The sequence below is a fragment of the Hypanus sabinus genome, chromosome 1 (genome assembly GCF_030144855.1).
Source record: "Hypanus sabinus isolate sHypSab1 chromosome 1, sHypSab1.hap1, whole genome shotgun sequence".
NCBI lineage: Eukaryota > Metazoa > Chordata > Chondrichthyes > Myliobatiformes > Dasyatidae > Hypanus > Hypanus sabinus.
The window spans coordinates 207,772,723-207,897,403 of NC_082706.1; the positions used below are offsets into that span (position 1 = coordinate 207,772,723).

At 43.2% G+C, this 124,681-nt stretch overlaps 2 protein-coding genes across 3 annotated transcripts in view; one reads left to right on the top strand and one right to left on the bottom strand.

The window, feature by feature from the left end:
- deptor (DEP domain containing MTOR-interacting protein) overlaps positions 1-2,413 on the bottom strand; it is a 111,745-nt gene extending 109,332 nt beyond the window's left edge. The window contains exons 1-2 of the mRNA XM_059984715.1: positions 2,262-2,413; positions 1,388-1,505 (exon numbers count right to left, since the gene is read on the bottom strand). Coding sequence (XP_059840698.1) covers positions 1,388-1,473 — 86 coding nt within the window. The 5' untranslated portion in view covers positions 1,474-1,505; positions 2,262-2,413. The remainder of the gene's footprint in view (positions 1-1,387; positions 1,506-2,261) is intronic.
- Positions 2,414-37,500: 35,087 nt separating this feature from the next.
- dscc1 (DNA replication and sister chromatid cohesion 1) lies at positions 37,501-121,178 on the top strand. 2 transcript variants are annotated; one of them, XM_059957621.1, is made up of 9 exons: positions 37,501-37,705; positions 60,338-60,503; positions 77,506-77,640; positions 89,346-89,436; positions 91,702-91,840; positions 92,771-92,823; positions 98,946-99,100; positions 111,554-111,702; positions 119,249-121,178. In XM_059957621.1, the coding sequence occupies exons 1-9, from the start codon at positions 37,536-37,538 to the stop codon at positions 119,352-119,354; spliced, it is 1,164 nt and encodes a 387-aa protein (XP_059813604.1). In that variant the 5' UTR covers positions 37,501-37,535; the 3' UTR covers positions 119,355-121,178. The 2 variants fall into 2 exon arrangements, with proteins under 2 accessions (XP_059813604.1, XP_059813685.1); XM_059957702.1 differs by lacking the exon at positions 111,554-111,702.
- The last annotated feature ends 3,503 nt before the right edge of the window (positions 121,179-124,681 follow it).

A 124,681-nucleotide genomic window follows, 5' to 3' on the forward strand; every position in this document is an offset into this window, starting at 1 on the left:
TTGTGCTTTTGTCAGTTAAATAAGGGTTCACATGAATTAACATATCACAGATTTTTGTTTTTATTGCATTTTGGAAAATATCCCAACTTTTCTGGAAATGGGGTTTGTACTTAAGTATATATTTTTCAACGTTAAATTAAATAAGTAGTACAAAAAGATTTTTTAAGAAGTAGTGAGGTCACGTTCATGGATTCATTGTCCATTCAGAAATCCGATGGTGTATGGGAAGAAACTGTTCCTCAATCAATGATTGTGTCTTCAAGGTCCTTTACCACCTCCCTGATGGTAGCAATGACCCCCATCATGGGGTCCTTAATGATGGATACTGCCTTTCTGAGGCTTCACTCCTTGAAAATGTCCTGGATGCTGGGGAGACTGGTGCCTATGATGGAACTGACTTGAGTTCACAACTTTCCGCAGCTTATTTTGATCCTTTGCAATGGCCAAACCCCATACCAGACAGTGAAGCAGTTAGTTCTAATGCTCTCCACCTGTAGAAATTTGTGAGTGCTTTTGGTGATATACTAAGACTGCATGCCTTCTTTGTCACTGCATCAATGAAGCCAAATGTCCACTGTTTATTAATTTCCACTGATGCTGCCTGACCCGCTGAGTTCCTCCAGGATTTTGTGTGCGTTGAACATGAAACAAAACTAGAATCTGTGGCACTGTCCAATTAGATAGATATTTAATCATTCACTTTACAGCAGCTTAAGCACAATTTTTAAGGCAGGGTAAAATTTTAGAATTCTGCTGCAAATAGCATTAGTTTCCAGCAATTCTGGAATTACTGAAAGGGACCAAAATACAATGTTCACAAACTTGTAAAAAATGCAATAAAAATGCATCAAGCATTTCTACTAATTAAGAACGTTCCCTTCTGATTAGAAGAGCCAGGTTCAAGACAGAATGATTTCCACACGATAAAAATTATTGCCAAAGTAGTACTCAAATATTTATATTCATATCGTGAAGGGTCAACTCCACAAATGCTGCCTGACCTGCTGAGTTCCTCCAGCATTTTGTGTTACTTTACATTAATATCACTCTGCTTTGCAAAGATAAATCCTTCGTAAATCCTTCCTATAAATTAATTGCGTCGAGAAAATCGTTCGTTAGTTGAAAGCTAATCCCTATTGAAAAAGCGCTATTAAAATCAGAAACGGTAGTCAACAATTTCACCAAGAACCGCAAGCGCGCCCCACAAAAGGACACTGCGGCTCTGAGCCTAACCGAACTGCACAAACTCACGCAGCAAAAAAAAATCAGCTTTGTATAAATAGAAGTTTGTCATGTCAAAACCAAAATCTTTTCCTTGTTCATTTTAGAAGAGGGAAGTGATACCGACGCTTTCCACAGGCCTGGCTGTGGCTGGATGCCCCCTTACCTTAATTGCTCGCCAGTGATTAAAACCTCGGCCATGTGCTCAAGATCAGCAGTTTTCCTCGGCACCGCGTTGTCAGCTCCTTCCATTTCCAGGAAGTCTCCGGGACCGACTGCTGCGCCTTGTGGGGAGGGAGAAGGAAGGGAAAAAAACGAGTTGATATGCCCCAGCATGAGAGGATTTCCTGGCGAAGAGACGAGAAAGCCTCATCGCCAACAGCCACAATAAGTTACCACGCCGACACCAAACACCTCACATGAAATTGCAACATAGTATCTGAGCGATTATTTTGCTTCAATACGATGTCTCTCTCAACAGATCGCACCAATTCCATAGACAGGGCTACAGAATCGCACACCGCGTGGTCCTTCGCCAAATCTCAATTAAACCCCCAAATCAATATTCGCCGTCGATATAATCACTCCCGTTCTTTATTAACCGCGATACAGTAAGGTTTTGTGCAGCGCGGCTTGTTAGACATCCCGGTGTATTTGCCGTTCAATCTTTGCTGCATTTGCTCCGTTCAAACATCGGCAGGAATGTTAATAGAATTCCTGACCCGATGCCGACCCGAAGGACAATAAAGCAAGCGCGCACACTACACAGCGCCTGGCCGACCCAGACCATTCTCTTCAATATTTCATGCATAATTCATTGAATCTTACGCTTAACTTTGTTATCAAGCTATAAATTCCACAGCACCGCTTGATCCTGACGTAAATATTATGCTTTCTAAATCTCTTCATTTTTTCCACAGCGATGCCTTTAAAAAACAAATACAATCCTCCTTTTTCGCCTCCCTATCTAAAGCCAGCATTTCTAAAAACAAGCATTGCGTTATGCCGCTCAATCTCGAAGCGCTGCTTCGCTTTCTTACGTTCTGTCACAGAAAGGAAACGTGCTCGCAGTCCTCCAGCTGCCTCGTTTGCTCTCGGTGTCCGTCTCTAATGAAAGTTTCTCTGCTCTATTTACAACCGAACTCGCAGCGATCCGCTCCAGCCCCGCCCAGCTCCTCGAACCCAATCCGAGACGCACTTTGGATCTGCTTAGGCTCCCGGGGAACACGTCAGCCGCGCTCTGCAGCCCGAGTGGGAGATCTCCAAGACTCAAACATTGTGGTTTATTTGGCAATTCCAGATTGAATGGGTGATGGTTTTAAATCCAATTTTACCAGGCTTGAAAGGCCTGGATTGAGTGAATGTAGGGAGAATGTTTCCTCCTGGAGCGGGGGAGTCTTAAGACCAGCGCGGCACAGCCTTATAATACAGGGGCGTCCTTTTAGAATGGAGATGAGGAGGAATTTCTTTCGTTAGGGAGTGGTGGATCTGAAATTCTTTGCCATAGGCGGCCGTGGAGGCCAAGTCTTTACTAATTATTAAGGCAGAGGTTGATAGATTATTGATTAGTTAGGACGTGAAGTGATACTGAGAGAAGGCAGGATATTGGGGCTGAAGGAAATGGCAGAGCAGTCTCCACGGGCCAAATTCTACTCCTATAACTTATGGCCTCATGATCTATTGGGTACAACAACAGTGGCAGCAGAACATAATTTTTGCGGTGAAGCGGCATATCTCCAGAGCAGTCTATTGACAACTTCAATTTGTGAAACGCGGCATATGAAGGGGTCTTGGCCTAAACTTTATTCTTCTCCATGGCTAACCTGCTGATTGTGGTGAACTATGTGCCTGTCGGGACACGCCCCTGCTGACTGCTCCTGTGGCTCCTCCCACAGGCCCCTGTATAAAGGAGACCTGCGGCCTGAAGATCGGCCTCAGTCTCCAGGACCTTGTATGATAGACACTCACTCCTGGTTCCTTCTTCCAGTCAATAAAAGCCGATATCTCGCCTACGTCTCAGTGTGAGTTATTGATGGTGCATCACTGATGTTACTCTGGAGTTAAACATCTGCGGAATCTATAGGGTCAATGTTTGGAACCTGTGGTAATTTTGCATAATTATCAATGGAGAATTTGAATAATGATATATTATGGATAAACATACAACAGTAGAGCACATGAATGGTACAACTGGTCTGATCAGTAAGATATTATTTCTTCGCTATTTTTTTCTGATGGATTTTGCTGGTCATCCTTGATAGATCTGCCAGTGGTTGTTTGGTAATCTGCAAGGAGACTGTAGATCCTCCCCGTGGAATGCATGGATTTCCTCCCACAGTCCAAAGACATACCAGTTAGTAGGCTAATTGTTTAGAGTAAATTACCCTGTGATTGGGCTCGGGTTAAATCAGTATTGCTGGGTGATGTGCTTGAAGGGCTGGAAGGTCATCTTACACCCTGTATCTCCAAATTAAAAAATTAAACTCATCCAAACTTTCACCCACTCCTGTCCCTTCATGAATCTGGATGACTTCCATTGATTCCTGGTTCAATAACACTGCAAATTTAATGCTTTCCTCTTGGTAGCCTCAATTTTCCTTTCAGTATTTCTCCCTTTATAAAATAAACATGAGATTCTGAGGAAGCTTGAAATCCAGAGTGACACACTCAAAATGCTGGAGGAACTCATCAGGCCAGGCAGCATCTACGGAGATGAATAAACAGTCAATGTTTTGGGCCAAGAACCTTCTTTAGGACTGGAAAGGAAGGGGGCAGAAGCCAGAATAAGGTATGGGGAGGTGAAGGAGTACCAGCTGGCAGGTGAAGCCAGGTGAGGGGGAAGGTGGGTAGGTGGGGGAGGAGGAAATGAAGTAGAATGCTGGGAGGCGACAGGTCAGAATCAGAATTAGGTTTCATGGCACCGGCTTGTGTTGTGAAGTTTGTTAACTTAGTGGCAGCAGTACAATGTACTACATGATAAATATAGAAAAATAAATAAATGATTTACAATAAGTATGTGTATTAAATAATTAACATACAAATAGTACAAAACAGAAATTTAAAACATGAGGTAGTGTCATGGGTTCAATGTCCATTCAGAAATCAGATGGCAGAGGGGAAGAAGTTGTCCCTGAGTCGCTGAGTGTGTGCCCTCAGGCTTCTGTACCTCCTTCCTGAGGGTAACAATGTGAAGAGTGCATGCCCTGGGTGCTGGGGGCCCTTAATAATGGATGCCACTTTTCTGAGCCACCGCTCCTTGAAGATGTCCTGGATACTACAGAGGCTAGTACCCATGATGGAGCTGACTAATTTTACAACTTTCTGTAGGTTCTTTTGATCTTTTGCAGTTGCCCCCACCCTGTACTGGACAATGATGCAGCCTGTCTGAATGCTCTCCACATTACATCTGAGTGTTTTAGGTGACAAACCAAATCTCCTCAAACTCCTAATGGAGTATAGTTGCCGGTTTGCCTTCTTTATAGCTGCATCAATATGTTGGAACTAGGTGAGATCCCCAGAGATATTAACACCCAGGAACTTGAAATTGCTCACTTTCTCCATTTCTGATACCTTTATGAGGACTGGTTCCTATTCCCTCATTTTATTCTTTCTGAACTCCACAATTAGCTCTTTGGTCTTATTGACATTGAGTGTAAGGTTGTTGCTGCGACACCACTCAAATGTCTGATATATCTCATTCCAATATGCCCTTATGTCTTCATTAGAAAGTCTGCCAACAAAGGTTGCGTCATCAACAAATTTGTAGATGGCATTTGAGCTATACCTAGTCACACAATCATAGGTATAGAGAGAATAGAGCAGTGGGCTAAGCACACACCGCTGAGTTGGGCCAGTGTTGCTCATCAGCAAAGAGAAGATGTTATTACTGATCCACACAAATTGTGGTGTTCTGGTTAGGAAGTCGAGGATCCAATGGCAGAGGAAGGTTCGGTGCCCCAGGTTCAATCAGGATTGTAGGAATGATGGTGTTAAACGCATCCCATATTGTCCAAGTGCTCACATGAAGATCCATTGAAGTTGCGTCCACTCTCACCTATTGTGATGGGCTGAAGAAGAAGGAATGTGATAGGAGAGGGGAGTGGACTGTGGGGGAAAGGAATGTGATAGGAGAGGGGAGTGGACCATGGGAAAAAGGAATGTGCAGGAGCTCCAGAGGGAGGCGATAGGCAGGTGAGGAGAAGAAAAGGGATAAGAGGGCAGCCAGAACAGGGAGGGGATAAAAAGAAAAGTGGGAGGGGGAGAAAATTCCTTGTGTTTTCTGCCACTCATCAAAAAAGATATCAGGTCATTAAGAGCGAGCAGAGCAATCAGAATCAAATTTGTTATCACTGGCATATGTTGTGAAACGTGTTATTTTTTGGCAGCAATACATAATAAAAATAAATTACAGTAAGTATATATATTGAAAAGTTAAATTAAATAAGTAATGCAGAAAGAGAAAAAAAATGTAGTTAAATAGTGTTCATGGGTTCAATGTCCTTTCAGAAATCCGAGGGAAAGAAGCTGATCCTGAAACATTGAGTGTGTGCCTCCAGCTCCTGTACCCCCTCCCTGATGGTAACAATGAGAAGAGGGCATACTCTGGGTGATTGGAGTCCTTAACGATGGATCAGATTTCGCTTGTATGTCTTTCTCAGTGTTGAAGAGAACATGGTTGAATATACATCGAAAATGAGTTACTATGCTAAAAGCTTTCTGGAGATGCATGTTTTCATCTCTCAGTTATGACATGTATTACACCCCATGTCCATGTCTGAGTCTCTGCTCATTCTCCATATCATCGTACATGTAAGGACATAAAACCTAGAAAAGGACAGCAGAGTACAGGCCCTTCACCCACGTTGTTGTACAAACCTTTTAACCTTCTCTCCAATCAATCTAACCCTTCCCTCCAACATAAATCTCGATTTTACTATCATCCATGTACCTATCTATGAGTCTCTTAAATGTCCCCAATGTACCTGCCTCTACCACCTCTGGCAGCAATTTTTGTACGCCCACCAATCTTTGTGTAAAATCTTACCTCTGACTTCCCCCCAATACTTTCCTCAAATCACCTTAAAATTATGTCCCCTCATATTATCCCTTTCCACCCTGGGAAAAAGTCTCTGGCTATCCATTCTATCTGTGCCTATTATCATCTTGTACACTTCTATCAAGTCACTTCCCATCCTCCTTCTCTCCAAAGAGAAAAGTCCTAACTCACCCAGGCTGCCCCTCATCTAGGCAGCATCCTGGTAAATCTCTGCACCCTCTCTAAAGCTTCCACATGCTTCCTATAATGAGGTAACCAGAACTGAGCATAATATTCCATGTGTGGACTCACCAAAGATGTTATATCAGTAAAATTTGTTTATAATTGTCACATGAACCAAAATACAATGGAAAACTTAGCTTGCATACCATCAGTACAAATCAAGTCTTTATAACAGTGCTCTAAACTAGAACAAGGTAAAACAATAACAGAATGCAGAATGAAGCACTACAGTTACAGAGTAAGTGTCCTGAATTTAAACAATAAGGTGAAAGGTCATAATAAGCTCAAGAGACCATCTTATCTTATTGGGGGATTGCTCAGTTGTCATATAATAGCAGGATAGAAGCTGTTACAGCTGCTTCAGGCTTTTGTATCTTCTGCCCAGTGGGAGGGGAGAGAAGAGAGAATGCCCAGTGTGGGTGGGGTCTTTAACTATGTCAGATGCTTTGGCAGAGTTTGCTGACCATTACTTCCTACAAGGTGAAACTTAATATCATGAATAGCTGTGATGCTTCACTCCCAGATGAGCTAATGCCTTTTATGCACACTTTGAAAGGGAGAATAAAATTACCTGTGCAAGTCACTACAGCATCTGGTGGCCCTGTGATATGTGTCTCAAAGAGCAATGTCAGAATATCTTTCTAGAGAGTGAACCCGTGCAAGGCATCAGACCCTGCTGATGTATCTGGTATGGCACTGAAAACCTGTGCCAACCAAGTAGCAGGCGTATTCAAGGACATCTCCAATGTTTCAGTGCTGCAGTAGGAGTTTCCAACCTGCTTCAAAAGAGCAACAATGATACCAGTGCCCAAGATGAGCAGCATGAGTTACCTTAATGACTATTGCACTCTTGCACTCACATCTGCTATGATAAAGTTGATCAATACCTGCCTAAGCCAGGACCTGGACCTGCTGCAATTTGCCTATCACTATAAAAACTCAATAACAGATGTAATTTTATTGTTTCTCCACTTGGCCTTGGATCATCAGCACAATAACAATACCTATGTCAGGCTGCTATTTATTGATTACAGCTCACTATTCAATACCATCATACCCTCAGTAATAATCAACAGGCCTGGGCCTTTTTACCTCCCTCTGCATCCGGATCCTTGATGTCCTCTTCAAGAAATCATAGTCAGTGCAGATCATAAATAACATCTTCTTGTCACTGACCAACAAAACTGGCATACCTCAAGGATGCATGCTTGGCCCATTGTTCTACTCTTTCTACATCAATAACTCAAACACCATTTACAACACTGTGCAAAAGTCTTAGGCACCCAAGATTTTTCTAAAATTAAACAAACGTAACTATCAGGTGCTAATGATCAATAGCATAAAGAAGAGTGTGGTAACTATCATCCAGTGGCACTCACATCCATTGTGATGAAGTGTTTTGAGAGGCTGGTGATGAAACATCAAGCGACTTGGAATCACTCCAGTTTGCTTACTGGCACAACAGGTCCACAGCAGATGTCATCTGATAGGTTCTTCACTCATCCCTGGAACATCTGGACAGCAAAGATATATAAGTTAGGATGTTCTTTATTGACTTCAGCTTGGCGTTCAACACCATCATTGCCTCAAAACTAATCAATAAGCATCAAGACCTTGGCCTCAATACCTCCTTGTGGAATTGGATCTTCGATTTCCTCACTTGCAGACCCTGGTCAGTTCAGATTGGCAACAACATCCCCACAATCTTCATCAGCTCAGGTGCACCACAAGGCTGTGTTCTTAGCACCCCTGCATACTCGCTTTTCACTTATGACTGTAAGGCTAAGCACTGATCCAATGTAATTTTCAAATTTGCTGATGACACCACTGCTGTTGGCCGAGTCAAATGCAGTGACAATTCAGGAGGGGCATAGAAAATCTGGTTGAGTAATGTTGGCAAGACAAAGGAGCTGATTATTGACTTCAGGAGGAAACCAGAGGTCCATGAGCCAGTCCTCATCAAGGGATCAGAGGTAAAGAGGGTCAGCAACTTTAAATTCCTCAATGTTATAATCTCTGAGGACCTGTTCTAGGCCCAGCAATGACAAAGAAAGCACAATAGCACTTATACTTCCTTAGGAGTTTGTGAAGATTCGGCTATAGATGTGTGGTGGAGAGTATATTGACTGACTACATCACAGCCCGAATGCTCTTGAATGAAAAATCCTACAAAAGGTAGCTATATATGGCCTAGTCCACCATGGATAAAGCCCTCCAAACCACTGAATATGTTTGGATCACAAATGGATCATTTTTTCAGGAAAGTAGCATCCATCATCAAGGACCCCAACCACCCAGGTCATGCTCTCTTCTTGCTGGTACCACCAGGAAAAAGATACAGGAGCCTCAGGACGCACAACACCGGGTTCAGGGGCTCAGGAAAGGTAATTACTCCTCAACCATCAGGCTCTTGAACCAAAGGAGAAAACTTCGCTTGCCCCATCATTGAAATGTTCCCACAACCTATGGACTCACTTTCAAGGACTCTTCATCTCATGTTTTGTTTACGATATTTATTGTTTATTTATTTATTGTTATTATTTCTTTCTTTTTGTATTTTCCCACTTTGCTGTCTTTTGCATACTGGTTGAATACCCAGATTTGTGCAGGCTTTCATTAATTCTATTATGGATTTATTGAGTATGCCCAGAAGAAACTGAACAGGGTTATATATGGTGACATATATGTACATTGATAATAAATTTACTTTGAACTTTTGAACAAGCAAATTCTCATCCATCGTGCAGTAACTTCAGGAAGGTGTCTGATCCATTTCAACTTCATTCTGCAGCAGGGCCATGACCCCAAACACATGGCCAAGGTCATATAGAACTACATTCAGCAAAAAGCAGAACAAGAAGTTCTGCAACAGATGGCATAGCCTCCACAGAGCCCTGATCTCAACATCATGAAGACTGTCTGAGATTATCTGGAGAGTTAGAAGCAACTGAGATATCCAGAGTCTGCAGAAGAACTGTGATAAGTTCTCCAAGATGCTTGGAAAAACCCATCAGCCAAATTTCTTATAAAGCTGCACGACAGTGTCCTAAAGGAATTGATGCAGTTTTAAAGGAAGAGGGTGGTCACACCAAATATTGATTTTATTTAGTTTTTAAATCTTTACTGCTCTTAGTAGTAAATTTTTTGTCAATTTTTGGACAAATCAGATACCTATGTCAGGATGCTGTTCATTGACTACAACTCAGCATTTAACACCATCATTCCTACAATCTAAACTGTAGAACCTTGGCCTCTGTACCTCCTTCTGCAACTGGATCCACAACTTCCTAACTGGAGGACCACAATCAGAGCAGGTTGGAAATAACATCTCCACTTCGTTGACAATCAACACTGGCACACCTCAGGGATGTGTGCTTATCCTCCCTACACCCATTTGTTTGTGGATATACACAGATCAAAGGCCATCTATAAATTTTCTGACAATACAACTACTGTTGGCAGATTTCAGATGGTGATGAGAGGGTGTACAGGAGCAAGGTATATCAGCTAGTTGCAGCAACAACGTTGCACTCAACGTCAGTAAGACCAAAGATCTAATTGTGGACTTTAGAAAGGGTAAGATGAGGGAACACACACCAGTCCTCATAAAAGGATCAGAAGCGGACAGAGTGAGCAATTTCAAATACCAGGGTGTCAATATCTCTGAGTATCTAACCTGGACCCAATATATCAAGCTGCTATGAAAAAGGCATGCCAGTGACTATTTTTCATTTGGAGTTTGTGAGGATTTGTTATGTCACCAAAGACACTCACAAATTTCTGTAGATGTACTGTGGAGAGCTTTCTAATTGGCTGCATCACTATGGGGGGGGGGGGATGGACCCTAATGCCCAGGATCAAAATAAGCTCCAGAGTGTTTGTAATGTAGTCAGCTCCATCATGGACACTAGCCTCTGTAGTACCCAGGACATCTTCAAGGAACAATGCCTAGAAAGACAGCAAAAATCTTCGAGGACCCCTGTCACTCAGGTTCTCATTGCCTTGTTCTCGTTGCTACCATCAGAAAGGAAGTATAGAGCCCTAAAGATACACGCACGATGATTCAGGAACAGCTTCTTCCCCTTTGCTATCAGACTGCTGAATGGACATTGAACCCATGAACACTACCTCACTACTTTTTTTATTTTTATTTTTGCTCTAGTTTAACTATTTTTATACATATATACTGATATTCACTGTTTTCTTCTGTAACTATGTATTGCACTGTACTGCCGCTAAGGCAACAAATTTCACAATATATGCAGTGATATTATACTTGAGTCTGATGATTCAGAAATTTTTCATTTCATTATTTTTGAAGGCATCTTCACTTTACAGAGCAAACACGAGGAAATCTGCAGATGCTGGAAATTCAAACAACAACACACACAAAATGCTGGTGGAACACAGCAGGCCAGGCAGGATCTATAGGGAGAAGCGCTGTTGACGTTTCAGGCCAAGACCCTTCATCAGGACTAACTGAAAGGAAGGATAGTAAGAGATTTGAAATTAGTGGGGGTAGGGGGGAATGCGAAATGATAGGAGAAGACCGGAGGGGGTGAGATGAAGCTAAGAGCTGGAAAGGTGATTGGCGAAAGTGATACAGAGCTGGAGAAGGGAAAGGATCATGGGACGGGAAGCCTCGGGAGAAAGAAAGGAGGGAGGAGCTCCAGAGAGAGATGGAGAACAGGCAAACAACTAAATATGTCAGGGATGAGGTAAGAAGGAGAGGAGGGGCATTAACGGAAGTTAGAGAAGTCAATGTTCATGCCATCAGGTTGGAGGCTACCCAACCGGTATATAAGGTGTTGTTCCTCCAACCTGAGTTTGGATTCATTTTGACAATAGAGGAGGCCATGGATAGACATATCGGAATGGGAATGGGACGTGGAACTAAAATGTGTGGCCACTGGGAGATCCTGCTTTCTCTGGCGGACCGAGCGTAGGTGTTCAGCGAAACGGTCTCCCAGTCCGCGTCGGGTCTCACCAATATATAAAAGGCCACACCGGGAGCACCGGACGCAGTATACCACACCAGCCAACTCACAGGTGAAGTGTCGCCTCACCTGGAAGGACTGTCTGGGGCCCTGAATGGTGGTGAGGGAGGAAGTGTAAGGGCAGGTGTAGCACTTGTTCCGTTTACAAGGATAAGTGCCAGGAGGGAGATCGGTGGGAAGGGATGGGGGGGAACAAGTGGACAAGGGAGTCGTGTAGGGAGCAATCCCTGCGAAAAGCAGGAAGGGGGGGGAGGAGGGAATAATGTGCTTGGTAGTGGGATCCCATTGGAGGTGACGGAAGTTATGGAGAATTATACGTTGGACTTGGAGGCTGGTGGGGTAGTAGGCAAGGACAAGGGGAACCCTATCCCAAGTGAGGTGGCAGGTGAATGGAGTGAGGGCAGATGTGCGGGAAATGGGAAAGATGCATTTGAGAACAGAGTTGATGGTGGACGAAGGGAAGCCCCTTTGTTTAAAAAAGGAAGACATCTCCTTCGTCCTGGAATGAAAAGCCTCATCCTGAGAGCAGATGCGGCGGAGATGGAGGAATTGTGAGAAAGGGATAGCCTTTTTGCAAGAGACAGGGTGGGAAGAGGAATAGTCCAGGTAGCTGTGAAAGTCTGTAGGCTCATGGTAAATATCAGTAGATAGGTTGTCTCCAGAGATAGAGACAGAAAGATCAAGAAAGGGGAGGGAGGTGTCGGAAACGGACCAGGTAAATTTCAGGGAAGGGTGAAAGTTGGAGGCAAAGTTACTGAAGTCGACGAGCTCAGCATGTGTGCAAGAGGCAGCGCCAGTGCAGTCGTCGACGTAGCAAAGGAAAAGATGGGGATGGATACCGGTATAGCCTTGGAACATGGACGGTACCACAAAGCCAACAAAAAGGCAGGCATAACTGGGACCCATACGGGTGCCCATGGCTACACCCTTGGTTTGGAGGAAGTGGGAGGAGCCAAAGGAGAAATTATTGACAGTAAGAACTAATTCCGCCAGACGGAGGAGAGTGGAGGTAGAGGGGAATTGGTTAGGTCTGGAATCCAAAAAAAAAGCGAAGAGCTTCGAGACCATCTTGGTGGGGGATGAAGGTATATAGGGACTGGACGTCCATGGTGAAAATAAGACGGTGGGGGCCAGGGAACTTAAAATCATTGAAAAAATTCAAAGCATGAGAAGTGTCACAAACATAGGTGGGAAGAGATTGAACAAGGGGGGATTAGACAGTGTCAAGGTATGCAGAAATGAGTTCAGTGGGGCAGGAGCAAGCTGAGACAATGGGTCTACCTGGACAGGCAGGTTGTGGATCTTGGGTAGGAGGTAGAACGGGAAGTGTGGGGTGTGGGAACTATGAGGTTAGTGGCAGTGGATGGGAGATCCCCAGAACTGATAAGGTTGGTGATGGTATAGGAGACAATGGCCTGGTGCTCCTTAGTGGGGTCATGATCAAGGGGTAAATAAGAGGAGGTATCAAAGAGTTGTCGCTGTGCCTCGGCAGGTAGAGGTCAGTACGCCAGACAACAACAGCTCCCTCCTTATCAGCAGGTTTTATAGTGAGGTTGGGATTGGTGCGGAGGGAGCGGAGAGCAGAGCGTTCGGAAGGAATGACATTGGAATTGGAACAGGGTGTGGTGAAGTCAAGACAGTTGATGTCCCATTGGCAATTAGCAATAAAGAGATCCAGAGCAGGCAGAAGATCAGAGCGGGGTGTCCATGAAGAGGAGGAGGGTTGAAGACGGGAGAAGGGGTCATCGGTGGGTGTAGGAGAGTCCTTGTCGAGAAGTAAGCTTGGAGACGGAGCCGGCAGAAGAAGAGTTCAGCGTCATGGCGTATGCGGAACTCACTGAGGTGTGGGCGAAGGGGGACAAAGCTGAGGCCCTTACTGAGGACAGAGCTCTGCCTCAGAGAGTTGAAGGTCGGAGGGAATGGTAAAGACCCGGCACAGATGAGAGATGGGATCAGAGGGGGGAGGGAGGCTGGTAGTGTCAGTGGAGAGGGAAGGGTTGGGGTGAGAGGAAGATGGAGCCTCTGAGGGCCCAGGAGCTGACGATTGGATCTGAGGGAGAGGGGATTGCAGAGTGGTGATGGGGGAAGGGGAGACGGGAGACACAATCGCAGCATGTGAAGACCCGGCCCGTTGTTCAAGGCTGGAGTCGCAGTTTGAGGCTGCGCAATCGCTTTGAAGCTGTCCATGGTCGTTGGAACCCGCAGTGATGGTGCTGGAGTCCGGGTTTTCAATATGCCCTGGGTCGCTGGGGCAGCCAAGATCGACGGCTGAGACCAATCCATGGCCATTGGAACACGTGGTGATGGTGCTGGAGTCCGGGTTTTCAATATGCCCTGGGTCGCTGGGGCAGCCAAGATCGACGGCTGAGACCAATCCATGGCCATTGGAACACGTGGTGATGGTGCTGGAGTCCGGGTTTTCAATATGCCCTGGGTCGCTGGGGCAGCCGAGATCGATGGCCGAGACAATCCATGGCCATTGGAACACGCGGTGATGGCGCTGGAGTCCGGGTTTTCAATATGCCCTGGGTCGCTGGGGCAGCCAAGATCGACGGCTGAGACCAATCCATGGCCATTGGAACACGCGGTGATGGTGCTGGAGTCCGGGTTTTCAATATGCCCTGGGTCGCTGGGGCAGCCAAGATCGACGGCTGAGACCAATCCATGGCCATTGGAACACGTGGTGATGGTGCTGGAGTCCGGGTTTTCAATATGCCCTGGGTCGCTGGGGCAGCTGAGATCAGTGGCCAAGGCCAATCCATGGCCATTGGAACACGCGGTGATGGCGCTGGAGTCCGGGTTTTCAATATGCCCTGGGTCGCCGGGGCAGCCGAGATCGACTACCAGGGCTGGGGATGCGATATGAAGACCATGCTCTGGGCCCTGCAGATGGAAGATCTTACGATCCTTGCAGGACGTGATAAAGTCAAAGAAACAGCGATTGCACGCATGGATCCGACGGACGATGAAATAACAGACAGGTCTTCACTTTACACAAACTTTTTACATGTGCCTCAGACCTTTGCACAGTAGTGTATAAATTTGCTGATGACACAACTATTGTTAGCAGATTTTTAGATGATGACCAGGAGGCATATAAAAGAGAGATCAACTGGTTGAGAAATTCAGGAAGGAGAAGTCATGGGAATATACATCAGTCCTCATAATAGGATGAGTAGTGGAAAGAGTGAGCAGTTTCAAGTTCCTGGTAACATAGTGGTTAGTGTAATGCTCTTACAGCTTGGGGCATTCTGGAATTCTGAGCTTAATTCCAGCGCCACCTGTAAGGAATTTATACCTTTTTGCTGTGACCGCATGGGTTTCCCCCGTGTCCTCCGGTTTCCTCTCACAGTCCAAAGACATACCGGTTAGTAGGTTAATTGGTCCTTGTAAATTGTCCTGTGATTAGGCTAGGATTAAATAGGTGGTATGCTGAGCATGCGGCTCGTTGGACTGGAAGGGCCTGTTCTTCACTCTATCTCTGAGGATCTATCCTGGGGCCCAACACATCGATGCAGTTACAAAGAAGGCATGACAGTGGCTATATTTCATGAGGAGTTTGAGGAGACTTTATATGTCACCAAAACTCTTGCAAATTTCTACCAAATGGGGCCTGTTTTGTTATTGTTGTTTTGTTGCTTGTTGTGTTCTGTGTTGTTTTTTCAAGTATTGTGGGCATGCTATGTTGGCGCTGGCATGTGTGGTGAAGTGTCAACTGTCAAGTGAAGTTTATTGTCATTTAACTACATAAATATATATAACATATTTAACCATATAATGTATATAGAAATAGACGGTTCTTTGAACCAGGGTGTAAAGCACATAACACAAATAACACACAATAACTTATCTAAACATAATGTCTACATATGAATCACACATAAATAACAAACTAAAGTGCATTCATAATAAATAGTAATTTTAAATTAATATTAAATTGTTACAGTATGGAACAGATTAAACAGTGACACTTCAAATATGATACAGCTGAGAGCTCAGAAGCCTAATGGCCTCATGGGTTTGCCGCAGCACATCCTCAGGTGCGTTGGTTGTTAACACAAAAGTTGTATTTCACTCTGATGCACCATCAATAGCTCACTCTGAGACGTAAAGGCAAGATATCGGCTTTTATTGACTGGAAGAAGGAACCAGCAGTGAGTGACCACCATACAACATCCTGGAGACTGAGAGGCCTGGCCCAGGCTAAGATCGCCTTTATACAGGGGTCTGTGGGAGGAGCCACAGGAGCAGTCAGCAGGGGGCGTATCCAGACAGGCACATAGTTCACCACACACTCAACACACTCAAACTGCTGGTGGAATGCAGCAGGCCAGGCAGCATCTATAGGAAGAAGTACAGTCAACGTTTCGGGCCGAAACCCTTCGTCAGGACTGACTGAAAGAAGAGATAGTAAGGGATTTGAAAGTAGGAGGGGGAGGGGAGATCCAAAATGATAGGAGAAGACAGGGGGTGAGGGGTGAAACTAAGAGCTGGAAAGTTGATTAGCAAAAGGGATACACAGCTGGAGAAGGGGGAGGATATTTCACTGTATGTTTCCATATACATCAAGTTCAAGTTCAAATTCAGTTTATTGTCATTCTTTCATACACATGTTTTCCACCAAATTAAACATCATTCTGCCTGACCAAGGTGCACAACAGAGTACATATAACTCGCACCCAACACATAAAGTAATATTACCACAAATAACCTAAGAAACTTATCACAATTATGATACAAGTTAAACATAAACAGTAGAACGCTACTGGTGCTTCACATGTGATCAGATCTGGGTGGTGGCAGGGAGTTCAGTAGTCTTATGGCCTGGAGGAGGAAACTTTCTCCCATCCCAACATTTTTTGCCTCAATTAAGGGGTCAGAGAGATTGTTGGATGGATGGGAGGGATCACTGACAATGCTAAGGACTTTGATAAATGTGATAAATAAATCTGAATCTGACAATTACGTAGCTACCTATACTATTTTAATTGGTACTGGGTCTATGAACTTCTATACCTTAGCAAATCAAGTGTTCATCCAGACACATTTTAAATATAGTGGCACTTAATGCATCTGTAATTTTTCAGGCAGGAGATTCCTGAATGCAACCATTTTCTGGTTGAAAAAATAACTGCAAATCTTTTCTAACCCTCTTATATCTCCTGGTTTTAGTAATCAGGAGGTAAAGTTTTTATTAACCACCATGTCTATGCTATTCTTAACTTGATAAACACTTTTGCTACCTGTCCTGCCATCTTTAAGCATCTATGGATTTGTACACCAAGGTTACTCTGTTCCTCAACACCTCCTAGGACAGGGGTGGCAAACCTTTTTGAGAATGTGTGCCTAAGTTGATGATAGTCTTCTAAAAATTTCTCTTGTGTACCATAAAGATCATTGATCAATGAATACAACAATAATTATGGACTTTTTAAAGGAAAAAGGATGAGTCCTGTGGCTTATTTACATGTTTTTGTTATTTACATTCATTCAGGTGGTGGGCTGGAGATAGGTCTCTACCAAAGGAGGTGTAAGGCACCTTCCTTCCGCTAGCCTGCAGTCACCTTTGGGCAAGGAGTATCACCTGCTTTGCCCCCTCCAACCCCCCAATCAGGGTCATGTGAAGCCATGGGAGCCAGTGGTGGATGGTCGTCTGAACAGCCAGTGCACATCACAAGTCCTGGTTGTGTGACCACTGACACCAGGCAGACAATCTCTGAAGGGTATTGATAATGGCTGGCGTCATATGTCTTGTAAAGACACTGTCCAGAAGAAAGCAATGGCAAACTACTTCTGTAGAAAAACTTGCCAAGAACAATCATGGTCATAGACCATCAACGCCCATGTCATACAACAAAGCACATAACTAACGAATGAACATTCATTACATCGCTGGTCAAAAAGCTACAGAACCTGGGCCTCTGTGCATCCCTCTGCAACTGGATCTCTGACTTCCTAACCAAAATACCACAATCTGTATGAATTGGAAATAACATCTCCACCTTGCTGACAATTAACATTGGCATTCCACAGAGATATGTGCTTGGCCAACTGCTCTACTCTTTCTATACCCACGACTGTGTGGCTAGGCAAAGCTCAAATACCATCTATAAATTGTTGATGATAAAAACATTGTTGGCAGAATTTCAGATGGTAACGAAAGGGCGTACAAGAGCAAGATATACCAGTGAGTTGCACTCAACGTTGGCAAGACCAAGGAGCTAATTCTGAACTTCAGGGAAGATAAGGAACACAAACCAATCCTCATATAGGGATCAGAAGTGATGAGACTGAGCAGTTTCAAGCTCCTGGGTGTCAATGTCTCTGAGGACCTAGCCTGGACACAACATATTGATGCAGCAATAAAGAAGGCAAGGCAGCAGCTATATTTCATTTGGAGTTTGAAGAGATTTGGTTTGTCAACTAAAACACTCGAAAACTTCTTCAAGTGTACCTTGCATTCTGACTGGCTGCATCACCATCTGGTATGGGGGTGGCAGGGTGGGGGGGGGCTACTGCACAAGATCAAAATAAGTTGCAGTAAATTGTACAATTAGTCAGGGGGTTTATCATGGATACCAGCCTCCATAGTATCCAAGACATCTTCATGGAGCGGTGCCTTAGGAATGAGGTATCCAAAATTAAGGTTCCCAATCACCTAGGACAGGGGTCAGCAACCTTTACCACTGAAAGAGCCACTTGGACCCGTTTCCCACAGAAAAGAAAACACTGGGAGCCGCAAAACCCGTTTGACATTTAAAATGAAATAACACTGCATACAACGTTTTGTTTTGCCTTTATGCTATGTATAAACAAACTATAATGTGTTGCATTTATGAAATTGATGAACTCCTGCAGAGAAAACGAAATTACATTTCTGCATGCAACAAAAACATGTTGACCTCCGAAAAAAAGACGTTGGGTTGAAGGTTACTTTTAAGTAAAATACTCAACGTCTATTTGAGTCCTTCTTGTATTTATGAAAAACGCCAAACTTAAATTTGCCGCCAGCAGCAAACCAAAAATAACGTCAGCCAGCTGTCAACCTGAAAAATAAAAGGACTATTTCACTGAACAATGAAAGCATATGAATATACGTAAAATAATAGGCAATTAAAATATTTATCATCCTTGTTCAGGTTGACTCACACCTGACAATGCAGTCGTATTCAGTAGGGATGGATCGATGCTTAGGGGAGTGACCAGGAAGGATAATGTGTTTTTTTCCTCTCTGAACTCACAGAAGCGTTTCCCAAACGATGTTTGCATTGCGATGATTGCCCAATGTAAATACTCCGAATTTATCATGTCGTGACCTTTTTTGAACTCTCTCAAATTGGGGAAGTGAGACAATGTGCCTTTCTGTAAATCTCTGGCAAGCAACGTCAACTTGCGCTCGAATGCCAAAACATCCTCCAACATGTGCAGGGCTGTACGTCCTTACCCCGTTGAAGAGCTGTGTTCAGCGTGTTCAGGTGCGCTGTCATGTCTACCATGAAGTGTAGCTTTTCCAGCCACTCTGGCTGTTCCAGCTCAGGAAAGGTGAGCCCTTTGCTGCCCAGGAAAGTTTTCACTTCTTCCAGACACGCGACAAAGCGTTTCAGCACCTCCCCTCTGGACAGCCAGCGATAAAAACACGTTGTAGCGGTTGCTACACGCAGTCAGTAAACTGCAGTCAAAGATAGCTTTATTCGAACTAAACAGCCTTGCTTTTAAGCCTCCCTCAACCCGCCCCCCATGGGCGCGGATGCTGCAAAAGACACGTACTCACAAACCCCCGTAGGCTATCTCCCTTAGCCTGAACGCTGGCTAATTGTGAGCCGGTTCGGATGTGTCAGGAAATGGGTCGCCACAAAGTCTTATTTAGATTGTACAAGATCACCATAATCTTCAAATTTAGATTTACATTTCAAAAACTAACAAACTAACATAAAATACATTTTAATTAAATACTGACCATGTAGCGGTGTGCTACACGCAGCGCTAAAATTACGACACGGAGTCGGTAACTGCAGTCGAAGGAAAAAACTTTATTCGAAATCTTCAGCCTCTTTTAAGCCTCCCTCAACCTGCCCCCCATGGCGCAGAGGCTCCAAAGCTCTGTGCTCGCAAACCCCCGTAGGCTATCTAATTGTGAGTCGGTTCGGATGTGCCAGGAAAAGGGTCGCCACAACCAATTATTTCCCAAAGCAACAGGGAGCCGCAGCACAGACGTAAAAGAGCCACATGCGGCTCCAGAGTCACATGCGGCTCCGGAGCCGCGGGTTGCCGACCCCCGACCTAGGACATGCCCTCTTCACACTATTACCATCAGGAAGGAGGTACAGAAGCCTGAAGGCACACATTCAATGATTCCGGAACACTACCTCACTGCTTTTATTTCTGTTATTTTGCACAGCTTATTTGCACTGTCAGGTTGAGTTGGTGGTGAAGAAGGCGAATGCAATGTTGGCATTCATTTCTAGAGGAATAGAGTATAGGAGCAGGGATGTGATGTTGAGGCTCTATAAGGCACTGGTAAGATCTCACTTGGAATACTGTGTGTAGTTTTGGGCTCCTTATTTAAGAAAGGATGTGCTGACATTATAGAGGGTGCAGATAAGATTTACTAGAATGATTCCGGGAATGAGAGAGTTAGCATATGAGGAATGTTTGACTGCTTTTGGACTGTACTCCTTGGAGTTTAGAAGAATGAGGGGGGACTTCATAGAAACATTTTGAATGTTGAAAAGCATGGACAGAGTGGATGTGGCAAGGTTGTTTCCCATGGTGGGGGAGTCTAGTACGAGAGGACATGACTTGAGGATTGCAGGGCGCCCATTCAGAACAGAGATGTGAAAAAAAAATTTTAGCCAGAGGATGATGAATCTATGGAATTTGTTGCCACAAGCGGCAGTGGAGGCCAAGTCATTGGGTGTATTTAAGGCAGAGATTGATAGGTATCTGAGTATTCAGGGCATCAAAGGTTATGGTGAGAAGGCAGGGGAATGGGACTAAAGGGGAGATTGGATCAGCTCATGATGAAATGGTGGAACAGACTCAATGGGCCAAATGGCCGACTTCTGCTCCTTTGTCTTATGGTCTATGGTCTTATTTTAACTTAACTACCTAATAGACTTACATGGTGCAGGATGCAAGGATTTACATTCTTGGACCACTGGGATCTGTTTTGGGGTAGGGATGAATTGTACAAAAGGGACGGGTTGCACCTTAATAGGCGGGGGACCAGCATTCTGGCAGACAGGTTTGCCACTGCATCACGGATGTGTTTAAACTAAGTAGTGGGGGAGGGGAGGGGATAAACTGGAAATATAAGGATGGAGTTAAAGGGAAAATGAAAATAAGAAAAGTTAAAAAGGACAACAGAATCAATGGAGTAGAAAGCTCAAGAAGAGACCATACAGTATGGCCAAGTAAAGTAGGAATTGATATGAAAGGAGAGGGGAGTACCGAATTAAAAGTATTATATATGAATGCACAAAGTATAAGGAATAAAGTAGATGAGCTTGCAGCTCAGTTGCAAATTGGCAACTGCAATGGTGTGGGAATAACTGACACATGGCTTCAAGCGGACAGGATCTGGGAAATGAATATTCAAGGATATACATCTTATCAAAAGGACAGACTGACTGGCAGAGGGGGTGGGGTGGCTCTGTTGGTGAGGAATGATATTCAGTCCCTTGCGAGGTGGGACATAGAATCAGGGGATGTAGAGTCAGTATGGACGGAACTGAGAAATTCTAAGGGTAGAAAGACCCTAATGGAAGTTGTCTACAGGCCCCCAAACAGCAGTCTGGATGTAGGGTGTACGTTGAATGAAGAGTTAAAATTGACATGTCGCAAAGGTAATGATACAGTTGTCATGGGGGATTTCAACATGCAGGTAGACTGGGAGAATCAGAATGGTACTGGATCCCAAGAAGGGGAGTTTGTGGAGTGCCTCCGAGATGGATTCTAAGAACAGCTTGTACTGGAGCCTACCAGGGAGAAGGCAATTCTAGATTTAGTGTTGTGCAATGAACTGGATTTGATCAGGGACCTTGAGGTAAAGGAACCATTAGGTGGTGGTAACCATAATATGATATGCTTTGACCTACAATTTGAGAAGGAGAAGGGAAAATCGGATATGTCAGTATTACAGTTGAACAAAGGGAACTATGGAGCTATGAGGGAGGAGCTGGCCAAAGTTCGATGGAACAATACCCTAGCAGGGAAGACAGTGGAACAAAAATGGCAGGTATTTCTGGGAATAATGCAGAAGGTGTAGGATCAATTCATTCCAAAGAGGAAGAAAGATCCTAAGGGGAGTAAGGGGCAGCCGTGGCTGATGAGGGAAGTAAAGGGCAGTATAAAAATAAAAGAGAAGATGTATAACATAGCAAAGATGAGCGGGAAACCGGAGGACTGGGAAGCTTTTAAAGAGCAACAGAAGATAACAAAAAAGGCAATACACCAAGAAAAAATGAGGTACGAAGGTAAACTAGCCAAGAATATAAAGGAGGATAGTAAAAGCTTCTTTAGGTATGTGAATAGCAAAAAAAATAGTTAAGACCAAAATTGGGCCATTGAAGACAGAAACGGGTGAATTTATTATGGGGAACAAGGAAATGGCAGATGAGTTGAGCAGGTACTTTGGATCTGTCTTCACTAGAGAAGACACAATCAATCTCCCGGATGTAATAGTGCCCAAAGGAACTAGGGTAAAGGATGAAATGAAGGAAATTTATATTAGGCAAGAAACGGTGTTGGATAGACTGTTGAGTCTGAAGGCTGTTAAGTCCCTGGGACCTGATGGTCTGCATCCCAGGGTACTTAAAGAGGTGGCTCTAGAAATCGTGGATGCATTGGTAATCATTTTCCAATGTTCTATAGATTCAGGAACAGTTCCTGCTGATTGGAGGGTGGCTAATGTTGTCCCACTTTTCAAGAAAGGAGGGAGAGAGAAAACGGGGAATTACAGGTCGGTTAGCCTGACATCAGTGGTGGGAAAGATGCTGGAGTCAATTATAAAAGAGGAAATTACGACACATTTGGATAGCAGTAGAAGGATCAGTCCGAGCATGGATTTATGAAGGGGAGCATGGATTTATGAAGGGGAAATCACGCTTGACTAATCTGGAGTTTTTTGAGGATGTAACTATGAAAATGGACAAGGGAGAGCCAGTGGATGTAGTGTACCTGGACTTCCAGAAAGCTTTTGATAAAGTCCCACATAGGAGATTAGTGGGCAAAATTAGGGCACATGGTATTGGGGGCAGAGTGCTGACATGGATTGAAAATTGGCTGGCTGACAGGAAACAAAGAGTAGTGATTAACAGGTCCCTTTCGGAATGGCAGGCTGTGACCAATGGGGTACCGCAAGGTTCGGTGCTGGGACCGCAGCTGTTTACAATATACATTAATGATTTAGATGAAGGGATTAAAAGTAACATTAGCAAATTTGCCGATGACTCAAAGCTGGGTGGCGGTGTGAAATGTCAGGAGGATGTTATGAGAATGCAGGTTGACTTGGACAGGTTGGGTGAGTGGGCAAATGTATGGCAGATGCAGTTTAATGTGGATAAATGTGAGGTTATCCACTTTGGTGGCATTTACTATCTAAATGGAGTCAAGTTAGGAAAATGGGTAGTACAATGAGATCTAGGTGTTCTTGTACATCAGTCAATGAAAGCAAGCATGCAAGTACAACAGGCAGTGAAGAAAGCTAATGGCATGCTGGCTTTTATAACAAGAGGAATTGAGTATAGGAGTAAAGGGGTCATTCTGCAGCTGTACAGGGCCCTGGTGAGACCCCACCTGGAGTACTGTATGCAGTTTTGGTCTCCAAATTTGAGGAAGGACATTCTTGCTATTGAGGGAGTGCAGCGTAGGTTCACAAGGTTAATTCCCGGAATGGCGGGACTATCATATGTTGAAAGATTGGAGCGACTGAGCTTGCATACACTGGAATTTAGAAAGATGAGAGGGGATCTGATTGAAACATATAAGATCATTAAGGGATTGGACACACTGGAGGCAGGAAGCATGTTCCCACTGATGGGTGAGTCCAGAACTAGAGGCCACAGTTGAAGAATAAGGGGTAGGCCATTTAGAACAGAGATGCGGAAAAACTTTTTCACCCAGAGAGTGGTAGATATGTGGAATGCTCTGCCCCAGAAGGCAGTGGAGGCCAAGTCTCTGGATGCATTCAAGAGAGTTAGATAGAGGTCTTATAGATAGCAGGGTCAAGGGATATGGGGAGAGGGCAGGAACGGGGTACTGATTATGTATGATCAGCCATGATCACATAGTGAATGGCGGTGCTGGCTAGAAGGGCTGAATGGCCTACTCCTGCACCTACTGTCTACTGTCTATTGTCTATATTCTTAATGTAACTCAGTTTTTTTCTCAATCATCATTTATCATATATTTCATTGTACTGCTGCCGTATGCTGACATATGCTGGTGATATTAAATCTGATTGCTATTAATAAAGGTATAACAGAAAGGTTGATATAAATGAAGCATTTTAGAAAACCTGTTCAAAAATTATTAATATTAATTTTTTTTAAATGCAATTGGAAAGAAACATCATTTCTAACAATGCCAAGCATTGTGGGCATGCTATGTTGGTACAACACAAACAAAATGCTGGTGGAACACAGCAGGCCAGGCAACATCTATAAGGAGAAGCACTGTCGACGTTTCGGGCCGAGACTCTTCGTCAGGACTAACTGAAAGGAAAGATAGTAAGAGATTTGAAAGTAGTGGGTGTGGTGAACTACATATACCTGTCTGGACACGCCCCCTGCTGACTGCTCCTGTGGCTCCTCCCACAGACCCCGGTATAAGGGCGATTGAGGCCTGAGCCTGGCCTCTCAGTCTCCAGGATGTAGTATGGTGGTCAACCACTGCTTGTTCCTTCTTCCAGTCAATAAATGCCGATATCTTGCCTTTACTTCTCAGAGTGAGTTATTGATGGTGCATCAGTGGGTGGAGGGGGAAATGCGAAATGATAGAAGACCGGAGGGGGTGGGATGAAGCCAAGAGCTGGAAAGGTGATTGGCAAAAGTGATACAGAGCTGGAGAAGGGAAAGGATCATGGGACAGGAGGCCTTGGGAGAAAGAAATGGGGGGGGGGGTGGAGCACCAGAGGGAGATGGAGAACTATCACTTTCGCCAATTACCTTTCCAGCTCTTGGCTTCATCCCATCCTCTCTGGTCTTCTCCTATCATTTTGCATTTCCCCCTCCCCCCATTACTTTCAAATCTCTTACTATCTTTCCTTTCAGTTAGTCCTGACGAAGGGTCTTGGCCCGAAACGTCGACAGTGCTTCTCCTTATAGATGCTGCCTGGCCTGCTGCGTTCCACCAGCATTTTGTGTGTGTTGTTTGAATTTCCAGCATCTGCAGATTTCCTCATGGATGCTATGTTGGTACTGGAATGTCCGCAACCTCCCCCCAGCTCATTCTTAGGTTATTTAGGTTGTTAACGACACATTTCACTGTATGTTTCCATGTAGATGTGATAAATAAATCTAAACCTGAATCTAATCAGTATTGTTATTGAAGCTATTTACCATGCAAATACTGATCTGTACACCAGATCTGCAAGAATTTCAAACCGTATCAACTAACACCATGTGTTCTCACAACCATCCAGCTGGCACCTAGCTGTGTGCGATGTTTCCTGTGAAAACAGCTCACTGCTCTCAGGCTGTAAGAAGTATTCACTGCTTCATTTGGCAGTAAAGATAATTACTATGTATCTGTTTATGACGGCTGGGGCTTAAGGAATAGAGGGCTTGAGCCCCATAATACTCCTAGCAATGTCTGCAACATTATACTACTGATATGATGATACATAATATTCATTTTTATATACACCCTCCTCCTCCCCCCCCCCCCCCCATTAGGGTGCCATGGAAGGTCATTAGCATTTCCAGAACAAAAGAAAGCATCTTGCATCTGACGTGGTTCTGAGTTTCTTGCTTGAGGAGGACATATGATTTTGGACACTGCATAGATCTATACACTGAGAACACTGGACAACGAAGATTTAGCTTCCTGAATATTTTGGGATTTTGGTTGCTGATCATGAAAATGACACATCATTTTTTGAAATTGCTTATATTTCTTATTTCAATTCATAACTGAAGTCAGAATAACTGATGCCAAGATTAAGGAAGGCACTTTGTTGGCCTACAAAGCAAATAGCTCATCAATGACAGGCAATTCAAAGAACTTTTAGTGGGACAGGAGAAAATTGCATCAAAAGCATTCAAAGATTTTGTTGAAATTTTTCTTGGCATCTACAGAGCACCAAACTATATTCAGCTAATTGACAACACACTTCAAGCACACAAAACCATGAAGTGCAACATGTCACTAACAATTCATTTTCTTTTTTTCTTGGCAATAATTTTACTGATTTTTGTTTTTTTAAATCAAGAAAGCATATTACAAAGGAGGTTTGTGCAGTACATGACAAATGTAACAAATGTATAATTCACATCTATGAAAGAGATGCACCCGTAGTACAATCATGTGTTGGTTGTCTCCCTGCCCTGACCTACCCCTCCCAATTCCCATCTCCAAGCCATCATTGCATTAGCCAAAAGGATTAAACAAAACCTTTATCACCACAGAGCTGCATTGGTATGGAGAAGGTATATTTTCCTATCACATAAACTGTTGTATGCTTACACGTCTGAGTTCATGGAATTTTACTGGAGAATGCTGAAAGTCAGGGAGTTATGTGCAGAGGAAAGGAAGAAGGGATGAACCTTTAGTTTGGCTGAGAATTCTGAAAATATTCAAGAAAGGTTCCACACCTTTTAGAACTTTATGTCCGAATTGAGAGTTGAATAATGGAACTTCTCAAGGTATAGACTGGACATGATGTCCCTAAGCCACTGAGCATGGGTGGGCAGGGCAGCATCCCTCCACCTGAGCAAGACTGTGCGCCTGCCCAAGAGAGGCAAAAGACAGTATGCAACGTTTGGTCGGACTTAGGTGTGTGTTCCCCCTCTCCGGAGGTGCCAAAAAGAGCAATCAAAGGGTTAAGTTCCAGATTGTAATTAAGTATTTGGGATAGAGTTTGGAAAACATCCTTCCAGTATTTTTCCAAGCTAGGTCATATCCAGTACATGTGAATAAGGGAAGCCTCACCCCTTTTGCATTTGTCGCAGCAGGGATTAACATCTGGGTAAATGCACGTCTGAGTTTAGTTTTAGACATATGGGCCCTGTGTATGACCTTGAATTGTAACAGGGTGGTGGGCACATAAAGAAGTTGAGTTAACTAACTTGAGAACCAAATCCCATACATCGTCTGACAATGAAAAATCTAAATCTTGCTCCCAGGCAGTTTAAAATTTGTCAAGTGGGGCTCGTCTCCGAACCACTAGCTTGTCACAAATAGTAGATATTAGACCTTTGCGCAATGGAATCATGCAGAGAAACATATCAGCAACGTTTGTGTTGGGTGTCTGGGAAGTTTGATAACAAGGGCTGATAAAATGTCTACTTTGCAAATATCTGTAGAAATGAGTGTTGGGTAAGTTAAATTTCGCAGACAATTGTACAAATGATGCAAAGCAGTTGTCTATAAAAAGATCTTTAAAGCACCTGATGCCCTTTCTATACCAGTCTTGAAATGTTGGATCATGTACAGAAGGCTGGAAGAGGTGATTATGTAGAATAGGACTTGAAAGAGAGAAGCCATGGAGACCACTATACTTTCTGAACTGAACCCTTACTCTCAGGGTGTGCCTGATAACAGGATCAGCAATTGGCTTAGGCCTAAGAAAAGGGAGTGCAGATCCAAGAAATGTGGAAATAGAGAAATAGTGTTCAGCTCCATTGCCACCCATCTTGGGCAGTAAGATTGGTTGTGGAAATGAGACCAAAAGATGAGATAGCATATGTTAGCTTAATATAAGCAGAAATTGGACAGAGCCATGCCCTCAACACTTACAGATTTTTGAAGATGAACTTTATCCAGACGGGGATGCTTGCCCTTCCATAAGTAGGATGATATGACTGAGTCTAGAGAGTCAAAGATGACTTTAGGAATGAAAATCAGTATGGATTGAAAAAGGTGTAAGAATTTAGGAAGGATGTTCATTTTGACGACATTAATTCGGCCCAACAGGAACATGGACGACTGTGCTCAGCTCTGTTTTGAATGATTTAACAAATCAGTGAAATTTTTTCCATAAAGACGCTTATAATTCCTTGTTACTGTGACGCCAAGGTAAGTAAATTGGTTATTCACTACCTTAAAAGGGAGGTTATGGAACTCTGATGCTTGTGCTTCTCCATTTATTGGAAAAAGTTTGCTATTGTGTAAATTAAGCTTATATCCTGAAAACAGGCTAAATTTGTTAAGGAGTAAGAACATGGCGGGTAAGGAGGTGATTGCTTTTGTTGTAAAAGGTAAAGGATCGTCAGCATAAGAGGAGACAATTCATTTTCTGCATGGCAAAATACACAAAATGCTGGAGGAACTCAGCAGGTCATACAGAAATGAATAAACGGTTTACGTTTTGGGCCAAGCCCCTTCGTCAGTACTGTTTTATCAACCCAAGACCTGCCCTGATGAAGGGTCTTGGTCTGAAACATAACTGTTCATTCATGTCCGTAGATGCTGTCAGATCTGCTGAGCTCTTTCTACATTTTGTGTGTTTTCCCTGAGATTTCCAGCATCTGCAGATCTTCTCGTGTTTGTGATTCATTTTTTGCATTCCCTTTTAGACTTCTCTGCAAATCTTGGTGCTGTCAGTGATGAGCATAGTGAAAGGTTTCACCAGGACATTGTGGTCATGGAGAACCAGTATCAGGACAGCTGGAGTCCATCAACGCTGGCTGATTAGTGTTGGACACTTAAGCGAGAAGCCTCAGACACCGAGTAGAAATGAAAAGCATCAACGAAATATTTTTAGCTTAGTTGAAATATTGAAAAGTGTCAGCACCATTATGCAATTAAACGCATTATATTAAATAAAGTTCATTTCTTGTATCTCCAAATTCCTAAAAGATACAAGTAATCTGAAATTAATATTTGTGATCAGCCTCAAGCAGTCTATTATAAAAGAAATTCTGAGGAAGCAACACTCTCGAAAAGATTTGTTGTCCAGTGGAATTATCTGAGATGGTGTTCATTGACGATGTATTACTGTTGTAAGTTGCACAGCCTGGCCTGCTTACAAATAGCTATGTGGCTTCAATCCTGATCTGCACAAAAGCAAAGGAGCTGGTTGTGGATTACGGGAGGAATGGAGACAGGCTAGCCCTATTGACATCAATGGATCTGGGGTTGAGAGGGTGAACAGCTTTAAGTCCCTCAGCGTAAACATCACCAAGGATCACATGTGGTCTGTACATACCGGATGTGTGGTGATAAAGGCACAACAGCATCTCTTTCACCTCAGATGGTTGATGAAGTTTGGTATGGGCCCCCAAATCATAAGAACTTTCTATAGGGGCACAGTTAAGAACATCTTAACCGGCTGCATCACTGCCTGGCATGGGAACTGTATCTCCCTCAATCGCAGGACTCTGCAGAGAGTGGTGCAGACAGACCAGCACATCTATAGATGTGAACTTCCCACTATTCAGGACATTTACAAAGACAGGTGTGCAAAAAGGGCCTGAAGGATCATTGGGGACCCGAGTCACCCTAAACCACAAACTGTTCCAGCTGCTACCATAGCATAAAAGCCAGGACCAACAGGCTCCGGGGACAGCTTCTTCACAGGCCATCAGATTGCTTAACTCAAGCTAATACAACTGTATTTCTATGTTATATTGACTATCTGTTGTACATACTATTTATTATAAATCACTATACATTGCACATTTAGACAGAGACATAACGTAAAGATTTTTACTCCTCATGTATATGAAGGACGTAAGTATTAAAGTCAATTCAATTCAATTTAATGCTTTACAGCACCAGCGATTCCCGCTGCTGTCTGTGAGAGTTTGTATGTTCTCCCTGTGACAGCCTGGATTCCCTCTGGATGTTCCAGTTGCCTCCCACATTCTAAAGGTATACAAGTTAGGGCTGATAAGATGTGGACATGCTACGGCATAGGTGTCAAACTCAAGGTCCGCGGGCCATATCCGGCCCAGTGTACAATTATATCCGGCCCGCGAGATCATTTTAGATAGATCTATTATTTTAATTATTAATGGCCCGGCGATATGAAGCCTATGATTGTAAGTTAATACCAATCATAAAAATAATGATTGCTCAACAGTCTTCTTCGTAAGAAACGGAATTTGTGAAGTGAAACACTTTGTAGTTATAGCAGAGACTGAGACACATGAGACCAGGCTGAAAAAACGGAGGCAATGAAAGCTGCGTTCGCACGTGCCCGACTGATCCGGCCCACATGAAGCTAAATTTTGCCCAATCCGGCCCGTGACCTAAAATGAGTTTGACACCCCTGTGCTACGGTATTGGAAGCGTGGTGACTCTTGCAGGCTTCCCCAGCATATTCTCATACTGGGTGGCTGTCAAATGGCACATTTATAGAACTTTGCACAGGAACAGACCCTTCAATCCACAATGTACTGCCAAATCAATCAAATGGCCAACCAAACTAATCCCTTCTCCCTACACAATGTCCATATCTTTCCATTTTCCTCACAGACATTTGCCTATCTAAACATCAGCTAAAAATTCCTCCTATATCTGCCTCTGCCTCTGTCTGACACACATTTCACAGTATGCTTTGATGTATGTGAAACAAATAAAGCTAATCTTTAAAATCTTTAGCTGACTTTTATCAATTCATGGGGCATCTGTGCCTTCTTCCAGGAACTGTGCTCTGATCAAAATCTGACCAGCCTGATAGAGTCAGTGGGGGAGGAGGGGAGGAGAGGGAGAGGTGGCGGCGGGGGGGGGGGGGAAGGGGGAAGAGAGAGAGAGAGAGAGAGAGAGAGAGAGAGAGAGAGAGCGCGGCTTCAGGTTGCATTTGACCCTGAGAAGAGCTTCTAAAATATAAATGGGGCATCACCAAGGTCATTTGATTGCACTGAAGGCACTGTTTCACCTTTATATCTTTGTTACTGCCTCACGTTTATCTGTGTAATAGGAGACAAGATGTGAACTATCCAACAGGACACTCTGATTGTTGGAAAGGGAATGAGTGGGGGAGGGTCAAGTAAGGGGACAAGGAGAAAGAAAGGGAGAGAGGGAGGAGGAAAAGGGAGAGAAAGAAGAGGGGAAGGGGAGAGGGTGAGAGGGGAAGGTGAAAGAGAGAGACCGAGAGAAAGAGAGTGAGAGAGAGAAAAAAACATAGAACATAGACCAGGAAGGTGAGAGAGAAAGAAGCTGGGAGCCACTGAACAAAAGAGCAGAGAAAAGAAAACTGGTGTGATAAACACCTAATGAGAACACAATACTTAATAGTTCTGTGATCTGGCCACAAGAAACAGGATGAACAAGATAACGGTTGTCTGGGAACTGCCACGTGTAAAAGGACTGTATGATAAGGAAAGATAAATTAACATTATAATACAGAACTCTCTAACCTGATCAGGAAAGGAGATGTGTTTACCCAGTCCTTGATCCCTCAGTAGTGCTGTCTTATTTGCTGTATTCATGAGTATTCAAATGAATGACATTTAAACTTTAAGGATGTCCAGCGCCCAGGGCATACCCCTTTCTCACTGTTACCATCAGGTAGGAGGTACAGAAGCCTGAAGGTACACGCTCACCAATTCAGGAACAGCTTCTTCCCCTTTGCCACCCACTTCCTAAATGGACATTACCTTGTACACTACCTCATTTTAAAAGTATATATTATTTCTGGGTTTTGCACGATTTTTAATCTATTCAATATGCGTATACTGTAATTGATTTACTTATATTTTATTATTATTATTATTTTGTTTTTTTCTTCTATATTATGTATTGCATTGAACTGCTGATGCTAAGTTAATAAATTCCATGTCACATGCCAGTGATAGTAAACCTGATTCTGATTCTAGTCCCCATGTCATCTTTTTGCAACTACCATTAAGATGAGGTTCACAACCACCAGGTTCAAAAACAGCTTCGAGCTTTCTTGAACCTACTGGCAAAATCTTAGCAACACTTTGACTGCTGTGTCTTTAGACCAAAATAGACTTTTTTGTTCCAATTGTGTTCTTTCTTGTAAAAATTGTGTATAATCTATCTTCAGATGATGTCTTTTTTTATGAATGTTGCCCTGTGCCTTTGATGCTGCAAGTAAGTTTTTTCAATGCTCCTGTGCAGATGACAATAAACTTGACTTTGAAACTCAACTTTGACCTTATCCACCATCCATGTTCTTCCAGGTGAAGCAACAGTTCTCTTGCACTTCTTCCGGTCTAGTGTACTGCATTCCAGATCAGGGCTAACAACCCTGACTAGTCAAACAAAACTGCTATGTAAACAGCAATGAAGAATCCTTCTACATCTGAATGTGACAGTATTCATAGAAACATAGAAAATAGGTGCAGGAGTAGGCCATTCGGCCCTTCGAGCCCGCACCGCCATTCAGTATAATCATGGCTGATCATCCAACTCAGAACCCTGTACCTGCTTTCTCTCCATACCCCCTGATCCCTTTAGCCATAAGGGCCATATCTAACTTCCTCTTAAATATAGCCAAAGAACCAGCCTCAACCGTTTCCTGTGGCAGAGAATTCCACAGATTCACCACTCGCTGTGTGAAGAAATTTTTCCTCATCTTGGTCCTAAAAGGCTTTCCCTTCATCCTGAAACTGTGACCCCTCGCTCTGGACTTCCCCAACATCAGAAACAATCTTCCTGCATCTAGCCCGTCCAATCCCTTTAGAATTTTATACATTTCAATAAGATCCCCCCTCAATCTTCTAAATTCCAGTGAGTATAAGCCTAGTCGATCTTCATATGAAAGTCCTGCCATCTCAGGAATCAACCTGGTGAACCTTCTCTGTACTCCCCCTATGGCAAGAATGTCATCCCTCAGATTAGGGGACCAAAACTGCACACAATATTCTAGGTGCGGTCTCACCAAGGCGTTGTACAACTGCAGTAGAACCTCCCTGCTCCTGTACTCAAATCCTTTTGCTATGAATGCCAACATACCATTTGCCTTTTTCACCGCCTGCTGTACCTGCATGCCCACCTTCAATGATTGGTGTACAATGACACCCAGGTCTCGTTGCATCTCCCCTTTTCCTAATCGGCCACCATTCAGATAATGATCTATTTCTCTGTTCTTGCAACCAAAGTGAATAACCTCACATTTATCCACATTAAATTGCATCTGCCATGAATTTGCCCACTCACCTAACCAATCCAAGTCACCCTGCATCCTCTTAGCATCCTCCTCACAGCTAACACCGCCCAGCTTCGTGTCATCCGCAAACTTGGAGATGCTGCATTTAATTCCCTTGTCTAAATCATTAATTTAAATTGTAAACAACTGGGGTCCCAGCACTGAGCCTTGCAGTACCACACTAGTCACTGCCTGACATTCTGAAAAGGTCCTGTTTACTCCCACTCTTTGCTTCCTGTCTGCCAACCAATTCTCTATCCACATCAATACCATACCCCCAATACCGTGTGCTTTAAGTTTGCACACTAATCTCCTGTGTGGGACCTTGTCAAAAGCCTTTTGAAAATCTAAATATACCACATCCACTAGCTCTCCCCTATCCACTCTACTAGTTACATCTTCAAAGAATTCTATAAGATTCATCAGACATGATTTTCCTTTCACAAATCCATGCTGACTTTGTCTGATGATTTCACCTCTTTCCAAATGTGCTGTTATCACATCTTTAAACTCTAGCATTTTCCCCAACACCGATGTCAGACTAACTGGTCTATAATTCCCCGGTTTCTCTCTCCCTCCTTTTTTAAAAAGTGGGGTTACATTAGCTACCCTCCAATCCTCAGGAACTAATCCAGAATCTGAGGAGTTTTGAAAAATTATCACTAATGTATCCACTATTTCTTGGGCTACTTCCTTAAGCACTCTGGGATGCAGACCATCTGGCCCTGGGGATTTATCTGCCTTTAATCCCTTCAATTTTCCTAACACCACTTCCCCACTAACATGTATTTCCCTCAGTTCCTCCATCTCACTGGACCCTCAGTCCCCTACTATTTCCGGAAGATTATTTATATCCTCCTTAGTGAAGACATTCCTGAGGGTCTACCCAGGACTTGCAGTAGTGAAAACCAAAAGGAAGCTACTGGCATGATGAAGGATTCCTGAACACTACCAGAGATGGTGGAACTTCATTGCTGTCCTAAATGCCAATGGCACAATGGGCAGTAAATGTACTGCATTTGTTTTTCACAATTTGTATTCTCAGCCCTGTATAAATCCATGCAGATTAGATGACTATCTTCTGGGATACCTGTGTTATTCCCCACCACCCAAACGATGCCAGCAGGAAGAAGATACAGGAGCCTTAGGACCAACACCACCAGGTTCAGGAACAGTTATTACTCCTGAACCATCAGGTTCTTGAACCAAAGGGGTAACTTCACTTGCTCCATAATTGAAACTTTCCCACATAGACTCCCTTCCAAGGACTCTTCATCCCATGTTCTTGATATTTATTGCTTTGTTATTAATTATTTGCACAGTTTGTGCAGACTTGTTGTCTGCCCTGATGGCGAGGTCCTTCATTGATTCTATTATAGTTATTGGATGTACTGAGTAGCTGCAAGAAAATGAAACTCAGGGTTATATATGGTGACATATATGTACTTTGATGAGAAATTTAAACTTTTGAACTTTGTTCAGTCTGCAGGAAAAGCTCTAATTTTCCTGCCCCTTCTATTTTAGAAACCCATCTGACCCCCACTCTGAATTTCTGTTCTTTGGCTTTCCATGCTGAACATAGAACACAACAATACAGTACAGGCCCTTCGGTCCTTGATGTTGTGCCAACCCTTTAACCTACTCTGAGACCAGGTGTTTTGCGGGCTTGACCCATTGTGGGTATGACTACGAGGCCAGTTTTCTGTTTTGGTCAGGTGTCAGATTTCTCAGTGGGAGAGCATTCTGGAGGAAGTGACCACAACACTATCTCCTTCACCATAGTGCTGGAGAGAGATTGAAACAGCGATTCAGGAACAGCTTCTTCCCCGCTGCCATCCGATTCCTAAGTGGACATTGAACGCTTGGACACTACCTCACTTTTTAAATATATAGTATTTCTGTTTTTTGCACAATGTTTAATCTATTCAATATACATGTACTGTAATTTATTTATTTATTATTATTTTATTTTGTTCTTTTTTCCTTATATATTATGTATTACATTGAACTGCTGCTGCTAAGTTAACAAATTTCACGTCACATGCCGGTGATAATAAACCTGATTCTGATTCTGACAATTTGGGAAAACATTTAATTGGGGTAAGGGGAAATATTATGCTATTAGGCAGGAACTTGAGAGCATAAATTGGGAGTAGATGTTTTCAGGGAAATACACTGCAGAAATGTGGCAAATGTGCATGGAGTTCTGGATAGGTATGTTCCATTGAAGTAGGGAAAGGATGGCAGAGTTAAAAAACCATGGTGTACAAAGTATGCAGAAAATCTAGTTAAGAAGAAAAGCTTATGAAACATTCAAGAAACGAGGTACACTTCAAGGTCTAGAAAATTACAAGGTTGCTAGGAAGACCTTAAGAATGGAATTAGGAGAGCCGGAAGGGACCATGGTGAGCAGGATTAAGGAAAACCCTAAGAAGTTCTACAAGTATGTGAGGAGCAAAAGGATGGGATGTGTGAGAATAGGACCAAGCAGGAGTTAAGAAACGTCGACTGTACTTCTTCCTATAGATGCTGCCTGGCCTACTGAGTTCCACCAGCATTTTGCGTGCGTTGCTTTAATTTCCTGTACCTGCAGATTTCCTCATGTTTGCAAAGTTAGATAAGTCACCTGGATCAGATTAGGTACACCCCAAACTACTCTGGGAAGCAAGGGAGGAGATTGCTGAGCCTCTTTGCATCATCAATAGGGATGGGAGAAGTACTGGAGGACTGGAGGATTGCAACTGTTGTTCCCTTGTTCAAGAAAGGGAGTAGAGATAACCCAGGAAATTATAGACCAGTGAGTCTGACTTTAGTGCTGGGCATGTTGTTGGAGAAGATCTCGAGAGGCAGGATTTACGAGCATTTGGAGAGGCATAATCTGATTAGGGATAGTCAGCATGGCTTTGTCAAGGGCAGGCCATGCCTTATGAGTCTGACTGAATTCCTTGAGGCTGTAACAAAACACATTGATGAAGGTAGAGCAGTGTATATGGATTTCAGTAAGGCATTTGGTAAGGTTCCTTCAGAAAGTAAGGAGGCATGGGATCCAAGGAGACCTTGCTTTGTGGATTCAGAATTGGCTTGCCCACAGAAGGCAAAGAGTGGTTGTAGACGGGTCATATTCTGCATGGAGGTCAGTGACCAGTGGTTTGCCTCAGGGATCTGTTCTGGGACCCCTCCTCTTTGTGATTTTTATAAATGACCTCGATGAAGAAGTAGAAGGGTCTGCTGATGATACAAAGGTTGGGGGTGTTGTGGATAGTTTGGAGAGTTGTCAGAGATTACAGTGTGACATCAATAGGATGCAGAACTGGGCTGATAAGTGGCAGATGGACTTCAACCCAAATAAGAGTGAAGTGGTTCATTTTGGTAGGTCCAATTTGAAGACAGAATATAAATCTTAAGACTCTTGGCAGTGTGGAGGATCTGAGTGATCTTGGGGTCTGTGTCCATTGGACACTCAAAGTCGCTGTGCAGTTTGATAGTGTTGTTAAGAAGGCGTATGGTGTGTTGGTCTTCATCAACCGTGGGATTGAGTTCAAGAGCCGTGAGGTAATGTTACAACTATATAAGATCTTGGTCAGACCCCACTTGGAGAACTCTGTTCAGTTCAGGTCACCTCACTACAGGAAGGATGTGGATACTATAGAGGGCAGAGGAGATTTACAAGGATGTTGCCTGCATTGGAAGGAATACCTTTTGAGAATAGGTTGAGTGTACTTGGCCTTTTCTCCTTGGAGTGACGGAGGATGAGAGGTGACCTGACAAAGGTGTATAAGATAATGAGAGGCATTGATCATGTGGATAGCCAGAGGCTTTTTGCCAGGGCTGAAGTGGCTAACATGAGGGGACATAGTTTTAAGATGCTTGGAAATAGGTATCAAGGGGATGTCGGGGTAACTTTTCCACACAGAGTGGTGGGTGCGTGGAATGCACTGCGAGTGAAAGTGGCAGAGGTGGATATAATAGGGTCTTTAAGAGGTTCTTAGATAGGTATGTGGAGCTTAGAGAATTAGAGGGCTATGTGCTAGGGAAATTCTAGGCAGCCTCTAGAGTAGTTGGCAGAACATTGTGGGCCGAAGGGCCTATAATGTGCTGTAAATTTCTATGTTTAATTTAATGATTATTATTGTTATTTTCTTCTATATTACGTATTGCATCAAATTGCTGCTGCTCAGTTAACAAATTTCATGACATATGCCAGTGATAAAACATTCTTATATGTATTTTGATAATAAAATTTACTTTTAACTTCCACATTCTTCCCTTCCACTTGAAATGTTAGGTAACTTGCTTTCTCTTCCCACAGACACTATCTGGTCTGCCAAGCATTTCCAGCATCTCCCTTTCCGTCCCTGAAGAAAGGCCTCGGCCTGAAACGTCCACTGTTTATTCCTCTCTATAGATGCTGCCCGACCTGATGACTTCCTCCAGCATTTTGTGTGTATTGATTTGGATTTCCGGCATCTATAACATTTCTTCTGTTTTAAAAAAAAATTCCAGCCGCTACAGCAGCTTTCATTCCCTCAATCTGGTTCACTCCTACTGTAGATTTTCACCATACACAACACAACAGCCAGCTTGGAAAGTGGCGCGCTTTTCTCTTGCAGTTGCTCCGCCTTCGACCTTGATTGGATGTGGCCTCAAGTTCCGGCGGGGCTCCGCGGCCGATGCCCTTGTCTATTGGCTGCGCCGGCCGTCAGTCAGAGCTGGTTGCGCGCCGGGGTGCCGTGCTCTGGCGGGCGGCAATCCTGAAGCCATGAGAACTCTGGAGGAGATTCAGGCCACTTTGGAAGTGGCCAAGCTGGACCCGGCCGACCTCCAGCCGTCAGTGCAATGTATATCGTTCAGTGGAAATGTCAGTTCGGGGGATTACTGCCTCATGGAACTGGACGAAACGCTTTGCAGATGCATTGAATCCGGGCAGAGGTAGGGAGCATGCTGTGTGGAGTCCAGCCTCCCTGCTTTTTATCTGATAACGAGAATTTAAAAACAATTGGGTTCGGGCAAATAAAAAAAACAAACGCATTTGCTAGAAAATATGGATTAAAAACACAGTAATTTGAAAATACTCAGCAGCTCGGACAGGGTCTGTGGAAATAAAAAAATTGGAATTGATTTATTGTCAGGTGTACCGAGATACAGTGAAAAACTTGTCCTTCTTACTGCTCATACAGATCAGTTCTTTACACAGTGTATTCTGGTAGAACAAGGTAAAACAATAACATTGCAGAGTAAAGTGTAACAACTACAGAAAAAATGCAGTGCGGGTTGACAGTAACTAATTTGACAAGGGGATGGGAGCCGGAGTGATGGGGCTGAGGATGGTGCAGTTGTTCTACAAGTAGATGCAATGTGCAGTGAGACTGAGGAAGGACAGGCAAAGACGGCATAATTGTAATCAGTGGGATGACTTGCAGGGGACAGATTCGAAAAGGGTGACAAAAGCGGCATTGAAGGAGTTATATTTGAATGCTCACAGTATACAGAGTAAGGTGGACGATGTAGCAAAGTTACAGATTGGCAGGTATAATGTTGTGGGTATCACTGAATTGTAGCTGTTAAGAGGATTATAAAGGGAACTTAACATTCAAGGATGCACATTGGCTTTTTTGAATAGCTTGTAGTTGAGCCCACTAGAAGAAAAGGCATTCTGGAATGGGTGTTGTGCAATGAACTGGAATTGATTAGAGAGCTTAAGATAAAGAAATAATATGGTAGTGTGGTGACCCACTTTCCAGCGCACTCGAACCGGCTCACAAATGGGGCGGCAGAGAGGCCAGTCCCAAAGAGGGTGCCAGGCCTTCTTCACCAGCAAGGGAAAAAGCCCGCGCGCGGCAAGGGACTGTGAATATATGCCCCCTACAGCATTCTCGCCTGGGGAGGGCGGAAACGGGAAGGCTTAAAAGCGAGGCCGCGAAGTTTGAATAAATCTTTTACGCAACTGCAGCTCACCATCTGCGTGTCGTTATTCCAGCGCTGTGTGTAGCACACCACTACAATTGGTGATCCTGACGGCCCAAACGATACTTGGACCGAAGATGAACGACGCCGCATCTGTTCATGCAGTTGCGTTAAAACTGCCAAGCTTCTGGACGCTGCAACCTCACCTATGGTTCCAACAAGCAGAAGACCAATTCCACATTTGGCAGATAACCTCAGATTCCACACGTTACTACTACGTGGTGAGCTCCCTCGACCAGGAGACAGCCACCCAGGTTGAGGAGTTCATACAGTCGCCCCTGGAGGACGGCAAATACACAGCATTCAAAGCCTTGCTCATAAGGACTTTTGGACTCTCACGTCACGAGCGAGCTGCCCGCTTACTGCACCTGGATGGTTTAGGAGACAGGCCGCCGTCAGCATTAATGAACGAGATGCTGGCCCTGGCTGAAGGACACAAGTCCTGCCTCATGTTTGAGCAGGCGTTCCTAGAGTAGCTGCCTGAGGACATATGCCTGCTGCTGTCTGACGCAGATTTCAGCGACCCCCGGAAGGTGGCGGCCCAGGCAGATGTGCTGTGGAAAGCCAAGAAGGAGAGTGGGGCGACCATCGCACAGATCACCAAGCCACGCGCCCGACAGCAGACCAGACCAGGCCCGGCAGCAAAGCCCACAAAACCCAGAGGCATGGGTGCGGAGGCCAACAAACAATGGTGCTTCTACCACCAACGGTGGGGCACAGTAGCCCGCCCTGCAAGTTCCCGGGAAACGCCAGGGCCAGCCGCCACTGATGGCTATGGCGGCTAGCCATCAGGATAGCCTCCTGTATGTCTGGGACAAACAGTTGGGGCGCCGCTTTTTGGTTGATACCGGAGCTGAGATCAGCGTTTTACCTCCGACGAGTTACAACACCCACAACAGAGAACCGGGACCCGCCCTGAGGGCTGCAAATGGCAGCACAATACGGACCTACGGCACCCGGACGGTGCGGCTACAGTTCGGCTCCAGCCGGTTCAGGTGGGACTTCACACTGGCCGCCATGGCCCAACCACTCCTGGGGGTGGATTTTTTGCGAGCTTACATCCTGCTGGTCGACCTGCAAGGGAAGAGACTAGTCCACGCCAAGACTTTTCAAACGTTCTCCCTGGGTGAAGCCAAGTTGCCAGCCCCACACCTGGACTCCATCACGCTGTCCGACAACAAATTCATCAGAGTCCTGGACAAACTACGTGAGAAGCTCGGTAACCTGGCTCCCATACCCACTTCACAGCATGGACAGAGCCCGACCTGTGTACCCAAAGACCTGCAGCACTGTAAGTTTGTTTTTGTACGACGGGGCGGACATCGGGCACTGCTACAGCAGCCCTACGAGGGGCCATTTAAGGTGATCAGGAACCATGGGTCCACGTTTGTGCTGGACATTGGGGGAAAGAGGAGGTTTTCACAGTGGACCGACTCAAACCAGCCCATGTGGACTTGGCGCAGCTGGTCGGAGCTCAGGTACAGCGGCGCAGAGGCCGACCTCCCAAACAGAGGCCGACAGACTGTGATCATTGGGGGCTGTGTTGCTGGTTCTGGGGGGGGGGGGGGGTTATGTGGTGACCCACTTTCCAGCACACTCGAATCAGCTCACAAAATGGTGCGCGCTGGCAGAGAGATCGGCCCCAAAAAGGACGCCAGCCCTTCTTCACCAGCAAGGGGAAAAGCCTGCGCGCGGGAAGGGACTATGAATATGCGCCCCCTACAGCATTCCTGCCCGGGGAGGGCAGAAACGGGAAGGCTTAAAAGCGAGGCCGCGAAGTTTGAATAAATCTTTTACGCAACTGCAACTCACTGTTTGTGTGTTGTTATTCCAGCGCTGTGTGTAGCACGCCACTACAATAGAGTACACCCTGAACTTTGCGAGGGAATAGCTAAACTCAAATGTGTCAGTATTACAGTGGAGTAAAGGCAATTACAGAGGTGTGAGAGGGGAGCTGTCAGGAGTTGATTATAAGGGGACAGTAGCAGGGATGACAGCAATTTGGAAGGTGCAGGATAGATACATCCTAAAGATGAAGAAGTATTCTAAGTGGAGAATGAAACAATCATGGCTGATGAGAGTCAAAGCCAACGTGAAAGCCAAAGAGAAGACATATAATAGAGCAAAATTTAGTGGGAAGTTAGAAGATTGGGAAGCTTTTAAAAACCAACAGAAGGCAACTAAAAAGGCATAAGGACAGAAGAGATTAAGTATGAAGGTAAGGTAGCCAATGATATCAATGAGAATGCAAAAAAAATTTTCTCATGTATATAAAGAGTGAAAGAGAGGTAAGAGTAGGTGCTGGACCAATGAAAAATGACACTGGAAAGTAATGGGGGACAAGGAAATATCAGACACACCCGATAAGTATTTTGCATCCTTCTTCACTGTGGAAGAGACTAGCAGTATGTCAGAAGTTCAAGAGTGTCGGGACAGAAGTAAGTGCAATTGCTATTATTTGGGAGAAGGTGCTTGGAAAGCTGAAGGGTCTGAAGTTAAATCAGTTACCTGGACCAGGTGGTGTACACCCCAGGGTTCTGTAAGAGGTGGTTGAAGAGATCATGCAGGCATTAGTGATGATATTTCAAGAATCATTAGATTCTGGCATGGTTCCAAAGGACTGGAAAATTGCAAGAACCATTCCACTCTTCAAGAAGGAAGGGAGGCAGAAAAAAGGAAATTATAGGCCAATAAGTGTGACCTCTGGTTGGGAAGATGTTGGAGTTGATTGTTAAGAATGAGGTCTCGAGGTACTTGGAGGCCTATGATAAAATAGGCCGTAGTCATTGTGGTTTCTTGGAGGGAAAATCTTGCCTTTTGGAATTCTTTGAGGATCCAATGAGCAGGATAGACAAAGGAGAATTGGTGGATTTTGTGTACTTGGATGTACAGAAGGCCTTTGACATAGTGCTGCTCATGAGGCTGCTTAACAGGACAAAAACCCATGGTATTACCTAGCTGGGATAGACCATTGCCTGTTTGCAGGAAGCAGAGGGAAGGAATAAAGGAAGCCTTCTCTAGTTGGCTGCCGGTGACTAGTGGTGTACCACAGCATCAGTGTTGTGCCCGCTTCTTTTCCTTAAAATGTCAACGATGAGATTGATGGCTTTGTGGCCATGTTTGAGGACGACATGAAGGTAGGTGGAGGGGCAGGTAGTGTGAGGAAGCAGAGAGGCTGCAGAAGGACTTGGACAGATTAGGAGAATGGGTAAGGAAGTAGCAGATGGAATACAGTGTTGGGAAGTGTCTCGTCATGCACTTTGGTAGAAGGAACAAAAGTGTAGTCTATTTTCTAAATGGGCAGAATATTCAAAAATCAGAAGTACGAAGAGCCTTGGGAGTCCTTGGGCAGGATTACTTAAAGGTTAACTTGGAGGTTGAGTCTGTGGTGAGGAAGGCAAATGCAATGCAATTCATTTTGAGAGGATAAGAATATAAAAGCAAGGATGGATGTTGAGACTGCAACCCTCCCCACCCCCCCTCCTCCTCCATTTCCCATCCACATTACCCTCTCTCACCTCATCTCCTTGCCCGCCATCGCCTCCCCCTCGTGCTCCTTCCCCCTTTTTCTTTCTCCCATGGCCTTCTGTCTCTTTCACCAATCAACTTCCCAGCTCTTTACTTCATCCCTCCCCCTCCGGGTTCCACTTAGCACCTGGTGGTTCTCTCTCCCCTTCCCTCGCCTTTTAAATCTACCACTCAACTTTTTTTTTTCTCCAGTCCTGTCAAAGTATTTCAGCCTGAAACGTAAACTGTACTTTTTTTTTCCATAGATGCTGCCTGGCCTGATGAGTTCCTCCAACATTTTGTGTGTGTTGATCATAATGAGATAGGTTGTCTGGTTAAGAATAGGAATTGGTTTATTATTGTACCGAGGTACAGTGAAAAAAATTTATTGCATATTGTTCATACAGATTGATTGATTGATTACACAGTGCATTGAGGTAGAAAAAGGTAAAAAAATGCAGAAAGTATCAGCTACAGAGAGGGTACAGTGCAGGTAGACAGTGAGGTTCAAGATCATAACAAGGTGGATTATGAGGTCAAAAGTCCATCTTATTGTACCAGGGTACTTGCTTTTATTATTTTGTGTTTTCCCCCTTCCTTTCCAGACCTGATGAAAGGTCTTGGCCTGAAATATAAACTGTTTATTCCCCTCCATAGATGCTGTCTGACCTGCTGAGTTCCTCCAGCATTTTGTGTGTGTTGTTTTGAACCTTTTGCCTGTTTTGATGAAAGGTTATTGATCTGATGAACTAGTGCTTTCTTTTGTCACAGAAGCTGTGTAATCTACCAAATGCTTCCTGCACCTAGTGTTGTATTTTGTAACACACAGGCCAGGCAGCATCTATGTTGGAGGGTGGGGGAGTATAGTCAACATTTCGGGCTGAAACCCTTCGGCAGGATTGCTGGGGTTTCCAGCATCTGCAGATTTTCTCTTGCTTATGGTTGTATTTTGCTCTCATTCAGTATCAATCGCAAGCTGAAGAAGCCAAAACAAGATCATACTTTTCCAGTTATTGTAGGAAACTAGATATAGTCGGGGGATGGTGCCAGAGTCTGTGGATTGGACTGTGTAGTTTTCACATTATGATGTGTTTCTGGTTTCTGACTGTACCTTTCTTATTCCTGTTTTGTTTGATTTTGATCAGGGCAGACTGGTACTGTGGCCTGTGTTTAGAGGTGCTGGATTCAATTGAGCTGAACTAATTAGGCCTGGACGCTTTCAATGTCTTTGTAATTTGGTGTTTTGTATTCTGCGTTTTTCACCTTTTTTTGCCGTTTGCATGATTTGTGTTTTTTTTTACTGCTTTATTGAGGATACTTTGTTTTTCTTTAAATGGGTCCATGGTTTTCTTTGTTTCATGGCTGTCTGCTGGAAGATGAATCTCGGGGTTGTACCCTGCATAGTAGTAGCCAGCCGTCGATCCCAGGGGATCATGGGTTTTCACCTCTGGTGGACTGCGTCCTCTCCAGGATGCAAGCCTGGGCGGGAAGATTTGAAGAACCAGCTGTTGCCCAAGCAACGGGTTCCCACTCTCCACGTCACTGATGTAGGCCAAGGGAAGGGTAAGCACCAATGCAGCTTAGCACCTGAGTCATCGCAGAGGTTGTCAGAGTGAAGTTGTAAACTACATCAAACTGCCTTAGGGACACTGGCTCCGGATTTCTTCCTCAGGGTTTACTCCTGAAGCCTTTCCCCATGGGTGGGTATAGCCGCAAGGCAGTGGAGGTTCAAAATCAGAGTTTTCCTTCTCCTAGGCGGCTGCTTGCCAAGACTGATGAGCCCCACCTGCCTGAGTATACCGCGTGCATACTTTGATAATTAATGTACTTTGAATCTGTAGTCGGATTGCAGGTCCTAGTAATGACAATGTGACAACTGGAAATTCCCTAGAGCTCTGAAACGGTCCCTTCAGTCCAAAATGTTTATTCTGAGCATCATGATAAATTAAACCAAATAAAACCAGCTGCACATAGAATTTGAATTGGTTTATTATTGTCACATGTACATCGAGATAGTACAAGGGAAAAGCAATAACAATGTAGAAAATGGTGTTACAGTTGCAAAGTGCAGTGCAGGTGGAAGAAAGTGGGTGATCCATATCCCTCCATTCCATACGTGTTAATGTGCCTGTCAAAATCTCTCTTAAATGCCATTAATTTTTGTGTCTGCTTCTCCACCACCCCTGGCAGCACATTCCAAGCACTTACCCATATCTATATTAAAAAAAACTTAGCCTATACATCTCCTTTAAACTTTCCCCTCTCACCATAAAGTGATGTCCTTTAGTATATGACATTTATCAAAGTCAAAGTTGTGTTTATCGTCATCTACACAAGTATATGTATGCATAGGTGCAATGAAAACTCGCAGCAGCACCACAGGCACACAGTATCATGTATTATTTTATTTAGTGATACAGCGCGGAGGCCTTTCCCGCCGTTCAAGTCATGCTACCTCAGCAATCCCTGACAAACATGATCCTAATCACAGGACAATTTACAACGACCAATTACCTACTCAGTATGTCTTTGGGCTGGGAGGAAACTGGAGCACCTGGAGAAAACCTACTCATTCACAAGAAAAGCATAACTTCAATCTAAATTAAACTTAATTCTTATGAAAAGAACATAATTAGAACAAGAAAAGTCCATTTTAATGCTATGAGATCACAGTGCTGTTAAGTTGTTTATGAACTGAATGTTCGAGAGAAGTATATGTTCTTAAACTTGGTGATGTGGGGCTTAAGGCTTCTGTTTCTCCTGTCCAGATAGTGGGGATCTGTCATGATGGCTGCTATTGTCAGCGAAGTTGTATGTGTCACTGTGGCTGTGCTTATTCACACTGTCATGTTTGTGTAGAGAGAAGAGCGGGGGCACACAGCCTGGAGATGCGTCCGTGTTGACAATAGTGAGGAGATGCATTACTAGTCCTCACTGATTGAGGTCTGCTGATGGGGAAGTTCAGTATCCAGTTGCAGAGGGAGGTTCAGAGACCGGAGAGCATGGATGGGTTGATTGTGTTGAATACCATGCAGTCAATGAACAACAGCATGATGTATGTGTTTCTGTTGTCCAGATAGTCCACTGTAGAGCGAAGAGCAGGAGAAATTACATCTGCCATTGACCAGTTGTGGCTGTAGGAAAATTGCAGCAGATACGGGAAGTTTCCAACCTGGGGATCCATGGACCTTTTGGTTAATGGGAGTCAAATGGCCTAAAAAGGTTGGAAATCTTGTATGCCCTATTTATGACTGATAATTTTCCACCTCAATCAGGTCTCCCCTCAGCCTCCAGTGCTCTAGAGCAAGGGTTCACAACTTTTTTTAATGCCATGGACTCTGGCCATTAACTGAGGGGTCCATGCATCCCAGGTTGGGAACCCCTGCTGTGGATCAAACAGTCCAAGTTGGTCCAGTTTTTGCTTATGATCTGGTATTCTCTAATCCAGGTAGCATCCCAATGAAATTCTTCTTCACCCTCCACAAAGCCTGCTCATCATTAAAGAGTGATCAGAACTTAACATGGTATGCCAAATGTGACCCACCAAAGTGTTTTTCAGGTGCACTGTGACTTCCTGAGTTCTCTTCTCAATGTCCAGTGTCCTGACTGATGAAGGCAATTAGTGATGTCAAAAGAAGGACCTTTTCCATAATCCTGGGTATAAGTTTCATCTTCTTAAAGAATGTTTACTTTCGCGGGAAGAGAAGTCAGGCCCTAGTTAAAAAATTCACCTGAAGGTTGGGTCTTGGGTAAAGCAGTATTGTTTCAGTAATGAGTTACTGCCACACCTCTGAGGGGCATTTGGACTCCAGCTCATTGCTTTTTGACTGTAAAGTGAGAGTGCTACTGTTTGAACCATGACGGCACTAAAGATTTTTTTGTTGTCACGGAGAACTCTTCACTCAGAGGGTGGCGTGAGTCTGGAATGAGCTGCTAGCGTAAGTGGTTGATGCGGCTTTGATTTCAATATGTAAGAGAGATTTCAGGTCCTTTCATATAGCACAGATAAGATAAGAGAAAAAAGGAAAACTTGTATCTCTAGAGCATAGGTGTCAAACTCAAGGCCCGCGGGCCATATCCGGCCCAGCGTACAATTATATCCGGCCCGCGAAATCATTTTAGATAGATCTATTATTTTAATTATTAATGGCCCGGCGATATGAAGCTTATGATTGTAAGTTAATACCAATCATAAAAATAATGCTTGCTCAGCAGTCTTCTTCATAAGAAACAGAATTTGTGAAGTGAAACACTTCGTAGTTATAGCAGAGACTGAGACACATGAGACCAGGCTGAAAAAACGGAGGCAATGAAAGCTGCGTTTGCACGCGCCCGACTGATCCGGCCCGCATGAAGCTGCATTTTGCCCAATCCGGCCCGTGACCTAAAATGAGTTTGACACCCCTGCTCTAGAGGAAGAGATTAGAAATCTTGAATGTGAACATGCTTTATCTAAAAGTGAAGAAGTACTTAATACACTGACTTTAAAATGGATTCAATACAATAATTTATGTACAAGTAAAGCTGAGGCAGATATGGCCAGAACTAACTATCATTATTATGAATTCGGAAACAAAACTAGTAAGTTACTTGCTTGGCAAATAAAAAAGGAAGAGACCAATAGATTTATCCAATCTGTTGTTACGGATGATGGCAGATCCCTCATTAATGCACAGGACATAAATCAAGAATTCAGAAAATTTTATGAAACACTATATAAGAGATCATGGTATAGAAAATACCAAAGCAACACGTTTCTTGAACTCATTAAATCTGCCTAAGTTAGATCCTGAGGATAAAGATCATCTTGACTCTGATATATCTGAAGAAGAGGTTCTTGGTGCTATGAAGTCTCTCTAGAATAATAAAGCTCCGGGGCCAGATGGCTTTCCAATTGAATACTTCAAAGCCTTTTCAGATAAGCTTGTAACCACTTTAACAAATATGCTTAAGGAGGCACTGATTAATAAAACTCTGCATAGTTCACTGGAATTGGCTACAATAACATTACTGCCAAAACCTGAGAAGGACCATCAAAAATGTACTTCTTATCGGCCCCTTAGTCTTTTGAATTCAGATTACAAGATTTTATACAAAGTTAATTGCATTAAGAATAGATGACATTATCCCTAAAATCATTAATGCTGATAAGACAGGTTTTGTCAGAAATCGAGATGGATCTGATAATGTACGGAGACTTTTTCCACATAATGGAAGAGGCTCATATGCAAAATGATCCCATGTTGATAACGTCGATGGATGTAGAGAAGGTGTTCGACAGGATCGAACCTACCTTCCTTTTGCAAACTTTAAAAGCAATGAATTTTGGAGAGAGATTTATTCAATACATTGAAACATTTTTTGCTGGTCCTAAAGCTCAAATTCTAACTAATGGTGTCCTGTAGGGTACCTTCCCGTTATCCCGAGGAGTCCGCCAAGGTTGTCCAAATGCTCCACTGCTGTTCTTAATAGCTATTGAGCTGGTGGCTATTGCTATTCATTCTCATCCCACCGTTACATTTCTAGATCCCACTGTTCATTTCTAAAGGAATAGAGTATAGGAGCAGGGATGTGATGTTGAGGCTCTTTAAGGCACTGGTAAGACCTCACTTGGAACACTGTGTGCAGTTTTGGGCTCCTTATTTGAGAAAAGATGTGCTGACGTTGGAGAGGGTTCAGAGACGATTCACTAGAATGATTCTGGGATTGAGAGGGTTAACATATGAGGAACATTTGACTGCTCTTGGAATGTACTCCTTGGAGTTTAGAAGAACAAAGGGGGACCTCATAGAAATATATTGAATGTTGAAAGGCATGGACAGAGTGGATGTGGCAAAGTTGTTTCCCGTGGTGGCGGAGTCTAGTATGAGAGGGCATGACTTGAGGATTGCGGGGCGCCCATTCAGAACAGAGATGCAAAAGAATTTTTTTAGCCAGAGGGTGATGAGTCTGTGGAATTTGTGCCATGGGTGGCAGTGGAGGCCAAGTCATTGGGTGTATTTAAGGCAGAGATTGATAGGTACCTGAGTAGTCAGGTCATCAAAGGTTATGGTGAGAAGGCGGGGGAATGGGACTAAAGGGGAGATTGGATCAGCTCATGATGAAATGGCGGAGCAGACTCGATGGCTGAATGGCTGACTTCTGCTCCTTTGTCTTATGGTCTTACTGGCATTAAATTTGGCTCAAATGAACACAAACTTGCCCTTTACACCGATGATCTCTTAGTTTTCCTGTCTGATCCAGAAAAGTCATTACCTTCCCTTCTACAATGTTTCCAACAATACAGTGCTACTTCTGGATATAATTTAAACCTTTCAGAAAGTGAAGTAATGTCTTTTAAAATACAGGATAATGACATTAAGAACCTAGTTAAACCCTTGCAATGGAGCTCAAATGGATTTTAATATTTAGGCATAGAAATTAGGAGATCCGCAGATAAAATCCTTAAAAGATAATGACATCAAATTATTGAATCGGGTTAAATTAGATCTACAGAAATGGAGGGAACTGCCAGTATCTTTAATTGGAAGAGTGAACTTAATTAAAATGAATATACTCCCTAAATTTCTATATTTATTCCAATCTGTCCCAATTAAAATTCCCTAAAGTCTATTTAATTATTTAAACAAATCAATGTCCAGCTTTTTATGAAAAAGTGAAGTCCCTAGAGTCAAACTCTCAACCTTTCAGGCCCCTTGCGCCAAGGGAGGATTAAATCTTCCTAATTTTAAATGTTATTACCTTGCAGCTCAATTCCATCCAATATGGTGTTGGTTGCACTCTGAGAACATGAGACTAGATGGCTTCCTATTGAACAACATCAATTAAAAAATAAACACAAAGCACACTGCAGATGCTGTGGTCAAATCAAAACATACAAACAAGCTGGAGGAACTCAGCAGGTCGGGTTCCTCCAGCTCAATTAAAAAATGTTCCCTTAAAAGTTCTTCCTTTTTTAACATCTGAGAAAGCACTCTTAAATATTACTAAGAACCCTATAATTTTAAATTCTTTTGCAGTATGGCAAGAAGCTCATGCAGTTATTGGTATAGATACCTCATTATTTCAGAAAACTCCTCCATGGAATAACCCCAATATCCCCCACCTGATTGCAGACAGAATTCTAAAGAATTGGGTTAATAGTGGTATAAAAACAGTTGAAGATTTATATAGCCAAGATAAACTTGCCAATTTTCAGCAATTGTCTGGTAAATTTAATCTACCAAATCATAATTTATTTAAATATTTTCAGATTAGACACTGGGTCCGTAACAGTTATACAGGTTATCCACAAATTCCAATAGAATCCCCGTTTGAAAAGCACTTATTTAGGGAAGCCCTGTACACTACAAAGGGTCTTACATCATCTATTTATATTATTTTAAACAGTAACTTGCCAATCTATACTAAGAGTGATATTAAAAATAAGTGGGAATCTTGAATGTAATTACAATGATGCTGATTGGTGTAATACCCTTCAACTGTCTCAAACTGTATTAATTTCAACTAAACGTAGACAAATACAGTTTAATATATTTAACAGGACCTACTAAACCCCACATAGACTGCGCAAAATATACCATAACGCCTCTCCTAGTTGTCAGAGGTGTAAATCTTGTGACGGAGACTTACTTCATATGCTTTGGAATTGCTCTTATCTGGAAGACTTTTGGAAATACATTGTTAGAATAACCTCAGATATTATAAAAACTGAAACTTCATTTGATCCTAGGGTCTGGATTTTGGGAGATCTACAAGGTCTTAATGGGAATTAAAATAAAAAATACTTCATATTGCTTGCGGCTACAGCCGGGAAAAAGTGTATCCGACAAAACTGGAAATCTGAATTTCTGCCGTCACAGTGGTTAAACAAGTTAATATCCTGTAGTAAACCTGAAAAGATCTTGTATAGTGTGAGGAGGAAACCCAATAACATATGAAAAAATATGGGGCTCCTTTTTGGCCATCATTACACCTCCTCGGCTACTGAATTAGTATGGATACCTGTCTTCCCATGCTCCTACTATCCGTTTAGTGTAGTAATATATACTATACACATTAGGACCTCATACCTTACTTGATTGAATTTTATTTTTGCTATTTTTCAATTGTGAGCGAGGAAGAAACTTGTGGGGGTGGGGGTGGGAGTGAGTATTTTGTCTGTGTTTTGACTGGTTGTTTTTTCTTATGTGTATCTGTATATAAAAATATGGTTTTTCTTTGCTTAAATAAAAATATCTATAAAAAAATTTGGATAATTACATAAATATGAGGGTTATAGAGGACTATGGTTGGTGTGGGTTAACGGGACGAGACAGAATAATAGTTCACCATAGACTACATGGGCTGAAAGGCCTGTTTCTCGCTTATAGGTTTATGCTCTATGACTCTACCTGTTTCAACCACTTTCTCTGGCAGCTCGTTCCATATACTCACCGACCTCAGGGGTGTTTGTCCCTCTAGTCCAGGGGTCGGCAACCTTTACCACTGAAAGAGCCATATGGACCCGCTTCCCACAGAAAAGAAAACACTGGGAGCCACAAAACCCGTTTGACATTTAAAATGAAATAACACTGCATACGTTTTTTTTTGCCTTTATGCTATGTATAAACAAACTATAATGTGTTGCATTTATGAAATCGATGAACTCCTGCAGAGCAAACGAAATTACATTTCTGCATGCAACAAAAACATTTTGAACTCTGAAAAAAAGACGTTGGGTTGAAGGTTACTACATCGTTAGCCTACCTTGGATCGAAAAATTAAAAGAAATCGCGCACTGGCAGGTGTCAGGCATTGGCAGTGGTGACGTATATTAATAGCGATAAAAACACGTAGCGGCGTGCTGCACGCAGTGCTAAAATAACGACATGGAGTGGGTAAACTGCAGTCAAAAATAACTTTATTTGAACTACACAACCTTGCTTTTAAGCCTCTCTCAACCTGCCCCCCCGTGGGCGCGGATGCTCCAAAAGACACGTACTCACAAACCCCCGTAGGCTATCACCCTTAGCCAGAATGCTGGCAAATTGTGAGCCGGTTCGGATGTGCCAGGAAATGGGTCGCCACAATGTTTTAGTTAGATTGTACAAGATCACCATAATCTTCAAATCTAGAATTACATTTCAAAAACTAACAAACTAACATAAAATACATTTTAATTAAATACTCATCATTTATTTTCCAAAGCCACAGGGAGCCGCAGCACAGAGTTGAAAGAGTCGCATGCGGTTCCGGAGCCGCGGGTTGCCGACCCCTGCTCTAGAAGTCTTTCCCCTCTCACCCTAAACCTGTGACCCCAATTTTGGACTCCCCTGCCCTGGGGAAAACACTGTTACCACCCACCTTATCGTTGCCTCCCATTATTTCAAACCCTCTGAAACCTTAACCCACTCCCTCTGGCAGCTTGTCCACCCAGCCTTCCCTTTCAAAATACCTGGCTAACACTAAAAATGTACTTGTTGATAATGGTGGAGCAGACTCAATGAGCTGAATGGCCTAATTTTGCTTCAGTGGCTTATGGACTACAAAGGTGTGTATGATGACCCTGACTAGTTCACATGAACCTTTATTGGGGTCCTTGAACATCATTTAAAGGTTAAGATTCAATATTTATTGTAATTCTTCAGTACATGAGTGTAAAGGAGAACAAAATAATTGTGACTCAGGATCCGATGCGGCATTAAAACAAAATAGAAAGCATAAAAACATCAAAAATGTAAATATGAAAGCTGTACTCTAAAACACTATACAAGAAACTGAGTGCCACATATACATAAGATTAGCTGATATACATGGACCAATTGTAAGTATATAAAGTGACTCTAAGTGCAGGTGTATTTGAACATATAGTGACTGACAGGAAATGATAAAGTGACAAGGTGACTCTTGGCAAGAGGTAGCAGCAGGGCATGTTAAAAACACAGTAGGTCAGTGAGTGTGTCAATATAGTTATGAGGTGTGGAGTGTCAGTTTAAAGTGACAGTGAAGGGGGTGGTGAGGGACTGGAGAGGAGTGTGTTGGTATAGGTATGAGGTGTGGAATGTAAGTGTCAAGTGACAGTGAACGGGGGGGGGGGATGAAGGTTGGTGAGGGACTGTGGAGAGGAGTGGCTGATGTGGAAGTAACTGTTTTTGAGTCTGATGGTCCTGACGTGTATGCTACTTAGCCGCCTCCCTGATGGAAGTGGGTCAAACCGTCCATAAGCAGGATGGGTGAGATCCTTCATGAATTCTCCCATTCATTGTGCACTTAACATTTCAGGGGAAGAAACAGGAACAAAATGGTAGATTGTGTAATTATGTAATATTTCAAACATCATCATAAAATGTCATCAAGTGCATCTGAGAGGATCATTACCAAGCCATAGCTGATGCCTAACCACATAGGGAGGTACCCAAGCACATGACCGAAAGGTTGGGGAAGAGTTGGGTTTAAAGAAGTGATTTAAACAAACAAAGGGGAGTAAAGAAGCAGCAGAGGTTGGGAAATAGATACCGTATCCTCGAACCTTGTGGGGAAAAGCAAAGATGCTGACAGTGGACAGATAAAATTTGGAAAAGATGAGAGGGTGGAGGGATGGGGGAAAGGTGAAGTTTATAGACGTGAAAATGTTAAAATGAGACATTGCTTTACTGGGAATCAATGTGTGCTGTTGAGTGCAAGGCTGCTCATGAATGTACAGTGGCATTTGGGCACCCTGGTCAAAATTTCTGTTACTGTGAATATTTAAGTGAGTAGAAGATGCACTGATCTCCAAAATTCATAAAGTTAAATATGAAACATTCTTTCAACATTTTAAACAAGATTAGTGTATTATTTTTGTTTTGTACAATTATAGAGTGGGGAAAAAAAAGGAAAGGAGCACCATGCAAAAATTTGGGCACCCCAAGAGATTTGAGCTCTCAGATAATTTTTACCAAGGTCTCAGACCTTATTTAACTTGTTAGGGCTATGGCTTGTTCACAGTCGTCGTTAGGAAAGGCCAGGTGATGCAAATTTCAAAGCTTTATAAATACCCTAAACACAAAAATACAACTGCAGATGCTGTGGTTCAAAGAATACGTACACAACGCTGGAGGAACTCAGCAGGACAGGCAGCATCTGTGAGAAAAGAGTAGCCAACGTTTTGGGCTGAGGAGTTCCTCATTCCCATCTAGATATGTCCATACATGGCCTCCTTTTCTGCCATGATGAGGCCAAACTCAGGTTGGAGGAACAACACCTCATCTACCTTCTGGGTAGCCTCCAGCCTGGTGGTATGAACATTGAATTCTCCAATTTCCGGTGATTCCCTCCCCTTCCCCTATCCCAGGTCCCTCTTTGCCTCTCTCCCCTTTCAACTTTCTGCTTCTTTATCTCTACAGTTCTTTCATGCTTATCCCCTCCCCCTCCCCCCTGTATCTTTCCTCTGATTGGTTTTCCACCTGGCGCCTTTAGGCTCTACCCCCTCCCCTATCTCTATTACTGGACTTCGGCCCTCTCTTCCCCCCCCCCCATTCCTGATGAAGGGTCTCGGCCTGAAATGTTGGCTACTCTTTTCTCATGGATGCTGCCTGGCCTGCTGAGTTCTTCCAGCATTGTGTATGTATTCTTTATAAATAACCTGACTCCTCAAACCTTGTCCCAACAATCAGCAGCCATGGGCTCCTCTAAGCAGCTGCCTAGCACTCTGAAAATTAAAATAAATGGTGCCCACAAAGCAGGAGAAGGCTATAAGAAGATAGCAAAGCATTTTCAGGTAGCCGTTTCCTCAGCCCAAGAATTGCACAGAACTAGAAGCCTTTTGCAAGGAAGAAATGTCATCTTTAACTTTATGCCTTTTGGAAATCAGGTCATCTTTTACTGGCTAGCTATTCACAGTAACAGAAATTTTGACTGGGGTGCCCAAACTTTGGCATGCCACTGTACTTGATCCAAGTTAGTACAGTATATAGTGGTGCTGGGAAGTATGTGAACCATGTAAAATTTTCTCTATTTCTGCATAAATATAACCTAAAATGTGATTAGATCATCACGTAAGACCTAAAACTAGATAAAGAGAACCCAATTAAAAATAACACAAAAGCATTATACTTGTTCATTTATTTATTGTGAAAATGATCCAGTGTTACATATATTTGTTGGGAAAGGTATGTGAACCTTTGCTTTCAGTAACTGGTGTGACCCCTTGTACAGTAAGAACTTCAAATGTTCCTGGTAACTGTTGGTCAGTGTTGCACATCAGCCATTTTAGGCCATTCCTCCTTCCAAAACTGTTTCAACTCTGGTGGGCACTGCTTACTTCAGATCCTTCCACAACATTTCAAAGTCAACACTTCGACTTGGCCATTCCAAAACATGAATTTTCTTCTTTGTAAACCACTCTAACTACCGAGTACATCTTTCCCTCCCCTCCACTTTCTGCAGGGATCGCTCCCTACGTGACTCCTTTGTCCATTTGTCCCTCCCCACAGATCTCCCTCCTGGCACTTAACTTCTAAGCGGAACAAATGTTACACCTGCCCCTACACCTCCTCACTACCATTCAGAGCCCCAAACTGTCCTTCACTTCACCTGTAAGTCTGTTAAGGTAATATAGTGTGTCTAATGCTCCTGGTGTGGCTCCTGTATATTGATGAGACCCAAAGCGGATTGGGAGACTGCTTCGCCAAGCACCTATGCTCCGTCCACTGGAAAAAGTGGGATCTTCCAGTGGCCACCAATTTTAATGTACTTCCCATTCCCATTATGACATGTCAGTCCATGGCCTCCTCTACTATTGCAATGAGGCCACACTCAGGTTGGAGGAACAACACCATATATTCATCTGGGAAGCCTCCAACCTGATGGCATGAACATTGATTTCTTGAACTTCTGGTAATGGTACTCCTCCTCTCCCCCCCATCCCCTTTTCCCTCTCTCATCTTATCTCCTTGCCTGCTCATCCCCCCACCCCTTTTCTTCTCTGGCCTTCTGGCCTCTCCTATTGGATTCTCCCTTCTCCAGGCCTGTATTGCTTTCACCAATCAACTTCCCAGCTCTACTTCACCCCTCCCCCTCCAGTTTCACCTATCATCTCGTGTTTCTCTCTCCCCTCCCCCCACCTTTTAACTCTACTTCTCAACTTTTTTTCTCCAATCCTGCTGAAGGGTCTCAACCCAAAACATCAACTCTATTCCATAGATATTGCCTGGCCTGTTGAGTTCCTCCAGCATCTAGGGTGTGTCACTTGGATTTCCAGCATTTGCAGATTTTTTTTTCTTGTTTTACATGTTCCAAAAAATGTGGTTCAGTTTCAGACTTTTGCTTGGGAGGGATTTTTTTTATTGTATCAACAATCAGTGTGAGTTTGGAGTTAATGAAGGAACTTATCACTTTGACTTACAAGTCTTTAACTCAAATACCTGACATAACTATATCCTATCAATGCCAGTTCAGATTTTCTAGGCTTCTCCCTTGGAAAGCTAAGGACTACACACAAATTTTATTCACAAGGTTGTTTATTGTCATTCTTGAGTAAACAAGTGTCAAAGAAGCAAAATGATTTGTCGACACACACAAAATTCTGGTGGAACGCAGCAGGCCAGGCAGCATCTATAGGGAGAAGCACTGTCGACGTTTCGGGCCGAGACCCTTCGTCAGGACTAACCGAAAGGAAAGATAGTAAGAGATTAGAAAGTAGGAGGGGTGGGGTGAAGCTGAGAGCTGGAAAGGCGATTGGCAAAAAGGATACAGAGCTGGAGAAGGGAAAGGATCATGGGACGGGAGGCCTAGGAAGAAAGAAAGGGGAGGGGAGTACCAGAGGGAGATGGAGAACAGGCAGAGTGATGGGCAGAGAGAGAGAAAAAAAAAGGAGAGGGGGAAAAGAACTAAATATATCAAGGATGGGGTAAGAAGGGGAGGAGGGGCATTAATGGAAGTTAGAGAAGTCAATGTTCATGCCATCAGGTTGGAGGCTACCCAGCCGGTATATAAGGCGTTGTTTCTCCAACCTGAGTGTGGCTTCATCTTGACAGTAGAGGAGGCCATGGATAGACATATCAGAATGGGAATGGGCTGTGGAATTAAAATGTGTAGCCACTGGGAGATCCTGCTTTCTCTGGCGGACCGAGCGTAGGTGTTCAGCGAAATGGTCTCCCAGTCCGCGTCGGGTCTCACCAATATATAAAAGGCCACACCGGGAGCACGGGACGCAGTATACCACACCAGCCGACTCACAGGTGAAGGACTGTCTGGGGCCCTGAATGGTGGTGAGGGAGGAAGTGTAAGGGCAGGTGTAGCACTTGTTCCGCTTACAAGGATAAATGCCAGGAGGGAGATTGGTGGGAAGGGATGGGGGGACGAATGGACAAAGGAATTGTGTAGGGAGTGATCCCTGTGGATAGCAGAAGGGGGGGAGGGAAAGATGTGCTTGGTAGTGGGATCCTGTTGGAGGTGGCGGAAGTTACGGAGAATTGTCAGTCAATTCAAATTAGCAACAGCATCTCCTCCACAGTCTCTCTCAGCACAGGTATACCACAAGGCTATTCAGATTCAGTTTATTGTCATTTAGAAACCACAAATGCAATGCAATTAAACAATGAGACAATGTTCCTCCAGAATGATATCACAAAAGCATATGACAAAACAGACTACAGTAGAAAATCCGCATAACATTTGGCAATCCCCAATCCAGAGTCCGGAGAGGCTGCTGCGTATTAATATTGCGCTACCGTCTTAGCACATTCCCCGGAAAGGAGCTCCAAATCCACCAGACAAACAAGACCAAAAACTAAAGCTACAAGACCTGCACAAAACCACATAGTTACAACATATAGTTACAACAGTGCAAACAATAGCATAATTGATTTAAAAAAAACAGACTATGGGCACAGTAAAAATAGTCCAAAGATGTTAAAGGACTATAAGTTCAAAAGAAATCACCACAGAGTTTCCACAGGTCCCCAGGGTCCCGACAGACTCGCCATCCCACGCCAGCGGCAGAAGGGAATACCCCCGCTGTGGACTTCCACGACGCCGCCCAACTCAGCCTCGCAGACACAGCACACACCGAAAGCGACCTGACCGCAGCGGACTCCGAGTCCCTCAAACCTCCGAGCCGATGACCATCCCCTCCAGAACAGCTTCTCCGAGCACCATTCTCTGCCGAGCGTATTAAGATGGCCCCACCAACGGCCATCGGCAACTTGACCCCGAGGACTGGGGGCCTGTTCTTCCCAGCAGAGTCCCGGACCTCGCAGCAGCAGCAACGAGGAAGGTCTTCATGGAGATTTCCTGACGTTCGTCTGTGCTCCCACGTCCGTTTTCAATCGATTATGATTGCGCACGGCACCCCACTTCACAAATAACAGATAATCAGCTCCGAAGTGGCCGCTACAAGCTGCGTCGCGCCGCCATCTTGGAAATTTTCCAGGACATGCTATTCCTCTGCTCTACTTGCTTTATGCTTATGACTGTGAGGCTAAGCACTACTCTAATACCATTTTTAAGTTTGCCAATGACACCACTGTTGTTGGCTGAATTAATGGTGGTGACAAATCAGCATACAGGAGAGAGATTGAAAATCTGGCTGAGTGGTGCCACAACAACCTGTGTCACTCGATGTCAGCAAGACTAAGGAGCTGATGGTTGATTTCAGGAGGACGAAACCAGAGGTCTCATCGGATGATCAGAGGTAGAGAGGGTCAGCAACTTTAAATTCCTTGGTATTGTCACTTGACAGGATCTGTCATGAATCCGGCATGCAAGTGCCATTATAATAATTTCTTCAAAGTTTGTGCGGATGGAGCATTTCATCTAAAACTTTGACAAATTTAGAGATGTGTAGTGGAAAGTATATTGACTGGTTGCATCATGGCCTGATAAGGAAACAATGCCCTTGTAGGGAAAAACCTACAAAAAATAGTGAATATGGCCGAGTCCATCAAGGATAAAGCTCTCTCCACCCTAGAGCACATCGACATGGAGTACAGTGACAGGAAACTAGTATCCATCATCAAGGACTCTTGCTATCTGGAGCACTCTCTCTTTGCTGTTGCTGTCAGAATAAAGGTACAGGAGCTTCAGGACTCGCACCACCGGGTTCAGGAACAGTTATTACCCGTCAACCATCAGGCTCTTGAACCAGTGGGGATAATTTCACTCACCCCTACACTGAACTGGACTCACTTTCAAGGAGACTTCATTTCATGTTCTTGATATTTATTGCGTTTTTTCTCTTTCCTTTTGTACTTGCACAGTCGGTTGTTTTTTTTGCACATTATTTGTCTGTCCTATTGGGTGTGGCCTTTCATTGATTCTGTTGTTTCTTGCATTTACTGTGAATGCCTGCAGGAATTGAAACTCAGGGTTGTATTTGGTGACATGTATGTACTTTGATAATAAATTTACTTAGAACTTTGAAATTATTGTTGTTCAAGATCCAATGCAATATAAAAGAACAATTAGTATAACCACATCAAATATGAAAGCAAGCGTATAAAACACAATGTGCAAGTAAATGTGAAAAAACATAGACTGAAAGTACACCCTATCCTCGTTATATGCGTCTTCAGACAACGCAGATTCATAGTTATGCGCCGAACCTATTTCTACCAACTTTTCCTTATATGTGTCCAAAACTCACAGTTACGTGAGGCTGTTTGGACAAGAAGCGCTGCTTTCCCTCTAATACAAGTCAGGTGTGCATGCCTCACAGCCTCACTCCCGCCAGTCTCGCATTGGTTTTGGCAGCATGTGGATGTGCGATCTTACGCTCTTAAACTTTTGTTGTTATTACCTATGGTGTACTGATTTTGTGCTTGAAATATTTAACTATGTCTCCTAAGCGTCCCATGTCAAGTCCTGGGCCATCAGCCAAGCAGCAGAGAACCACTTTAACACTTGACGAAAATTTGGAAATTGTAATCAGGGCCACGTCAGGTGAAGGTTACATCTGGAACGCTACATCTGCCTGAGTGAGTCCACGATCAGAAACATAAAGAAAAATGCTGAGAAAATAAAAAGTGCAGTGATTGATTCATCACAAGTGTCTTCAAAGATTGTTACCAAAGTGCATAACCCAATTATGTCAAAAATGGAGAAAATGTTGAGTTTGTACATTGAGCATGAAGCTCAGTTCCGATCATCTTTGTGTGAAAGCTTTGGAAATTTATGGTCACCTTTGTTCAGAGGCTAGTGAGGAAGTGTCAAGTGATATTGTTAACTTTAATGCAAGTAGGGGATGGTTTTCTAATTTTGTTAATCATCACAGGCTTCACAACTTAGCTGTTTGTGCTGAGTAAGCTAGTGCTGACCACGAAGCTGCTGAACGCTACCTTTGTAGTTGCGGGCTATGATAGCTGAATTAGGCATCACACCAAAGCAGATGTTTAATGCAGACGAGACCGGGCTTTTTTGGAAGCGAATGCCGAAACACACTTACATAAATAAGGATGAAAATACTGCATCAGGTTTCAAGGCAGCAAAGGATAGATTGACTTTGCTTATGTGTTCCAATGCCGAAGGAGACTGTAAGATGAAGCCTCTCTTAGTTTACCATTCACTAAACCCCCGTGCTCTTAAGGGTTTGAGTACTGTACACCCTAGTGTGTTAACTTTCTATGATTTATTATGTTAAATGTTACCTTAAATTGATGAAATATGATACGAATGTTGCCTTGTGGTACTGCTTTTGTGTGGTATTGGTGTGAAAATGTGAATAAATTACAGATAAAACATATTTAGGAAGCCCTCCAGAATGCATCCCTACTTTCTCCATTTAAATAATTATTCACGTTATGCGTCAACTGCGAGGAGTGTATCCTCCGCATATAACGAGGATAGGGTGTATGTTCATGTAGTCACGTTAGGTGATATGTATGTAGTGGTGGTGGGTGGGTTAGTTCATGGAGGTGTTGATCAGACTGATGGTTTGTTTTTGAGTCCAGTCGTCCTGGTATGGATATTATGTAGCCTCTTTCCCCATGGGTGTGGGACAGGCAGTCCATAAGTAAGGGGTTAGGGGTAGGATCTTTCACATTTTGATGTTTACAAATAAGCTGGAAATATTTGACTTCATACTGTTCAGACATTGTTTAATTAGTTTCCCTTTTTGTTTCCTCTTTTTAGCTTGATTATCCGGGGTGATAAGGATGAACACGCTGTATTGTGTAGTGAAGATAAAACCTACGACTTAAAGGTGGCTGATACATCAAACATGCTACTCATCATCCCCGAGTGCAAAATGCCTGATCAGCTTCCACCCAACACAAGTGCACAAGTGATGCCCTGTCAGGTGAAACTTTTAAACAAAAAAACTTTATTAAGGCATACATATTGTGAAGCAGATGTTTATTTGAAAGTATTAGTATGTGTGGGTATTGCCAGAACAACTTAAAAAAAAACATTTCTTTGTTCTCCAGAGATCGTGGATGGCAGTGTAAGTAGCTTAATGCAAGTGACGGGTTGCTGTGTCTTTTTAGAGAACGTGTATGCTTTTCCAAGTTTTGGTTTTTGCTGTTTATTTCTGGTTTCAATGGTTTGATTTATTATCAGAGAATGTATATAGTATACAACATGAAATCCTTACTCTTCACAGATATCCATGAAACAGAGAGGGGAAAAAACCCAAAGAATGACTGACAGAAAGGCATGAGAACCCAAATCCCTCCCTTGCCCCTCCCACATTGAAGCAGCAACAAAAGCATCAACCCTCCGCCTCCTCCCCCCTCACTCCAGCAAAAATCTTCTGCCCCGTCACCACCCACCATGCAAGCAATAGCAAGCCCCCAGAGTCCATCAAAAACTATTGTCATCCAACACTGGCATCTCGTGTGTGTATATACTCTCGAGGGGGGAGAGATATTGCTCCTGCACAGCAAGAGGGGAGGCCAACGGCTCGCTGTTTTGATGTTATGATCTGCAGCATTGTTTTTGTAATTCCTTTTCTTTTCACGGGAGCTGGGAGAGGACAGGAGGGAAGGTGGCTGAGGATGCCGCCCCTGTTGCACAAGGTGCTTTGTGCAGGTAAATGGCTTCTCCTGTGGGGGTGGGAGGGAACCGTTTATTTGAGGTAGAGTTTGAGTGACATTTGGAAATTGGTGTGTGCTTTCATGTAGGCCATAGGTCCAGTGCTTGAGTTAAAGGCAACTTCAAGATGAGCCAATATGTGCACATTTGGACTGGGTTAACTAATGGGCCCTTTTTACTTTTTCCCTTTTCTTTTTCCTACAAACTAAATAAATAATACTGAGAAGATAAGTTGTAGAGCAGTGGAGAGGGTGGCCAGAGACGTCATTAGGTAGGTGCCAATCAAACGGAGTGACTGGTGGGATGGGTTTTGGGACCTTTTTGTCACAGCACGTCCTTTCCAGCGAACGCTCGCTTCATCACGGTTCCAATTCAACTTCAATAGGAAGGAAAAGCTTTGAGATGTCAAGATGTGTGGAAGAGCAGAGGTATTTTGTTTGAAAGACTAATAAAATATTAAAAGTACATTTTAAGGAGTTAAATATTAAAAATTGTGGACCAAGATCAAAAGACCTGTGGAACATCAGGACAGCAAAGATGTGTACATCAGGATGCTTTTTATTGACTACAGCACACAAGGTTTTGATGCCAAGGTCTTAGAAACAGGCCCTTTGGCCCATCTAACCCATGCTAAAAATATTTAAACTGCCTAGTCTCAACAACCTGTACCTGGACCATAGCCCTCCGTACCCCTACTATCAAGATCACATGGACCACTTGTGCGACAGCTCACTCTTACAATCCTCTGAGTGAAGAAGTTTCTCCTTATGTACCCCTTAAACTTCTCACCTTTCACCCTTAAGCTGTGATCACTAGTTGTAGTCCTACCCAAAATCTGGTGGGGGGAAGCCTGCTTGCATTTACTGCATCTGTACCCCTCATCATTTGTATTAAAGGTATTGAAGCTTATTGATTAGTTTTGAGGGGATGATAGCTTCAATGCTGAGCTGTAGTTGATAACGAGCATCCTGGTGTATCCTCATGTTTCAGAGTTGACTGAAGAGTCAATGAAATCGCAGCTGCTGTTGACCTGTTGTGGCAGTAGGCAAATTGGAGCAGAACCAAGTTGCTTCTAAGGCAGGAGTTGACATGTTTCATCACCAGCCTCTCAAAGCACTTCACAGTGGATGTAAATGCTACTGGATAATAGTCATTGAGGCAGGTTACCACATTATTCTTAGACACTGGTATAATTAAAGCCTGCTTGAAGCAGGTAGATACCTCAGATTGCTGAAATGAGAGGTTAAAGATGGTGAACACTCTAGCCAGTTGATCAGCACAGGGTCTTTAGTGCTTGGCGGGGTACCTCATCTAGGCCTGATGCTTTCTGTGGGTTCTCGTGGGCCTCAGAGACTGAAATCACAGGGTCATCAGGGTCTGTGGGAGGTTGTGATGGTTCCTTCATGTTTTGATGGTCAAAGCCAGCATAAAAGGCATTGAGTTCATATGGAGTGAAGCTTTGTTGTCACCTATATTGCATGGTTTCACTTTGGAGACGGTGGTGGCAAGCAACCCCTACAAAAGCTGTTGAACATTCTTCAGTGATTGCGGTTTAGTCAGGAATTGCCACTTTCCACCTAAGGTGGCTTTCTGGAGATTGTACCTGGACCTCTCGTATTTTACATGGTTCTCGGACCTGAGATCCACTGATCTGGCCTTCCAGGGCTTCTAGTTGTGCAAGACTCTGAATGATTTTGTGGGGACTGTGACTGTGACAACTGTGTGTATTCGTTCAGATCCTCTGAGCTCTTCAGTACAGGCCAGTCCACCCGTAGTTACTCCTCTGCCTGCCGTGTCCGCCTCTTTGTTGTCCTTATTTTTGGAACCTTGGTTTTTAGCCTCTACCTGTATAGAGTTAAGAGGAGGACAGCTAAGTGATCAAATGTACCGAAGTGTGGTCTAGGTATGGAACAGTAACGTCCCTAATTGTATAGCAATGTTCGACTGTGTTGGGAACCCTGGTGCTGCAGGTGATTTGCTGATGATAATTGGACTGTGATTTCTTCAAACAAGTCTGATTGAAGTAAATGACAATGATTTGAAAGGTATTGGAGTGGTCTGTTTCCTGTTTGCTGATGGCTTTGGCGGTATGTAAACCATGGTGAGGATCGTGGAGGAGAAATCTCTTGTTAAGTAGAATGGATGGCACTAATCATTCGATGTTCCCGGTCAGGTGAACAAGATTGCTGTGTCCAAGCATCACAAAGAGTTTATCATGAAACACGTTTGATAGCAGTCACCATTCACAGAAGGTTGAACACACCTATGATTGATGGCTGGAAGAAAGAATGTAGTAGTTAAGTGCTGTCGCTTTTACCAACCGTGGGAGTTCTCCAGGATCATTTTGGTAGTGGTATACATTCCACCTCAGGCCAATGTCAATCAGGCTTTAAATGATCTGAACAATTGGATCAACATGCATGAAACAGTGCATCCTAATGCCTTCGCCATCCTATTGGGAGATTTTAACCAAGCCAGTTTGAAAAAATCAATAAGCACCTAGCATCAACAGATCATTTGCAATGCCAGAGGAATCAACACACTGGACCATTGTTACACCACCATCAAGAATGCTTACTGTGCTATTCCATGCCCTCACTTCAGGAAGTCTGACCACCTGGCTGTACTTCTGTTTCCTGAGTAGGCAGAGACTGAATACTGCAGCACCAGTAGTGAGGACCAGGAAGGTATGGATAAGGGAAACATGACTGCTTTGAATCGGTGGACTGGACTGTATTCAGGGATTCATCTTTGAACCTGAATGAGTATGCTGCAGTTACCAACTTTGTTAAAACCTGTATGGATGAGTGTGTGCCTACAAAAACTTACTGTACGCTTCAAAACCAAAAGCCGTAGATGAGCCAGGAGGTACGTCATCTGCTGAAGGCTAGATCTGTGGCATTCAAGTCTGGAGACCCAGGCCTGTACCAGAAAATCAGGTATGATTTGTGGAGGGCTAGTTCAAGGGCGAAGTGACAATTTTGAACAAGGTAGGAGGTGACATCGGATGTATGACAACTCTAGCAGGGTTTGCAAGACATTATTTCCTACAAAGTGAAACCCAGTAGCATGAATTGCATGATGCTTCACTACCAGATGAACTCAATGCCTTCTATGCCTGTTTTGAAAGGGAGAATATAACTACAGCTGTGAAGATCCCCACTGCACCTGATGAACCTGTGTTCTCTGTCTCAGAGGCCGATGTTAGGCTGTCTTTAAAGAGAGCGAACCCTTGCAAGGAGGTATGTCTCAATTGGAGTGCCTGGTAAGGCTCTGAAAACCTGTGCCAATCAACTGGCGGGAATATTCAAGGACATTTACTACCTCTCATTGCTATCGGTGAAATCTCCTACTTCAAAAAGGCAACAATTATACCAGTACCTGAGCTACCTTAATGATTAATGCCCGGTAGCACTCACATCTACAGTAATGAAATGCTTTGAGAGGTTAGTCATGACTAGACTGAACTCCTGCCTCAGCAAAGACCTGGACCCATTGCAATTTGCCTATCACCACAATAGGTCAATGGCAGAGGCAATCTCAATGGCTCTTCACATGGCTTTAGACCACCTAGACAGCACAAACACCTGCATCAGGATGCAGTTCATCGACTATAGCTCAGCATTTAATACCATCATTCCCGCAATCCTGATTGAGAAGTTGCAGAGCCTGGGCCTCTATACCTCCCTTTGCAATTGGATCCTCGACTTCCTAATCTGAATACCACAATCTGTGCAGACTGATGATAACATATCCTCCTCACTGATCATCAACACTTGTGCACCTTAGTGGTGTGTGCTTAGCCCACTGCTCTGTGGCTTGGCATAGCTCAAATACCATCTATAAATTTGCTGATGATACAACTATCATTGGTAAAATCTAGATAGCGACAAGAGGGCATACAGGAGTGAGATGTGCCAACTCGTGGAGTGGTGTCGTAGCAACAACCTGGCACTCAACATCAGTAAGACGAAAGAGCTGTTGTGGACTTCAGGAAAGGTATGGTGGGGGGGCTACTGCACAGGACCAAAAGAAGCTGCAGAGGGTTGTAAATTTAGTCGGCTCCAATTTGGGTACTAGCCTGCCAAATACCCAGGACATCTTCAAAGAACGGTGTCTCAGAAAGGCAGAGTCCATTTTTAAGTCCTGACAAAGGGTCTCAGCCCGAAACGTTGACAGTGCTTCTACCTATAGATGCTGCCTGGCCTGCTGTGTTCCACCAGCATTTTGTGTGTGTTGATGTCCATTTTGAAGGACCTCCTGCACCCAGGGCATGCCCTTTCCTCACTGTTCCAATCAGGTAGGAGGTACAGAAGCCTCAAGGCACACACTCAGCGATTCAGGAACAGCTTCTTCCCCTCCGCCATCTGATTCCGAAATGGACATTGAGCCCTTGGACACTATCTCACTTTTTTTTAGTATATATTACTTCTGTTTTTCGCATGATTTTTAATCTATTCAATGTACATATACTGTAATTGATTTACTTATTTATTGTAACCCCCTGGGTCGCCTCAGGCTCGCTCAGCACGTTCTCGTCTAGGGGGAGCAGCCTTTGGCCCCGCCAAACTGGATAATCAGCTGGTGTGGATGCTGTGTGACGACCCCGCCTCGCCCTAAAACAGACAGTACACCATATGCGATTAAATGAGTACAATTTATAAAGGTTACTATAACTAAGTGATTAATAACGATACAGTATATATGAAGAGAAAAAAAATAAAGAAAAGGCGCCAAACTTATCAAAGTCCAAACCACTTCGTGCACAACCGTTGGAGCTCAATTTCTGAAGTCTTCTGGCCACCATTCGATCCCCTCCGAACTCCTCGACTCGCAACTCAGGACCCTCCGAGTGGTCAACCAAGCACATCTAGCTTCATCCCCCCTCCTCGGAGTACCTCCCGGCTTCGGACCCCCCTTTGGGGTCCGATCCTCGCCCAGTTTACAGCATTGCGTCCTCTCTCTCAACCCCCTCGCGCCGATCTGCCCAAAAGCCCGTCAACAAAAGCTTACAGACTCAGAAGAAAGAACATTAATCCCCATTTGGTTTACAAAGGAATACCATTCTCGTTATCAGTAAATTAGCATTCCTGCTAGTTAACAAAAAGAAGAAACCCTCTTTACATTATTATTATTGTTTTGTTTTTTCTTCTGTATCATGTATTGCATTGAACAGCTGATGCTAAGTTAACAAATTTCATGACACATGCCAGTGATAATAAACTTGATTCTGATTCTGAAAGTGTCTCTCAAAATGAGTCACCATTCCATTAAACCCAGATTCGGAATGTCATCTAAAACTTTGACAAACTTCTATAGATACACAGTGGAGAGTATCCTGACTGGTTACATCACGGCCCGGTATGGAAACATCAATGCCCAGGAACAGCAAGAATACAAAATAGAGTGAACGCAGCACAGTCCATCACAGGAGAAGTGTTGAGCATGTGTCTATAATGTGCATTTCCTCAAGGACCTCCACCATCCAGGTCGTGCTCTCTTCTCACTGCTGCAGTGAAGAAGGTACAAGAGTCTTGGGAACCACACCACCATGTTCAGGAATGGTTATTACCACTCAGCTGTCAGGTTCTTGAACCAGAGGGGATAACACTCAACTTCATCACCCCATCATTGCACTGTTCCCGCAATCTATGGGCTCATTTTCAAGGACTCTTCGTCTCATGTTCATAGTAAAATTGTATTAATTAATTAATTTATTATTTGGGTTGTTTTGTACTTGCACAGTTTGTTATCCTTGCACATTGATTGTCAGTCTGTCATAGATCATGATAGCACAGAAACGGGCCCTTTGGCCCATCTAGTTAGTACCAAACTATTATTCTTCCTTGTCCCAGTGACCTGCCTCTGGACCATAGTCCACCATCTCCTTCCCTTCCATGTAGTTATCCGAATTTCTCTTATATGTTGAAATCAGACCTGCATCCACTACTTCTGCTGGCAGCTTGTTTCACACTCTCACCACCCTCTGAGTGAAAAAATTCCCCCTTGGGTTCCCTTAAATATTTTGCGACATAAATTAATCCTTAACTTACGACCTGAAGTTCTAGTCTCATCTAACCTCAGTAGCAACATCATTGTAAATTTTCTTGACATTCTTTTAAACTTCTATATATCTGTCTTGTAGATAGGTGACCAAACGTGCACACTATAGGCTCACCAACATCTTATACAACTTCAACATTACTTCCCATCCCTGTACTCAGTACCTTAATTTATGAATGACAATGTGCCAGATGCTTTCTTTAAGCTATCTGCCTGTGACTCCACTTGCAAGGAATTATGGATCTGTATTCACAGATCCCTCTATGACCTACTGCTCACCATTTAAGTCCTTTCATGGTTTGTCCTCTCTAAAAGTGCAACACCTTACCTGCGTTAAATCCCATCTGCCATTTTTCAGCCTTTTTTCCCCAGCAGGTCCAGATCCCGCTACAAGCTTTGATAGGCTTCCTCACGGTCCACAAAATCCCCAATCTTGATGTCTTATCCAATTTACTACCTCATCTTGAATGCCAAGAGACTGAACCTTTTTGACCAACTTCCCATGCAGGACTTTGTCGAATACCTTGTTGAAGTCCATGTAGACAACATCCACTGCCTTGCCTTCAGCAACTTTCCTAGTAGCTTCTTGAAAAACTCTATCAGAGTAGTTGGACACAACATATCACGCACAGGTCCGTGTTGGCTATCCTGAATTAGTCCCTGTCTATCTAATACTTATACATCCAGTCTTAAAATATTTTCCAATAACTTCCTCACAACTGATGTCAAACTCACGGGTCTATAAATTTCCAGGTTTATGTTTGGAACTCGTTTTAAGCAACAGACCAACATTGGATATCTTGGTGCCTCTCCTGTCTCTAAGGATGATTTAAATATCTCAGCTAGGGCCCTGGCAATTTCTGCACTTGACTGCTGTAGGGTCTGGGGGAACACCTTGTCATGCCCTGGCTCCAAACCTGGGCCTTTGATTCTCTTGCTGCAACTGGATCCTCAACTTCCTCACTGGAAGACCACAGTCTGTGTGGATCTGAAATAACATCTCCACCTCGCTAATAACCAACACTGGTGCAGCTGAAGGATTTGTGCTTAGCCCACTGCTTTACTCTCTGTGTACCCATGACTGTGTGGTTAGGCACAGCTCAAATGCCATCTGTAAATTTGCTGACAACAGAACTATTGTTGGCAGAAATTCAGATTGTGACAAGAAGGTGTACAGGAGCAAGATATATCAGCTAGTTGAGTGGTGCTGCAGCAACAACCTTGCACTCAATGTCAGAAAGATGAAAAAAGTTGATTGTGGCCTTCAAAAAGGGTACGATGAAGGAACACATCAGTTCCCATCGAGGGATCAGAGGTGGAGAAGGGGTGCAACTTCAAGGTCCTAGATGTCAACATCTCTGGGGATCCATTTTTCTTTATTCATTTACAGGACATGGTTGTTGCCAGCTAAGCTGGCATTTATTGCCCATCCTTGGTGATGGGCTGCCTCTTGAACTCTTGCAGTCCCTGAGGTGTAGGTACACCCACAGAACTGTTAGCGAGTAATTCTATGATTTTGACTCAGTGACAATGAAGGAATGGCAATATGTTTCCAAGTCAGGATGCTGAGTGACTTGGAGGGGGATTTCCAAGTGGTGGTGTTCTCGGGTATGTACTGTTCTCATCCTTCTGGATGGTGGTGGCCATGGGTCTGGCAGGTGCTGCCTTAGGAACTTAGGTTGTTGTAGTGCATCTTGTAGAGAGTACACACTGCTGCTACTGTTCAATGATGGAGAGATTGGATGCTTGTGGAAGGGGTACCAATTAAGTATGCTGCATTTTACTGGATGGTGTCAAGCTTCTTGAGTGTTGATGGAGCTGCACTCATCCAGGCGAGTGATGAGTATTCTGTGACACTCCGGTATTCCATGACGCTGCTTGTGGATGGTGGACAGGCTTTGGCGACTTAGGGGGTGAGTTACATGCTGCAGGATTCCTAGACTTTGACCTGCTCTGTTAGCCACTGTGTTTATATGGCTAGATCAGTTCAGTTTCCTGTCAATGGTAACCCCCAAGATGTTGATAGTAGGGCATTCAGTGATGGTGATGCCACTGAATGTCAGGGGACAATGGTTAGAGCCTCTCTTGTTGGAGATGGTTATTGCCTGGCACTTGCGTAGCTTGAATGTTACTTGCCACTTGTCAGCCTAAGCCTGGATATTGTCCTGGTCCTACTGTGTTTGGGTATGAACTGCTTCACTATTTGAAGAGTCATGAATGGTGTAGAACATTGTGCAGTCATCTGTGAACATCCCCACTTCTGACCTTATGATGAAGGAAGGTAATTGATGAAGCAGCTGAAGATGGTTGGTCCTAGGACACTTCACTGAGGAACTCCTGCAATGATGTCCTGAGGATGAGATAATTGACCTCTAACCGTCACAACCATCTTCCTTTGAATGAATGATCTTTATTGTCATTATACATAGATACAATGAAATTCTGTTTGGCTTCCTCTCAGGCAATTAAATAAAGCGGTAGATAAAAACAAGACAGTAATAGAAACACAGTATTAAATAGATAAATAGCAGAAAATAAGTTGCAGCAGCACCAGAATATCACAGTAATGCACAAAGTGCCGTTGGTGCAAGTATTTGAGTCCTTGTGTGTGCTCCCATTTTCAGTCATTGTTCTGTGGGAGCGGTGTGATGGAGGCCACAGCTCTGGGGTAGAAGTTGTTCCTCAGTCTATTTGTTCTGGCTTTTAGTGTCCTGAACCTTTTGCTGGACAGCAGCGGGTCAAACAGGGAGTGGCCAGGGTGTGTGGTGTCTCTGCTCATGCTGATTGCTTTCCTCCTGAGTCTGCTGGAATAGATGGTGTCCAGTCCTGGGAGCTCCATCCTGACAATTAGCTGGGCCGCCTTCACCACGCGATACAGGTCTTGTCGCTCAGCGGCTGTACAGCTGGCATACCACATTGTGGCACTGTTGGTCAGGATGGTTTCAGTTGTGCTTCTGTAGAAGTTAAGCAACAGCTTTTGTGGGAGTTTGGCCTGTTTCAGCTTTCTGAGGAAGAAGAGTCTTTGTTCTGCCTTCTTTACAAGCAGCGAGGTGTTGGTGGTCCATGTCAGCGAGGTGTTGATGGTCCATGTCAGCTGTTTTGACAACATAATTCCAAGGAACTTTAGGTTTTCCACACTTTCCACTACCTCTCCACGTATATGGAGAGGGGTGTGTACTTTGTAACAGGTATGATTCCAACCAGTGGAGAGTTTTCCCCCTAATTCCCATTGACTCCATTTTAGCCAGTGCACCTTGATGCCATACTCAGTCAAACACTGCCTTGATGTCAAGAGCTATCACTCTCACCACACCTCTGGTATTTAGCATTTAGGTCTATGTTTGGACCAAGGAGGTGATGAGGTCAGGAGCTGAGTGGCCTTTAGGAGCCTGAACTGGGCATCCATAAGCAGATTATTGCCGAGTAGGTGCTGCATGATAGAACTGTTGGTGGCCCCTTCCATTACTTTGCTGATGATGGAGAGTAGGCTTATAGGGTAATTGGCTGGGTTGGACTTGTCCTGTTTCTTGTTTTACAGGACGTACCTGGGCAATTTTCCATGTTGCCTGGTAGATGCCAGTGTTGTAGCTGCACTGGAACGGCTTGACTAGTGGTGCGGCAAGCCCTGGAGCACAAGTGTTCTGGACTATTGCCAGGGTTTTGTCTGGGCCCATAGCCTTTGCAGTATCCAGTGCTTTCAGCTGTTTCTTGATATCACGTGGAGTGAATCGGATTGGCTGCACACTGACATCTGGGATGCTGGGGACTTCTGGAGGAGGCCGAGCCAGATAATCTACTCGGCACTTCTAATTAAATGTCTCAGCCTGATATTTTGCACGTGTGCTGGGCTCCTCTATCATTGAGGATGGGGATATTTGTGGAGCCTCATCCTCCAGTGAATTTGATTGTCCACCACTATACATGGCTGGATGTGGCAGGACAACGGAGCTTAGACCTGATCTGGTTGTGGGACCACTTAGCTCTGTCTATTACGTGCTGTTTATGGTGTTTGGCATGCAAGGAGTCCTGTATTGTGGCTTCACCAGGGTGACGCCTCATATTGAGGTATGCCTGGTGGTGTTCTCAGCATGCCCTCCTGCACTGTTCATTGAACCAGGGTTGATCCTCTGACCTGGTGGTAATGTTAGAGTCGGGGATATGTCAGGTCATGAGGTTACAGATTGTAGTTGAGTACAATTCTGCTGCTGCTGCTGACGGCCCACTGTGGCTCATAGATGCCCAGTCTTGGGCTGCTAGATCTATAACCATATAAACATATAATAGTTCCAGCACGGAAACAGGCCATTTCGGCCCTTCTAGTCTGTGCAGAACACTTACTCTTACCTAGTCCCACTGACCCGCACTCAGCCCATAACCCTCCATTCCTTTCCTGTCCATATACCTATCCAATTTTACTTTAAATGACAATACTGAACCTGCCTCTACCACTTCTACTGGAAGCTCATTCCACACAGCTACCATTCTCTGAGTAAAGAAATTCCCCCTCTTGTTACCCTTAAATTTTTGCCCCCTAACTCTCAACTCATGTCCTCTTGTTTGAATCTCCCCTACTCTCAATGGAAAAAGCCTATCCACGTCAACTCGATCTATCCCCTCATAATTTTAAATACCTCTATCAAGTCCCCCCTCAACCTTCTACGCTCCAAAGAATAAAGACCTAATTTGTTAAATCTTTCCCTATAATTTAGGTGCTGAAACCCAGGTAACGTCCTAGTAAATCTCCTCTGTACTCTCTCTATTTTGTTGACATCTTTCCTATAATTTGGTGACCAGAACTGTACACAATACTCCAAATTCGGCCTTACCAATGCCTTGTACAATTTTAACATTACACCCCAACTCCTATACTCAATGCACTGATTTATAAAGGCCAACATACCAAAAGCTTTCTTCACCACCCTATCCACATGAGATTCCACCTTCAGGGAACTATGCACCATTATTCCTAGATCACGCTGTTCTACTGCATTCTTCAATGCCCTACCATTTACCATGTATGTCCTATTTGGATTATTCCTACCAAAATGTAGCACCTCAGATTTATCAGCATTAAACTCCATCTGCCATCATTCAGCCCACTCTTCTAACTGACCCAAATCTCTTTGCAAGCTCTGAAAACCTACTTCATTATCCACAATGCCACCTACCTTAGTATCATCTGCATACTTACTAATCCAATTTACCACCCCATCATCCAAATCATTAATGTATATGACAAACATCATTGGACCCAGTACAGATCCCTGAGGCACACCACTAGTCACTGGCCTCCAACCTGACAAACAGTTATCCACCAGTACTCTCTGGCATCTCCCATCCAGCCACTGTTGAATCCATTTTACTACTTCAATATTAATACCTAACGATTGAACCTTCGTAACTAACCTTCCGTGTGGAACCTTGTCAAAGGCCTTACTGAAGTCTATATAGACAACATCCACTGCTTTACCCTCGTCAACTTTCCTAGTAACCTCTTCAAAAAAATTCAATAAGATTTGTCAAACATGCACAAATCCATGTTTACTGTTCCTAATAACTGTTCTTATTGTCTATCCAGATAATAATATATACCATCTCTAAGAATACTTTCCATTAATTTACCCACCACTGACTTCAAACTGACAGGCCTATAATTGCTAGGTTTACTCTTAGAACCCTTTTTAAACAATGGAATCACATGAGCAATACGCCAATCCTCTGGCACCATCCCTGTTTCTAATGACATTTGAAATATTTCTGACAGAGCCCCTGCTATTTCTACACTAACTTCCCTCAAGGTCCTAGGGAACATCCTGTCAGGATCCGGAGATTTATCCACTTTTATATTCCTTAAAAGCGCAAGCACTTCCTCCTCTTTAATTGTCATAGTTTCCATAACTTCCCTACTTGTTTCCCTTACCTTACACAATTCAATATCTTTCTCCTTAGTGAATACTGATGAAAAGAAATTGTTCAAAATTTCCCCCATCTCTTTTGGCTCCAGACACAGCTGTCAACTCTGATTCTCTAAGGGACCAATTTTATCCCTCACTATCCTTTTGCTATTAATATAACTGTAGAAACCCTTTGGATTTATTTTCACCTTACTTGTCAAAGCAACCTTGTATCTTCTTTTAGCTTTTCTAATTTCTTTCTTAAGATTCTTTTTATATTCTTTATATTCCTGGAGCACCTCATTTACTCCATACTGCCTATATTTATTGTAGATATCTCTCTTTTTCCTAACCAAGTTTCCAGTATCCCTTGAAAACCATGGCTCTCTCAAACTTTTAACCTTTCCTTTCAACTTAATAGGAACATAAAGATTCTGTACCCTCAAAATTTCACCTTTAAGTGACCTCCATTTCTCTATTACATCCTTCCCATAAAGTAAATTGTCCCAATTCTCTCCTTCTAAATGCTTTTGAATCTCCTCAAAGTTAGCCTTTCTTCAATCAAAAATCTCAACCCTGGGTCCAGTCCTATCCTTCTCCATAATTATATTGAAACTAATGGCATTGTGATCACTGGACCGAAAGTGCTCCCCAACACATACCTTTGTCACCTGACCTATCTCATTCCCTAACAGGAGATCCAACACTGCCCCTTCTCTAGTTGGTACCTCTGTGTATTGCTGCAAAAAACTATCCTGCACACATTTTACAAACTCCAAACCATCCATCCTTTTTATAGTATGGGTTTCCCAGTCTATCTGTGGAAAATTAAAATCTCCCACAATCACAACCCTGTGCTTACTACAAATACCTGCTATTTCCTTGCAAATTTGCTCCTCCAATTCTCACTCCCCATTAGGTGGTCTATAATACACCCCTATAAGTGTTACTACACCTTTCGCATTCCTCAATTCCAACCAAATAGTCTCCCTAGACGAGCCCTCTAATCTATCCTGCCAGAGCACCGCTGTAATATTTTCTCTGACAAGCAACGCAACAGCTCCCCCTCTTGTCCCTCCGATTCTATCAAACCTGAAGCAACAAAATCCAGGAATATTTAGTTGTCAATCACACCCCTCCTGCAACCATGTTTCACAACATCATATTTCCAGATATCAATCCATGCTCTTTCTTACAATGCTCCTAGCATTAAAATAAATGCATTTAAGAAATTCTCCACCTCTTCCTTTCTGTTTATCTCTTAACAGTACAAATAACTTTACTGTCTTCTTTTTCTTTCTACATGGACCACTATATCCGGCTGCTCACCCTCCCTCTTGAGAATACTAAGAACTCGATCCAAGATATCGCGGACTCTGCCACCAGGGAGGCAACAGACCATCCGGGATTCTCAATCACTTCCACAGAACCTCCTATCTGTGCCCCTAACTATCAAATCCCCTATCAGTACAGCTCTCCTCTTTTCCCTCCTTCCCTTCTGAGCTGAGGGTCCAGTCTCGGTGCCAGAGATGCAACCACTGCAACTTCTCCCTGGTAGGTCGTCCCCACCAACAGTATCCAAAACGATATACTTATTGTTGATGGGAATGGCCACAGGGGTGCTCTGCTCTTCCTGTCTATTCCCCTTCTCTCTCCTGACAGTCACACAACTTCCTGACTCCTAGGGGTGACTATCTCCCTGAAACTCCTGTCTATTTCTGCCTCTGCCTCCCTAATGATCCGAAGTTCATCCAGTTCCATTTCCCTAACATGGTTTGTCAGGAGCTGCAGCTGGATGCACCTTTTGCAGATGTAGTCATCAGGGACCGCTGTGCTCGCCCTGACTTCACACATACTGCAAACGGAGCATTCGACTGCCCTAACTGCTGCCTCCATTACCTACTCCTAATCTAATTAGATTAATTAGAGGAGCTTACCCGGCCTTACCTCACCTGGAGTGAAGCTCGTACTCAGCCTCTGCTTGCTATTTAAATTCTCCCGCTGCCTCACGGGCCAACTTTCAAGTGTGTTGTTATACCTCTTCTTGTCCTCTCAGTCTAGTAGCTGTGTCCAGTAGGACCCGACCAGCTCGGTCTGTGGTGGTACTACCAAGCCAATCTTGGTGATGGACAATGAAGTCCCCCACCCATTCTGTGCCGTTGCCACCCTCAGTGCCTCCTCCAAGTGCTGCTCAACATGGAGAAGTACTGATTCATCAGCTGATGGAGGACAGTACGTGGTATTCAGCAGGAAGTTTCCTTATCAATGTTTAACCTGGTGCCATGAGACTCCATGGGGTACAGAGTTGCTGTTGAAAGTTGCCAGGGCAACTCCCTCTGTACTGTACATGACAGTGCCATCACTTCTGCTCGGTCTGTCCTTCCAGTGAGACAGTACATACCCAGGAATGGTGATGGTGGAGTCCAGAATGTTAACCGTAAGGTATGATTCTGTTAGTACAACTACGTCAGACTCTTGCTCGACTAGTCTGTGAAAGCTCCCAGCTTTGGCACAAGACCCTAGATGTAAGTAAGGAGGACTTTGCAGCATCGACGGGGCTGGTTTTGCCGCTGTCATCCGGGTTCATTATTATTTTCTTTTTAGTGGCTAGATACAACTGAATGGCTTGCTAGGCCATTTCAGAGGGCATTTAAGACTCAACCACATTGCGGCGGGTCTGGAGTCGCATATCGGCCAGACCAGGTAAGGACAGCAGGATTCCTTTCCTCAAGGACTTCAGTGAACTATCCTGGGCCCAACATATCGATGCAGTTACAAAGAAGGCACAACAGTGGCTACACTTTATTCGGAGTTTGAGGAGATTTGTTTTTTTTTAACCGAAGAATTTCACAAATTTCTACAGGTGTACCATAGAGATACCACAGGTGTACCATAGAGAACATTCTGTGGGCTACATCACCAGCTAGTATTGGGGTTGGGGCTACTGCACAGGATTAAAAAAAGGTGCAGGAAGTTGCGAACTCAGTCAGCTCATCATGGGTACTAGCCTCCCCACCATCCAGGACATCTTCAAACAGCGATGCCTCAAAAAGTTAGCATCCATCATTAAGGACCCCATCACCCTGGACAAGCCCTCTTCTCATTGCCGCCATTGTGGAGGAGGTACAGAATCCTGAAGGCACACTGTCAACAGTTCAGGAATAGCTTCTTCCCCTTTGTCATCAGATTTCTGAATGAACTTTGAACCTACAAGTGCTACCTCACTACTTCTGTTTTGCACTACTTATTTAACATTATAAATATATCGAGCTTCCTCATAATAATAAATTTCATGCTGTTGATATTCAATGGGATTCTGATTCTGACGCCTTCCTCCTTGGGTTGATGCAGCAGGCAGCAACATGCACAAGTCTGGCTCCATCGCCAACAAGCAACTGGCTGATGATGGCCGTTGAGGCCATTGGGTATACTTAAAGCGGAGGTTGATAGTTTCTTGAGAGGGTATCAAAGGTAACAGAGAGAATGCAGGAGAATGTAAACACAAAGTACACTGCAGATGCTGTGGTCAAATCAAGACGTACAAAAAAGCTGGATGAACTCAGCAGGACGGGCAGCGTCCGTTGAAAGAAGCAGTCAACGTTTCGGTGGTTCAGAGGGATAATAAATCCGTTATGATGGAATGGTGGAGCAGATTTGATGGGCTGAATGGCCTGTTACATACCCCATGGGTATCTTGTAACTATCTTCTGACCATGATGTAATTGAGTATCTGGTGAGCATGATGTGATGGTGGGGTGATGTAATTTCCTGCCAGAGAGGAATAAACGGTCAACGTTTTGGGCTGAGACCCTTCAGGGATGGAAAGGAAGGGGGCAGAAGACAGACTATGGAGGAGGGTAAATTCTGGCTTCAGGCCCCTTCTTTTCCAGTACTGATAAAGGATCTCAGTCTGAAATGTTACTGCTTATTTTCCTCCAGGATGCTGCCTGACCTGCTGAATTCTTTCAGCGTTTTGCATATGTTGCTTATGCAAGCAAAGCCAGTAATTTTTTACTATTCCCAGACCGCTTTGACAAAGTGGTGTCTTCCTGAGTGGCTGTCTGTAAAGGCTGTGGGCTTTCTGTCTTATAGGACAGTTCTAAATGAATTGGTTTATACAATAGTTTAAATGAGTAATGTGTTTAATTAATAGAACTGAGTTTAATCTTCCATCTAGAGATTTGAACTCTTAATGGATTAATTAACTGAGATTACATATATTAATAATTCAAAGATAGCCAACTCTTACTTTAAGAAAGAAATCCAAATGTTATACAGTGTTCTTGATTTTCTGTGTTGCAATTGATACAGATTTTTGGTTTTGCTAAAAGCTACTGGGAGTTGAAGAGATCACGGCCCAAACTGAAGAAATTGAAGAAACTACTAATGGAAAACCCATACAATGGACCATCTGGTGAGAACGGAAGAAATTTGGAATATCCAAAGGTATTATGTTCAACGTTTTAAGTTTATTATCAAAATACATGCAGTGCCTATTACGAAGTATTCACCCCGCCTTAGAAGTTTTCATGTTTTATTGTTTTACAATGTTGAATCACTGTGGTTTAATTTGGCTTTTCTGACTGATCAACAGAAAAAGACTCTTTCATGACAAAGTGAAAAAGATCCCTAAAGGATGATCTAAATTAATTACAAATGTTTGCTTTCTGCAAAGATCATTCATTATGGGACTCCCTTGTCCATTTCTTACCCCCTTCACATACATGAGTAAAAAATCTTTAATTACATCTCCGTCTAAATGTGCAATCATAGTAATTTATAATACATAGAACAATCAATGTAACATAGAAATATACGCAAATCAGCGTGAGTTAATCAGTCTGATGGCCTGGTGGAAGAAGCTGTCCTGGAGCCTGTTGGTCTTGGCTTTTATGCTGCGGTACTGTGTCCCGATGGTAGCAGCTGGAATAGGTTGTGGTTGGGGTGACTTGGGTCCCCAATGATCCTATGGGCCCTTTTCTCACACCTGTCTTTGTAAATGTCCTGAATCAAGGGAAGTTCACAACTACAGATGCGCTGGGCTGTCCACACCACTCTCTACAGAATCCTGCGATTAAGGGAGGTAGTTCCCATACCAGGCAGTGATGCAGCCAGACAGGATGGTCTCAGTTGTGCCCCTGTAGAAAGTTCTTAGGATTTGGGGGCCCATACCAAACTTCTTCGACAGTTTGAGGTGAAAGAGGCACTGTTGTGCCTTTTTCACCACACAGCTGGTGTGTACAGACCACGTGAGATCCCCTGATGTGGATGCCGAGGAACTGAAAGCTGTTTACCCTCTCAACACCAGATCCATTGATGTCAATGTCCATTCCTCCTGTAATCCACAACCAGCTCCTTTGTTTTTGCGACATTGAGGGAGAGGTGGTTTTCCTGACACCACTGTGTCAAAGAGATGACTTCTTTCCTATAGGCCACCTCATTATTGTTTGAGATAAGACAAATTTAATTAGCAGATTGGAGCTGTGGGTGGTGACAGTCATGGGTATACAGGGAGTACAGGGGACTTAGTACACAGCCCTGAGTTGCTCCTGCATTGAGAGTCAGAGGGGTGGGAGTGAGGGATCCCACTTTTACCACCTGCCAGCAATCTGACAGGAAGTCCAGGATCCAGTTGCACAAGGCAGGGTCAAGGCCGAGGTCTCTGAGCTTCCTTTTGAGCCTGGATGGAATTAGGTGTTGAGTACTGTTATGTGAGAAGCCAAGCAGAGTTGCAGAACAGATGCTGCTAATAAGAGAGAGCCATTCAAAATGCTAATGAGAGTGATAACAAGAGAGAGATAATGAGAGAGAGAGAGAGAGAGAAACACACACACACACACACACACACACACACACATAATTCAGTATTTTGGCATCTGCACTGATACTGCCATGGACATTTGCTTTGAACATGAACTGCTTGTTAACACCTGCTGAGACAACAGGAAGTGGTGAAGTTGATACCCCATGGGGGGGGGGATAAAATAGCGGGTTTGCTAAGATACAGGCAGACACGCCACGAGACCCTTAGAGAGCATTGTGCCCCCACAAGTTGGTGGAACTTTGGAGGACCGATTCGCAGGACTCGGCCAGAGGCTCACAGGGTGTAAAGGTCTGACCAGTGGGGACCTGTTGTGTGTCCACCCTTGGCTGGGTGACGGGTTCACCATGGAAGAACGGTTGCATCTGGAACGGAGGGGTCACATTCGGTGACCACAGCGGGACAAGAAGAGAACGGAAGGTTTGCCTGAAATTTCAGCTGTATCTCTCACTCTCTCTCCAACGGTACCACAACAACTACCTCAAACTACACTAAACTGAACTGCTTCACTTGAAGACTGATCATTTACCCCTAGACTTTGACAGAGCTTGGCTGATTCCTATTCCCATATTTTTGTGTCTATGTGTATATTATCAGTTACATTTCTATCCTTGCATTTAGTGTACTGTATTACTTAATTTACTAATAAACTTTATTAGTTTCTAGTAATTACAGACTGTAATGAGTGTTCCATTTCTGCTGGTTTGACAACCCAGTTACTGGCTACTTAACAGTATTGAACTGTAGTCCAAGAACAGCATTCTCACACAAACATCCTTCTTCTCCAGATGTGTAAGGACGGTATGTAAAGCAGTGGCTATTGCGTCATCTGTTGATTGGTTGTGTCGGTAGGCAAATTGTTTGGGGTCCAGTTTGGGTGGTAGCAAGCTGCAGATGTAATCCTTGACCAGCCTCTCAAAGCATTTGCTTATTATTGAGATGAGTGCGACAGGACGCCAGTCGTTCAGGCCTGTTACCTTGGTCTTTTTTGGTACAGGGACAATGGTGGATAGTTTGAAGCAGGAGGGCACTTTACACTGGGAGAGGGAGAGATTAAAAATGTCTGTAAACACACTTGCCAGTTGTGCTGCACACATCCTTACAACCCCACTGATCTCCCTCCTGGCACTTATCCTTGCAAGCAGAACAAGTGCCTCTACATCTCCTTCACTACCATTCAGGGCCATAAACAGTTCATACAGGTGAGGCAACGCTTCACCTGTGAGTCTTTTGGGGTCATTTACTGTGTCTGGTGCTCCCGGTGTGGCCTCTAGTATATCGGTGAGACCTGACATAGATTGGGAGACCGCTTCGCCAAGCATCTACCAGGAGAGGTGGGATCTCCCAGTGACCACCCATTTTAATTCCACTTCCCATTCCCATTCTGATATTTCTATTCATGGACTCCTCCACTGTCGTGATGAGGCCACACTCAGGTTGGAGATACAACACATATTCTGTCTGGGCAACCTCCAACCTGATGAAAGAATCATTGAATTTTTGAATTTCTGGTAATGCCCCCTGCCCCTCTCTGGTGCTCCTCCCCTCCTTTTTCTTTCTTCCGTGGCCTTCTGTCTCTTTCACCAATCAACTTCCCAGCTCTTTACGTTATCCTTCGCTCTTCAGGTTTCAACTATCACCTTGTGTTTCCCCCCCACCTTTTAAAATCTATTCCTCAGCTTTTTTTCTCCAGACCTGCCGAAGGATCTCTGCCTAAAACATCGACTGTACTCTTCCATAAATGCTGCCTGACCTGCTGAGTTCCTCCAGCATTTTGTGTGTGTTAATTGATAAAACTCAAAATAATTGATTGCATTAGTATTCACACCCTTCAGGCCACTATTTAGTTGATTTACCTTTGGTAGTAATTACAGCCTTGAGTCTGTGTGGATAGGTCTCTATCAGCTTTGCACATCTGGACACTGCAATTTTCCCCCATTCTCATTTACAACACTGCTCAAGCTCTGGCAGATTGCATGGGAATTGTGAGTGAACAGCCCTTTTCAAGTCACAAATTCTCAATTGGATTGAGGTCTGGACTCCGACTTGGCCACTCCAGCACATTAACGATGTTGTTTTTAAGCCATTCCTGTGTAGTATTGGCTTTATGCTTGGGGTCATTGTCCTGCTGGAAAACAAATCTTCCCACAGTTCTCTTGCAAACTGCATCAGGTTTCCCTCCCAATTTCCTAGTATTTTGCTGCATTAATTTTACCCTCTACCCTCATAAGTCTTCCAGAGTCTGCTGCGGTGAAGTATCACCACAACACGATGTAGGCATCAACATTCTTCACGGTAGGGATGGTGTGTTTTTGATGGTATGTGATGTTTGACTTATGTTAAACATAGTGTTTATCTGATGGCCAAGATGCTCAATTTTAGTATGATCAGACCATAGAAATTTCTTCCAGCTGGCGTCAGAATCTCCCACATGCCTTCTGGGAAACTCTTAGCCAAGATTTCAACTGAAACTTTTCAGCAGTGGCTTTCTCTTTGCCACTCTCCCATAAAGCTACAATTGGTGAAGCACCTGGTCACCTGTTGTTTGCGCATTATCTTACATCTTAACCACTGAAGCTCGTTGTCATTGGTCTCTTGGTGTCCTCCCTCACTAGTCTCCTCTTTGCATGGTCGTTCAGTTTTTGAGGATGGCCTACTCTCTGCAGTTTTACAGCTGTGTCATATTCTTTCCATTCTTGAAGATTGAATTAACTGTACTCTAAGGGATACTTAGTGTCATTGAAATTTTCATCTCCTGACTTGTGCTTTTCAATAACCTTTTCACGGAGTTCTTATGTCCTCATGGTGTAGTTTTTGCCAAGACACTTGATTCATCAGCAGTGGAACCTTCCAGGTACGGGTGTAGTTCTACTACCATCGATTGAAACACCTTGTCTGCATACAGGTCTCCACAAACAGATCTCTTTTTATCTAATTATGTAACTTCTAAAACTAATTGCCTGCATCAGTGATGAATTGATGTGTCATATTAAAGGGGGTGAATACTTAAGCAATCAATTTTTTGGGTTTTATATTTGTAATTAATTTAGATCACTTTGTAGAAATCTGTTTTCACTTTGGTACAAAAGAGTTTTTCTGTTCCAAAAAAACCAAATTAATTCCATGTGATTCAATGTTATAAAACAGGATAACTTCCTGTGGGGGGTGGGGGAAGGTGGTGAATATATTTTATAGACGCTGTACATGTCACGATATACAACCTTGAGGTTCATTTTCTTATTGACATACTCAATATAACCCTAATAGAATCAATGAAAGACCACATTCAATAGGGTGGACAACCAGTGCACAGAAGACAACCAACTGCAAATACGAAAGGAAAAAAAAGTGATAAATATCAAAAGCATAAGATGAAGAGTCCTTGTAAGTGAGTCCCTAGATTGTGTGTAGTTGTTGTTAAGTATATCAGTTCTTTAAAATATGTAATATATTTGACATCTAAATTTCTGAACTTTATCTGTTCATGTCTCTGTTATTGAGGTCAGATGTGGTGGCCCTCAACAGCCTGGTTTGAGATTGGCTGTCTGTACATCTGGCCTCTCCAGGCGGAAGAGGGTAGGAGAGGGGCAAAACTGCTGAGCCATCGATTCTCCTTAAGTCAAGTGTGCAAAGGCCACAAAACATGAACTTTCATCGACCCAGAGAATTTAATAATTTTTTTCTGTTTTGTTATAAAATTAGAACTCTAAAAAGTGCAATAATACTGGAAGGTCTCAAGCAATATTTCCAGCTACTTCCCACCCTCAGTGTTTTTTCTCTAAGATCAAAGCCATCATTATTTTAGTCATGATCAGCTCTATCAATGTAACTTTGCACAGCCACTGACTAGAACATGGAATACAGCAGCACAGTACACAATTTAACCTACTCTAACATCAGTCTAACCTTTCCTTCTTATATAGTTCTCCATTTTTTAAATCATCCATGTGTCTGTTAATGAGTCGCTTCAATGTTCCTAACGTATCTGCCTCTACCATCAGCCTGATAGGATGTTCCACCCATCCACCACTCTGTGTTTTTTAAAAAAACCTGCCTCTGACATCCCCCCCTCTATTTTCCTCCCATCAAAAAATCCTGCCGCCTGCTGTTGCCAATTAACTGGACTCTGAAAACTCGCACTGGCCACTGTCACCACACTGTTCTGAATTCCAAGCAGAGAAAAGCATTTTTATTCAGAACTGATTAGTGGTTACGGATATTGACCATTTGGTAAACTGGGTATGTTTGAATTTTCTTACTTGCAAGATCAACTGCTGTTCACAATAGCGGTGTTATAAGTCAATCTGCAAACTGACAATCGATGACCTTTGAAGTTAGTAAAGCAATTTGTGTGTTTGTATCCTGTCGTTACATTCTTATCTTGTCTCCAGTAAGTGTAATCTGCTGTGTAAAGGTAGTTGTGCCCTTCTTGCCTGGGCTGTCTGCACTCTAGAGCAACACACACAAATGGTGGAGGAGTTCACCAGGTCAGGCAGCATCTATGGAAATGAATAAACAACCGATGTTTTTGGTCAAGACTCTTCATTAGGTCTGGATCCACAAAGCAATGTCCCCCTTGGATCCCATGCCTCCTTACTTTCTCAATAAGCCTTGCATTTGGGTACCTTATCAAATGCCTTGCTGAAATCCATATACACTATATCTACTGCTCTTCCTTCATCAATGTGTTTAGTCACATCCTCAAAAACTCAATCAGGCTCATAAGGCAGGACCTGCCCTTGACAAAGCCATGCTGACTATTCCTGATCATATTATCCTCCTCCAAATGTTCATAAATCCTGCCCCTCAGGATCTTTTCCATCAGCTTACCTCCCACTGAAGTAAGACTCACTGTCTGACACCTGACTAGATTCATTTCCCAATACTAGATCAAATACAGCCTTTTCTCTTGTAGGCTTATCTACATATTATTTATAGAAACCTTCCTGAACACACCTAACAAACTCCACCCCATCTAAACCCATTGCTCTAGGGCAGGGGTCAGCAACGTTTACCACTGAAAGAGCCAATATGGACCCATTTCCCACAGAAAAGAAAACACTGGGAGCCACAAAACCCGTTTGACATTTAAAATGAAATAACACTGCATACAACGGTTTTTTTTGCCTTTATGCTATGTATAAACAAACTATAATGTGTTGCATTTTTGAAATTGATGAACTCCTACAGAGAAAACGAAATTACATTTCTGCATGCAACAAAAACATTTTGAACTCCGAAAAAAAGACGTTGGGTTGAAGGTTACTCCATAGTTAGCCTACCTTGGATCGAAAAATTAAAAGAAAGCGCACACTGGCAGGTGTCAGGCATTGGCAGTGGTGATGTATATTAATAGCGATAAAAAACACGTTGTAGCGGTGTAAAGACACTGCAGTCAAAGGTAACTTTATTCGAACTAAACAGCCTTCCTTGATTTAAAGCCTCCCTCAACCCGTCCCCGTGGGCGCGGATGCTCCAAAAGACACGTACTCACAAACCCCCGTAGGCTATCTCCCTTAGTCGGAATGGTGGCTAATTGTGAGCCGGTTCGGATGTGCCAGGAAATGGGGTCTCCACAACGTTTTTCGATTGTACAAGATCACCATAATCTTCAAATTTCGAATTACATTTCAAAAACTAACAAACTAAGGGGAGCCGCAGCACAGAGATCAAAGAGCCGCATGCGGCTCCGGAGCCGTGGGTTGCCGACCCTTGCTCTAGGGAGATGCCAATCAATATTTTGGGAAATTAAAATCTCCCACCACGACAACCCTGTTATTATTACACCTTTCCAGAATCTGTCTCCCTATCTACTCCTCAATGTCCCTGTTATGATTGGGTGGTCTATAAAAAATCACCCAGTAGAGTTATTGATCCCTTCCTGTTCCTAACTTCCACCCATAGAGACTCAGTAGACAATCCCTCCGTGACTTCCTCCTTTTCTGCAGCAGTGACACTACCTCTGATCAACAGTGCCACGCACCTATCTCTTGCCTCCCACCCTGTCCTTTCTGAAACATGTAAAGCCTGGTACTCATAACCCTGAGCCATCCAAGTCTCTGTAATGGCCACAACATCATAGCTCCAAGTACTGATTCACACTTTAAGCTCATCCACTTTGTTCATAATGCTCCTTGCATTAAAATAGACTCATCTCAAACCATTGGTCTGAGCGCATCCCTTCTCTATCACCTGCTTATCCTCCCTCTTGCACTGTCTCCAAGCTTTCTCTATTTGTGAGCCAACTGCCTCTTCCTCCATCTTCAGTTCTGTTTCCACCCTCAGCAATTCTAGTTTAAACTCTCCCCAATAGCCTTAGCAAACCTCTACGCCAGGATATTGGTCCCCCTGGGATTCAAGTGCAACTCGTCCTTTTTGTACAGGTCACACCTGTCCCAGAAGAGGTCCCAATGATCCAGAAATCTGAATCCCTGCCACCTGCTCCAATCCCTCAGCCACACATTTATCCTCCACCTCACTCTATTACTACACTCACTGTCACGTGGCACAGGCAATAATCCCGAGATTACTACCTTTTGAGGTCCTGCTTTTCAACTTCCTTCCTAACTCCCTGTAGTCTGTTTTCAGGACCTCCTCCCTTTTCCTACCTATGTCATTGGTACCAGTATGTACCACGACCTAGCTATTCTCCTTCCCACTATTGTGAACGCGATCAGAAATGTCCCGGACCCTGGCACCTGGGAGGCAAACTACCATCCGTGTTTCTTTTCTGCATCCACAGAATTGCCTGTCTGAACCCCCCTAACTATGGAGTCCCCTATCACTACTGGCATCCTTTCCCTACCCTTCTGAGCCACAGGGCCAGACTCTGTACCAGAGGCACGGCCATTATTGCTTCCCCCAGTTAGGTCGTTCCACCCAACAGTACTCAAATAAGAGTACTTATCGTTAAGGGGGACAGACACGGGTACTCTCTAGCATCTGACTCCTGCCCTTCCCTCTCCTGACTGTAACCCACTTATCTGTCTCCTGAGGTCCCGGTGTGACTACTTGCCTATAGCTCCTTTCTATCACCTCCTCACTCCCTGACCTGACGAAGGTCATCGAGTTGCATCTCCAGTTCCATAACGCGGTCCTTAAGGAGCTGCAGTTTGTCACACCTGGTGCAGATATGGCTGTCCGGGAGGCTGGGTGTCTCCAGGACTTCCCACATCTGACACTGAGCACAGAACACTGGCCTCACACACATGGGTTTGTATTCTACACAGGGAATGTACCTCACCTCGACCCATTATTGCCTAAGCTCCATTGAGCCAAAGCCTTTCTACTCTGTCTCCCTCTACAGTCACACATAGTGCGAGGGACATGTAGCACATATAAGATAGCAAGCAAGCTATGTTATCAGTAATTTATAGTCTCACAAAAAAAATAGTTCAAGTCCCCAAGTCCAGGAATGTTGCAGTAGTGTGCCGTCGTACACAATACAGCTTGTCTTCTGCCAAGCGACCTCTGGGGGGGCAGCACAGACTCCAGCTTGGATGGTGCACCACAATGCCCCCAGCATTCCGATGGATCACACTGATTCTGATGCCTCTCTCCTGGGCAACTCTAAACAAGCGATACCATAGTTGGAGGTCCAGTCCTTGATACAACTGAGGCCACGCAGCTTCCTCCCCATCTGCCAGTGATTCGGACTTCCACGTTAACAATGTCCAACAGGTTCTTGCGATCATAAGAAAAGTAACTAAGACAATCACTGCACATGGCCTTCATGACACCTGTCTGATGCAGACAGCAGCACAATTTGCGCCAAGTCCAGCTCCTTCAGTTTCTTAACCGAGCTACTTAACTGATGTGGTAGACCCACAGTATTTTAAGTTATTAATGTCCAATAGAGTCTTGTGATCATAAAAAATCTGTTTAAAAAAGGACAATACCACCTTTAGTTGACCCAATAGAAGATACTACAATCAAATATACAGCTTTCTGATTCATCAAAGAGCCGCAGTGTGGATTGTCCCAATTTTGTCATAGGTGGCATGGCTTGTACCATGCAGTGCTAAGCAGTGTCATTACCTAACATCTCCAACACTGGGGTCATATTAATCCTTTCATGAAGGACACACACTCATTTCAGAATTCCTTTTTTAAAACCACACATTTAACATGCTCCCGCAAGACCTGACTAGGCCCAAAACAACTTTTTAATGAGCTCTCATGTGATTCAACCTGGTGTGGGTATCCTTTTTAATGCGCTTCCACAAGATCTGACCCAGTCCAGGGCAATGTCTTTAACGTGCTCCTGTGGTATCGGACCCTGCCCAAGGCAACTTCTTTTTAATATGCTCCAAAGATTCAACTCAGTCCAGGTCAACCTCTCTCTTCAACATGCTCCCATGAGATCTGACTTCATTCTCGTTTCCCCCTCTCACCTTCTCTCTTTACCTACCCATCATCTCCCTCTGGTGTTCCTCTGCCTTCCCCCTTTTCCATGGTCTTCTATCCCTCTCCTATCGGATTCCATCTCCTCCAGTCATTTATCTCTTTCACCAATCAATTTTCCAGCTCTTTACTTCACCCCCCCTCCCAGTTTCACCTATCATCTGCAACTGTATACATCTTCCTCCCCTCTCCCCATCTGCTTACCCTCACTTCTCCGCTTTCTTTTCCGTCCTGAAGAAAGGTCTTAGCCCAAAGTGTCTCCGGTTTACTCTTTCCCATAGATGCTGCCTGGCTTGCTGAGTTCCTCCAGCATTTTGCATGTGTTATCTAGGATTTTGGACTGATCAACTACTGGGACTCAATTCCTTTCTCTTGTATAACAAAGTCAAGGGTTCAAAATAAATTTATTATCAAATATACAATCCTGAGATTCAGTTTCTTGTGGGCATTCACAGTAATTCCAAAAAAGATAATAGAATCAATGAAAGGCAGCAACCAACAGGACAAACAGCCAAATGTACAAAAGGCATCAAATAGTGCAAATACAAAAGATAATAATAAATAAGTAAACAGTAAAATTGAGACCATTAAATGTCTTTGAAAGTGAGTCCATTAGGTTGTGGGAACAGTTCAGTGATGGGACTTTGAAGGGTTAACCATCTCGGTGGAATCTCCAACTGTTGTCACCGATTAACTGGATTCTGACAATTTGCACTCATTCCTCAATCATACCTTATTTTACTTGTGCACAAGAACAGCATGGCCCCTGAACCATTTCTAAAGTCTTAACAGAGAAATGCAATTTTTATACAGACTTGGCTAGCAATTATGGGTATTGATCATTTGGTAAATTGGGTATGTTTGAATTTGTTACTTGCAAGATCAATTGCCATTCACAATAGAGGTGATAAAAGTCAATAGAAACTACAAGTTGCCAACTGATGATACTTTGAAGTTAGTAAAGCAGTTGTTCCTGAGTTGGTGTGTGTATTTTGCATTCTTCTGTTACATTCTTTATCTTGGCTCCAGTAAGTGTAAGATGCTATTCAAGGGAAGCTATGCTCTTCAAAGGCCTGGGCTGTCTGCACTCTTTCTGCAACAGAGCATAGGAGCAGACCCTTTGGCCCACAGTGTTTTGCCAAACTGGTTAAATTAGTAATCAAAATGGCTAACTAAACTAATCTCCTCTGCCTATATAATGATTGTATCCTTTCATTTTCCTTACATTCATGTGGATGTGTCTTTAAAAATCCCTAATGCATCTGCCTCTACCATCACCCCCAAGTGGAGCATTCCAAGCACCCACCACTGTGTGTGTGTCAAAAAAAAGCACCTGCCCCCTCACATTGCCTATGGAGCTATCCCCTCTCCCTTCAATTCATGCTGTCTGGTATTAGACATTTCAATCCTGGGAAAAGGATACCATTTGTATACTCAGCTGATGCATCTCATAATGTTTTCAACCTCCATCAGATCTCCCCTCAGATCTGGACATTAAGTTCACCCTTATCTTCCTGCAACTTCCACACCCCCTTGTAGGAGCCATTTTTGCCCTGGGGAAAGGACTGGTGGTCTATTCTATCTATGCCTCTTGTACTCCTGTATGTACTGGAGAATAAAAGTAATCTGTAGGTTGATTTTTGGATTATATCAGCACTGCTCAATTTATTTAGAGATACTGCATGGAACAAGCCCTTCAGGCCACACCGCCCAGGAGCCCCCATTTAACTTTAGCCATTGTAAGTTGTCCTGTGACTAATTAACGGATAGGCCTTTGGACTGTGGGAGGAAATTGGGGGACATGGACAAAACCCACACATTCCACCGGGAGGACTTAACAGACAATGTTATCCTGCCCAAAATTAAATGAATCTAAAATATGGAATACCAGTATTTTGATTGGTATTACTGATTCTTTGTCTTGCAGTATACAACAGCGGAGTTACTTGAAAGAATTCAAGCTAGTGAGCAGGAGCTAATGCAGCAATTGCAGCTGTTACGTGCATGCAGGATTGAGGGTGAGTTGGAAGAATAGGAACTTGATGCACTGTAGTGAACTTTTTACCAAAGTGGCCATTTTCTAGCTTCTCTGCCGTAATTCTGACTTAAAAGTACAGTTCTCCATGAGTGGTGGGTTCTCGTTCTCAGACTTCCCCTGCGGCCTGATGTTTCATTATGTGCACCTTCGGGGTGGGGTCTTGTGGTTGACCTGGGTCCTCGCCAATGTCAGGCCAGCAGGCAGTGGCCCCTGCACTCGATCTCTCTCTCTCTCGCTCTCTCTCATATGTTGGGATGGAGAGCTGTTTTTGATGGCCTCCGGATCATCGTCTCTTTGGAGACTTTGTGATTGCTTGCGTGGAAGGGGTTTGATGCGAGTGGGGGAGGGTTGATGTTTTTGCTGCTGCTTTTGTGAGAGGGAGGGGTGGTTTTGGGGTTCTCATGTTTTCTGTCTTTCATCCTTTGGGGATGTTTTTTTTCTGTTTTGTGGGTGTCGCCAAAAAGTAAGAATTTCAAGTTGTATACTATTATTCTCTGATATTAACTTGGATTGTTGAACTGTAAGATATGATTTGAATTATTTATATTACTTCTGTGACTCTTCAGTCCTGTTTCAAAAGGACAGTAAATGAGTTGGAGAAGACCAACTTCTGTCTCCAAATTGTCTCTTTCAAAATAAGATGCCAACTTCTCTGTAACGCACACAAAATGCTGGAGGAACTCAGCAGGCCAGGCAGCATCTATAGAAAAGAGTACAGTTGGGGTTTCGGGCTGAGACCCTTCAGCAGGACTGGAAAAGAAAGATGAGGAGTCATAGAAGTGGGAAGGGAGGGGAGGAAGAAACACCAGAGGATAGGTGAAACTGGAGGGCTCTCCAGGGTGGTAAAGAGTTGAAAAGTTGGTTGGTGAAAGAGATACAGGGCTGGAGAAGGGGGAATCTAACAGGAGAGAACAGAAGGCCATGGAAGGAAGAGGAAGTGGGAGGAGCACCAGAGGGAGGTGAGAGAAGGAAAAAGGGATGGTGAAGGGTGGTGGGGGGCCATTACCAGTAGTTCAAGAAATCAAATGTTCATGCCATCAGGTTGGAGGCTACTCAGATGGAATATAAAGTGTTGTTCCTCCAACCTGAGTGTGGCCTCATCGTGACTGTAGAGGAGGCTATTTATGGACATGTTGGAATGGGAATGGAAGTGTAATTAAAAATGGTGGCCACTGGGAGGTCCCACTTTTTCTGGTGGAAACCTTTCGATGTGTCTGGAGCAAGGTAAATGTCTCAGATTCCCGAGGGGTTTATCCTGTAGTGGGCATATATTCTGTATTTTCAGCATCCGCACGATCTCTTATGTTTAACATTATACTGACTATGATTGCAAGTAGCGTTTTTGATTGATATCTTACATTTCCTGCTAACTTAGTGGAAGCTCATTTTCTTAGGTGTAATGGTCCTTTATTGGTCCATTTATCTAATCCTGAAGCTCCCTTCAGCCTCCTCAGAATGTAGAGGCATTGAAGCGCTTTCTTGATGCATTCTGGGACCATGTATCTGGACTGGACTTGCATCTGAGGAATGCTTACTCAGGAAATGTAGGATTTACCTGCAAATGAGTTACAGGCTTTTTAATGGGACTGATTCGGATACCAAACCAGGTAGCAAAACACTTCTGAGAAAAATACATCTCTGAGATCAAATGATGTTAAACCAGACTTTGCAATCATGTTATGGTACTTCACCCAGTGATACTATATGTTCATTGATGAGTGTTAAAGCAGACAGAAGTGTTAATCTTCAGTTCTGTAATCACAGTGTGTGATATTTAACAAGAATTCTTTCAGGTAAATTGCACTCAATGCATAAACAAATCCCCAGTGTTCTTCCACTGAAACTGGGTAATCTGAGTGCACTGTTGAAGAGGGTAGTTCATGAACCAGCTATTGACTTATTGACCAGAATTAAAATCATATTAAAATTGGATATATTAAAAAAAGTCAGATTGCAAGGTAGTGAAGTTACTCTGTATTAACTACTTGAGCTTTGCTAAAAGTGATACGAGTACTTTTGTGCATGTTCATCTATCTGTTGTTTGTAGCATTTTCTACTTAATTGGTGAAATAAGTTTTGTCTGAGAAATTGCCAGCAGATGGAAACCAGTAACTTGGGCTCTATGGGATGTTTTTTCACGTTTTTATTAAGTTAAGATTTAAATGACAAATCCATAAACAAAATAGCAAGATTAAGACTCTTTTTGTGAGGTGTCTTGTACATCATTGTCCTTTTTTCAAATTAGGGTACTGGAGAATTCTGGAGCTTGATTATGAAATTAAGCTTCTGAATCACGTGACTCAGTTGGTCGATTCGGAATCTTGGTCCTTCTCAAAGATTCCTCTCAGTATTTGCCTTCAAGAACTGGAACTTCTTGAACCAAGGTGAGCGATAAGAACTCCATGCAAACAAACTTTTGGGGATTCTTTCCTGTGTTTTGGAATGATTTATCTTCTGTTTATGTCTGTTTCTGAATTTGAAGGCTGTCATTCAATTCATTCTGTGAATTTTTAATTTTATTTTTTTCAACATAGTGAAAAATAATTTATTAGTCCATAGTTTTATGTAAGTTAGACTTGTTAATATTTAATTGTTGGTCAGTAAGTGTATGCATTTTGTATCTGTTCTGGTAAAAGAAAAATAACATTAAGGATCTCTTGACAGTCAAATACAGATAATCATTCTTTTCCAGCATGCTGTAGTTCAGAGGGTATCATTTAAAGTGTGATTTAATTTCTATAAATGGGACCGTACTACCAAACATATCATTACTTCTGTCTTCCACTCTCCGCAACTCCCTTGTCCATTCCTCCCTCCTTGCTACCTCCCTCTTGCTACTGATCCCTGCTAGCAAAAGAAGTGCTATACCTGCCCATTCACCTCCTCCCTTACCTCCATTAATTACTGGGTCACCTGCACTGTAAAGTGTTGTGCTAACACTTTGCTGTGACGCCTTATTGTCTGACCTGCTTACTAATTCATTAATTCATTTAAAAAAAAGAAATCTGAATTGCAAACTGTAGTTTGCAATGAGTGGCGACACTTGTGGGCTGCTGCTAGCAGGACTTCCTTAGGTGCAGATGATACCTTTCACTGTATGTGATAAATAAATCTGAATCTGAATCCTGATTTTCTTCCTAATTTAACTGGAAGCTATTTTAAAGATAAAACCTTTCCATCCTTTTCCCATTCTTTTAAAAAAAAATATTTTCCAAGGATTGATTGACCATTTAAGGGTTTTTCGGGTTAAGCTACACCACAGCCATTTTATATTTACTGTTATAAACTGTCTGGTTATCCTGTTCCTCCAACAGGGAAATGATAGAACATTGTCTGAATTGTTATGGCAAACCATACACAAATGAAGGTAAGGCATTGCTTTCTTTGGTCCTTTCTACAAAAATAAGTAGAAAATAATCTTTAAAAAGGGAAGGGTCTCAGCTGAAATGTCTAATGTTTATTCATTTCCATAGATGCTCCCTGACCTGAATTCCTCCAGCATTTTGTGTGTGTGTGTAACTTCAGAAAATCATATGTTAAAAAACAACATTGAAATTTGTGTTTGTCTATAGCTGGTCCTATGGGTGGATGTGAGGGAGGAATGGGGCTTCTTTTTCTGTTGTTGTTGTGTTGCTGTGCTGAGCGTTGTGGAAATGCTGTGTTGGCGTCAGAATGAGTGGTGACACTTGTGGGCTGCTGCTAGCAGGACTTCCTTAGGTGCAGATGATGCCTTTCACTGTATGTGATAAATAAATCTGAATCTGAATCCTGATTTTCTTCCTATAATTCTCTAAGCAACGTGAAAATATCAATACTTTGTTTGATCGCTGGGAGCATAATGTTAGACTGTTGCTCTGCCTTGTCAGTTGAAACTGTTACATGACCAGTGAACATGAAGTGATTAGTTCTTTTATTTTTATTTCCAAGGGTTGCTGACTGTTGTTCTGCAAGGAAGTTGCTAACTTAGTACAGGCCAATTATTAGGTGGCACTATTCTTACATGGGTACCTCACTCCTATATCCCTTGCTTTCTTTCTTTCTCAATCTTTTTTATTAAGTTTCGAATAGATAAGCGTAACAATGATAATGATACAAAGAGATGGGGATTACATTAATAACGGTTAATGTATACAGAAACGGACTCTGAGAAATGTGTGATCTAAGCCTCCCAATCTCTTAATAACTGAACTTGAAAAAGATTCAAAAAAATTTTATACAGGAGAAAAAAGTCCCCCTAAACTAAAAAAAAACAAAATAAAAACAGAACCAAACAAAAGCTGGGCTGCCATGTTTCATCGGTTAAAATCATTATTTGTCATTAACTCTGCTTCTCTACACACGAACAAAAAGTTATTGAGAAGGATTCGGAAAAGGTCAGCTTACATCATATGAAAATGTTGAATAAATGGTCTCCAAGTTTCTTCAAATTTAACTGAAGGGTCGATAGTGCTACTCCTAATTTTTTCTAAGTTTAAACATTATAGTTTGGGAAAACCATTGAAATGTAGTAGGGGGAATTATAATCTTTCCATTTAAATAAAATGGATCTTCTGGCTACTAATGTAACAAATGCAATCAAATGGCAAGCTGAAGGGGATAATTGACTAGAGTCCATCATTGGTAATCAGAAAATTGCAGTAATAGGATGAGGTTGTAAATCAATACGCAAAACTACTGTAATACTATCAAAAATGTCTTTCTGATATTTTTCCAAAAGAGGGCAAGACCAGGACATATGTGTCAATGAAGCTACCTCAGAATTACATCAGTCACAGACAGGATTTATATGGCAATAAAAACGAGCTAACTTATCCTTAGACATGTGGGCCCTATGAATCACCCTAATTGTATCAAAGCGTGTCTCGCACACCTCTTTTCCTTTAACTCCATCCTTATATTTCCAGTTCATCTCCTCTCTCCCCCCGCCCCACTACTTAGTTTAAACGCACCTGTGTAGCAGTGACAAACCTGCCTACCAGAATGCTGGTCCCCCGCCTGTTAAGGTGCAACCCGTCCCTTTTGTACAATTCATCCTTACCCTAAAACAGATCCCAGTGGTCTAAGAATCTAAATCCCTGCTTCCTGCACCAGCTCCTCAGCCACACATTCAGATCCCCTATCTCCCTGTTCCTGCCCTCACCGGCACAAGGAACTGGAAGCAAACCGGAGATAACCACCCTGGAGGTCCTGCTTTTCAGCCTGCTTCTGAGTTCTCTGAAGTCATGCTGCAGAATTTCTTTCCTCTTCTTCCCGCCGTTATTTGTGCCGACATGCATTACCACTTCCAGCTGTTCACCTTTATCCTTGAGGATGCCCTGCAATCAGTTCATGACATCCTGGATCCTGGCACCAGGGAGGCAACACACCATCCTTAAATCCCGCCTGTTGCCACAGAAACCCCTTTCTGTAGCTCTCACTAAGAAGTCCCCTACTACCATGGCTCTGCCTGACGTCTGTCTCCCCGGCTTTGCTTCAGCGCCAATTTTTGACTCGCACCTGTCCGCTTCTCAGACTGACAGTGTCTTTTGTCCCAACAGCTTCCAAGAGGGTGAACCTGTTTTCAAGAGGTACATCCCGTGGGGTCTCCTGTATTCCAAGCATCCATCCCTTCCTCGTCATTGCCCCCCCCTTTCTAGTATCTTAAGTGTAATGATCTCGCTGTAGGTCCAGTCCAGGTGAACCTGAGATCATCCAGTTGCCTCTCCAGTGCCCCAATACGGTCCTTCAGGAGCTGAACCTGGTCACGCTTTCCACAGTTGTAGCAGTAGGAGGCACCATCAGTGTCCCTGACCTCCCACATCAAGCAAGCATCACACTGAATCAGTTTACCTGTCATCTCTTCACCACCTCTCACCCTCTCCAACTGTGGTGTAGTCCCCTCCCTCAGCCTCCTCGCCGAAGTCTCTCGAGCCAAGACTCGCATTTTTCTCACAAGGCGCTCCCCGACAGGCCACTCCCCTAGAGCAAACCTTGCTTAAATTGGCTGATAAATTGACTAATTCGTTTCACTTGCCGCACTTCTGCCGACCTTGAAGGTATATGTCGCAGTCTGGTCCTAGCCGGTTTTTAAATCAACCACTCCTGACTTGATGGGCTGAGTAGTCTATTTCTTCTATGTCTTATGGTCTCTTCATAGTTTGACCTTCATGGCTTGGTGTTGCAGTTTTACAAGATTCTGAGCACAATTTTTGTCTGCCAGTCCTGTGGTGTGTTTCTTGTTAAGGTCGATCATTTGCAATGAAGGTGATGCAGCAGCAGAATGTGATAGCATCCAGTATGATTGCTGGTTCACAGTTGCACCATTTTGCATTGTTACATCTCAGATAGGCCCACTGGATTATCAGTCCATACCAGTTCCAGAAAGTGTGATTTTGGTCTGATTTTCCCGCGCCTTACCGGGATCAAACTAATTGTTCTTCTCTCAAGAATCTGATAGTTGCCCTTTAAAAGTTATGATTAACTCTACTTCTGATACTGTTAACAATCAGTGCAGTGGAACAGGAGGATCTTCAGGTTCATGTCCTTAGATCCATCAGAATTGCTCTGTAATTTGATAGACTGGTTAAGAAGTGTTAGCCTTCCATTAGTCAGAGGATTGAGTTCAAGAGACTTGAGGTAATGTTACAGTTCTTTAAAGCTGTTGGAATAGAAATTGAAATGTGTTCAGATTTGGTTGCCTTATTATAGGAAGGATGTGGAAGCTTTAGAGAGGGTGCAGCGGAGATTTACCAGGATGCTGCCTGAATTAGAGAGCAAGTCTTATGAGGATAAGTTGAGCAAGTTAAGACTTTTCTCTTTGGAGAGGAGAATGATGAGAGGTGTGTTTATAGGGGTGTACAAAATGATAAGAGGCATAGATTGTGTAAATAGCCTGAGACTTTCTCAAGGTGGAAGTGGCTCATGCAAGGGAAAGCATAGCGGACATGTCAGAGATAGGTTTTTACTCGGAGAGTGGTGGGTGTGCGGAACTTTTAGCTTTAGCACGTTGAAACATTTGTAGATAAAAACATAGAAACATAGAAAACCTACAGCACAATAAAGGCCCTTCGGCCCACAAAGCTGTACCGAGCATGTTCTTACATTAGAACTACCTAAGCTTACCCATAGCCCTCTATTTTTCTAAGCTCCATGTAGCCATCCAGGAGTCTCTTAAAAGACCCTATCGTATCCACCTCCACCCTATCGTATCCACCTGCAGCCCATTCCACGCACTCACTACTCTCTGCGTAAAATAAAAACAACTTACCCCAGACATCTTCTCTGTATCTACTTCCAAGCACCTTAAAACTATGCCCTCTCGTGCTAGCCATTTCGGTCCTGGAAAAAAGCCTCTGACCATCCACACAATCAACGCCTCTCATTATCTTGTACACCTCTATCAGGTCACCTCTCATCCTACGTCACTCCAAAGAGAAAAGGCCAAATTCACTCAACCTATTCTCATAAGGCATGCTCCCCAGTCTAGGCAACATCCTTGTAAATCTCCTCTGCACTCTTTCTATGGTTTCTGTCCTTCCTGTAGTGAGGTTACCAGAACTGAGCACAATACTCCTAGTGGGGTCTGACCAGGGTCCTATATAACTGCAACCTTACCTCTCGGCTCCTAAACTCAATCCCATTGATGAAAAAAATGGAGGACTATGTGGGAGAGAAGAAGTAGATTGATTTTGGTGTATTGAAGGGTTGGCACGACTTTGTGGGCTGTAGGGCCTGTACTATGTTATACTGTTCAATGTTCTATGACCTGGCTGCCACTTAAGAAAAATATTTTTCTTGTATTATCCCAGCTCTTCTTCCAATCAATATGTCATATGGTTCTCCTCACTTTCTGTTACCTCATGTGGACTCCTGATTACAAATCGCTCCAATAAATTTTTTCTTGATCACTTTTGCTCAAAGGAAAATAGCTTCTCCACTTAATCCATGTAACTTGGTTTCTTTGATTCTGAAATCTTTCTATGAGTTGTTTTTTTTTCTTATCTTTGATGTTGGACTTTTTAACAAATTTGATGTAATTTGAAAAAAAGTGGGTGCTATAGATCCATCAAAACTGAAATTAGTTCTGTCCTTATATCTGTATGTGAACTCTTTTGGAACATGTGGATGTTGCAAATGCAGATTGTAGTAAGGTACAGTACATGACAGAGTCCCCATGGGAGGCTCATCCAGAAGATCAAAATGTATGTGATCCCCAGTGATTTGGCAGTTTGGACTAAGAATTGACTTGCTCTTTGAAGATGAAAGGTGGTTGTAGATGGGGCTTATTCTTGTTAGAGGTCTGCAGGGATCTGTTCTGCTGTTTGTGATGTATATAAATGACCTGGATAAAAACGTAGATGGGTGTGTTAGTAAATTTGCAAATTATGCAGAAGTCGGTGGTGTTGTGGATAGTATAGAAGACCAGCAAAGAATACAGTGGATTACAGTCAGTTGCAGATTTGGGTGGAGAAATAGCAAATGGAATTTAATCCAGCAAAATGTGAAGTGTTGCACATGTCAAATTTGTAGCCACCTTCAGGGAACTGTGAACTTGGACCTCAAGACCCCTTTTGTCATCAACACCCTTAACAGTGTTGATGAACAGAGGGATCTTGAGGTCCAAGTTCACGGTTCCCTGAAAATGGCTGCAAAGGTTCATAGAATGGTAAAGAAGGAATATGCTTGCCTTTATTGGTTGAAGAATTGAGCTCAAGGGTCAGGAAGTTATGTTGCAGCTTTATAAAACTCTGGTTATGCTGCATTCAGTTCTGGTTGCCCCAGAGCTGTTGTGGTTTTAGAGAGGGTGCAGAAAAGACTGACCAGAGGGCACGTGCTGTAAGGAGTACATAGACAAACTTGCTTTCTCTCGAGTAGTGGAGGGTGAGTGGAGACCCGATAGAAATTTATAAGCACAAGCCTGTTGTGATGGTCTCAGCCCAAAGCGTCAACTGTTTGTTCGTTTTCATGAATGCTGGTTGATCTGCTAAGTTCCTCCAGCATTTTGCATGAACTGCTCTAGAACTTTATAAGATTTTGATTTCTCTGGAGTCGAGGAGGCTGAGTGGAGGCCTGGTAGGGGTTTATAAGATTATGAGAGGCATAGATAGAGTAGACAGCCAGCATCTTGTCTCCAGGTTTGAAATGTCTAATACAAGAGGACAAGTATTTAAGGTGAGAGGGGATAAGTTCATAGAAGATGCGAGGGGAAGTATTTTTTTAAATACAGCGTGGTGGGTGCCTGGAACTTGCTGCCTGGGATGCTGGTGGAGGCAAATGTGATGGGGTATTCGAGGCAAATGTGATAGGGGTATTCAGGTGGCTGCTAGATAGGCCCATGAATGTGGGGGAAATAGAAAGATGGACATTGTATGGGCTGAGGGGATTAGTTTAATCGGTCATTTGATTACTAATTTAATTGGTTCGGTACAACATTGTGGACCTCTTCCTGTGTTGTACTTCTCTATGTTCACATTTTTAACTGACCAAAGTGCTGAACTTCATTTTCCACAGGGGAAGTATTTTATGCCTTGAATGAGGATGAAGTCTGCAAATCTGTTGCGCTGATGCTGTTACAAAATGCCGTAAAGTTCAATCTGTCAGAGTTTGAGGAGGTGTGGCAACAGAGTGTACCTGAGGGCATGTCAACAAGACTGGATCAACTCAAGGTAAAAATTCCTTGAATGATTGTCATTCTGTTTAACATTTGATATGCTGGTGTTTATCTTGATGGCCCTGGGTCAGTTTTGGATAACTCAGTCTCATTTCCATTTTATTCTCCTACAGTATCTGCTCAAACATCACTGATCATACACCCAAACCAATGAGAGGGTGAGAAAGAGTCCAGCTCCCATGGTGTTATTATTATTGCTGTTCTTTACCGAGATTGAGGGGTCAGGGACAGTTATTGTCACTTTTTTTTTGCTTAGGGGAGATTTTGGAGTCTGTGAGTTTTGCTTCTTTCTTTTTTTCATGCCAGTGGGGGCGGGGGCATGAGGGTGCAGTTGATGTCTTTTCTTTCATCAGCACTCATGGTCTTTCTGTGTATAATGGCTATTTGGAGGAGACAAATATCAGAGCTGTATTGTACATCTGTACTTTAACAATAAAATGAACCTTTTGAATCTTTGCTTGTGAGCAGGAATCTGCAAATTCTTCATCCTTGGCTGCTTTCTGTGTAGTAGAGTATAAAGAAAAAAATCAGTTTAAAAAAACTGCAATTCTTTAAAGATCAAAGTGCAAGGTACATTTATTATCAAAGTATGTCTACCATGTACAACTTTGAGATTTGTCTTCTTACAGGCAGCCACAAAAACAAAACCAAGAAACCCAATAGAACCCATCTTAAAAAGAAGGCAATTAAACAGCCAATGTGCAGGAAAAAACAAACTGTGTAAACAATAAAAATTAGTAAATAACCTTCAGAACTGAAGTTCACTTAAGTGAATGCACAGCCATAGAAGCCAGTCACAGCTGATCAGTTGCAGGCAACAGCCTAGATCAGCACAGGGACGAGTAAACCTCACGGAGCAGCAAGCTGAACACTTGCCCATCCTTCACCTCTGGCTCCGACACCCTGACCTTTTTAATCTAGCCTGGCGCTTAAATCGGCCAACCAGGAGCCTATTCCTTGCTCTCAGACCTGGGCCCTGCCTCTTTGGTATGCACACAGGCCCAATCTTGCCGATTCGATTCGGTCCATACCCTATCTGACCAATTTGGGCCGGCACTTAAATTGGTCACACCTCGGCTTGTTCCTTGCTCACGAGCCTGGGCCCCATTGCCTGGCTTCGAATTGCCTCCAGGTCCACTCCAGCAGTCAAACATTGGCTTGTTCCCCACTCTTGGGCCCAGGCCCTGGCACCTCGATTTGCCCCATACGCACCATGCAGCAACCATCCTGCACCTTCAAGACTTCAGTTCACACCACAGCAATGGCAGGTGGTTCTAAAGCTCGACCCTGCAAGGGAAGTTACAGGCTTCCATTGTTACATTACAAGATTGCAATGGTAACTTTCGAGAATAATGAAGTAGTTAATAGTTAAACACAAGAAGGTCTGCAGATGCTGAAAATCTGGAATAACACACAAAAAATGCTGGAGGAACTGAGCAGGTCAGGCAGCACCTATGGAAATGATAAATAGTTAATGTTTCGGGCCAAGATGCTTCTTCAAAACTGGAAAGGAAGGAGGAAGACGCCAGAATAAAAAGGTGGAGAGAGGGCGAGGATAGCTGGAAGGTGATAGGTGAAGGCAAGTGGGTGGAAAAGGTAAAAGGCTGGAGAAGAAGGAAACTGATAGGAGAGGAGAGTGGACTGTAGGAGAAAAGGAAGGAGGGGGACCCTGGGGAGGTGATAGGTAGGTGAGAAGAGGTAAAAGGCCAGAGTGGGAAATATAAGAAGAGTGGAGGGGCAGGGCATCGTTTTTTTACCAGGAGGAGAAATTGATATTCATGCCATCAGGCTGAAGGGTATCCAGATGAATTTAAGGTTTTGCTTCTGATCCTGGCACAAGAAGGGGCTGTGGACTAACATGTCAGAACAAGGATGGGAATTGGAATGTTTGGCCCGCAGGAAGTTCTGCTTGTGGTGACTGGAGCGGAGCAGAGGTGTTTGACGAACTGCACAGCTACACCTACCTTCCCACTCCCCCCCCCACTGCCCCCCAAATTTTCAATGGGTCTCACCAGTCTAGAGGAGACTTCATTGGGAGCACTGGATGCAATAGGTGACCCGAGCAGCTTTGTAGGGAAAGTGTTACCTCATCTGGAAGGACCTGTTTGGGGCCCTGAATGGAGGTGAGGGAGGAGTGCATGGACAAGCGTAGCACTTAGGAAGTGCTGGGGGTGAGATTAGTGGGGAACGACAAATGGACAAGGGAATTGTGGAAGGAGTGATCCCTGCTGGAGGTGGGGGGGGGTGGCAAGGATGTTTAGTGGTAGGATCCCTGTGGAAGTGGCAGAAGTTGTGGATGATGATGTGTTGGATGCGGAGGCTGATGGGGTGGTAGGTGAGGACAACAGGACTGTTCTATCACTGTTAGAGGAGGCAGAAAGATGGGGTGAGCGCAGATGTTCAGGAAATGGAGGAGGTGCGCATGAGAGCAGCAACAATAGTGGGGGAATGGAAACCCCATTCTTTGAAGAAGGAGGACATCTCTGATGTCCTGGAACAAAAAACCACGACCTTGGAACAGGTGTGGCGGGGGTGAAGGAACTGGGAAAAGGGAGTAGCATTTTTACAGGAGACACGGTGGGAAGGCATATAGTCAAGATAACCGTGGGATCGGTAGGTTTATAAAAGATGACAAGCTCAGTATGGGTGTGTGAAGCAGCACTAGTGCAATTGTCAATGTACCGGAAGAAGAATTGGGGAGTATTACCGGGGAAACTGTTCTGTGTAGCCAGTGAAGAGGCAGGCATAGGTATGGCTCCTGTGGGTGCTCATGGCTACTCAAACGTGGAAGGAGAGAGGGAAAAATAGCTGGAACGAGGACCAGCTCTGCCAGACAGAGGAGGGTGGTGTTGGAGGGAATTGGTTAGTACTTTTGTCAATAAAGAAGCAAAGAGCATTGAGGCCATCTTGATAGGAGGTCGAAGTGTATAGGGACCGAACAGACAAAGTGAAGGTGAGGGAGTCGTGGTCCAAGGAATTGAAAGTTACTGAGAAGATTGAGGGCATGAGAAATGTTGTGGATGTAGGTGGGAAGGGACTGATCCTTTTCAGTCTTGAAGAAGGGTTTTGGCCCAAGATGTTGTCTGTTTGTTAATTTCCTTAGCTTGACCTGCTCAGTCCCTCCAGCATTTTGTGTAATTTTGTGCCAGCAAGTCTGTGCCTCACCAGAGCCATCTTGAACCGAATTTAAAGTCTAAAGCAAAGCAGAAAATACTGGAGATGTTCAGCAGTTCAGGCAGAATCTGTGGATGAGAAACAAAGTTAGTGCTGCAGGTGGAAGATTAGATTACGATTAGCTTTATTTGTCACGCATATGTTCATACAGTGTCATTTAGTGTCAAATCAAATCAGTGAGGATTGTGATGGACATTCTGCAAGTGTTGCCATGCTTCCAGTGCAAATTCAGCATGCCCATACCTTGCTAACCTCATGCATGTGTCTTTGGAATGTGGGAGAAAACTGGAGCACCAGGAGGAAGTCCATGTAATCATGGGGAGAACATACCGTTTGTACAATCTCCTCATAGAGAGCAGCTGGAATTGAACCATGATCTTGCAGCCAGTGCTGCAAAGTGTTGTGCTAACTGTTACGTTACCATGCCCCCACATTACGGTAGGTATGTATTGTTGAGATGACCATGTTCCAGATGAACATGAGATAATTGCTGTATTTAAATTTTATTTAAAATGGTCTTATTTTCAGTTGGTCCTTTTCATGAGAACCCTTGGTAGCTAATACTGATGATAAATCCTCAACTTGAAGCATTAATGCATCTTCTCATCCCACAAAAGCTGCCTGTCCTGTTGAGGATTTCCTATTCTTTTTGTGTTTATTTCAGATTTCCAACAGCTGCAATTTTTTGCTTTTCATTTCATTGGACCCTTCTCCTGACATTACTTTGGCTCTACCCTTAGCTGCTTTCAACAAGCTTTTTCTACAGTTCTGTGGCTGTGTTGTCATGAGATATAGTATCTTTTAACCCCTATCCCTCCCTGCTTCCTTCATTTTCCCTCAGCTTTTTGACAACGTTGGAATCTCATATCATACAGATTACTTGTGGTACATTTGTGCCACAGTAGCATCGTAGGTTGCATGATGCTATTGCAGCTCAGGGCGCTGAAGTTTGGAGTTCAATTCTAGTGTTCCCTTTAAGAAAGGTTGTATGTTCTTTCCTATTTATGTGTGGATTTCCTCTGAGTGCTCCGGTTTTCCTCCCACAATCCAAATATGTACAGGTTAGTAGGTTAATTGGTCAGTACAAGTTGTCCTGTGATTAGTCTAGGGTGAAACCAGTGGGTTGCTGGGCAATGACAGACCTGTCAGTACGTAATTGGTCATTGTAAAAGCAAGGATGTGATGTTGAAACTTTATAAAGCACTGGTGGTACCTCACTTGGAGTATTGTGAGCAGGTTTGGTCCCCTTATCTTAGAAAGGATGTGCTGAAACTGGAGGGGGTTCAAAGGTTCATGAAAATTAGTCAAGGATTGGAAGGCTTGTCATATGAAGAGTGTTTGATGGCTCTGGGCCTGTATACACTGGAGTTCAAAAGAAAGAGGGGTGACCTTATTGAAACGTATCAGGTGATGAAAGGCCTTGATAGAATGGATGTGGAGAGGATGTTTCCTATGGTGGGAGAGTCTAAGACCAGAGGACACAGCCTCAGAATAGAGGGGTGTCCTTTTAAAACGGAGATGAGGAGGAATTTCTTTAGCCTGAGAGTGGTGTGTCTGTGGAATTCTTTGCCACAGGCAGCTGTGGATGCCAAGGCTTTATGGATAATTAAGGCAGAGGTTGATAAATTCTTGATTGGTCAGGTCATGAAGGGATATGGAGAGAACACAGGAGATTGGAGCTGAGAGGGAAAATGGGTCAGCCATGATGAAATGGTGGAGCAGATGCGATGGGCCAAAAGGCCTAATTCTGCTCTGATATAATACCATTAGATATGGGAGCAGAATTAGGCCATTCAGCCCATCGAGTCTGCTCCAACATTCCATCATGGCTGATCCTGGATGCCACTCAACCCCATATACCTGCTTTCGTGCCATATCCTTTGAAGCCCTGACCAATCAGGAAACGATCAACTTTTGCCAAGTATACCCATGGACAGTCTCTACCGCAGTCTGTGGCAGAGCATCCCACAGATTCACTATTCTCTGGCTAAAAAAAATCCTCCTTACCTTTGTTCTCAAAGGTCACCTCAGTTTTGAGGCTGTGTCCTCTAGTTCTGGATACCCCCACCAGAGGAAATGTCCTCTCCATATCCACCCTAACTTTCAACATTTAGTATGTTTCAATGAGATCCCACCTCATTTTCTAAATTCCAGTAAGTACAAATCCAAAGCTGCCAAACGGTCCTTGTATGTTAACCCTTTCATTCCTGGAATCATCCTTCTGAACCTCCTCTGGACCCTCTCCAATGACAGCACATTCTTTCTGAAATATGGGGCCCAAAACTGTTGACAGTACTCCAAGTGCAGCCTGACTAGTGTTTTATAAAGGCTCAGCATTATCTCCTTGCTTTTATGTTCTATTCCTGTTGGAATAAATGCCAACATTGCATTTGCCTCCTCAAACTATAAATTAACCTTCTGGGAGTCTTGCACGAGAACTCCCAAGTCACTCTGCACTTCTGATGTTTGAACCTTCTCCCCATATAGATAATAGTCTCCATCATTGTTCCTTTTACCAAAATGCATTGTTTTATGTTTCCCAACACTGCCATGTTTTTGCCCATTCTTACAATTTGACTAAGTCCTGATGCAATCGCATTGCTTCCTCAGCACTACATACCCTTCCACCTGTCTTTGTATCATCTGCAAACTTGCTACAAAGCCAAGAATTCCATTATCCAAATCATCGGCAAATAATGTGAAAAGTAGCGGTCCCAATTCGGACTTCTGAGGAACATCACTAGTCACTGTCAGCCAACCAGAAAAGGCCCCTTTTATTTCCACTCGCTGCCTCCTGCCTGTCAGCCATTCCTCTATCCATGCCAGTATCTTTCCTGTAACACCATAGGGTTTTATCTTGTTAGGCAGCCTCATGTGTGGCACCTTATCAAAATATCCAAGTAAATGACATCCACTGCCTCTCCTTTGTCCACCCTGCTTGTCACGTCCTCGAAGAACTCTGAAAGATTTGTCATCTTATGGTCTTCAGGTAAATTATCCGGTGATTAGGCTAGGATGAAATTGGTGGGTTGCTGGGTGATGCAGCTCGAAGGGTCGGGAAGACCTGTCCCATGCTGCATGTCTAAGTAATTGTTAACACTGTCTCTCTGACACTAAGCTCATCAGTTTGATGAATAGATTTGTTTTTATGTCTAAGTGCTTTGTTTGTGTGTTTTAAATAATAGTAGGTAGTAAATAAATCAGGCTCTTGCATTTCAAAGGTATTACCATGGAAACCTTGAAAACTGCCCTGTAGAACGTGGCTTACACTGCTATTTATGTTTGCGTCCTCTGAATAGATGTTAACCAGAAGTTGAATTTGTTAGCAGTCACTGTCTGCTTAAGGTTCCTTAAATTTGTTATAGCTGGGGGTTGTAGTGGGGATAAGATCCCATGACCTATTAAATGCTCCCTGTAGTGTGTGTCTCAAATAGCCCTTGATAACCAAGTCCAGCGCTTGGCCTTTGCATGTGGTTTAGCTACTAAGCCGGTGAAACCATTTCTGCAGACAGGAGAAGGGGCAAAGGCAGGTTACTGGCTCCTTAAATCCAGTCACTTCGGGCAGATGGGGCTCTTCAGGCATGGTTGGCAGCTCATCTAAGAGAAGGAAAACTCTCATCTTAAACCTCAGCTGCCTTGTGGCTATACCTACTCATGGGGTAAGTTTTGGAAGTAACCCCTGACGGGAAAAATCTGGAGCTGGAGTCCCTAAGGCAGTCCTATGTTGAGTCCAACACTGACTGGCAACTCCTGTGACACTGCCACTGCCAAACTCTATCAGTCTCTGGGTTTCCTTTGGATTCATCAGCTGTGTGGAGCGGGGAGCCTGCTACATGGGCATCAGCTTTCATTCCATCGTGCTGTCCTGGCTTGCATATCACATAGACAGCTAGGATGCAACATCCATGGTCAACCCTGACCAAGGGAGGAACTCGCTGTGTGCTCTACGGTACTGGTACTTTCTATAAGTAGAAAGTGGGCTTCGTTTTGGCAAAAAAATTATTCTGTAAGATGATGTAAAAAAAAGAAGCAAGGTAGGCCAATCAGCCCCATCTCCTGATTCCTACGTAGGTGTAATGTGTCTCCATTTCTGTCTTGAATATACTCAATGACTATTTCCACAGTTCTCAGGTTAGAGACTTCAAAGTACCTTTATTATCAAATTATGTATACTGTATACTGCCTCGAGATTCATGTTTTTGCAGCTACCCACAACATAGAAACACAATGGAACCCATTAAAAATCCTAAATAACAAAGACTGTCAAACACCTAGTGTGCGGAAAAAAAAGAGAACAAATCGTGTAAACATTCAAAAAGTAAACAAATAAACACAGAATATGAGCCTAAAGTGAGTCCAGAGCCAGTTCGACACTGAGCAGAGTGAAACTGGTCCTGGAGTGCAGTGGTTGCAGACCATAGCCATGGAGCCAGTTCATGCTGAGGTGAATGCCGATGGTTGCAGGCCACAGCTGTCGAGTTATTTCAGTGCTGAAGTGAGTGAACCTTGCAGAGTACAGAGCTGAACACCGGTTCATCCTCTGCCTTCAGCCTCGACACCTTGACTTTAAAAATCTGCCTCAGTGTCTAAATCGGCCAAACTTAGGGTTTTTTTTTGCTCTCGTGGCTGGGCCACGAAAGCTGATGCCCATGTAGCAGGCACGTGTCCAACAATGGCTGCCGTGGCCGTAACTACTTTTTCGAGAGTCCCATTCACTGAATCCTCCAGGATAGCACAAAAATGTGAGATTGTGTCAACGGTTCAAAAGCACAACTCCCAATGGGAAATTACAGGCTGTGTGGATGGCAGTGAACGTAGTCCAGAAAAATTGTAATTAATTGAATAGTTAGTAGTTTTGTTTGCTGCTTGTAATGCGCCTCGGTGTCTCACCACTGCTCTCTTTACCGGCTTGAGGTTCAAGGCCATCTAAGAGAAGGAATTCTTTGTCGTTTCAACTTAAATGGATGACCTTATATTCTGAACTCTGCCTGGCACTTCAAGGATCTATCATGTGAATCTTCCTCAGGTTCTTTCATGTTTCAATAAGTTCATCTCTCATTCATCTCAACTTTGATTCATTATGGGCACAATCTGCTGAAAACCTTTATGCCAGAAATCAGCCTAGTGAACCTTCTGTGTGCTTTTAATCTGCATAGTTTCTTCCAAATTCTGCATAGGTTCTTCCAAAACGATTCCTCTTACAATTTCTTTTCAGTCGATGCACACAATGTTCAAGACGCAGAAATTTTAGCAAAAGTGAGCAGTTTGAAACAATGCATGATATTTAATGAAAGGATCAGATGGAGTTCAACCTGGAAAAGTGTGAAGTGACACACTGAAAATGCTGGTGGAATGCAGCAGGCCAGGCAGCATCTATAGGAAGAAGTACAGTCAATGTTTCGGGCCGAGACCCTTTGTCAGGACTAACTGAAAGAAGAGATAGTAAGAGATTTGAAAGTGGGAGGGGGAGGTGTCGCTTAATCTGGCCTCCTTTACTGTCAAGATGAAGCCACACTGAGGTTGGAGGAACAACGCCTTATATTCTGTCTGGGTAGCCTCCAACCTGATGGCATGAACATTGATTTCTCTAACTTCAGATTAATGCCCCCCCACTACTTACCCCATTCTTTATTTATTATTTTCCCCCTTTTTTTCTTTTCTCTCTCTCTGTCCCTCTCACAATCACTCTTTGCCTGCTCTCCATCTCCCTCTGGTGCTCCCCTCCACCTTTCTTTCTCCCTAGGCCTCCCATCCCATGATCCTCTCCCTTCTCCATCTGTGTATCCCTTTTGCTAAGCAACTTTCAAGGTCTTAGCTTCATCCCTCCCCCTCCTGTCTTCTCCTATCATTTCGGATCTTTCCCTCCCCCTCCTACTTTCAAATCTCTTACTATCTTTTCTTTCAGTTAGTCCTGACGAAGGGTCTCGGCCTGAAACGTCAGCTGCACTTCTTCCTATAGATGCTGCCTGGCCTGTTGCGTTCCACCAGCATTTTGTGTATGTTGCTTGAATTTCCAGCATCTGCAGATTTCCTCGTGAAAGTGTGAAGTGATTCACTTTGGAAGGTCGAATTTGAAGGAAGAAGGCTGGTTTAGTGGCAGGATTCTTACTGTTGTGGAGTGTTACGAACCCCGTAACTGAGTCACTTACCAGCAAAGATAGAGAGGTCCGTTGAAGTCTGATGGTACTATTTTTAACAGTATTTGTTGGTAAAAATACACAAAAATAATATAAATGCAAACATACAGATACAACACGTCATCAATACAAAATCTAAAAGTGCGGGTATAATGATAATCAATAAGAAATAAGCTCTATCGTTGTCTAGGGGACAATGTATTGTCCGATGGAAATATCAAAGTCACTTAATTCATTCAGGCTGCAGCCTTTGGTTAGAGTCAAGAGAGAGATTTTAGAAACTTGCCAGCTTTTTCCTTTTTATGATGTTGATCCTTCGAGAGTTCCGTTTGTGTAGTCGGTCCTTTAGCTAAGCCGTTCCATGGAAGACTCGTCATCCGGGCAAGGATGGACACACACACAAGTCCCCACTGGCTGTCGCTATTAAAACGCTGTCACGGGATTTCTAGCGTTTCTCCTGGTGCATCTAAAGGGGTTGTTCCCCAGACCCTCTTTTATCCTTACTTACGGGGTCTCAGATGTCAATCAGGTTGGGATGATGCAATCCCTCAACCAGCCCACTCTGGTCATTCCCTGAGGGCTTCAATGAATAGTACAGTACTCAATACACAATTCCGTCTCCAAGAGGCAATGCTGCTATCCGTGGCTTTGTCTTGCTGAGGGGCCAGGACACAGTCCAAAAACCTTTAGGATTCTCTCTCATTTCCTGGGTCCCAGACCCGAATTAATAGTGATCTTGCGATTCTCGAAAAGGAGGGGGCTCCTTTGTACCCTTCGGCCCCTCAGAGTTGTGGCACATTCATAACAGGAGGAACAGAGGGATCTTGGGTGTCACATCCATAGATACCTCTAATTTGCCACACAAGTTAATGTATATGTTAAGTTGGACTTCATTAGTCGAGGGATTGAGTTCAAGAGGGGCAAAGTAATGTTGCAGCTTTATAAAACCCTGGTTAGACCACACTCCTGTCTGTTTACTTCTGGTCACATTATATGAAGGATGTGGAAGCTTTAGAGAGGGTGCAGGGGATGATACCTGGATCAGAGAGGTTGTCTATGAGGATAGGTTGAGTGAGCAAGGGTTTTTTCTTTGGAACAAAAGAGGACGAGAGGTGACTTGATAGAAGTAAATAAAATGATAAGAGGCGTAGATCGAATGGATAGCCAGAAACTTTTTCCCAAGTGGAAACAGCTAATTCTGTTCTGTACTGAGTGTGGTCTCCCAATGAGGAAGTCAATGATCCAGTAGTGGATGGAGGTACAGAGGCCCAGATTTTGGAGCATTTTTCATAATGCTATGCAATGCTTCGACCAGTATCGGATCTCTAACTGAAGTGAACGACAGTGGTAAATTTCTGTGTGGGGGAACACATTTGCCTTCTCCTGCTTACTGCTGATGCAATTTAAAAAAATTATGTTTCTTAGAGGCTGTGATTCAGCAGAGTACTCAACTGTGACCCTGACATTGGGAAGAATTTGATGCAGCTGAATTCCTCCATCAATAACTATTAGGAACTAATACACAGTTTTATAGTACTCTAGTAATATTGGTAATGTTGTAATTTGTTCTGTATTTCATTTAAATACAGAATTTGTTTTATACCTTTATAATGATTTCCATGAAACTTCAGCTAATTGGGACAGCTGCTTAATTGGGTGAAAATGAACTGGTCCCAATTAACTGGAATCCACTGTATTGTATCTTGAAAGCTCTTCTGATAGACAAATACTCAACAAAGTGAGTTCTTGATTTATCAAAGTGATAATTTATTAGAAGACCGTTTGTTAAAAATATTTTGTAAATTTAAAGCCTGAGCAAGATGCAATGAAAGTATTTTGGTTCATTGAACACTTGTGCACAAAAAGCGGTGCACTATTTCTTACAGTGTATTATAGTTCCATAAGTTAAAGATGTGTATCCTAAGAAGTCAAAACCATGATGGTGAAGAATGATAAATCAGGGAATTACTCTACAGGTACGGTGTGTAGTGGAAATTTGCCCCAAGCCTCCCCTGAATTCCAGATTTCACATGTAACTGTAAGGTAAAGCCATATCCTGCCAAAAGTACAACAGTATGATTGAGCAGGAATTGTTTTTAAGATTACTTAACTTATTCTCTTCTAGGATACAAGTACTTCTGTTGAGCTTTTTTCCATGTGTGGAAGCAGTGCTTTTCATCCATAAGACCATCAGACGAATTAGGCTATTTGGCCCATTGATCTGCTGTGCTATTTCATCATGGCTGATGTATTTTCTCTCTCAGTCTCATTCACCTAGTCCTCCCTGTAACCTCTGATGACCTTGAACCTATCAGCCTCTGCTTTAAATCTATTTGGCCTCCACAGCCGTCTGTGGCAACGAATTCCACAGATTCACCACCCATTGGCTAAAAAACAATCCTCCTCATCTCTGTTCTAAAGAGACGTAATCTGAGGCTTTGCCCTCTGGCCCTATTGGAGACATCCTCTCCTTGTCAGTTCCATCTAGGGCTTCCAATATTCCCCACATGGAACAGTAGCTGACCCCAATCCTGCGCTCGCACAGGGGTAGGAACTGTAGCTCACTCATTTTTACCTTCTCCAGGCTCAGTATTGAGATCAGCAGATCTACTCATTAAGTGCTTTGTTCACTGGCAGTTTCACATTGAGGAGCACTTGCTTACAAGTTACTTGGAAACTTGGACTGCTAAAGCCATTTTACAGCTGATTAAATGAAAGAGATTATCTTAGTCATATGTACATTGAAGCATACGGTGAAATACATTGTTTCCATTATACAATCTGAGGATTGTGCTGCAGATAGCCCTTGGGTGCTGCCACAATTCTTGCGTCAACATAGCATGCCCATAACTCATTAACCCCAAATGTATGTTGTTTGGAATGTGGGAGGAAACCGGAGCACCTGGAGGAAACTCACATGCACATGATCAAGGGGAAAATGTACAAATTCTTTACAGTGGCAGGAATTGAATTGTAAAGCTTTGTGATATATACACACACACACACACACACACACACACACACACACACACACACATAAGTGGCTGGTTAGTGGAAATTTATCATTCAATTGCAAATGAAACTGCTTTTAAAATTCATTTTTTTTTTGTATACCATTGGTCTTGCCTGTCCTGCAGGGTGTTGCTCTTGTGGATAGAAATTCAAGGCCGCAGGTGATTTTCCAGTTACATGTGGAGGATCTGTCAGAGAGCATACAGGATCGATTCAACAGTCTCTTTAACATCAGGGAGAAATGGACAGAAGATGATATTGCTCCATACATCCAGTGAGTAGTTTCGATAGTGACATGAATTCTGAATTATTGCAAAGGTTGTGGTGATGATATTTGGACTCTGCAACAGGATATGAAGAGGCGAATTAAGAATTACAGTGCCTATAAAAAGCACTACCTTCTCCTCCCCCCCCCCCCCAAAGAAGTTTTCATGTTTTGTTGTTTTTCAATATTGGATCACAGTGGATTTAATTTGGCTTTTTGACACTGATCAACAGAAAAGACTCGTATCAAAGTGAAAACAAATTTCTATAGATTAGTCTAAATTTATTACAATTATTAAACACAAAATAATTGATTACATGATTGTTCAACCCCTACAAGTCAGTATTTAGTAGATGCACCTCTGGCAGCATTTACAGCCTTGAGTCTGTGTGGATAGGTTTCTATCAGCTTTGCACATCTGGACACTGCCATTTGTCCCCATTCTTCTTTACAAAACTATTCAAGCTCTGTCAGATTGCATGGGGATCGTGAGTGAACAACCCTTTTCAAGTCCAGCCACAAATTCTTAATTCGATTGAGGTCTGGCCTCTGACTTGGCCACTTCGTGACATTAACTTTGTTGTTTTTAAGCTGTGTAGCTTTGTAGGATTGGCTTTCTGCTTGGGGCCATTGTCTTGCTAGAACACAAATCTTCTCTGAAGTTGCAGTTCTCTTGCAGACTTCAGGTTTTCTTCCAGGAGTTCCCTGTATTTTGATGTATTCAGTTTATCATCTACCTTCACAAGCCTTCCAGAGCCTGCTGCCGTGAAGCATCCCCACAGCATGATGCAGCCACCACCATGCTTCACAGTAGGGATGGTGCATTTTTGATGTGCGGTGTTTGGCTTGTGCTAAACATAGCGTTTAGTCAGATGGCCAAAAACCTCAATTTTTTTTCATCAGACCATAGAACCTTCTTCAGAGTCTCCCACGTGCCTTCCGGCAAACTCTAGTTGAGATTTCAAATTAGTTTTTTTCCAACAGTGGCTTTCTCCTTGCCACTCTCCCATAAGGCTGTGACTGATGAAGCACCCGGGCAACAGTTGCTGTATGCACAGTCTCTCCCATCTCAGACACTGAAGCTTGTAACTCCTCCAGAGCTGTCACGGGTCTCTCGGTAGCCTCCCTCACTGGTCCCCTTCTTGTACAGTCACTCAGTTTTTGAGGACGGCCTGCTCTCGGCAGATTTACAGCTGTGCCACATTCTTTCCATTTCTTGATGATTGACTTCACAGTACGCCAAGGGAAATTAAGTGACTTGGAAACTTTCTTGCATCCATCTACTGCCTGGTGGTTTTTATAACCTTTTTGTGGAGTTGCTTGGAGTGTTTTTTGCCTTCGTGGTGTAGTTTTTGCCAGGATACTGATTTACCAGCAGTTGGATCTTCCAGATACAGGTGTATTGAAACACCTTGACTGCACACAAGTGATCTCCATTTAACTAATTATGTGACTTCTAAAACCAACTGGCTGCACCAGTAATGATTTGATGTGTCATGTTTAGAGAGTGAATCGTTATGCAATCAATTATTTTACATTTTATGTTTATAATTAATTTAGATCACTTGGTAGAGATCTATTTTCACTTTGACATGGAAGTCTTTTTCTGTTGGTCAGAAAAAACAAATTAAATCCTCTGTGATTCAATGTTTTAAAACAATAAAACATGAACATTTCCAAGGGGAGTGAATAATTATAGTTACTGTAAGTAAGCAAAAAATTTGGCACATGAAAGGAAGTATATGGTCAGGAACTTTGGTAAAAAGAATCAAAAGATAGTTTCTCTGTTATTGAAATAGAGATTGCAAGTGAGTGGACTACAGAGAGATCTAGGTGTCCTTGTATATGAAACACCAAGTTATATTGGCCTTCATAAATAAGGGTGTTGAGTACAGGAGTTGGGACGTAATGTTGAAGTTGTATAAGACTTGGTGAGGACTAATTTGGAGTATTGTGTGTAATTCTGGTCATTTACCTACGGAAAATTTATCAATGAGATAGAAAAAGTGCAGGGAAAATTTACAAGGATGTCATTGAGGCTTGAGGATTTTAGTTATTGGTAAAGGTTAAATAGGTTAAAACTTTTATCTCCTGGAGTGAGAGAATGAGGGGAGATTTGATAGAAGTATACAAAATTATGAGGGGTGTAGATAAGGTAAATTCCAGCAGGCTTTTTCCACTGAGTATGGGTGATACTAAAACTAGATGACTTAAGCTTAGGGTGAAAGGTGCAATTTTTTGGGGTACCTGAGGGGGAACTCAGCTAAGTGGTCCACAGGAGTCTTGGAAATTCAATCCATCTGCTGCTCATTTCTCAACATTTTGCATTCTCACATCCTCAGTTTATTCTTCATTAACTACATTTCATTACTTTACATTCCATGAAGTAAAGTCTTAACCTACTTAAACATTTCCTGTAACTCAGGTCCTCAAGTCCTGGAGCAGCACCAGGCAAGCTTGAAAATGAGACTATAACCTGTTACTTAAACCTGCCGTGTGCAGTTACATCTCTGACCTGTGAAAAAGGCTGCGTCAATGTGTCATCGTCTGTGATGGTAGAGTAAGGCATGTGAATGCGAAAGGAAAGCCTGCAGCACTCACATCCATCCTCAGCTTGATGCACCTGATGAATGATTCACACATACAAAATGCTGTAGGAACTTAGTGAGACAGGCAACATCCATGTAGGGAAATAAACAGTCGATATTTCAGGCTGAGACCTGGCTCGAAATGTCAACTGTTTATTCCCCTTCATAGTTGCTGCTTGACCTGCTGAGTTTCTCCGGAATTTTGTGTGTGTGCTCAAGATTTCTAACATCTACAGAATCTCTTGTGTTTATGGTGAATGATATACCTTGATTTTTTCTCGAGGTCCTTATAACTGCAGAGACAGTCTTTAGTTATGTTGATTTACTTTATATCTTACCAGGAAATGGAAAGCATTTTAGACTGTAAGACATAGGAGCAGATTTAGGCCATCTTGCCTATCTAGTCTGCTCTGCCATTCAATCATGGCTAATACTTTATTTCTATCTCCTCCCCAACCCCAGTTCCTGTCCTTCTGTCTGTAACCTTTGATGCCGTATCCAATCAAGAACCTATCAATCTCTGTCTTAAATACGCCCAATGACCTGGCCTCCACAGCTGCCTGTGACAACAAATTCCACAAATTCACCAGCTTTGGCTAAAGAAATTTCTCTGCATCTCTGTTTTGAAAGGGTGTCCCTCTATCCTGAGGCTGTGCCGTCTTGTCCTAGACTCTCCCACCATGGGAAACATCCTTTCCACATTTACTTTGTCTAGGCCTTTCAACATTTGAAAGGTTTCAATGAGATCCCCCCTCATCTTTCTGAATTCTAGCGAGTACAGACCCAGAGTCATCAAATGTTCCTCGTATGATAACCCTTTCATTCCTGGATTTTGTCCTTTTGAACCTCCTCTGGACCCTCTCCAATGCCAGCACATATTTTCTCAGATGAGGGGCCCAAAACTATTAACAATACTCACGGTGAGGCCTCACCAGTGCCTTATAAAGTCTCAGTATCACATCCTTGCTCTTGTATTCTAGACCTCTTGAGATGAATGCTAACATGGCATTTGCTCAGATTCCTGGATTTTCTCCCCGTTTAGAAAGTAGTCCCACATTTATTTCTACTACCAAAGTGCATGACCAAGCATTTTCCAACGTTATATTTCATTTGCCACTTTCTTGCCCATTTGCATAATCTGTCTCAAGTCTTTCTGCATCCTTTCTGTTACCTTAATACTACCTGCCCCTCCACCAATCTTCATATCATCTGCAAACTTGGCAACAAAGCTATCTATTCCATCGTCTTCTGAATTCTAGTGAGTACAGACCCAGGACATCATTTTGGTGCATCAAAGATTAAGATCACAACTTATTGAAAATGCCATTAGCAGAATACACAGCAATTTTTAAATTAACAAGTGAAAGACTGTCTCACAGAATGAAAGCTCATTGATTTATGCTGTATACGGTATTGGTAAGAACAACGATGTGATCCTGAGGCTTTAAGGCATTAGTCAGATCGCCCTTGGAGTATTGTGAGCAGTTTAGTAAAAAATGTCCTGGGTGCTATAAGGTACCCAGGATATCTTCAAGGAGCGGTACCTTAGAAAGGCAACGTTCATAATTAAGGACCTCCAACGCCCACTGTTCTCACTGTTACCATCAGGTAGGAGGTTCAGAAGCCTGAAGGCGCACACTCAGCGATTCAGGAACAGCATCTTCCCCTCTGCCATCCGATCCGATTCCTAAATGGACATTGAACCCTTGAACACTACCTCACTTTTAAAATATATATTCTGTATTTTGCACTATTTTTAATCTATTCAATATGCATATACTGTAATTGATTTACTTATTTTATTATTTTATTTTGTTTTTTTTTTCTTCTATATTCTGTATTGCATTGAACTGCTGCTGCTAAGTTAACATATTTTACAATAATAAACCTGATTCTGAGCTTTTGGTTTTTTACCTAAGAAAAGATGTGCTGGCAGTGGAGAGCTTCCAGAGGAGGTTTACAAGAATAATTCTGGGACTGAAAGGGTTAACACATGAGGAGCCTTTGATAGCTCTGGACCTGTACTTGCTGGTGTTCAGAAGAATAAAAGGTCCTCATTGAAACCTGTGGAAAGGCCTAGACAGAGTGGATGTGGAGAGGATATTTCTTTAACGGAATTCAGAACCAGAGGGCACAGCCTCTGAATAGAGGAACAACCAATGATTTCACTTTCAGGACTCGTATCTTAGCATTTCATTTTCTCATTATTTATTGCTATTTATTTATATTTGCATTGGCACAGCTTTTTGTCTTCTGAACTCTAGTTGATCTTTCATTGATCCTGTTTTAGTTACTATTCTATAGATTTGCTGAGTATGCCTGCAGGAAAATTAATCTCAGGGTTGTAAGTGGTGACATATATGTACTCTGATAACATTTACTTTTGAACTTTTTTAAAATTTCGAACAGATGAGAAGGAATTTCTTTATTCAGAGAGTGGTGAATCTGTGGAATTCATTGCCACAGATGGTTGTGGAGGCCAAGTCATTGAATGTATTTAAAGCAGAGGTTTATAGTTCTTGGTTAGTCAGGACACCAATGATTATGGGGAGAAGGCTGGGGAACAGGTTTGAGTGGGATAACAAATCAGCCATATGTTAATAGTGGAGCAGACTCGATGGGCCAAGTGACCTAATTCAGCTCCTATGTCTTATGGCCTGAAAAATATAAATGAGCTACCATAATATTATTAAATTCAAAAGTTTAATTTATGTGGAAATGTTGGTTCCAAAGAACCAAGGCAACTGGGAAGTTTAAACCTTAGATTAAAAAAAAGACTGGTGATCATGAAATTAATGGAATGTTACAAAATTCTTCCTGGTTCGCTGCTGTCTGGCAGGGAAGAAAATTCCCATCCTTGCTCTTGTGGCCTGCTCGTGACTCTTGCCTGCAGTTAGGACTGAACAACAAATACTGTTTTGGTCCTGAGGCCCTGATCTGCAAATGTATGTATCTACAAATGACTATGAAAGTAATTGAGAAGATTAATGATATGTTGCCTTTATTTGGCAATCTAGCATGTTGATCCATGGCCTCTTGTGCCAAGATGAGGCCATCCTCTGGGTGGAGGGGCAACACCTTGTACTCCATCCTGGGTAGTCTCCAACTGGAGGGTATGAATATCAATTTCTCCTTCCATTTTTATATAAAAATCCCTCCCCTTCCCCCTTCTATTCCCCACTGCATTCTTTCCTCTTTTCACCTGTGTATCACATCCCCCTGGATCCGCTCCTTCTTCCCTTTCTACTATGGTCCACACTTCTCTCAAATTCCTCCTTTGCCACCTATTTACTTTTCCCATCCACCTATAACCTTCTAGCTATCCTCTTTCTCCTCCTCCCCCACCTTTTTTATTCTGGCATCTTCCCCCTTCCTTTCCAGTCGTGATGAAGGGTCTCTGGCAGAAACATTGACTGCTTTTTTCCATAGATGCTGCCTGACTTGTTGAGTTCCTCAAATATTTTTTGTGCGTTGCTTTTATTCGGAAGTGGGTTGGAATACAATATTAAGGAAGTCTTCCTTTTGTGAAGCCGCACCTGGAGAACAGTGTGCAGTTTTCATCTCTGCTGTTAGGGAAAGCTCTCTGTGTTTTGGGAGAATTGCAATTTATTTTCACTGGATTTTCACTGGTGAGTCCTTTATAGGTCAGACTGAGTAGGACTGAGGTGAAGTATGGTTGAAAGATGATCCTTTAGCAATGTACAGTATACAGAGAGAGATGGATAAGATCGATGCCAGCAGCCTGTTTCCTCAAGCTGCAGAGTCTAAAACAAGACAGCATAGTCTCAGAGGGAGATTATGTCCTGCAATTGAGTTGAAAAGCTTGGTTATTTAGAAGGTTGTGATTTTTTGGGATGTTTTTATTCCAAAGGATATAAATGAATACAAGGCTGAGGGTAATAAATTTTTGAATAGCAAAGGATCAGAAATGGATGAGGTGTAGGATCAGCAATGATCTTACTGTGTGGTAAACCAAACTACTGCTCTGTCTTAAGTTTCTGATGCCTGCAAGAAGCAGGCTAAACTCAATCAGACCAACTTATTGTCAGCCACAGACAACAGAAGATTGTAAAAAAAAGGAGACATTTTCTGTTTCACATGAAGTGAAAACCTTTAAGAATATGTGATCCACTTCCAGTCTGAGAAGGAAAGTGATGAAAGGTGATGAAAATGAAGATGATAATTATTATTTATGGAAAGGTAAAATATAATGAACACTTTGTGTTGTATTAAAATATACTGTGTCTGAAATTAAGTGATGAAGAATACTGACTACTGAACACTGCAGAGAGTTCATAATACATACACTCAGTGACTACTCTTGTAGGTAAAAGAGTGGAACCTGGTGTGGTCTTCTGTTGCTGTAACCCGTCCACTTCAAGGTTTGATGTGTTGTATATACAGAGATGCTCTTCTGCACACCCACTGTTGTAAAGTGTGGGCATCTGAGTTACTGTCACTGTCCTGTTAGCTTCAACCAGTCTGGCCATTCTCCTCTGGCCTCTCTCAATAATAAGATGCATTTGCCCACAGAACTACTGCTCACTAGATGCTTGTTTCAAAACACACCATTCTCTGTAAACTTGAGAGACTGTTGTGCGTGAAAATCCCAGGAGATTAGCAATTTCTGAGATACTCAAACCACCCCATCTGGCACCAACAATGATTCTATGGTCATAGTCACTTGGATCATTTGTCTTCCCAATTCTGATGTTTGGTCTGAACAGCAACTGAACCTCTTGACCATGTCTGCATGCTTTTATACGTTGAGTTGCCATCATGTGTACCTAATAAAGTGGTCACTGCGTGTACACAATCCTTGTTCCATGTTTGTTTCATTCCCTGAAAGTTAATTCAAAGCCATCTAAATTTTAACAAAGTGTACATTTTTGTCATGGCATGATTTAATGTCTTTGCAGGCTGTATTTCAATTTTTAACCTTTTTATTCTCTTCCTCATTTAATTAGGGGTTTATGTGGAGAAAAACAGACTATTGGGTCTCTACTGACCAAGCATGCACGTTCATCTGTGCAGAATGGTGTGAAGGTTTACAGTTCAAGAAGGCCAGTTTGAAGGTGAAATCGAACACACAAAACCTGCCAGGAAGATGTGTCTCAAACATTGCAACTGCTTGTGTTCCTCAGTCTTCCATGGTTGTGGAATTTTAACATGCATTCTTCCTCATTACTTTTATTTTTTCAGAAATCATGATAAACAGCCAGGATATGTTCTTTATTTATCAACCAAAATAAAAGTTACACTGCAACTAATTATGTCAAAGGAGCTGGTGGATGCTATGAACATTTATACTTGATTACAAAAAAAACCTTCTTTATTGCTATTTGCAATTACAATACAAACTTATATGCCTATTGGTGGTTGTTCAGTGACACTTGTTCGTCATGAATATTGTTTTGGCCAATTTGTGTGACGCGCCCTCAACTCCAATAATTGTTCCAAAAGTTAAAGATCTGTATTTGATCCTTTATTAGCAATTAGAAAGCATGCAATTAAAATTGATCGTAACTAAGTGAAGTTGAATGTAATTTAGAGATCAACAAAAGATACATCTGTCAGCCCCCAGATGCAAATTGCCTCGAGCAAAGCACAAATACGTAAACTTATTCCCTTTGCTTTTACCACACCCGTGTAACCAGTTACCAAAATAAACGCACAACACAGAATACAATGCAGATATTGAACAGATCCATGACTCCTGCAGGTATCATATGATTGCATTGTAATGAATGACAATACAAGGTTTTTTAAAGTCCAATTATATCTGAACTGATTTGTTAATAAACTGAACAATTCCATTTATTTATTTATTTATTTAGAGATAGTGTGGAATAAGCCTTTCGGCCTTTCAAGCCACACCAGCCGGCAACCCTTGATTTAACCCTCGCCTAATCTTGGGGCAATTTACAATGACCAATTAATCTACTAACAGGTAACATCTTTAGACTGTGGGAGGAAACCAGAGCACCCAGACAAAACCCATGCACTCTACAGGGAGGACGTACAAACTCCTTACAGAGGATGCCAGAATTGAACTCCGAATTCCCTGACGCCCAAGCTGTAATAACAGCACACTAACTACTAACAAGAGAAAACCTGTACCACCACACTAGCCTCTGCATCCAGCACATAATTCTCCAAAACTTCCAACATCTCCAGTGAGATTCCACCACCAAGCACATCTCTCCCCTCCACCCACAGGGATTGCTCCCTGGTCCATTCATCCCTCCCCACTGATCTCCCTCCTGGCTCTTCTTGCAACTGGAATATGTGCTACACCTGCCCCTACACCTCTTCCCACTACCATTCAGGCCCCGAACAGTCCTTCCAGGTGAGGTGACACTTCACCTGTGAGTCTGTTGGGGTCATACGTTGTGTTGGATGCTCCCAAAGTGGCCTCTAGTATATCTGTGAGACCCAACGTAGATTGGGAGACCGCTTCACCAAGCACCTACACTCCATCCACCAGAACAAGTGGGATCTCCCACTGGTCACCCATTTTAATTCCACTTTCCATCCCCATTCCGATATGTCTATCCATGGCCTCCTCCACTGTTGTGATGAGGCCACACTTAGGTTGGAGGAACAACACCTTATATTCCGTTTGGTCAGCCTCCAACCTGATGGCATTGATTTCTCAAACTTCCAGTAATGCCCCACACCCTCCCTCTCCTTCACCGTTTCCCAACCTCCACCCCTCTTTTCTTTCCTCCATGGCCTTCCGTTCTTTTACCAATTTACTTCCCAGCTCTTTATTTTATCAGACAGACATGCTTTATTGATCCCGAGGGAAATAGGGTTTCGTTACAGCTGCACCAACCAAGAATAGTGTAGAAATAAAGCAATATAAAACCATAAATAATTAAATAATAAGTTAATCGTGCCAAGTGGAAATAAGTCCAGGACCAGCCTATTGGCTTAGGGTGTCTGACACTCCGAGGGAGGAGTTGTAAAGTTTGATGGCCACAGGCAGGAATGACTTCCTATGACGCTCAGTGTTACATCTCGCTGGAATGAGTCTCTGGCTGAATGTACTCCTGTGCCTAACCAGTACATTATGGAGTAGATGGGAGTCATTGTCCAAGATGGCATGCAACTTGGACAGGATCCTCTTTTCAGACACCACCGTCAGAGAGTCCAGTTCCACCCCCACAACATCACTGGCCTTACAAATGAGTTTGTTGATTCTGTTGGTGTCTGCTACCCTCAACCTGCTGCCCCAGCACACAACAGCAAACATGATAGCACTGGCCACCACAGACTCATAGAACATCCTCAGCATCGTCTGGCAGATGTTAAAGGACCTGAGTCTCCTCAGGAAATAGAGACGGCTCTGACCCTTCTTGTATACAGCCTTGGTGTTCTTTGACCAGTCCAGTTTATTGTTAATTCATATCCCCAGGTATTTGTAATCCGCCACCATGTCCACACTGACCCCTTGGATGGAAACGGGTCATTGATGCCTTAGCCTTTCTCAGGTTCACCACCAGCTCCTTAGTCTTTTTCACATTAAGCTGCTGATGATTCTGTTCGCACCATGTGACAAAGTTTCCCACTGTAGCCCTGTACTCAGCCTCATCTCCTTTGATGATGCATCCAACTATGGCAGAGTCATCAGAAAACTTATGAAGTTTGTGCTTCTTGTGCTTCACTCTCACCTCTCCGCACCTTTTATTTTTATGCCTCGGCTTTCTTTCTCCAGTCTTGCCAAAGGGTTTCGACCCAAAACATCAACTTTACTCTTTTCCTAGTTGCTGCCTGGCCTGCTGAGTTCCTCCAGCATTTTGTGTGTGTTACACTAACCGCTACCCTACTGTGGAGTTCAAAGTAAATTTATTATCAATGTATGTAAATGTCACCATATTCTACATTCCATATTCACAGGAGAACAAATAAATACAATAGAATCAATGGAAAAACTACACACAAAGACTGACAAACGACCAATGTGCAAAGAAGACAAACTGCAAAGACATTAAATAAGTAGATAAATGAATAAATAATACTGAGAACATGAGTTTGTAGTGTCCTTGAAAGTGAGTCCATAGGTTGTGGAATCATTTCAGTATTGAGATGAGTGAAGTTATCCACGTCAGTTCAATATCCTGATAGTTGAGGGGTAATGACTTTGAGAGCCTGCTGGTGTGGGGCTTGTACCTCCTTCCTGATGGCAGCAGTGAGAAGACAGCAAGGCCTGGATGGTGAGGGTGCTTGATGATGAATGCTGCTTTCTTGTGGCAGTGCTTTGAAAATGTCCTCAATGGTGGTGGGGGGGGTGATCTTTTCCTGTGATGATTGAGCTGTATCCACTTTCTTTTTTAATTGGGAATGGCTTTACGGGCAAGGATTCGACTGATACAGTATGACTCCAGTGTTTTCCATGAAGAATCAACCACATTATTGATCTACCGTGAATGTCATTGAATCATAGTTATTCAGCAGAAAGTTGATCCTTTTGACCCTCCTAGTTTATGCTGACCATGGTATCTATCTACCTATATTAATCATATTTGTCTGTATCCCTCTGCACCTTTCCTGTCTGAATACTCGTGTATATGACTTTCAAACATTAATTCTGTCTGTTTCACCAACTCTTCTTCTCTGGCAGCTTGTTCCAGAAAACTACTATGCTCTGTATGGAATAATGACTTCTCTCTCACTCTAAACCAGTGCTCTCTAGTTAGGTGTCTTTTTCCAAGGGCAGGGAACTCAAATGTATACTATCTATATCCCTCAATTTTATAAACCTGGTCAGGATCATCCCTCAGTTTCCTACATTCCAGTGAGAACAACACAGCCACTCATATCTCTCCTTATAATTACAGTGCTTGAATTCCAGGCAATATCCTGGTGAGTCTCTTTTGCACTCTCTATTGTTACTGTGTCATTCCTGTGGAGTAATGGCATTCAAAATGCAGTTCAGTACAGCAGTAACATTGAAATCCCAACTCTTGAACTCAATGCCTCAGCTGATGAAGACAATACCAAACGGCAATATTTATATGTACAATAAAAAAAATTCTTTGACACCCTATTTATCTGCGTCATCACTTGGCAAGCTATAGACCTGCCTTACAAATTACTCTGTCCATCAAAACCTTTAAGTCGTTTACTTGATGCGTCCTGTGGGAATTTGACTTCCCAAAGTGTATTATCTCGTACTGGCCTGGATTAAGTTCAGTCTATCACCTCTCTGCCCAATTTTCCAGCTGATCTATGTCCTGCTGTACCTTTGAACAACCAGGTGGAAGACCCAGGTGTCAGGGAGCATGAAGTGTGTGTAGGTACCATATCCAGAGAGAAGGCTCTTGGGAAACTGAAAGGTCTGAAGGTAGATAAGTCACCTTGACCAGATGGTGTACTCCCCAAAGTTCTTAAAGAGGTGGCTGAAGAGATTAGTAATGATCTTTCAAGAATCACTAGACTCTGGAATGGTTCTGAAAGACTGGAAAATAGCAAATGTCATTCCACTCTTCAAGAAGGGATAGAGAGAAACTATCGGCCAGTTAATCTGACCTCAGTAGTTGAGGAGATGTTGGAGTTGATTATTAAGGATGAGGTCTCAGTGTACTTGAAGGCACATGATAAAATAGGCTATCTTTACATGGTTTCCTCAAGGGAAAATCTTGCCTAACAAATCGGTTGGAATTATTTGAAGAAATAACAAACAGGATAGGCAAAGGAGAGTCAGTGGATGCTCTGTACTTTGATTTTCAGAACAATCTACAAGCCCATGGTATGACAATAAACATTCTTACATGGATAAAAATGGCTGACTGGCAGGAGGTAGAGTGGGAATAAAGGGAGCCTTTTCTGGCTGGTTGCTGGTGACTAGTGATGTTCCACAAGAGTCTTGGTTGAGACCGATTTTTTTAAACATTTTATGTCAGTGATTTGGATGATGGAATTGATGGTTTTGTTGCAACATTTACAGATAATATGAAGTTAGCTGGAGGGGCAGGTAGTTTTGAGGAAGTAGAGAGACTACAGAGGTCTTAGATTAAAAGAATGGGCAAAGAAATGGCAATTGGAATACAGCATCAGGAAGTATGTTGTCATGCACTTTAGTAGAGGAAATGAAAGGTTGCAAATGGACTTAGACAATAGGTGCAGAAGTAGACCATTCGGCCCCTCGAGTCTGCACCTTGTGCAGGATACCATAAAGTTTAATTTGCAGGTTGAGTCTGTGGTGAGGAAGGCAAATGCAAAGTTAGCATTCATTTCAAGGGGACTAGAATATAAAAGCAAGGATGTAATGTTCAGACTTCATAAAGCTGGTGAGGCTTTGGAGTGTTGTGAGCAGTTGGGGGCCCATTATCTTAGAAAGGACGTGCTGAAGCAGGAGAGAGTTCAAAGGAGTTTTGTGAAAATGATTCCAGGAT

What these genes read in the sequence shown, in the direction of transcription:
- dscc1 (XM_059957621.1), top strand. Translation starts at nt 37,536, where the DNA reads ATGAGAACTCTGGAGGAGATTCAGGCCACTTTGGAAGTGGCCAAGCTG. An exon ending in GAAATTTGGAATATCCAAAG is followed by an intron (nt 77,641 to 89,345) that starts GTATTATGTTCA and finishes TTTGTCTTGCAG; the next exon opens with TATACAACAGCGGAGTTACT. An exon ending in ACGTGCATGCAGGATTGAGG is followed by an intron (nt 89,437 to 91,701) that starts GTGAGTTGGAAG and finishes TTTTCAAATTAG; the next exon opens with GGTACTGGAGAATTCTGGAG.